General features: G+C 43.4%; 2 protein-coding genes across 3 annotated transcripts in view; both read right to left on the reverse strand.

Moving 5' to 3' along the window:
* CC2D2A (coiled-coil and C2 domain containing 2A) overlaps nt 1-4,195 on the reverse strand; it is a 139,214-nt gene extending 135,019 nt beyond the window's left edge. The window contains exon 1 of the mRNA XM_032593081.1: nt 4,032-4,195. The gene's annotated coding sequence lies outside the window, so the exon portion shown is untranslated. The remainder of the gene's footprint in view (nt 1-4,031) is intronic.
* Nucleotides 4,196-27,461: 23,266 nt separating this feature from the next.
* On the reverse strand, nt 27,462-103,179 carry C1QTNF7 (C1q and TNF related 7). 2 transcript variants are annotated; one of them, XM_030314179.1, is made up of 3 exons: nt 103,019-103,179; nt 35,395-35,640; nt 27,462-29,437 (listed from the first exon to the last, which is right to left on the reverse strand). In XM_030314179.1, exons 2-3 carry the CDS (start codon nt 35,630-35,632, stop codon nt 28,806-28,808), a joined length of 870 nt encoding a protein of 289 aa, XP_030170039.1. In that variant the 5' UTR covers nt 35,633-35,640; nt 103,019-103,179; the 3' UTR covers nt 27,462-28,805. The 2 variants fall into 2 exon arrangements, with proteins under 2 accessions (XP_030170039.1, XP_030170038.1); XM_030314178.1 differs by lacking the exon at nt 103,019-103,179 and adding an exon at nt 43,231-43,533.
* Between the last annotated feature and the right edge of the window lie 41,000 nt (nt 103,180-144,179).

Below are 144,179 nucleotides of genomic sequence, written 5' to 3' on the forward strand. Positions count from 1 at the left end.
CCCTGTCGCTTGGTTTTAAATGCCATCCACCTACTGGTACCCCCCACACTTGCACTCAGGGCCTGCACACCTCCCCAGAGCTCCAGACTCAAATATCCAGGTGCTTGATGGATACCTTCACTTGGCTTAACATGCCCCAGATGAAGCTACTTGTCATCGCCCCCTGATCTGCTTGTCCTGCAACCTTCCTTGTTGCAATAAACAGAACTCATTTGTCTGAGGTCAGAAACCTCAGACATACGCCATATTGTGTCATTCCTGACTCCGCTCTGACTTTCACATGACACACGACGTGCAATCCATGGAAATCCTGCCGGCTTTGCCTTCAAATTATATGGAGAATCCAACCTCCTCTATCCACCTCCACTGTTGCCACCCGGTCAGGCACCATTGTCTCTCGCATGGCTTCTTGCAAGACCCTCCTAACTTCTCTGCTTCTCACCTTGCTCACCCACAGGTTGTTCTTTACACTGAAGAGAGTGAATTGTTTAAAATTCAAGCGCAGTCATGTCATTTCTGCACTCAAAATCCAATGACTTCTTTTTCCCAACAGAGTAAAATCCGAAACCCTTTCCATTGCTTACAAGGCGCTCCATGATCTGCACTTAAATCCTCTGGTCTCAGGGCCTTTGCACTTGCTGTTCCCTCTGCCGGGACCTCTCTTGCCCAAGATAACTGCAAGGCTCTCTGTTTCTTTTAATTCCTTGAAGGCCCTACAGAGACCCTTCAGAGAAGTCTTCCCAGAACACTCATAATACAATGGTAATCTGCTTCCCTCACCTTCCTGGAATTCTCTAACTATCTCATGATGATTTCTTTTTTCCATAGTACTTGTCACCAGCCGACATATATACTTATTTGCTATTGTCTGCCCATCCCTGTTAGAATATAAGCTATAAGAGGGCAGGGACATTTGCTCATTGTTTACCTCCAGAGCCTAGGAGACATTCAAAAAATGTGTTTCAAATGAATGACTAAATCAGTACTTATTGGCTGTGTCTTCCATGTCCCCATTCTGGAGCCCTTTAAATCTTCATTGTCCTCTCTGGGCTGCTGAGAAGATCAAAGGAGAGAGGGCGTGGGGAGAAACACCAGGGCTGACCAGTTGTAAGCCCTTCCTAATATCCTGGAATCTGAATCTCAGCTAGGCCTTGTCATTTAAGCAGCTCATCTGAGGTGTTCAAGGTTGCAGTGACCCTGATGGGGAATTAGCATATTAAAGGGAAACAAAGCATCTGGAAATCTGTTGTCTCCTCTCCAGACCTCCTCACAGGCTACCAGAAATGGAGGAAGGAAACTGATGTCAGCAGTTCAGAAAATAAAAGGACGAGGAGGTGATCTAGAAGGAATGAGGGGCAAAGAATAAGACTGAAATGCCCAAGGACACGAAAACTCTCTAGTAAACAACCCCGGTAATTATGAGTTGGAAAAAAAAAAAAAAAAGAACTGATGTATTTTAGGAAAGAAAGATTCTTCCTCAATAAGTAAAAAAAAAAAGTCATATATGAAGTAAATAGAAGAATGAAAAATGTAACAGAGTTGATTTTTTTCTCCTCATTCTTTCCTGATCATTACCTTTGAATGAGTTTCTAAGGAAATCAAATGACATCAAAATTTATTTTTTCATGAGCACGGATCCTAAGAGAAGATAAATCAATACTGTTCGACTTTAATATGTAGCTTGTCATCACCAAATGCATTGAGCACTTGTTAATATATTCCTATTGGCAACATCCAAATAAGAGCCATGATTTACCGCAGACTTATTTTGTGCTATGTCTAGATGCAAGGTACCACCAGACCTTACAACAACACTTCTAGTTCAGTTCCTCGTGCCTCAATTCACCTCTGAGGGACCAAGGTTTCCTCTGAGGTTAACCTCCGGCAGGATACACGATTTGTCCAAGGTTATAGTTATTAAATGTCACATTCAGAATTTGACCCCAAGACTTGGTGATTCCACAGTCTTCCCCATGCCCCTCTACCTCTCTGTCTCGCCATTGATCCCTGTTTTGTGATCCTATCAGGAACCAATCTATGCTAGTTCAGTCTTCTGGAAATATGTACAATTGAAAGCTGTGGAGTATTGCCCCAGTGAGAAAGGGCTGTGGCTACTTTAGGTCAATGATTTATTTAACTTCGTGCAGAAAACCAAAGACAGTTTTCTGGGAAGGTACTGCTGAGACCTTTGTCCAAACAAATGGACTGTCTCTGAGGGTGCTGAGTGCATCAGAGCCCTATCCAGAGGACCCTGTGACAAGTTCTACAGGATGTAGGCAAAAGGATGAAGGTGTGTTACAAGAGATGCACTGCATCTGACCTTGGGCTGCTTAAAAAAAATTAACACAATGTGAGTGTCCTATTCCAAAACAGTGCAAACACGGGTGTATAGAAATAGTGAGACCTTTGTGGAAAATTAAATGAACCTGGGTCCCAATTCCAGCTCTACTTGTCAGCTGTGTGATCTTGGGCAAATGCCTTCGCCTCTCTGAGATACATTTCTTCACCTGTAAACTTGCAAAATTCCTACCTCCAAGATTATCGTATAAGGGCTAAATGATAGACTGCATGGTAAAATGCCTAGCATGGACCAGGCTCTCGATATCGGTATGGTTTTTAACAAAAGGTGATGTTAGAGAAAGAAAGTAGAAAAAGGAGTGGGGATGGAAAAAGAGCTTAGGGGACAGAAGGGGAATCACAAGAAAGACCTGAGGTGACACTGAAGTCCCCCATTACCATTTGTGGTTTCCACCTTCAACCTCCTGGCTCCAAAACCCAAGGTCCCCTCTTTCCCTTCCCCCAGCTGGGCCCAGGGGAGTTTCCTTTCTCTTTCCATTTGTGGTGCTTCTGAAGCTCTCCCCTGCCCTCAGGCCCATGGGTATTTCCTCCCTGCGTATGGTGCTTAGCTTTTTCTGCCCTGCCCTATTAGGGTTGGAGCCTGGACCCCTGGCAGGTGCCACACACACTGCTTCTAAATTCATTATCTGAGTCTACAAAGCATTCCAGCCACAGCTTCCCTTTGTCTGAGGTTGGTGACAGATAGCTTTATGGAATCATTCAATCGGCTCGGTGTAACACATGTCACCCTGGCAGAGTGCATATAAATGCCACACTTGCGCTGCGCTCTGTGGTATATGCCCAGTGCGTTCACGTGATGAACTAAGTGATCCCAGGCCCTTTCTGGGAGTCATCTGTTGTGTTTCAAGCACGCTCGACACTTTTATAAATATCTTACGGTACTTAGCTCCTTGTACTGCTAGCCTCCGTTTATAGGGCTGTCTTCTGCACAGACTCTGTGCTTCTGAGCTGGTCTAATGCATTTCTGCTTGCTCTGAACTTCAGCCCATTGCTTGGCACCTTGTTCATGCTCGATAAACGTGTGAGCGAATGACTCTACACGAGCTCTAAGAGACAGATTTCATTCTGGAGCCGAATTTATTTGCAGAAGAGGTTATATGAAAATCCAATAACAGGCGTGCACTTCCCACGAGACCTTATTAGCTTTCCATAGCGCCTCTTTGCAACGGAGGCAAACTGTAAGTGTAAATACCAGCCCGCAGATTTTCTTGTGGTCTCTTGGAGCAGTGATCCTCATCCCTTTGTCTGTAATGACTCTTCCTCTGCCTAATGCCAAGAAAAACGAAGCCTGAAATGAGTGGCACTTTGCCCCTGGGACCAACGTGAACTGAGACACTCAGAGACGCGACCCGCAGCAAATGTTTCTGGGAGACAGGAATGCGACAGAATGGCAGGAAAGTCCCAGGACGGAAGCCGAGCAACCCTGTGGGAGGGATTCCACCCAGCGGCCCTGAGAGCTAGACATCAGACAGCCGCTCAAATCAAAGCAGCCCAACTGACGCTCTATGATTTCAATTCCAGAAAGTAAAACGTAAATCTTAGTGGGTTCTCAACCCCTACACTCGCAATTCATGAAATCGGCTAAGGGGGGACTGAGGGGTTGAGCTCCAAGCCGGGGTCACGAGGGCAGGACGCCCTTGCTGCAGCCCTGCTCCCCGGGAAGAACTGGTTACCTTAAGCAACTTTACAAAGCGCTTTGCAGATTCCGCTTCCTGGGATGAAAGGAAAGTGGGGAGAGACGGAGTCTTGCTGTCGAATCTTCTGAAAGAGTCCAAAGGGAAAGGCTGAACGTTGGGGCGGACCCAGGGCTGCTCCCTGGGAGGCTGAAGCTCTGGGAGCAAAAACACCCTCTTAGCAACATGTTCCTAAGGGAGGTCACTCCGGCTTTTTTTTTTTTTTTTCTTTTAAAGTGACAGGTGACTTCCAGTAGCAGAGCACGGACATGCTGGGGGAACAGAGGAGCCCAGCACAGACAGGAACCAGCTGGGGGCAGCTGATCAGAAGTCAGGTGGGGGGGCTTTAGGAAGCATGCCCTCCCTTATGTCATCGGGGTCACTGGGCATTTCTGGCAAGAGACAGGCGATGCTCAGATGCGGGAGGTTTAGAATCACGAAAGGTCACCATGAGTGGGCGGTGCACCTGACTTATTTGCAGCCAAGGTTCTGGGCGGTGCTGCTGGGCAGCGGTGAGTGTTTTCCAGTTAAATGTGGAGGCTGGATGTCCAGGATTAATCTTTGCGTATTTTTGGAATCCTACTAAGATTGCTCAAAGAGGATATAAGTGGTATTGGCTTAAAAAAAGCAAAGGTCATGGGAGAAGTGGCAAAGCACATGGAAGAGAAATGGAATGGATAGACCAAGGAAAGCCACACTCCAACCTTTCTGGTGTGTGTGTGTGTGTATAAATGTATCCATCTGGGTACCCTGTGTGTGTGTGTGTGTGTGTGTGTGTGTGTGTGTCTTTGCATGTGTATCTGTGTGTGGGGGGAGGAGAAATGAGCCCATCCATTCTACAGAATTCCAGAGAGGGTCAGGACTAGGTTCAGGGGGGTGGGGGTTGAATCCTGTCCCTCCAAAAGAAAGTATGTTGGAGCCCTAGCCCCCAGTGCCTCTGAATGTGACCTGATTTGGAGACAGGTCCTTACAGACGCAATCAATTTAAAAAGAGGTCATTAGGGTGGGCCCTAATCCAGTATGACTGTGTCTTTATGAAAAGGGGATATTTGGGGACAGGGACAGACATGCACACAGGAAAGATGATGTGAAGACCCAGGGAGAGCAACATCTACAAGCTAAGGGAGGACTGCAGCCCCCAGAAGCTGGGAGAGAGGACCAGAACAGACTCTCCCTCACAGCCCTCAGAAGAAACAGATCCTGCCAATCAATACCTGATTTCCTTTATATTTTATATTATATTATTTTGTTTATTTTTTAACATTTACTTATTTATTTATTTCTGTTGATTTACTTCTTTGAGAGAGAGAGAGAGAGAGCGAGCAAACATGAGTTGGGGAAGGGCAGAGTGAGGGACAGAGAGAATTCCAAGCAGGCATCACACTGTCAGGGTGCTGAGGGTGACATGGGGCTCGATATTATGAATCGTGAGATGACAACTTGAGCCAAAACCAAGAGTCGGATGCTCAGCCAAGTGAGCCACCCGGGCACCCCTGTTTATTTTGTGACACCTGATTTCTTACCTCTAGTCTCCACAATAGTGAGACGATGCATTTCTCACCGTGTATGTGGTACTTTGTTACGGCCTCCCCTGCAAACGAATCTAGTCAGATACCAAGGCAAGTGGGGCTGAAAATTCACGAAGATGTGAACAGCTATGCATAGAGGAGTTAGATCCTCAGGACCCTCCCTTACTCCTGGCAGCCTGGAAGTATGCTCATCCTCCTTACTCCCCCTTTTCTGTCCCCCCCCCCCCCCCAAAGGAGATTGGAAGCTACTCCTCAAGGGAAGTTGGGCCAGAGACACTCTGGCCACAAGTTCCCAGGTACAGCAGAAGGTGGATGTGTCTCAGGGCTGAAAACTGGGCAGGAAATGGAGAGGAGGCAAGGTCCTTTCCTTCTCACAGAACTGAAGTAACCTTTGGCTCTCCTTGTGTCACCTCCAGCAGCACCAATCTAGAAAACATAGAAAATTATTTTCTGGTCACAAAGAACAGACCCCAGATACTGACATTTCTGGATCCTCCAGTGAAAAACTAGCATATTGCCCTTGCAAAAAAGCATTATGGAGAAAATGAGGGGATCTCAGGTTAAGAAATAACACACTTGTAGTTATAGAAAGAGAGAACCGAGAAAATGAGAAGATAGAATTAACAAAGAAATAATAAAAGAAAAACTCTCAGAGGTGAAAGAGTAAATCTTTAGGTTAAAATATTCTATCTAGTATCTAATAATGGCACAAGGAGACAACAAAACTCCTCAGTTTGTGCTTCAGTTGTGGTGGGAAAAATATTCTTCAGAGAATTCGTAAGTATTGGCTTGCACTATACTGTTTGATTTATTTGTGCTATCTATATCGTTTAGGAGTCTCCTAAGTGAAAAATTTTAAAAGAATTTTTTAAGTTGATTTATTCGTTTAGAGAGAGACAGAGACAGCATGAGTCAGGGAGAGACAGAAAGAGAGGGAGAAGAGAAAGAACCCCAAGTAGGCTCTGCACCGTGAGCACAGAACCTGACGTGGGGCTCAAACTGATGAAACTTCAAGAGCATGACCTGAGCTGAAACCGAGAGTTGGACGCTTAATCTACTGAGCCACCTAGGCACCCCCTACGTCACAAATTTTAAAAGGTAATCTCAAGCTACTGTATCCCATGGGGTGCTGGGCAAAGGCAGATACAGAACTTTCCTGGAGGATTATATCTTCAAGTACTTAGTTCAGGAAAGCTGTGGATAAACCTTGTTGAAGATGAGCTCACAATCCAAAGTTAGCCAACACAACAGGAAATAATCACAAGTCTGAAGACAATCAGAGGGCACAATGAGATATGCAAGATCTTCTGATCATACAACAATCAGATGGAGAATATTAAAAAAGCAATGATCATAGAAGAGTTTATAGGGATGCTTTGAAAAGAGTTTATAGGGATCATAGAAGAGTGAGATACTATCAAACAAATGAGGCAAATGTGAAAAAGCATCAGCTAGAGCTTTTAGAAATGATTGATAAAGTCATGATTTTTTAATTTCGTTGTATGCATTTATTATTTATTTTAATTAAAACATTTTTTTAATGTTTATTTATAATTTAAAGACAGAGAGAGTCAGAACGTGAGCAAGGGAGGGGCAGAGGGAGAGGGAGACACAGAATCTGAAGCAGGCTCCAGGCTCTGAGCTGTCAGCACAGAGCCCAACGCGGGACTCGAACTCACAAACCGCGAGATCATGACCTGAGCTGAAGTCGGAGGCTTAACCGACTGGGCCACCCAGGGGCCCCAATTTTAATTTTTTTTAATGTTTATTTATTTGTGAGAGAGAGACAAAGCGTGAGCAGGGGAGGTTCAGAGAGAGAGGGAGACACAGAATCTGAAGCAGGCTCCAGGCTCTGGGCTGTCAGCAGAGAGCCAGATGTGGGGCTCAAACTCACAAACAGTGAGATCATGACCTGAGCTGAAGTCGGATGCTCAACCAACTGAGCCACCCAGGTGCCCCTCATTTTATTTATTTATTTTTAATATTATTTTTTAACGTTTATTTTTGAGAGAGAGAGACAGAGAGTGCGAGCAGGGGAGGTTCAGAGAGAGAGGGAGACACAATCCGAAGCAGGCTCCAGGCTCTGAGCTGTCAGCACAGAGCTGGATGGGCTCGAACTCACGAACCGTGAGATCATGACCTGGGCTGAAGTTGGACACTTAACCACCTGAGCCACCCAGGTGCCCTGAAAGTCATGATTTTTTTTTTTTTAAAGCAAAGGATGAGTCAAACTACCTGTGACAGAGCTGGAAAGAGAATTAATGGTGTAGAAGAGAGATTTAGAAAATTAAAGTGTGGCATGCGAGATGGAAATTAAAAGAGTAGTTGGGAGACACGGAGGGGCACTGAAGAGGCCCCCGTGTCCCGCGAGCCCCAGGGGGAAAGCAGGGAGGACAGAGATAAGTGCTGGATCTGAAAAGAGGGATCTTGGTCAACTTCTTTAACTTTTCTAGGTTTCAGTTTCCTCCTCTGTAAAATGAGGTTAATGATAGTAACTGCTCCGGAGGGTTGTTATGAGGCTTTAATAAGTTACTATTTGTCAAATCTTGGCATATGGTAAATTCTGTACATCTTACTAAACACACAAAAAAATGTGAATGTTGTTTTAATTAGCTCAGGCTGACTGTTTTCACAAAACACCATAGACTGGATGACTGACACAACAGAGACTTATTTTCTCAGTCTATAATCTGGGAAACCCAAGACCAAGGTGCCACTGGATTAATTTCTGGTGAGAGCTCTCTTCCTGGCTTGTAGATGGGCACCTTGTATCTGTATCTTCACATGGCTTTTCCTTGGTGCATTCAGATTGAGAGAGAGATAACTCTCTTCCTCTTCTTATAAGACCACTGATCCTACCAGATTAGGACCCCATCTTTATGACCTCATTTAACCCTAGTGACCTCCTCAAATCCCTATCTCCAAATACTGTCACATCAAGCATTAGGGCACCAACATGTGAGATCTGGGGGGAGACACAGTTCAGTCCATGTTTATTGTACGAGATGTTTATTATACGAGATCATCTATTTGAAGTGATCAACTATGATAAGAGATAGGATCTGTTCACCACCCCTGAGCTAATTTACCTTCTGATTGTGACTTCTCTGATATTTTAATATTTGACTAAACTAAACCAGTGCATAAGAATTATATATGTCAGGGGCGCCTGGGTGGCGCAGTCGGTTAAGCGTCCGACTTCAGCCAGGTCACGATCTCGCGGTCCGTGAGTTCAAGCCCCGCGTCGGGCTCTGGGCTGATGGCTCAGAGCCTGGAGCCTGTTTCTGATTCTGTGTCTCCCTCTCTCTCTGCCCCTTCCCCGTTCATGCTTTGTCTCTTTCTGTCCCAAAAATAAATAAACGTTGAAAAAAAAAAAAGAATTATATATGTCAGGATGTGCTGAAATTATTAAAAAGCATAATTCAAAAACATCATTTTTTACAAAGTTTCTTATAGAAGCAAAATAAATGAATATAGCAGATTTGTTTTAAATCAAGATGCAAAAATCTCTTTTAGGTAAAGTGTTCTGAGCTAGCTAGAGTTTTTAATCAAGAACAAATGTTGAATCACATATCATAAGCTTTTATTCCTGCAACTTTTGAGGTAATCAAATATGATTTTTCTTCTTTCCTTTTTTTGATGTGAATTACATTAACAGGCTTCTTTTTTCTGAAAAAAAATTTTTTAATGTTTATTTCTGAGGGAGCAAGAGGGAGAGAGCGAACAAGCAGGGGAGGGGCAGAGAGAGAGGAGGACACAGAATCCGAAGCAGGCTGCAGGCTCTGAGCTGTCGGCCCAGAACCCAACATGGGGCTCGAACTTATGAGCTGTGAGCTCATGACCGGAGCCAAAGTTGGATGCCCAACCGACTAAGCCACTTAGGCGCCCCACATTAACAGGCTTTTTAATGCCAAGTTTTTCTTGCATTTCTGGGATACGCGAAACTGGGTCAAGATAATTAAAAAATTAATTCTTGGATTTAGTTACCGCTTATTTGGATTTTATTTTTGCCTTTGTGTTCATCAGTGAAATTGTACTTCTGTTTTTCCTTTCTTGTATTGTCCTTGCTTTAATTTAGATAAAGGGATATATGAATCTCAAAAAAGCAGACTGATCTCTGTGTCCCTCTCTCTCTTTCTCTCCCTCTGCCTCTCTGTCTCTGTTTCTCTCTCTCTCTCTCTCTCTCACACACACACACACACACACACACACACACACGCACACATGATCTGTTGTAAACTTGTCTCTAAAACTGTTTGGATCTGATGAGATTTTTTTGTTGTTGTGTTAAAATACATACAACATCAAATTTGTGGTTCTAACCATTTTCCCCAGTTTTATTCAGATATATTTCACATATGACATTGTATTAGTTTTAGATGTGCAACATAATAATTCGATACTGTATATATTGCAAAATGATCACAATAAATCTAGTTGCCATCCATCACCTCACATAGTTACAATTCCCCCCCACCCCCCCACCCCGCAATGAGAATTTTTTTTTTGAGAGAGAGAGAGCGTGAGAGAGAACGGGGGAAGGGCAGAAGGAGAGAGAGAGAATCCTAAGCAGGTTCCACACTCAGGGCAGAGCCCATGCTGGGCTCGATCCCATGACCCTGGGCTCATGACCTGAGCCGAAATCAAGAGTCCAATGCTCGGGGCGCCTGGGTGGCGCAGTCGGTTAAGCGTCCGACTTCAGCCAGGTCACGATCTCACGGTCCGTGAGTTCGAGCCCCGCGTCAGGCTCTGGGCTGATGGCTCGGAGCCTGGAGCCTGTTTCTGATTCTGTGTCTCCCTCTCTCTCTGCTCCTCCCCTGTTGATGCTCTGTCTCTCTCTGTCCCAAAAATAAATAAACGTTGAAAAAAAAAATTAAAAAAAAAAAAAAAAGAGTCCAATGCTCAACCAACTGAGCCACCCAAGAGCCTCCTCTTGCAATGAGAACTTTTACGATCTACTCTCTTAGTAACTTTCAAATACATATTTTAGTGTACAATTAATATAGTACATATAGTAATATGTGCAATTAATATAGTACAATTAGTGTATTATATTCACAGCATAGTGCAACCGTCCCGTCACTGTTATCTGTTTCCAAAATATTTTCACCACCCCAAAATAGAAACCCTGTAACCATTAAACAATAACTCTGTATTTCTCCCTCTCGAGACCTAACCCAGCCCCTGGTAATGTATAAGCTCCACTCTCTGTCTTGATAAATTTGCCTAGTCTAGTTATTTCATATGAATGGAATCATACAACAATTGTCCTTTTGTGTTTGGCTCACTTCACTTAGCATAAGGATTTCGAGGTTTATTCATGTCATAGCATGTGCCAGCACATGGTTTCTTTTTCAAGCTGAATTAATATTCCTTTGCAGAGCTACTCGCGGTTAACTTCTGCATTTACCTGCTGATGGGCACTTGGGTTGTTTCCATCTTTCCGTGAGAGTGCATAATGTTGCAACGAACAGTCACATACACGTGTCTGCTGCGTCCCTGCTTTCAATTCTTTTAGGTAGATTCCTAGGAGTGGAACTGTTGGGTAATTCTAGGTTTACCTTTTTAAGGGACTGCCACTGTTTTCCGCAGTGGCTGAGCCATTTTGCATTCCACCACTCATGTGCAGGGGTTCTAATTTTTGCACATCCTTGCCAACACTTGTCATTTTCCACGCTTTTGATTGACAGTCATTCCAGTAGGTATGAAGTGGCATCATACTGTGGTTTTAATTTGCATTTCCCTATGAGTAATGATGTTGAGCTCTGTAATCCATCGGGTTTGTTGGCTAATCATGGATCTTCTTTGGAGAATAACGTTATTTGTGGAGGGTAGGGGGTGGTTGTAGCTCAGTTTGTGACTGCTGATTCTACTTCTTTGTTGCTTATAAGCCTATTCAAACTTTAAATTTCTTCTTTCAGTTTTAGAATTGTATACTTTTAGGAAATTGTTCTTTTCTTTTTTTTTAATTTTTTTTAACGTTTTATTTATTTTCGAGAGAGAGACAGAGACAGAGTGCGACTGGGGGAGGGGCAGAGAAAGGGAGTCACAGAATCTGAAGCAGGCCTCAGGCTCCAAGCTTTCAGCACAGAGCCCGATGCGGGGCTCGAACTCACGAACCGTGAGATCATGACCTGAGCCGAAGTCGGACGCTTAACCGACGGAACCACCCAGGTGCCCCGCTTTTCTTTGTTTTTAAATTGATTAGCATAAGGATTTTCAAAATATTCCTTATTATTTTTAAGCTGTGACCTATCTGTAGTTGTATCTTTTTAAAAATTATTTTGAATAATAAAAACCCCATGCTCTATGTTGGTATGCCCTTGTGGCTGTTTAAAAAAAAATTTTTTTTTAAAAAATTTTTTTTTCAACGTTTATTTATTTTGGGGACAGAGAGAGACAGAGCATGAACGGGGGAGGGGCAGAGAGAGAGGGAGACACAGAATCGGAAACAGGCTCCAGGCTCTGAGCCATCAGCCCAGAGCCCGACGCAGGGCTCGAACTCACGGACCACGAGATCTTGACCTGGCTGAAGTCGGACACTTAACCGACTGCGCCACCCAGGCGCCCCTAAAAAAATTTTTTTTAATGTTTATTTTTGAGAGACAGAGAGGGGCACAGAGCACGAGCGGGGGAGGGGCAGAGAGAAAGGGAGACACAGAATCCAAAGTGGTCTCCAGGCTCTGAGCTGTCAGCACAGAGCCTGACTCAGCGTTCAAACATGAACTGTGAGATCACCACCTGAGCTGAAGTTGGACACTTAACCGACTGAGTCACCCAGGCACCTCTTCCTGGTAGTTTTAAAACAAAACTTCCAAGGGGTGCCTGGGTGGCTCAGTCAGTTAAGCATCCAACTTAAGCTCAGGTCATGATCTCGCAGTTCGTGAGTTCAAGCCCCCTGTAGGGCTCTGTGCTGACAGCTCAGAGCCTGGAGCCTGCTTCAGATTCTGTGTCTCCCTCTCTCTCTGCCCCTCCCACCTCATGCTCTGTCTCTATGTCAGAAAAATGAATAAACCTTAAAAACAAATAAAACAAAACCTTCAAATTCTTTGACATTCTTCCCATTGAGAGATGAAGTTTGTTTTCCTTTCCTTTGTATCTAAGCGGACTTTTAATCTCATTGACGATCAAGTATTGCTGGCTGATTCTTGAGGCTGAGTCACAGAAACAATGAGGTTTCTATGTTGCTTGCTAGACCTTTCATGTTTCCGGCCTTGAGCTGCCATATAAGTTTGACTACCCTGAAGCCACCACTCTGTGAGGGAGCCAGGCCACATGGAAAGGTACACACTCTATTTGGAAGTTTTAGTCTTTGCGTCAGCCTGGCCAAGGCCCCAGACATGTGTGTCACAAGCCTTTGGATGTTTCCAACCCCTAGACATTATGTCACCTCTCGGGTTCGGCTTTTCTCAGTGGAGGCAGCAGATTAGAGTAGAGATCAATGAATCAATCACCTGTGCTCTGTTCAAATTGCTGACCTTCAGAATCCACGTGCATAATAAAATGATTGTTTTAAGCCACTGCAGTTGGGGTCATTTGTTATGCAGCACAAGTAATTGTAGCAGCCACGTCTTTAAATAGATGAACAAATGAATGAATGAACAAATGAAATATGGTCATTATTTTTTTTACTTAGGGCTCTGAGGCGTATAATTTTTACTTATATACCTAAAACACAAATAATAAGCAAATGTATTCAATGCCTGAAAGGGTATACCACTAAAGCATGGGCATTGGAACCCTCTTTGGGAGATTAGGACACTAAAATCAAAATGGAAAAGTCGTAGGACCTGAGATGAGACTGTCATGCTATGTTCTTTCTGGAGGAGAGCTGCCATGGCCCATTATTCAGGTCAATAAGGGTTAAACTATGCTTTTCAGACCTGAACAGGTGGAACACAAGTTCAGCCTTTAGATGAATGAGTCATTCTTACTCGGTTCTGGGAATTTTATAATATTTTTGATTGTAGTTGATACTTTCTCCAGGAAAAAAAAAATCTGTCACAAGGGAAAACACATTGCTAAAACAAAGCTCAACTTGGAAGCTAAAGAATCACCTTTGAATCATAAATTATACAAAACCATGCTCTTCAACATTTGATTTATATTTTCCAATTCACTGAATTATATACATCTCCCCTTGAAATATGGCTTAAACTCCAGCAAATCTGAACCTCTTGTTTCTATAGTAAGTGGAGAGAAACACTTATTGACTCAGATATATTGGTTCTGTAGCTTATTTTTATTTTGTAGATATTAAAGCATTTAATTTTCTTCCTCCAGGGCTATGATTTTCAGCCTGTTTCGAATTGCAACGGCTTTCTTCTCATTTGCTTCTTTTCAAAACATTCTCCCTTCCTAAGAGAGCTGTCTAAGCTATCAAGAATAAAATGCTAGAAGATTCATTTTATCTGGAAACTCATGTCATAATTTGAAATAATTGGATACTCTCTTACATATCAGAGGAAACTGCTACTCTTAGTAGGAATTGTGAATTCTCATATTCTGATATTTTTCTTGTTGAAAAGGTTATTTTGTTACAATTTTTATATTCTCTTCTCTTCAGCTACTTCCTTTAAAAGCATCTCACTGTTACAACCTGCTTCACCAGCTTAGGGTATAAATATTATCACAATGCTTTCATTTTCCAACTAGTTGCTCAAAGACTAGTGCCTCCCCTGGAAGCCTCATTTTCACTTAGAAGTGTTCATAAATCTCGAACAATGGCTTACTCCATTCAAGGGGTAGTCCTGTATCCAAATGCCAAAGGAGAGAGAATAGAGGAGTCCAGCTCGTTATTGCAGTAAATAGCTCCAAGAGGGCTGAACGCTTTTGCCCTCAGATGCATTGATGTGTCCACTAGTCCAAATAGTCATACCAGATTCCTCACATTTAAGAGTTCATGGTTTTACGGGGCGCCTGGGTGGCTCAGTCGGTTAGGCATCTGACTTCAGCTCCAGTCATGATCTCACAGTCTGTGAGTTCGAGCCCCGCGTCAGGCTCTGTGCCGACAGCTCAGAGTCCGGTCCTGTTTCAGATTCTGCGTCTCCCTCTCTCTCTGACCCTCCCCCATTCATATTCTGTCTCAGTCTCAAAAATAAATAAAAACATTAAAAAAATTGTTTAAAAAGAGTTCATGGTTTTACTTTTTAGTTTATACCATTGCTTTTCAACCACTGTTGAATTTGTCCTTCTAGGGGACATTTGGCAAAGTTTGGGGACATGTTTGGTTGTCACAATATAGGGAACCTACCTCCAGCATGTAGTGGGTAGAGGCCAGGGATCTTGCTAAGCCTCTTTCAAAGCACAGGACAGCCCCCTTCTCCATAAAAACATTGGCCCCAAGCGCCAATAGGACCCTGGTTTCTCCAATATGGTTATATCAATTAACTTCCCAGTGTTCCCCACATCTGGAGAGACTTAAGACCTCAGTCACAAGCTACACCTAAACCAGCAATTACACTCCCTCCTTCCTCCCCTCCCCCCAGTCCCCTGAGTTCTGATTTGAACCACTGTCTCCACTCCCCAAACCCCTTTTCTTCTTGTTGAATTGCCCTCCAGGGTGCCAAGTATCCCTTCTAACTGATCAACTCAATTAGGACCATCCACGTTGATCAGAGAGGTTTTCATGCTGTTGAAATTCAGCAGGAAAGAGTCGAGTGCCTAAATCCCTTTTGTCCCCGTGGAGCTCCTTGCCGCTTTGCAAATTTGTTCAAGGCCTACAAGGGGCATTGAGAAAGGGAAGAGTCCTTCAGGTAGTAGAAAATCCCGTTGTACCCCCATTTCCCAGGGGGTGGTGTCTTACATTTGCAAAATCCAGAAGAGTTGCTTAGAAGACCCTTCACTGCAACAAGATCTTATCCAAGGACACCTTCTGGGCTCACTAGACAGAGGAACTGCTGACAATATCTCAATAAAAATATTCTCTGGGCACCCATCCATCTATTATTTTCTCATGTCCTGCGATGCCACAAATTGCAATGTATTTCCTTCAAATGCACCAAATGCTAAATATACTTAGGAAGCGTAGACAGTTTGCTAGACTTAATTTAGGAATGACATTTCTATTGATTTCAGGTCAAGAATTTTCATGTTTTTGCTGTCTGCAGCCATAGCTCTCTGTATAGACAACTGTGCTCTGCCCTTTGGTGCAGATTTCTTGAGGGCCGGGGACAGGGGGAGGATTTGAGTTCTTGCGCTGGTGCAGATGATACACTGATACAGTGGGTATCCAGGAGCATCTAAACTCACTTCCTCACTTCTGTCAAACTGGGAAGCTTTGTTTCTAACATCCTTAAATGGACCAGGGTATAAATAGAATTTTCTTGTACTTGCCTCTGATTTTGATCACTGTTGATGCTGTGGGAAATGCATGGCAGATTCCAAATAACTGTCTAGCAAATAGATTTCTGGAGTAAGAGCCATCTGTAAATTGGTAGCTGCCTGTGTTCTCACTATTAGAAGGATGGAATTTGGAGCTCAGGGCAAAAGAACACTTGTCACTGGGCACCATTCCGCTCTCTTGGGCTTGGCCTCTAAGGAGCTTTGACATACTTGAGGAATGTTACAAGGCAGCTGGGAAAGATGGACACTGCCATATGCTGCCCAACAGGGCTGGACAGTGGAGCGATCCAATGGGAGCCTGGCCAGCCTCATGAGGGTGGCCTCAGGGTCCCAAGTGCCATCATATCTAGTTGCCAGCTTTCAGTAACTCTGCTATAATTCCTCTCTCTTTTGGGGAGACTATTAAAATGTTTTGTATGTTCCAACATAGTCTCATCTATGCTGTGGGAAATTACAGAAAGGGTTTATATCCATGCTTGGGACAGAAGGGTAGGGAAAGGAAGAAGAATTGTAGGAACCCGAAGGATGGTATCAGTGGAGAATCCTAGAATCCTCAAAAGGCGAGTGAATTTTAGGAACAACAGTTGGGGGAGGGAGACTTGGGCTTGCCACTTACTATATGAATATTCTACCCTTCACTACTGACTGAGTTATTGTACAGAAGGATCCCGAGGTTTACTTACACATTCTTTGAGGTACTGCTATAGGCTAGAATTCTTCAGTCCTGTCTCCTAACTCACATCTCCACTGACACTGGAGAAGGATTTGCTGTCATTTACAAGCCTTCCGTCTTTCTTTGTCCTCCCAAATCTTACCACTAGCATAGTGCTTCTCTTTCCTACTGGGATCTCATTAGTCAAGGAAATTCTCGGGACACAGTAGACACTCAATAAATATATGCTGAACGATCGAAGGAACAAACTAACACATGAAAGGAAGTTTTCGCTGGGTCATTATTTGAGGACAAAAATGTATGACTGAGAGTCTGAAAAACACCATCTCACCTTGAATCAACTGTCTTGACTCAAGAGCCAGTAAGGCTGCTTATGTGAAATTCAGGAAGGCCATCATTAGTAGTAGCAGGGGTCCTTGGGGCAAATGGTTGAGACGGTGGCTTTTAGCATCAGACTGAACTTCTGGCCTCAAACTCTGGATCTGCCATTTGCTAATAGGATAAAAGGACAGTAGCTTATGGTTTTAGTTGATTCACAATTTCAAGTTAAAATGCGTCTTTCCACCTGTCCATCCATCCATCCATCCATCCGACATTTATTACGTATTTGCCATGTGGCAGGTGTAGTGAAACGGGCTAGACATTCAAAAATGATTCGGGAAAAATCCTTACCTTCTAGGTGTTTGCCATCTTGTGGGGGTTGAAGCCTCCATACACAGGCATGCAGCCAGGTTTGTGGTCAGTCACAGAGGAGTGTCTGGAACTGAAGTATTGTCACTGCCACTCTATTTGTTAAGTGCAGCACATGTGGAGGAGTAGCTTTGAAAGGTGTGAGAAGCAGTGGGAAGAGATGAACAGAATGAGACAGACCTTGGCTTCAGTTCCATCTTAGTGACCACTGACAAGTTCTTCGTCTCTTGTGGATCTCTGTTTCCTCTTCCATAACGTGAAGTGGGCAGAGAAAGATGATCTTCAAAGCCCCTCCATGCTCACAGTTGGCTTTGTAAAATCTGTTTGTTCTCTAGCAGAGTAGTTATCATTTCTGGCCACTAGAGGTCAGTACCTTAAAAAGCAAACTGGCCTCATTCCATTCAGCCATCAAAGTAAACCTCGAAGGAGAAGCAAAATTACTATTTTCTTACCTTGCTTTGAGAAGGAAGAAATATCCCCAAAGAAACAGTTTTCCTTTTGACATATTGGAGCCTCGGTCTTGACTCCTTTTGCTAAGTACTCACCGCTGAGTTTACTAACAATCTCAGAGTGAGAGTTGAGATGAACAGAAAGTACAGCTCTAGTTACTGAAGCATGGTTTCTGCACAGACCCAAAGGCATTGATATTTGTGTGATAGAATGAAAGAATAATTGAAAGTGATTCTTCCGTAGAGCAGGCCCGTCAGCTTGTCCAATGGTGGGCTTGGTCCTGTTTGGTCACTGAGAATTGAAAGGGAAAAAGGTTTTCAGATCAGCTCTTCTCTCTTAGATGTGGCATGGGGAGGCATCATTGTTTTCCTCTTCCTGAGTTTCTGCCACCCTGAAAAATAGGAACTTCTACTCACTTATTGGCTTAGAACTGCCAGCGACTTATCTCTATCTTTCAATGACTCCTTCCCATGGAGGGAGGGAAGAGGGGTAGTTTCTCTGAGCGGAGATGGCAAGAGTCTAGAGCTCACTGGCCTTTGTGGGACTCCTGGAAGCAGACTGTGTGCAAAGGGCCACTTGCAGGTGTGGCCCATCTGGGGTTCTATGAACTTGACTTGGAGCAAGGTAGACCTTGGTCCTCACTGAAGCTGAATGGATAAGTTTCTGATCTTCAGAGCAAATGGTCCCCAATGTCTCGACCTAGAGGCAACCATTGGGAAGTTTGTTTCAGCCTCATATCCAAATTGTACTCTTTGGTTTTGTGCTATTGGTAGGAAAACCAGTGGTTTGGTTCTTTTGTGGCTTTTGAGAGTGTCTCTTGGTTGGTTCAGCTCTGTCACAGAAGAGCAGGATTGAACAGAAGCTGGTTTCAAGTCCTATCAATGGAGGTGGGTTTGTATTGTCTCCTCACAATGCGTATTATGGCTGTCTTGTTTGTGAAATGGCTGTTGTGGGGTTTAAGCAAGAGCAGGGCTCAGGGTTGTTCTTGGGGACAGAGGAGTAGGGAAAGAAGAGAAATATAGTCCTCTTCCGTTCATCGTCATTTCATAAAGCTGAAAGCAAACTAACATGAGTACAAGGACAAATAGTAGAAGTCCTTAAGGTACAATTGAGGAGTATGTCAGAGAAAAATGTTTCTTCTGCTTTGTTCAAGTAATGGTGGTGGTACAAAAAAAGTTGTTATTAAAACCCAGGCTTTGTTTGGTCCTAGCTAGTGGTCCTTTGTCCCACTAACTGCTCCTCTTTGTCTTTCCCCATTATATCTCCACTTCACTGGCATAAAGAAAAAAAAAAACAAATACGAAAGATCTGCAACATTACCCCAGTAATAATAATTCCACTTGGGATGCCTGGGTAGCTCAGTTGGTTGAATGTCGGACTTTGGTAACTCCATTTGGGGTGCCTGGGTGGCTCAGTCGCTCTCTGCCTCTCCCGCTCATGCACACACAGAAACTCTCTCTCTCTCTCTCCAATATAACTAAACATTAAAAAATCCCATTCATTTATATAGAACTTTCTACCATTCATTTATACATCCATTTACTCATTTATCCCACAAATTTGAGCATCTGCTATGTGCCAGGCACTATATCCCTGCCCTCATAGAGTTGACATTTGTTTGAGAGTTGACAAAGTGCTATAGCAAATGGATGTCCATGCCTCTCCCATATTCCTTGGACTTTAGCAGATTCAGGATGCTCTGGTAGATTTCTGAATGTCTTACCTGCATGTCTGTGCTGGAAGCCCTTTTCCAGAACGCTGGAAAGTCACTCTGCTGAAGCACCAGTGCATGCCCCAAGTGCTGGGGAGTAGTCCTCAATCAGCAACTCTTGGGAGTTGGTCTTTAAATGCTCGAGCTTCTTCACTTTTAGGGTGAACTCACTCTGGGATGTGTGTTTTATCCCATTTCCCCCAGCTTCCCCTTGAGATAAGCTTCAGACAACTACTGTGGCAGTTGGCTTAGTAACACACACATCACTTGCCTCTGTTTCCCCACCTTCCTGTCGGTGTTTCCTCCACCTCTGAAATGAGCTACTTACACTCCAATTTTTGCCTCAGGTTCTGCTTTGGGGGGAAACCAGCTAAAACAGTCACTTTTCACATACAGTATCATATTTGGTCCTTGAAAAGACCCTGTAAAATTATGAACTAGACATCTTGGTACCCATCACCGCCTTTTGAAAAAAAATAACGGAACAAACTCCCTGACCCCCCAACATCCCCTGCTGATGAACTTTCACCCAGGAAACCATGTTTTATACCAGGTATTTACAGTCCTAGCTGACTGGAATGATGGGTGCTGACTGAGCTAGCAGCCAATCTCTAGACTGGCCCCTTGGCAGGCAGGAACCAGCTAAGCCTTGAGACCCGCAGTCTGGGGCAAATAAGAGAGAATCAGGCAGATTGAGCTATTGGAGCTGAAGCAACAAAAAAAAATGTCATGAACTAGCATGGTACTACAAGAGGCTAGGAGAGGTTGGAATTGTGAGGAGGCAGAACTCACGAGGTAGAAAAGATATATAGAGGGAGAGGAAGCCAGTGAGTAGTATGAAAAGCCCATGGAGTGCAGAAAGATGTGAAAACGCGAAGAGGCGTCAAAGGCATTACTGAAGGTGGGAGTCAGGACCTGCCATGTCCTCCACTGAGCTTCTGAAGGACCATTGGAGCCATCCAGCTCCCATAAAGTCCAATCAAACAGGACTCCTGTGTCCATTACTCCCACTCTGAATTTGAAAGAATTCTACTTCAAAACCATTGTCATGTTTTGCTTTTAATTGAGGGTGTGAAACTAGGTAGGGTCTTGCTTTTTAGCGTTGAATTGGAATTGCAGAGAATTCTAAACTTTCATTAGAGCCGGAAGGGAAACCTAAGGCTCACTTAGTTCAGAAAGACGAGCAATTTCACCTCAAAGGTAGATTCTAGTCAGTGGATGATGAATGATGGCCGCTGGAAGATTTGGTTGAGGAGGATCCTGAGGCTGCCCATGTGCACAGTGGGAAGGAATGCTGAGATCGATTAGCAATGTCTGCATGAGTTCAGAGAAAGAAAGGCAGCCACATATTGTACACCGTGGATCTAATGTGGAAATACACTTACTGGATTTAGGTAAAAGTCACACAAAGCTGCTTACCATTATTGCTGGGGCTAGAACTTACATCTTCTGACTTTCCGCCTGGCTCTTCTTGTGTCTTTCTGATTCAGTCACATTTAGTTTTGAAGCCCTTTTGAGAAGCTAAGAATCCCTCCTCATAAGAAAAGCTGCTTCTTCTTATTATGAAAAACTATGTGCACAGCTCTTCTGAAGGTCATTTGGATTCACATTATGCCTTTGCAGGTGAATTCTAGGGGAGTAGAGTTGCCAGACTTAGCAAATAAAAATACAAGGCACTCGGTTAAATATTGGGGACATCTTTACACTCTATAATGATTTGTTGGGCTACCTGAAATTCAAATTTGATTGGACATCTTAAATTTAATCTCATGCCTCGGGGGAGTCAAGTGGGTAAGGACTCTGTGCATGTGTGTGTGTATGTGTGTTTATGTATCTTGGTATAGCGATGAATATGTATTCTGGGTCCTGACCATCTCACCTGTCAACTATCTAATTATTTTTTGCCAATAGGCTGACCACCTGGAACGCCTCAGGCAACTGTGCTTTGATTTTTCGTCATGAATATAGTGAGACCTGGGTGTTTTCTTAGAAAATCCTTGCAACTCCCTTTCGTTGTTCTGGAGTAATTTCAGTAACAACAGGGATGCGGTGCAGTGCCAGGAATGTTATCTGAAGCTGTGGTAGGGATAGATTACAGAGACTGCTTCTTCCTGTTGCTTATTTTAGCCAAGGCAGCATCTCACAAACAATCTTGTAAAAAATAGCACTTTTGTAATGTAAGGGCATCCATGCAGCCCCGTAGAGTTTATGATTTTTTCTACTTCCAGTGCTTTCAGATCATTTCTTGGAATTTTGACTAGATCGGGCAAGGCGATAAAAATGTCAATAAGTTCTGCCACCTCCATGATGGCACCAGAGTGAAGCCATGGGCTTGGTCTTCTTCATCTTGCTGCTCATAAATCCCTTTGCCATCCGACAGATGCATTGATTCGGAATGACTTCATGCTATGGCTAATCCATTGGGTTTACAGTTCCGGACTAATAAAAACTCAATAAAATGATGTCAATTCAAGACTCATTTCCTTCCCTGTTCAAGTTAGGGTGGGATCATTTAAAAAAATATATAAACTGGGATTATTTAGTTTTATTCCTGCTTTAAAGAATCCTCTGGAATAGACATCCAGGTATGCAACCAGAAAACTTAAAGGGTGAATTTGTTTCACACTTCACCTACAGTTTTAGGGTTATTTATTTTTTTTTCTCTCTCTCCTTAGACTTTTCTCTGCAATCCTTTGGGAGCATAATAGTGTGCAACTACCCTACCTAAGAAATTACATAAAAATGTAGGGCGCCTGGGTGGCTCAGTCAGTTAAACATCCAGCTCTTGGTTTTGGCTTGGGTCATGACCTCACGGTTCGTGAGACTGAGCCCCATGTTGGGCTCTGCAATGACAGCGTGAAGCCTGCTTGGGATTCTCTCTCTCTCTCTCTCTCTCTCTCTCTCTCTCTCTTTCTCCCCCCCCCACTATTTCTCAAAATAAATTAATGAAAAAAGTAGTTTTAAAATGTTTTATGTAAAATAAGTAAAATATGTTTATTATAAAAGGGAAAAATAAAGATCAAAGGGTAGAAATTAAAAAATCCCCATTAATTACTTATTTTTATCCAGTTTTTCTATGCATATATACAAAAACATTTTAAAGGTAGGATAAGCACTGAAATACTTGTCAGTAATCTCTTCGTTCTGTTTATATTTCATGAATCTGGTGCCGATGAAATTCCATTCTCATCACTTTTAATTGCACTCTATATATTCTGTTGGATCGATGTATTAATATTCTATTATCACTTAGACTATTTCCCGGTTTTCCGTGTTATAAACTTTGCTGTAAGGCTTTCTCTGTAATTAGACCCTTGCACTCATTATTAATTATTTTCTTGGAATATATTCCCAGAAATTGGAGACTTTGCGATTTTTGTATCTTAGACAAAACACAAAAGAAATATTCTGGTCACAGCAATATGGAACTGGTGCTGCTTTTTATGTGCCTTTGAGGACAAGGTACTCTTCAACTGGTGGATCCCTTGGAAAGGAAAAAATATCTTACTTGACATGGTGACTGGCCATGTGGTTTTGTGTCTGTAAAAAGAAAGGATCAACTGGAAAATGGCTGTTGGCAAACAGGTGGATTGTGGGGACCGAGGAGAATCTGTCACCGTGACCAGATTGCACAGAAATGGTTCGCAGCTGGGGACAGTTTTGCCACTTAGGGAGCATCTGGTAGTGTCTGTAGAAACCATTGGTTGCCGTGACTGGAGGGCGTGCTATTGGCACCTACTGGGTAGAGGCCGAGGATGCTGCTACGTGTCCTACTATGCACAAGAAAGAACTGTGGAACAAAGAATGATCTGGTTCTAGATGTCACTATTGCTAAGGCTAGAAATCCTGTTGTAGAACGAAAGGAGAAGGAACTATCAGTGTATCTCTGGAAACCCTGGTATAGCACTGAAACACTTCTCATTGAAAATTGTGTGTGGGCTAAATGTTTTTCTCCAAAGGACTCGTCAGTTACCCAATGTATCTGGCATGTCTCAGGCTTGAGTACAAACTGTATTGAGGGGCACATGAGGTGTGTGCAAAATGTAGTCTTGCTTGCTTGTTCCTGGCTTCTGTGAGGATTAATCTGTGTGTGTGTGTGTGTGTGTGTGTGTGTGTGTGTGTGTGCTTACTATGAGGACTGTCTTGTGAGGAAAACCGAGAGGAGTTCAGGCTGCCTGACTTTTGTAAGCATAACGATGAACATGGTGTTGTAAAAGATTGCTGGAGTTCTCCTTGGGAGAACTAAACCAGACCCACTGACTCGGCACCTGTCCCGGGGTCCATCTTTGCTCCTTGTGCAGAACAAGGGAAGTTAGAATAGCTTTGTCTCCCTAGAGTTTGCAGAGCTGTCTGCTCTAGCCACACTGCATATTTTGATCATGGGGGAGCCAGTCCTGACTGTGATGGGCTTAGCTTCCAGCTGAAATAGAAAGAAGATGATGTTTACAAGCATCAATGAGAGAGGGGGGAGGAACGGGTCACTCCTCCCCCAGTGCAATGATCTATGTAGAAATTGAGGCTAAAAAGAACTTGGCACTGATCAGTCCATCACATTTTTTTAATCGAGTACATATTAAGGTCAGCATTGTGTGCCGTCCTTGAGTATAAAGATGAATAGGAGAGATAGCCAAATGTAGAAAAATATGGAAAGTGCAATGATGGCATGATTGCGGAATGAGTGTGTAATAGGAGAAGGACCCAGCATGGTGATTAAGAGTGGATTCTGGTGCTCCACTGCCTGGGTCTACTGTGACGCTATTTACTTAACACATTTCTTATCTTTTCTGCCTCTCAGTTTCTTCATCTGTAAAACGAGAGAATAACTGCTGTGAGGAGCAAGTGAGCTAATATATGTAAAGCATTTGAATAGTGCTAAACGTTCACTGTGGCTATCGTAACTCTGCACTAGTTCCCAGATCATAAGGAAGATGTGTGAGGTCCTCGATGATTCCCCTTGGGCATAGGGGAAGAGGCATACTAGAGAAAAGGAAGCAACTTTTCTAGCTGAGTCTTGAAAGGTGAGCTAAGCAGGCAGACAAGGACAGCAATGGCATTATGAGCAAATGAAACAGTGTGTGTAAAGGCCCTGAGGCACATAAGAACAAGGTGTCCTGGAACTGCAGGTATCTTGTATTTGATTGGATTATAGGTTGTATGTGGTGACTTTTGGCGATGTGACCATAAAAGCAAGCAGAGGCTGAATCCCAAAAGGTCTAATGTGCCTTGCTAAAGGGTGTTTGTATTAATATTAGGTAAGATATCTTTTGCAAGTGATTAAGTACCCACCTCAAAAGTGCTTGGTAAAAATGGCATTTAATGGCTACCATAACTGAAAAGTCCAAAGGAAGATGGGCTATAGGCATGCCTAGTATTTCAATGGTGACTCCTTTTATCTCCAACTCGACTTCATCTGTGGGTGATTCTGTCTCAAATGGTATTATACTCTGTAATGGTAAGATGGCTCATAGAGGCTCACAGACTCAAGTCCAACAGGAAAGAAGTCCCAGTAAAGTCTCCTAGTCTCTGATTGAGTCACCAGGGCCAATTATTTTGGTGAGTGGAATGCTATGCTCTGATTGATCAGACCAGTGATTTAACATGGTGTAGGAGTCGATTCCATTTAGAAGCTCAAAGACTTAGCATGTGAAGGATGGTCCTTCAGAAGGAAATTATGTATGAATGTCAGAAAAGTGGTATGGAATGTGTACCAGATAGCAAAGCCTCCAAAAGTTCAAGGCCCCTTTCATACTGTGGGGATTGGAGGGCCATTGTTGGTCTGTAAGCTGTGGGTTGACGTGACCATATTTGTATTTGTGGAGAATGGATTGAAGGGTTGCGGCTGGAGGCAAAGGGTCAGTTAGGAAGTTGTTTTTTACTAGTCTAGGGAAGTCATGATAGCATATGAAGGAAACCTTGGCTTTGGGGATGGAAAGATGCCAGGATTCAGAAATGTACATGTAAGAGAACCATCAAGAATTTCATACTGAAAAAATTCAGTGGGGAGGGGAAGAATGACATCTCGAATGTCCTTAGGTGTGACACTGGTGACAGGGTGGGTATGGATGTCGCCGGCTGGAAATGGAGGTACAGAAGGCAAGAGGGAAGAAGGTATCAAACAACACGTTAGTCAGTTTCCGAAATATTTTTATGTCCATGATCTTTTTTTCACAGAGTGGCAGGGAAGAAGTATATTTAGAGTTTATAGAATCTTTCGTTTTTCACCACAAACAACATCATTCACAATGATAAGTGACCTGGGAATGCCCTTTAGCAGGCACAGGTACAAAGAAACACACGTGTCCCGAAAGCGTGTTACACAGGCACACTCAAGCTCACCACACAGGTTTGTGTAGGTCTCACTTGTTGTTGCTGTTTTCGTTTGTTTTTTTTTTTTGTTTTGCTCCTTTCCTCTCACCTGATTCTGACTAATGCATTCTTTCTGTGTTGTACCCATCTTTGCAAGTGACTCTAAATCCTTCTGAAACAAGATGTTATATAGTCAATAAATCTCTCTTGACACAGATTCATCACAAGTCAGCCCTTACGAAGAATGATTGGAATCTAAAAAATCAGAATTTTTTAAACCAAAATCTGTCTTCTATTTTCTTTACACAAATACCCACAAATGTGGATATGTTGTATCTGTCGTTTTTTTTTTTGTTTTGTTTTGTTTTTTACGGAATAAAAGACAGCCATGTTTGCTTAAGGAGTTTTTCCTTTTAAAACCAAAATACCCTTTTGCTTCCTACTTAAGCTCTCTGATCCCCATCACCATCCCACCAGATATTTCAAAATAAAGTTCATCTCTGGGCCTAGAACCAGCTGAAGAAACATGCGTTTAAGAAAGCTACTCAAAATAGGCTTTGTAATGAAAGAAACATTTAAAAGATAAGTAAACAACGTCCAGAAAAAAAATGAATGCATTAATGGATCATGATCAGCAAAAGTTCTCAATTACACAACAACCTTGTAGCTCACGACTGTCTGCAATAACTCCTCCATTGCCAGTTTTTCCAGCACATCCCACTGTCTTCAAAGGGCCCACAGTTTCATGATCCCCAGATCAGCTTCTGCTCTTGGCTGTGTTTACCCTCTGTAGCCTGGCCTTCCAGGTTAAGCTGTTATCTAGAGGCAGGTGACTATCTCAAACCACCTTTGCTTTCTCTTCTTTGTATACTTTCATTGCCCTTAGCCTTCCAGAACTGTGTCCTGACTCAGATGGAGACCAACAAGTGGGCAAAGCAAGGCAGGCGGAAGAGGACGATGGGAGATAGGTCTGGAGATGACAGAAGCGAGCATTTCCTTGTGCACAGCTGCTTGATCACGGCAAATGTCCTTGCTGATAAGGGCAGCGCCCAGCTCTGGGGCACACAGGGGCTCCAGGGTTCCTCATAAATGAAGTCCCCAATCGTCACACTGGCATTTGAGGCTCTTCTGGGTCTCTGTTCTCACTTTCATGCTTTGTCCCCGTTGTCACCGCTGTCCCCACTTTGGCTATTCCAAGTCCCACCTACCACTGAAAGACCAGAGGGTGGAGGAGATTTTCCCCAGGCCTCCTCTCTCACCGCTTAATTTTACACCTGCCCCCCTCAGTTTTTCTTCCAGACCATTGGTCTCTATGTCCAGTTTAGAACTTAGCATATTTTAGCCCATTCGTTTCTAGAATTTTTGGTATTTTGTGTATGTGTACACATGTCATTTCCTTTCTTGTATCCTTAGACATGTGGTGGCAGGGGGCTGTGACATATTTACCTTGGTATTCCTCTACCTTCACAGAACCCAGTTCGGTGACTCACACATAGGAGGCATTACAAACGTTTACTGAGTGAGTGAGCAAAGAGAGAAAGCATGGAAGAAAAATTAGAAGCCACCAAAAAGCCTGGGTGACTCAGTCAGTTAAGCATTGGCTCTTGATTTTGGCTCAGGTCATGATCTCATGGTTTGTGGGTTTGAATCCCTCGTCAGACTCTGTGCTGATAGCACAGAGTCTGCTTGGGATTCTCTCTCTCCCTCTCTCTCTGCCCCTCCCCCCCTTGCTCTCTCTCAAAAATAAATAAATAAACATTAAAAAAAGAAGCCACCAAAAAGAGAGTAAGGGAATCCTATCACTGTCAGTAGAAATCATGAAAAATCATGTGGAATCATGTCCCCCAGGGACAGCGGGACTGCAGGGGCCATGAGGCTTGGAAGGGACAGTTATCTGCTCAGACATCTGGTCTCTTTCCCTCCTCCTCCTGTTCACTGCCACCGTTTCACTATAAATCAGTGCACATACACTTCACTTTTATTTGGATTCAACACCTCGGAAATCCATGAGAAATAATGCTTCCCACCAATGTAAGGTAGTGTCCTCATTCACGTGCAAGCTAAGAGGAATAATAATTGTCTTGGAAACCATCAAGCTAAACAAATTTAGGAGAATGACCTCTTGGCTGATCTCAGTAACTTGTTTCTCTTCATTTCCATTACCCTTCCCAGGTCCCCTTTATCTCTGGGTTTTCCACCCTTTTCTGATTGCGAATGCCAGTGGTGTTTCGAGGATGGGATGGGGTAAATGCAGCTGCAGAATTCCTTGTTTCTTTTGTATCCCTCCCACTTCCTTAAATACACACAACTTAGCACGGTTAGTGTTTTTCCACGTGTGAAACCTTCTCTGGCCCCGTCCCTAGGACGAGCGGCTCCCATGAATGTCCAGCTTGGAGTCAGTCTGTTGGTCAGGTGCTCATCTCCCTGAATTGTGACAGCATGCTCCTCACACACCAGCCGAATGAAGGCACAGCTTTTGTCCAAACTCATGATCAGATCTGACCTAGCACCTCAGTGTCTGGCTCACACAGGCGTATTTAAGAGCTGTTGAGTGAATACAGATATGAGCACGAAGGAACGCATAACAACAAAAAAAGGCAAGTTATCACTTTCGCTTACTTGCAATCACTTAGTATCTCTTACCTTTAGTTTTTGACTTTTGAGAACTGTTAAAGACTCTGGGGTGTGAGGATTCTCTTAAATAACAAGCAAAAGTGTAATTTTATGAAGATTTAATGAGACAATATCATTGCCAGCTGATTTTATCACTCAGGGAGTTTAACAGAAATTTGTTAACATTGTCTTTAATTCGCTTAAATATTTATGAACATTGCTTTCAGGAGGATTCTTATCTGGGGTTATTGTTTCATATAATTCATCTTGGTGTGGTTTCAACCATTTGGTGGTTCATCTTGTTTTAATAGATTCTGCTAGAATTTTCTGTAAATGCTTTGGAATCTGAGTGGGAGTCTCTTTGGATCTCATTGCTGCTTCCTCCACCTTCCAAGGCCCCAGATTAAGTCAAAGTGTCTGCCACAAAAATCTTGGAACATTCAGGACGGCAGTCCTGATCACAGCTCGTCGTCTTCTGATATGGAATCTAGATAATCTGTGTCAACATACAGGAGAAATCCGGAGAACAAGCTGTCTGCCCAACCCGGGTCTGAGAAGAGGCCGTTCTGGTCGGTGAAGAAGATCTCCAGCCAGACTTCATCTTCTGGCTGCAGATAGATGACCGTGGACCCCGAAGCCACATCATGGTTCCCAGTGTTGGCGTCAAAGGTCTTTATCCGGTACTGCCCGTTGTGCACCAGCCCGATTGCCAGATGCTTATTCGCCAATGTGATATCATAAGAAAAGTAATAGATCCCTGGGAAGGCACAGATGAACTTGCCTGTTGCAGGATTGTAGTGCTCTCCCTCATTGAAGAGGACCTTGTTAAATATAATCGGTAGCCTTTCTTCTGGGTAGCTGGTTGTGATGCCAACAGAAAAGGCGGATTTGAGCACGATGCTTCCACATCTGCAAACTCCAGGCAACCCTGGATCCCCTTGCTCTCCTCTGTCCCCCTTTGCTCCAGGAGGCCCAGCTGGACCTACTTCTCCTTTTTCTCCCTCTGGTCCAATGGGTCCTTTCTTCCCAGTCTCTCCTTGGTCCCCCTTCTGTCCAGCAAGGCCCAGTGGTCCAGTCTTACCTCTCAAACCTTTAAAAAGAGTTTACAGTTTATTTAATAGTTCCTCTAGATATACAGTCACAAACAGCATGTCCACACAGTGCCAGCACACCCTGAATTTGTCTCTCCAGCCAACTTTCAATAGGACACTACTAAATACTGATGCATCTCTTAAAAACAATCACTGATGCATTAAAATAGAAATAGAAGATTTTCCTCAGAATTTCAGGGGAATTTTCCTGAGTATATGAAAAATCATTTAAGTGCTATTTTGGTGATGGATCATCTGCAACTAAATCAGTCACATACGGTATTTGTCACCACAGGAGAAATTCAATTGAGCATAATGATATTTTCCAGAGTGGGGTCATGGGAGCAGACAGAGCCAGATGAATCCTTAGAGGTTATTTAGTCTCATGTCCCGCCCTACTTCTATTAGTTTTAATAATAAAATAATTAATCAAAATTAGATGAGCTCATATTTATTCAACATTTACTATGTACCAGGGACAGCATTTTATTGACAGGCATTGGCTTCTTTAGGACTTGCAACAACTTTATGAGTGAGGAATTATTACTTCCATTGCAGATGGGGAGACTGAGCTACAGAGAAGTTGGTTTGCTCAAGGGAACAAAGCTAGTACGTGACGGATCTGTGATCTGAACTCATGCCTGCCTGACTCTGGAGCCTGAGCATCTCCCCAGGGCAGCAGCTCGAGTATAAAGAGCACCTGCCACATAGTGAGGGTTCAATATGCTACAATAACTGAAAAATAGTGATGCCACCGCTATGCAGTAGCTCTTTTTTGGAGGAGAAAATCGAATCCCAGAGAGGTGGAGAAACTGGCTTCTGTAGCAAGCTAGGACTGGAATCCAAGTCTTAGTGTAATGATGCTTCCCCTCCATCAAAGTGCCTCTTACCTTTGGGGCTGGAATCAAGAATCCTAAATTCTGTTTGGCTCTGCAGCTAAATGGTTGTATCATTTTAGGCAAGTCCCTTAATTTCTCTGGGTCTCCTTATATATAGAAAAGACATAATATCTGTGAAAGGATTTCAACAAATTCAAAATCACCACAGTGAAATATTTTCTGTTTGTCCAAATCTTTACATCTACAGATCAACCAAAGGCTAAATGCAGAGAACTTGTGATCGTCGGTTGAAAGGGATAAGCAACATCTATTTAATTTTTAAACCGTATATATAATAACAGTGACTTAATAGCATAAAAATGTCCTTTAATTTTTATGGTCAAATCCGTTCCATAGATAGTGCTTGTATAATGATACACCCTCAAAAATATCCAAATTATAGGAAATTCATGAAGGACTTTTGTAGTCAGGGAAAATATATTATGGATATACTGTGTACTTTCACTCTTAACTATGTATTTGCTTTCAGGAACTTTATTAAGTTGAACATTTTTATCTTGATAGTGCTTTGGTACCTTTTATTTGAAAATTACATGCACACCAGTATATGAGTTTAATTAATTTTCAGCTTGGCAAATTTAGGCACGAAATGTTCTGGATAATGAAAATTTTAGAATGAATGCTTTACTCTTAAAACATCCAGTATTTTGTTTTAATAGTTTTGGAAAGAGGTTGTTTAACAATTTATGATGCACCAAAGATTTTAATAATGAACGAAACCCCTTTTTTTGGTGACTGGGATCAGTATCATTACTGATCACAGAACTGTCCTAAAGCTCTAGATGGCTTTTGTTGTGAAGTTGAAATTCCCCTGGTCCCAGCCAGAATATACTCTGGTATTGATTTCTTGAAATAAGGCCATAATAGTGTGATCTTTCAATGTTTGCTTCTTTCTGGTAGAAATAAAATATGAATACAATTTTATGTTAAATTTACTTTTGAATCAAGGACCACAAATTCTAAATTGTTATTTTTATCTTCAATAGGAGCTTAACTTTTGCTGTCTTCATGAGTGAAGGTCATGAGTGACCTTGGATGTATAATAGAAAAACTTTTTGGCATCAGCAACAATTTTGACTACTAAATTTCATTATGTACTCCGATCCTCCTGTCTCTATGATTTTGGGCAAGTCACTTGTCTGTGTTTCAAATGCTTCAATATGAAGAACTGGATTTAAATCCACTCCAAACCTAGTGAGAAAAGCAGTCAACAGTGGCTCAGCAGACCAGCACACTTTAGTTCATCCATGGATTCATTACGTGAATTTGAAGAAGGGGCTTCATCTCTCTGACTTGTTTCTCAGTCCTTGAAATGAAGGTGTTGGACTGGGTTGCTTAAGGCCTCATCCTATTGAAAATTCTTTGAGATAAAATCACAAATGCAATTTTACAATGCTAGCCATGGAAAGATCTTTACCATCTCAGTGTTTGGGTTTCTATAGTTATTGAATTAGATAATCAGAGATGAGCTGTAGTAACTTGAAGTAATTCTTCCTATTTGCATGAAGGGTTTCCACCTGTGCTAATGGCCAATTAATGAATAATGGAACGAAGGGATAAATCAGTCTCCCTCTTCCTATTTAGTTAGACATATGCTTACGTAGAGGGAGAATTATGGAGTACTGGTTAGTCTATGTTTAGGTACTAACACTTGGAGAGAGGATTTCTTAGTTCTCCATGAAATAGGCTTACAAAGATTTCTTCTTCGGTGTTATTTTTTTCTCCCATCCATCCATCCATCCATCCATCCATCCATCCCAGGGTTTGTGTGTGCATGCATACATACATCTAAACTGTGTAATATTGATTGATCATCTACTACATGCTAGGCACTATGCTAGGGACTGAGTGGGACATTGATATGAATGACACCTATTTCACCCTCAAGTTAGCTGTTACTACGTATTACACTGTGATCTGCAAATATGGGTCATAGCTAAGTTCATGAATATCCAAAGCCATATAAGAAACTAGAATGATTGGTTTCATGAGGTGATTCCAGTGCTATCTGAAGATATTTATATGGATGTGTATTCAGATTAAATTAAATGGTACTATTCTGCTACAACAGTAATTATGATAGACCAGTGAAGGAGACATATTTTTAATAGAAAGTTTCTAATTCAGTATGATAAGCTCTGTATTTGTAATTTAAGGTAGAGAAGTTGAGCAAAAATATGCTTGATTCTGCTTGTGCTTGGTTGGGATGGATGTGGTGGGGATGTTTACCAAGGGCACATGAAGGAGAAGACATTTGTGGTGTCATTAAAGGGGAAAGAAGAATCAAAGACTACTAGCCATGTTGTGCCCAGTTTCAGATGCATTAACAGCTTATCCCCAAAACACCAGGGCTCTGTTACCGTTGTTTGTAAATAAGGTGTGTTTTTCTTCATTGATCACAAAGGCATTCCTACCTTTCTTAGATGTTCTAAATCCTTATGTGTGTATGTGTGCATATTGGATTTAAATAATCTCAGGTTCGCAAAGTCATTTTATTTCCAAATCTCAATTTTTTCATTGTAACACAATTATTGATGATTATAATGGTTTCTAATGGGCTTATGATAAACATTAAGTATTAAATGTAAAATTCCCAATGTAGTAAGTTCTTAATAAATGGCTATGATAATGATGATGATGATGATGAATATTGTAATTATATGTTTCTATATTGGCCTTCCACACCCAAATGTTTATCAAGGCAATGTCTTATTCATGTTTGTGTTCTTCTTGTCTAGAACAGTAATATCAACCAGGGACAATTTTACACTGCCCACCAAGGGATAGTTGGCAATGTCTGGAGACATTTTTGTTGTCACAGTTGGTGGGGGTGCCACTGGCAGCTAGTCGGATGCTGCTAAATGTCCTCTAATGCATAGGATAGCCATCCCACAGTAAATAATTATTTGGCCTGAAATATCATTAGGATAGAGGTTGAAAAACACTGGTCTGGAATAATACTGGATAACAATAGGTACACAAGAAGCTTGTTGAAGGACAATGCTTGGGTGTACCCATGAATACGGAGGTGTAGCTGACCTCATATGGTTAACCTTGTAATAATTATGAACATTCAATTTAATCTGAATGCATATCCACATACTTTTATATTTAAAAAAATGTTTTTTTTACATTTATTTATTTTTGAGAGACAGAGCACAAGTGGGGGAGGGGCAGACAGAGAAGGAGACACAGAATCGGAAGCAGGCTCCAGGCTCTGAGTGGTCAGCACTGAGCCCGACGCGGGGCTCAAACTCACGAACCGTGAGATCATGACCTGAGCCGGAGTCGGATGCCCAACTGACTGAGCCACCCAGGCGCCCCTCTACATACTTATATTTTTAAAGATTTTATTTTTTAAGTAATCTTTACACCCAATGTGGGGCTCAAACTCACAACCCTGAGATCAAGAGTCTCACGCTCCACCAAGTGAGCCAGCCAGGCACCTCTCCACATGCGTATTTTTAAATGATATCAGAACTACCTAATGAAACTGAGCACCCATTTCGAGTTTATTACATGAGTTTGGATATTCAGCAAGTTAGCTATGACTCATGTTTGCAGATCACTGTGTGATATGTAATAAGAACTAACATTTACTGAGTGTTTACCAGATGGCAGTTACCCTACTGAGTGTCTTCCGTGTATTATTAACTGTCACAATCACCCTTACTACTCCCAATCTACAAATGAGGAAACTGAGGCTCGAAGTGGTTATTGGTCCAAGGATACTAAGTTAGTAATTGAAGGAGCCGAGATCTAAGCCTCAATCAGACTGACTCCAATACATGCTTGTGGAAGCACTACATTATTGCTTCCAGACACAGTAAAGAAACTAAAAGGGTTGGTCATATGTAGCGACGGTCCTGTTATTATTACAGGATTTCAAGGCTATTCGTGATCATGACACAGCGGTAAGTTGTAGTCATAGGTGTCACGATAGATTAAGATGTAAGCTCCAAATTAAAGGCTCTTTATCTGATGTTGAACCTTTACCTAAAGGTTTTTAATCTAATATTGAACAATATTCACACATTCGGTAGCTACTGATTTTCCAAGTATTTTCTGCACAACAAGTTCAGAAATGAATTATTATCCAGTAACTTGCATGTATATTATGCTGCTATTTCACATAACACCAGTAAATCAGGGGCAATGACTAGATAGAGACATGTTTCTTAGACTAATTGACTTTTCTCTTCCTGTCTTTTGTCCTAGCCTTTACACTCAGAAACTTGTTTTTAAAGATTGATGCCAAATCGCTTCCTCTTTTAGAGTTAACCCAGCTTCTCTAGAATTTCAATTCGGTTTACTCTGAAGGATTGCAGAGTCTGGCAATCTTCCTGGGCCAATTTATTTGTGGGGGGAAAGAAAGTAAACATTCCTGAAGTAGTAGGGAGCAATTGTGTTGCTGTTAAGAGTGATACGAATGTACTTTTCTAGCTGGGACAGGACAGGAGGGAAAGAGATGAGCTACGAAAGGTGGGCTAAACAGTGCTATTGCCATTTCATCTGTGAAAAATAAAATCTAGAAGTCCTTTATGCAGCTTTGCTCAGGATATTTAGTACAGGTCAGGATGGCATCTGTGCTTTTGGCTCCTAATTCCTGCCTCTGCTTCGTCTGTCCATTTCTCTTCCTTGTCCATCTGTCTGTCTATCCATCCATGCCCTCGCACATCCAGCCATTGCCTGCTAGCTATAACAGCCCCATGGCCACGGGCATCAGTGTTTGAGTCCAGCTCTGCCGGTCACTAGCAGTGAACTTCCGTCTTCAGTAATTAATTTAACCATGTTATTGCTCTGTGTTCTCATCTGTAAAATGGGATAACCGAAAGAGTGGTCATTGCCATAAAATAAGGTGTAGGTAAAGAGTTCAGAGCGGTATCTAAAGCATAGTAAGGGCTCAACACATTATTATGATTAAGGAAGGTGAAATAGAGAAGGGATTTCAGGAGCAATTCCCATTAGAAAAGGCAACAGAGAAGGGAAGCGGTTTAAGGCGGGGGAGGGTGGGTGGGTGAACGAGGGGTGTTTCATGGCACTTCATCGTTCATTACCTGCAGCCCCCTTTTCACCTTTCTCTCCTTTCCTGCCGTCTCTACCATCTCGTCCTGGAAGGCCGATCCGACCATGGGGCCCCGGGGAACCATTCGCTCCAGGGGGTCCCGGAGGTCCAGGTAAGCCAGGGATGCTACAGATATATCTTGGGGAGTAGCTCTCTCCTTTGAACTGATTACCCCGAGGCTGTCCACCGGCACAAATGGCAAAACTTGTAACATAGAGCAAGATAAACATCTTTGGCTCTGGAAAAGAAACACAGGGACATAAATCCACCCTCTCAGGTGGTAGTTTTGGCATAAATGAACATGAGGGCGGGCATTGGCAACCGCGGACTTCAGCGCTCGCCTCTCCACGCATGTATAAAACCTCAGTTACCTCTCGTAATTCCGTTGGAAACTATTAACACATTACTGATAGAGGGTTCTCAGTGTCCCACACAAGGGTTGGTGGAGATGAAGGGTTAAAAAAAATTCAAAATAAAGCCACTTGTTGCATTTTTTTTCCTGTAGGCTCGATGATGGACTTTGAAAAATGATGGTTTCTTCTTGCAGAAATAATGCATTATTTTTAGAAAATTAGAAATGCAAACGAATAAGATAAACATCAACAATATTCCCACCACTAGAGATAATTATTCTTTACATTTTGATACAGACATCCTTCCGGTCTTTCTGTCTATGCTGTGGAGGAAAATGATATTATGCCCCTCCTGTTTGTCTCCAACTTTTTTTCCCCTTTACAATACATCATGAACATCCTCCCATGTCAAAAATTATTCTTAACATTAAAAAATGTTGCATTTTCTGTACTATTCTTTGTGTACACAATTCTCCATTGTAGATATTTCCTTCCAGTTTTCTGCCAATATAAACACTATGCTAGGCATCCTTATATCTAGTCTTGGCATGCATCCATGGTCATTTTCTCAGAATTTGTGGGTTTTTTTAAGCAGGAGAAAAGAAGTGGCATTTTCAGGAAAACCATGTTTTTCACTTGATAATCATGTGTAAAACCAATTAGTGTTAATTGGAGTACTGTGCATGTCCTAAGGGGGGGGGGGCTCAAACTTTAATTTAAAATCTGCAGAATACAATGCCCTGGTGAACCATTAAGCTGTTAGCACCAGGGCTCAATTAAAGAGCTGAGTGAAATTAAACCATGCATGGTGTCACATGTGCCTAGGGAGGCAGACAACAGGTCTCTTTAGTTGTGGTCTAATAGGACTTGGTTTTTCCCTCCACAAACAGGATCCTGAGAATGACGGATCGTTTATTAGCATGACGTTTGGCATATAAACTGAGGGGTGGGCCATATGGGCTGGGACACCTGACTTTCTAGGCTAAACGGTCCCTAGGATTAGCAGCTTCTTGGATGGGAGAATGTATGCACGTGGTTTTAGGGCAGTGCAAATGAATAGTTTTGGGGTAGCTGGACCTGTGCTTTAATAAGAAATCTCAACATCGCTTGACGTATATGCCTGGCATGTACCCGCCCAAAGGAAATAATCATGAAATGTAAAAAAAGCAATCGGATGGGGCTTCCTTGCTTTCTTACAGCCACATCAGAAAATTAACCAGGCGCACTGTACCAGTTTTATGATACCCATGGGGAAATTGCAACATCTTGGAATTAGACCTAGAAATTTGCCAGAGCATAGGAATGACAAATTGAGAAAAACACAGCGTGCACATGTGATTCAAAATAAGTCTATTCCTAGAAATCTTATTAGTGAGAAACTGAAGCAACTTACCCAGATATAGGCCCTGTATCCTTCACCAAATCTCCAAGTCACCAGTGTCTCTCCCCACCGTTCTCCCTCCCCCACATCCAGGAGAACATTTTTGCTGTGCACTGTCTGCTTATAATAGAGCACAAATTCAACATTACTGATTCCATTGCTCAACTGGGATGAAGGCACTTTCTGAAAAGCCCGGTGGATCTGATAAAGATACCAGTCTTTTCAAAGGTGTCCCAGATGATAGAAAATGAAAGAACATTCTATCCATACCCCTGCCACAGTTAAAACAAAACTGTGATGATGAAATTGCTAGCTTTTTTTGTGTAAAAAATGGATGAGAGGAGGCTTTGAGAAAGAATTTGAAAGAGTAGAACATGTTCATAGGAGATACTCATAAAAGTTTAATGTTTAAATGTTTAAAGAGACATGGGATGGCATCCTATAGCTGAGACCAGGACTTGGTTCTAAGAGGAACTTGAAATTACTTGGAGAGAAGGCGCTGTGGGCAGTGGCTTCTCAAACATTATGATGGAGAAGCTGAAAACACAAACATGCCAATAGTCAGGATCAGTCTACAAAGAAGCTTGGGGTAAGGGTCCAGGTTATGGTGAATATAAGAAGCAGAAATTCTAAACATGCGCTTGGAAGAAAGGATATTAATATTTCCAATAGCCAGGCAAAAAGGTGCTCAAAGGAGGTAAAAACTTAATACAATTGAAACAGATGCATTCATTGAACAAATGGTTTGCCTTTCATTGACAAATGCATTAGAATATTGTCTGTATGATAGTCTAAATGCTGGAAGCATCCCCAATTAGAAGTTTTGAAAGGCTCTCAAAATGATTATCCATTAAGAGTCCTCATCAGAATTGAGGAACAATGTGTTGTGCTGCCTGACACATAATGACAAAGTGGTGGTAACTGGCCATTTGAGTCTCGGGACTCAGTTTATAGGACGACAAAGGGGTGTGGGTTATAATACAAAACTACAGTGGCATCACCCTGCCATGTTTCCTCAGTTTACTTAAGAGCCAAAAGTCTCATGGTACATGGTTCAAGAGTCTACTGGATTGGGCACCCACCCTCCTTACTTCCCTAACTTCATCCTCCGCTACTCTCTCTCCCTGTCTCCAGCTCCAGTCTCTCAGAATGCCTTGGTGTTTCCCAAAGACACCAGGAATGTTCTGCCTTAGGGCCTTCATGCTGTCTCTTCCCTCTGTCTTCTCTTCCCCAAGATGTCTACATGTCTCACTCACTCATCTCCCTCTTTGAGTCTTTGCTCAAATGCCAACCTCTCCCTGAAGCCAATTCTTACACTGTATTTAACATTGCCATCTGCCATCTGCCATCTCATACCTCCACCCCCCTCATTCTGCTCTATTGTTTTCTATTCTTTGTACCCACCATCTTCTAACTCACTAGATTATTATTACCTTTATTATGATTTAAAAATATGGTATATCTCCATCTGATGGAATGTAAGGGATGAGGGCATACAGCAGGGATTTTTGTCTTAGTCATTGATTTCTACAACCATCTAGAACAGTGTTTGGCATAAAAAACTCACGCTGTGGACAGAGAAGTTTTTTTTTTGTTGTTTTTTTGGTTTTTTTTTTGGCGGGGTGAGGTATGTGTTTTATGAAAAACTAAATGAAAAACATGGGAGAATGGAATATGAGAATATTGTAAGGGAAAGAGAAAAAAGAACTTAAATATTCAAGGGGTCTGTGGGTCCCTCTCACAGTGTTTAAAAATACAAACAAAAGACTTCAGTTGTTTCAATTTTGCATAGTCTAAGTATTTAGAAATATTTTAAATAATTACCTTTTTTTTGGTACAGATAGAACATGCACATTTATAAAATTAAAAAAGGGTACGCAATGAGAAGTAAATCTCTCCCTTCCTCCCAGTCTTCCAGACATGCAGTCCTCCTCTCTAGAGGCAATCATTGTTGCTAGTTTCTTGTGTGTCTTCTTCTCCACTTTGGCAAAAAATATGCAACTTTCTGTATCTTGCTTTTTCAGATAGCTAAGAGATTTTCTGTTATAAGTAGGTAGAGTTGCCCCATCCTTTTTTTAGTGACTATAGAATATCCACTATATGGTTGTGTTACATTTAACCAGTCTCCTACTGATGGATATTTGGGATATTTTCATTGTTGTATAAGCAACAGTACAATAAGTCACTGTGTGTGTGTGTGTGTGTGTGTGTGTGTACATAGTTTATGATATGAGCAGAAAATAGCTTCCCCCAGTTTGCCTTTGTATTGTTCATGAATTTTAAAAAATTTTTATTATAAAAACATTTTTGAAGTTCAATTTATTCCATTTAAAAGGCCTTCCTCACTCCACGATACTAAAAAAAAAATTCTCCCACTTTCAGTTTCTTTGTTGTTTCATTTGTTCACATTTAATCTTTGACCCATTAGAATGTTTCTGATAAAAAGTGTGAGGTAGGGATCCAGCTGTATATTTTCAGCACCTTATATTGAATAATCTATCCTTTGCCCACTGTCCCACTGGGTTGCAGTGGATTTGGTTATTTTGGCTGGGACTGCACTATGTGGGTCATGGTTTTATAAACATTATAATATGTTTTAACAGATTTATTGAGATTTAATTTACACACCATAAATTGGACCAATTTAAAGTACACAACTCAATGTATACTATACTCCAATTTTAGATCATTTTCAAAACTACAAAAAGAAACCTCATACACATTTGCAGTCATGCCTCATACAAAGTATTTTGAAGAATTACATTGAATATGCAAATTTATGTAGAATATGTGCTAAAATGTATTTTTTCCCACATCACGCTCCTTTGGAGTGAGAAAATCAAAGCTCTGGAAATATTGTTAATCTTGTGCAGATCTGTCTTGGGATGTTAATGTATCCTATTTTTCTGTAGGGATTATAAAGTAACAGGTTTTCAGTTTTTGAAACTTATATTTACTTTGTGGTACTATAGATTTCACACTCTTTATGTCAAAAATGTGTTTTGAATGTGTAAGGCAGGAATGTAGCATGTAGTGTTTTCTAAGATTTTTAGTGATAGAACCCTTTGTTCTTGCTAAACTCATCATGAAAGTACTTGGAGAAATACTGAATAAATCACTGCAAAAATTGAACTTTTAGAAAATGTGTCCACTGGTTGAGATCTCTTCATAAATAGCATGTTTTTACTTATTAAAAAAACCCATGTATATACAGTCAACTAATATTTGAGAAGGAAGCCAAGAATACTTTCTGGGGAAAGAATAGTCTCTTCAATAAAATGGTGTTGGGCAGCTGTGTATTTGTATGCAGAAGAATGAAATTAGATCACTAGTTTATACCACTCAAAAAATCAACTAAAAATGGATTAAAGACTTAAATATAAGACTTGAAACTGGAAAACCTCTAGAAGAGAACACAGAGAAAAAGATCCTTGGCAGTGGTCTCCCACCCCTGCGTATATATCCAAAAGAAAAGAAAATAGGATATCAAAGAGCTATCTATATTCCCACGTTCATTGCAGCATTATTCACAATAATCCAGACATGGAAGCAACCTAAATATCCACTGGCAAATGAATGATAAAGAAAATGTGGTATATATACAATGAAATATTATTCAGCCATAAAGAGAAGGAAATCCTGTCACTTGTGACATCACGGATGAACTTTGAAAGCAATATACTAGGTGAAAGAAGTCAGAGAAAGACAAACACCGTACAATCTAACTTATATGTGGAATCTAAAACACTGAACTCATAGAAACAGAGAGTGGAATGGTGGTTGCCCAGGGCTGGAGGGTGGGGAAAATGGGGAGATGGTGGTCAAAATATACAAACTTTCAGTTACAAGCTGAATAAGTTTTGGGGATCTAATGTGCAGCATGGTGTCTGTAGTTAATAATACTTTCTTGCATGCTTGAAAGTTGCTAAGAGAAGAGATGTTACTGCATGTTCTTAGTGCACATGAAAAATGATAATTATGTGTGGTGATGGATGTGTTAACTAACTTATTGCCATAGTCATTTCACAATACATATATGTATCAAACTTTTACATTGCATACCTTAAACTTACACAATGTTATATGTCAATTATATCTCAGTAAACCTGGAAAAAACATACTTGGTAGAATGTAAAATGGCACAACAGCTGTGCAAAACGGTAAGTTAATTCCTCAAAAAACTTAACCTAGAATTATCATATGATCCAGCAATTCCACTTCTGGGTATATACATAAAGGCACTGAAAGCAGAGACTCAGATATTTGCACACCCATTCTCATCATAGCATTATTCATAACAGCAAAAAGGTGAATTAGCGGATGAATGGATAAACACAATATAGTACCTACATACAATGGAATCTTATTCGACCATTAAAAGGGAATTTTGACCCATTCTACAACATGGAGGAATCTTGAAAACTTTATGTTAAGTGAAATAAGCCGGTCACAAAAGGACAAACATTGCATGATTTTACCTACATGACATATCTGGAATAGTCAAAATTGTAGACATGGAAGGTCAAATGGTGCTTGCCAGCAGCTGGAGAGTGGGGTGGGGGTTAATATTTAATGAGTTCAAAGTCTCAAAAAGTTCTGGAGATAGATGATGGTGTGATGGTTGTACAGCAGTGTAAGTATCCTTACTGCCACAGAGCTGTATAGTTAAAAATTGTAAGTTTTATGTTATGTATATTTTACCATAACAGAAAAAACACTAAGTGAAAAAAAAAAACCCAGATGAGTTGGAATGCAGGGAACATACTAGCATTTTTATTATTGTGCTGTGTTTTATTTATTTATTTATTTATTTATTTATTTATTTATTTATTTTTATTTTGAGAGAGAGAGAGAAAGAGAGCATGAAGAGGAGAGGGGCAGAGAGAAAGGAGAGAGAGAATCCCAAGCAGGTTCCATGCCATTAGTGCAAAGCCTGACATGGGGCTTGAGCTCATGAACTGTGAGATCATGACTGGAGCCAAAATCAAGAGTCAGACACTTGACCAAACGAGCCACCCAGGCCCCCTGTGCTGGGTGTTTTAAAACAGCATTTACTTCATCCCTAAACCACTCGTATGCAGTAGGTGATATTATCTCGATTTTACAAACAAGATAATTGAGACTCTGAGGGCCCAAGTCCACACAGCCATAAAAATGGCACAGGCAGGATTTGAACTGAGCTCTTCCTGTCTCCAAACACTCGAGTTTTCCCCCATATCATGGGAGGGAAACTGTCACATCACTTCATGACAAAGGGCTGACTTGATTACTAGTTTGACTTGAGAATGTATTTTGCCTGGAAATCATTAGGGAAAAGATAGGTAACCAGGCGTGGCCAAAACGTGACATATCCTTGGCCCCCAGAGGAAGACATTTCGCAATAGTAGGTTTTATCCTTCCCTAGCTGCCCTAGGAGTGACCCTAGGAGTGAGCAAGACAGGGTAGAGCACTTAGGTGTTCATATACCAGAAGCTTCTGTTATGTTGGTTCCTCATCTCTGTCTTTGGGGCTCCAGTTTTCCTCCTCAGAAGTGCCTTTCCTGTTAGCCATGGAAAACCTTCCCTTCTCCTGTCACTACGCGGCGTGCAGCACCTCACAACTACGCTGTGTTAGGACTGTCTATCTCCTTGCTTTTTCTCCACCGAAATATAAACTGTGTATCGCTAACATTTAGGACCAAGACTGGAGAGGCTCAGTGAAGGCTGAATGAAGAAAGCATGTATTCCTCAACATTTAGTTATATCAACAGCTCATGATTGATAAAGCTTCAACTGCTTTATGTAAAGTGCTATGATAGCATAAGAGTAAAATATTCTGAGAGCTGGCAAAGATTTTGTAGCCTACAGAGCAACGTTAAGTCCGTATCATCTTTCCAAAGGACCCCCTTGTGGTCGATTGGACAGGTAACTTGTCTATGGCCACAAAACTACTGTCAGACCAGAGATTTGAACTCAAGTCTTCAGTTTCATGGATTTTTCTTACAGAGCTGTCTGTTTAATAAACTCCAAAGCTACCATCATGAAATGGGCCACTGCATCTACATTTGCCAAAGTTCTAAAAAAAAAAAAAAAAAAAAAAAAAAGAAACACCATACCTTTCTCTGGGTTGGTGGCTTGCTCCAGGATTCTAAATCCACAAGAGACTGAGGATCTTTCATGAGAGCTTCAGCGAAAAACTTGCTTTGGTACCAGACAGAAAAAGAGATCCAAGTTCTCAGAGGTTTCCAAATAGTTGTGCTAAAAATAATTTTCTCCTTTAGTCCCAAAAAGCCAGAGGTCCTGGAAGTCATTCATGGGGTGAGGCTCAATCAGGGGCTGGTCAAAATTACGGTTTTGTTTGAGATAAACCTGAAGCTCCTGCTTTCTTTGACTGGTGAGTTTAGAGGTGTCTCCACCTCTGTATGTCGTGGCCTCTTTTGCAGATTTGTTTACTTAAGTTTTTCCCTCTTAATTTGTTTTCCACTGAGTGGAAGTTTCAGGAAAAAAATTACTCACTGACTGGAAATTAGTTGTTAACTTAGAGAAGAGAGTCATTTCCTAGTTGAGAATTTTCAAGGTAGAATCTTCAAATTCTGGAAATTGGGTGGTGTCTCGTGGACTAAACAGGGAGAGGTGGTAAATATTCTTGGTCAACGTGGCAGGAAAAGGGCCCTGCATCCTATGTGCTCCGAAATGGAAGAGGGTTATGAGCACTGCACTGATCTTTTCTTTGTTTTCTGCTGAATGGATAAATGATTGGGTATTTTTAGAAGACTGATATGTCTTTGTTACTATAGAGAATTGATCATAACAACTCAAAAAGCAGAATGGTTCTCCAAAGCCTGTGACTGCTCATCTTTGGTGTAATCAGTTTCTTTGTTTCCTTCTGATACATACTTCTTACATCTCCTTAGCAACAGCAATATATAATTCATGACGTCATTTATGGAAATTCAGTGTCGGAAAAATCTTGTTTTTATCCTGCTTTCCCCACCATTCCTCTCAAGCCATTGAGAACGCTAATTGGAAGAAGTATTTTCAGAGTTATCAAAGTGAACACTGATGCTAAGTTTGACCAAGAAGATGGATGGGATCCCCATCTTGATGATCTTCATTTTACCCTAGCTGTCCACCCTCCCATCTGGAGGAAAATGGTCTTTTGGATTTGTTGGCTGTCCAAAATATGAATGCTATCATGGGGTAGTAAAAACCATGCCTTGGGCACAGAAGTGAGACAGTTATTTTCTGCCTAATTAGAGTCGGGTTTTTAAAAATTGGTCAATTTTGCATACAGCATTGTGTAAGTTTAAGGTGTATGGTGTTCTTTGGTATACTTAAATATTGTAATATGGTTGTTATCAAATTATATAATTATAGTACAATAATATTATCTATATTCATCAAATTGTGCCTTAGAGCTCTAAGGTTTATTAACCACTCGTTACAAGTTAGTACCCTTAACACCATCAGATTTTATCCCCTTCCTTCCCTGATTACCATCATTTTATCAAGTATGGTCTTAATCAGATGGAGTCCCTGGGTCTGTCTTCTCCTCCTCAAAATAAAATGGCATCCTTCATTATTTCTAAGCTTTCTCACAGTTCTTAATATCCCCTAACAATGTGTTGTGGCTGATGAGATGGAATTTCTAAAAAATGCCACTTCTATACACATGGGTAGAGATACAAGTACAGTTAAGGAGACAGTTACTGAGAGAAGTCACTCAAGTGACTCTTTTAGTGCTGTGCATACAAGGAGGTACTTGATAGTAGTTCGATGAAGGCTTTTTCCTCTTAGGAATTTTTGGCTGGAGAGGTGTTGAGATTATTTGCTTAAAGCATCCATGGTCTTCTGGAAGGAAGGAACCAAGGGTCCAATTCCTCTCCATGATGCAACTTCAGGGAAGTTAGTCACGGACTACAGGGTTGGCCTGGTCCAAATCCTGTCATCCAGAAAGGACACCCCAAGAAAGGACACGGTGGATTACAGAATGGAATTGACCAGGAGGTAAGTGGGAATCTGGGCCAAAAGGTCTAAAGGATTTCGGGGTGGCGGCTCTGGTACAGTGTATGAATGAGGCTGCGAATTGGTCTGCTTTCAGTCATTCTGTCAGAGCAGATATCATTTGGGGGATAGTGGTTAAACACATAGTGGTGAATTAAAAGGATCATTACACTGAAACTTAGGAAGGGGGTACTATTGGGGTCAGCAACAGTATCTCCCACAAATGGACAAGCATCTACTGGAATGTGCGTGACTAGTGTTCAACAATGTCACAAATTGGTGACAGCTAAATCAACGGTGGGGGATGGGGCGGACAATTAAAGGTTTTGTTTTCGGGGCGCCTGGGTGGCGCAGTCGGTTAAGCGTCCGACTTCAGCCAGGTCAGGATCTCGCGGTCCGTGAGTTCGAGCCCCGCGTCGGGTTCTGGGCTGATGGCTCAGAGCCTGGAGCCTGTTTCCGATTCTGTGTCTCCCTCTCTCTCTGCCCCTCCCCCGTTCATGCTCTGTCTCTCTCTGTCCCAAAAATAAATAAACGTTGAAAAAAAAATTTTTTAAAGGTTTTGTTTTCTACATCTTCCTTGGAAGTAGGTTGGAAGTTGGGATGACCACTTTTGAAGCAAGCAAGCCCCTAGAATTCTTAGGTTGCTCATGGAGGGGAGTATTTAGGTCTTGAGTAGTCCATGTGCTAATAAAAGTAAATGGGATCCTAGCAATTCATTGAAATAAAACCGTATGACCGTATTGAAAAACCGCATGACCGTATTGAACTTGAACAGGCAAAGCAGGTCCCTGGGGCTAAATGCTTCCATTAGCTCAGTACCAATATAATGTCACACCATAACACTTTTATGTGTAAGATGGCCTTGACTATCTGACTTGAAGGAATCTCCCCACTTCTGACACTGAAGTGTTGTAAGAGGCTGAACTAGAATATCAGTCCTTACAAGCTTAATTTCAGGTGTTTCAGCCGTTTGATGTGTTAATTTATTTATATAAAGTAATGACTTCTTAAAGGGCTTTTCTCACTCATTCTATGAAATAGCACAATCTCTATTAAAGAACTTAGAAGTGGCTGGGGCGCCTGGGTGGCGCAGTCGGTTAAGCGTCCGACTTCAGCCAGGTCACGATCTCGCGGTCCGGGAGTTCGAGCCCCGCGTCAGGCTCTGGGCTGATGGCTCAGAGCCTGGAGCCTGTTTCCGATTCTGTGTCTCCCTCTCTCTCTGCCCCTCCCCCGTTCATGCTCTGTCTCTCTCTGTCCCAAAAATAAATAAACGTTGAAAAAAAAAAATTTAAAAAGAACTTAGAAGTGGTTTGTTGACTTCCAAAACAGACAGATGTATTTTTGTGTTACTGCCTTCCCTTGGCCAAGTGTTGATACAATTTACGGGCATTTATATTCTCTTTCCTGTGTCATTTGCAACTTCCTTAATTTCTCTTTAATATTTGATGATAAAGTTTCTTGTATTATTGAGGTATCATGCATTTTTCTGTTTTGCAATATTAGATTTTTAAAATTATTTTTCATCTCAGATAACTCCTTATTAACTGTATCTTCTCGGACATCTTTCCAGAGAGAACTAGCCTTTGAAATTTTCTCCTAGAGCATTCAGAGCTCTGATGGGGCTACAGCTTGTTAGTGACTATTTCACTCAGCTTTTCTGATGCTTATTTTAGAGACAATGGTGAAAGTGATGGGTAAAATAATATGCTGAAGCTTATTTCGTTAGCTTAGAGTAAAAAAATCATATTCTGTTTTTTCCTGTCAGTCATTCCAAGGCCAAGGTCTTCCTCTGCTTTGCCTATGCAGAGAAGTTTTTCCTCTCAGCTTGTGCTTTTGTTTTCCTGTATCCTTGACTCACTTTTCAACTGAAGTCTGTTCAGTCTAGACCAATCCAATCAATATCCACAGAGCATCTAACAATGTGTTGGTTCAGATCTCAAAGAAAGGGTTCAAGTTTGTAGTTTTGCCAATTTCCTCGGTGTATAAACACTCCCATGGTGAGGGTGCATATGTTTTTCTGAATTAGCATTTTCATATTCTTTGGTTAGATACCCAGTGGTGGAATGATGGGATCATGTGGTATTTTTAATTTTTTTAAGAACCTCCATACTGTTTTCCACAGTGGCTTAACCAATTCACATTTTTACCAAAAATGAATGAGCGTTCCTTTTTCTCCAAATCCTTGCCAACACTTGTTACTTCCTGTCTTTTTGATGTTAGCCATTCTGACAGGTACAAGGTGGTATCTCATTATGGTTTTGATTTGCATTTCCTTGATGATTAGTGATTTAAAACAACAACAACAACAACAACAACAACAACAACAACAACAACAAAACAACAAACTTCCCATCATGGCCTATTTCAAGCCACCAACCTGACCTTGACTAAATGCAACGTTGGGAAGATATTTGCAGAACTGGCTATTTTATTCGGTACTAGAATTATTAAAAAAAAGTTCTAGCTGATATATAACGAGCACTTACAGACTAAGACATTACATCAATACGTCTTTTAATCTTCATGATAACCTCTTGAGGTGAATAATTTCATCCTCCTCCTTTTATAGATGAAGAATGTAGGCAGTCTAATCCACAGTTGGCTCACCAACCACATACCTCCCTGGGTATTGCTAACTTTAGGTCAGGTTTCTGCATCCAAAGAGCTTTCAATCAGGTGGAAAGACCATCTGACCCCTCCTCCCCAAAGCACTAGATTCTGTCCAGAATCTAATCTCTTTGTAGTCACAGTGCCTTGCTTATTTCATCTTCTCTGGCTTACAAGTTCCTGATAACCATGTCTTCCCCATGCCTCTTTCTTCACCTGCTCACATTTTTCATCCTTATGCATTGCTTTGTCCAGAAAGTCTCCTTGATGCCCCAGAAAGTTTCGCTGATTCTCCCCATCAGGTACAGCCTCTCCTTCCCGGGAGCTCTCCTGGCACATTATTTAGATCTCTCTTATGCATCTTAGCTCATGGATTCTCAATGAGATCTATTGAATCAGCATACCAACAGATCAGATCTAAGCATTTATATTTTTCAACAGCTCCATGAGTAATTCTGATGGATAGCCAGGTTTTGGGAATCTTTGCCTGATCTTCTATTGTTCGAATGTTGCTCTGTCTGTTAGTCCTTCTAAACCAGGGTGTTTTAATGATACAAATCTGGTCTTCTTCTTTCATATTGTTTTTCTATTCATTACCTCATCACATATTTATTTAAAAAAAATTTTTTAAAACGTTTATTTTTGAGAGGCAGAAAGAGAGACAGAGCACGAGTGGGGGAGGGGCAGAGAGAGAGGGAGGCACAGAATCCGAAGCAGGCTCCAGGCTCTGAGCTGTCAGCACAGAGCCCAACACAGAGCTCAAACCCACAAACAGTGAGATCATGACCTGAGCTGAGGTCGGACGCTCAACCGACTGAGCCACCCAGGTGCCCCCGATTACCTCATCACATATTTATTGAGCTGTTACTATATGCTAGACATTGAATGCTTGGTCTTGGTATTCAAGGGAGAGTAAACACAGAGCCCTTATAGAGGAAAAGTCTACTGGAAAAGACAGACATTCATCAAATACTCACAGAACTATGTTTAACAGGATGACTTATCATCTTGGAGTTTCAGATGAGGACCCAAAGTAGGGAATAAATGGGCAATCGGTTCCCACACATCCACTTAAGACTTGCCAAAAATAGCTGGACCAGCATCCACTTTCAGTGCACATAAGAGAAAACTAGAAGTTCAAAAATGATTAATGGTTGAAGACAGCCTTCAAGGTAGGGAGATAATAGCTGATAAGGAAGTGCTGAGGAGCTCTCCCCTCCTTTCCGATAAGGGAGGTAAGAGAAGAGTGACACCAACTTTCCAACCAAGTGGCGAGGATCCCAAAGGATCACTGATAATGTGGAAGGTGCCTGCAAGAAAGAAGCTATTTATTCTCCAGTTGGATGTTTCGCTAAACTGTGAAACTGAAAGCTTTGCAGCTTTCGTGGGATCAGAGACATGTGATAAACAAGTTGTGGGGGAGCTTGGCCCACCCCTGGAGCTTGATGTCTTATGTGATCATAGAAACCAGAGAATTCTAGTTCTGTAAAGGCAGAAGGCCATCAGAGAAGACAGCCAGTAGAGGGGTAGCCATTGGAGAGGCAAAGAGCCTCTCCTTGCCTTCTCAAGAGGCAGATGGTGCTGAGGATGCAGGTGGGGTTGGCCATTAGATGGGACCTTAAGCCAGGATAGAGTCCTCCTAGGGTGAGGAAGCCAGTAAGAAGCCAGCAGCTACATACAGAACCTGAGGCTGGCGCAGGGCAATGCAAAATACCAACCAAGGAGTGATTCATCCATTCAGGGAACTCTACACTATGGAGGTCTTTCAGAAAGCTTCTACCGGCCCTGGGAATATGTTCAACCAGAGAGAGCTGGCATTTGAAGACTTGGGGCACAGCCATGTGTGCCAGGAGAGAACCATGCAAATAGCACGTATTGAGTAAAAATACTTTGTTTTTTTTTTTTAAATATGAAATTTATTGTCAAATTGGTTTCTACACAACACCCAGTGCTCATCCCAACAGGTGCCCTCCTCAATACCCATCACCCACCCTCCCCTCCCTCCCACCCCCCATCGACCCTCAGTTTGTTCTCAGTTTTTAAGAGTTTCTTATGCTTTGGCTCCCCCCTTCTCTAACTTTTTCCCCCTTCCCCTCCCCATGGTCTTCTGTTAAGTTTCTCAGGATCCACATAAGAGTGAAAACATATGGTATCTGTCTTTCTCTATATGACTTATTTCACTTAGCATAACACTCTCCAGTTCCATCCATGTTGCTACAAAAGGCCATACTTCATTCTTTCTCATTGCCAAGTAGTATTCTATTGTGAATATAAACCACAATTTCTTTATCCATTCATCAGCTGATGGACATTTAGGCTCTTTCCATAGTTTGGCTATTGTTGAAAGTGCTGCTATAAACATTGGAGTACAAGTGCCCCTATGCATCAGCACTCCTGTATCCCTTGGGTAAATTCCTAGCAGTGCTATTGCTGGGTCATGGGGGAGATCTATTTTTAATTTTTTGAGGAACCTCCACACTGTTTTCCAGAACGGCTGCACCAGTTTGCATTCCCACCAACAGTGCAACAGCGTTCCCGTTTCTCCACATCCCTGCCAGAATCTATAGTTTCCTATTTGTTCATTTTAGCCAGACTGACTGGCATGAGGTGATATCTCAAAATACTTTGATCATGTTTTTCTAATTCTCTTACCCTGTGGTCTGACTCTAGGCATGTGTGAAGCAGAAGTAGGGGTAGGAGATGGAGGAAAAGCGGAAAACCCATAGTATATCCTGAACTGAAGGCACAGGAAGGGAACAAACTGTGTTTTGGATGTGAGATGAAAGTTATTCTTTAGATTGGTCTTTTTAATATCTGAAAATGAGTCACAATTAAATAATGAAACTGGGTCATGTAACTGAAAGTGACCGGAAAGTTAATGAATTTGCCTGCAGTGACATGAAAGGACGGGGAAGAAAGATCCAAACACATTTGATTGGAAGAAGTGATGGGAGAAGTATGAAGTTGTTTTGGAATTATATCATATTAAGGACAGATGAGGTAATTTGATAAGTTCAGTAAACTCTGGAAACCATTCTGAAGGAAAGGTGAAGGGTGTTACAGGTGTGTTTAACAGGAGACATAGCCGAGAGTATGGATCAGGGAGGGCATCTGACCTGAAATATGAAACAGGAGCAGACAATAGCCAGGAAGAGGGGTGAGAAAACACTTCCATGTGCAGGGATTGCCATGTGCAAAGGTCCTGGCGTAGAAGAAGGCCATTGAGAAAGAACAAAGAAGAGCATGAGCCTGGAAGGAGGATGGCTCTGCTGCCCATGGAAGGTTCTGGGCTTTGTCCTGGGGAGTGGTAGGAACCCTTGAAGGACGATGGGCAAGGTTTTGTGGGTCAGGCTGTCAACTTTCCTTTAGCCCTGATAGGTTACAACAATGAGGATGGTATACATTAAGGAGATGCCTATTGGCACTTTCTGGGCTTTTCAAGGTGAGTTCAACAAGCCATAAAGACTCAGTGTAGTTTCTTTCTTTCTTTTCTTTTTTTAAAGCTTATTTATTTATTTATTGAGAGAGAGAGAGAGAGAGAGAGAGAGAGAGAATCCCAAGCAGGCTCCACATTGTCAGCGCAGAGCCTGTTGCAGGGCTTGAACTCACAAACTGTAAGATCATGGCCTGAGCCGAAATCAAGTCAGATGCTCAACCGACTGAGCCACCCAGCTGCCAGTTCAGTGTGATTTATGAACTCAGTCTGCTTTCACTGTAGGGAAAGAAGTGTGCTCTTGTGAGAAAAGTAGTTTGCATGTTTAAAAATAAGGCAGTTCACTCACTCATTGAACGAACAAATGTTATTGACTCCTTCTGTGTGCCAGGTGGTGTTCCTGGCCCCGGGGGGATAGAAGTTGAAAGAGGAAGACAGGATCCTGATGTGCACGGAGCTCACATTCCAGCAAGAATTTCATGCCATCAGGGAAGGAAGAACCCCCAGAGGGCAACAGCCTGATTTTCCCATTTTATAGACCAGAAAACAGATGCAGGGAGAAGTGACTTGCCCAAAGGTCACAATAACACACTATGTTAGAACTTGCATTCCTGTATCACTTCCAGGAGTCACTCCTCACACAGCATGGCCTGTCATCAAGCCCTCATTCCTGACTTCACATGGAGGAGACACCGCAAAATTCTTTATATATATAAATATCCATCATCGTGGATAAATTGAGAATTAACAAACAGTACTATCCCAGGCCATAATACTTGATCCCCCCCTTCTGTTCAAAATATCACTTCTTGTATTGTAAATCATAAGAAAATGTTTAAAAATTGCAGAAAATTTCATATACAGTGAGGTCCCCTGCACCCAGCATCCCGCAGCAAGTTACGCAAGGGGAATAATATTGTGTCCCCGGTGCCCCCGTTCACTTAAGGTCCTTTCCCCCTCTCCCCCATTCCCTGCATTTGGTGTGTTGTGAAGCAAACTCCACCCATCATATCATTTATTCCATACCTAGTTCAGAAAACCTAGCAATTTTTATCATCTTGGATAATAAGTGACAGAGCGATTGACACCCTGCAGCTCCATCGTCCCTTGAGGCCTCTTTAAGCAAAAAACGAGCATACTTTAGATAAGTCAAAAATGTCTGGAAAGCACTTTACTCACAGACTGCCATATTGTGCCGTGAAGTTCTGAAATGTAATTTTATGGGGCTGTCAAGCTTCTTCAGCGAAGTTTTCAAAGTGCACGGGAAGCTCTCCCATGACTTGTTACAAAAATTCCAAGAAGAGGCGGGTTCATGGAAGGCCTGACCCTATGATGGTTGGGAGGGGGGGGAACCCTGGGATGGAAGACCACACACAGCATGTCCAGGATGAGTGGTGCTGGTGCTGGGTGCTCCAGTGTTCGGCTGTCACTAACACAACCTGTCAAACCGTCCTGAGACTGTTGAAGAGACACTAGAGAGCCGGTGCTGTTTTTAAAAGGTAATCTAAGCATGTCGGAATGTGAAGGCCAACGGGGTGATGAGTTGCTTTGGAGACTTAAGAGTCAACCGACCGGCGTAGAATGGGGTGTGTCTACCCTGGAGCAGGTCTCTGCAAGGCTGGGCACAGCGGCTTCCATCCCCACCGTGGGGCAATTGGACCAGAGGGGCCAGGGGGGAACTTGGGCATGACCTCCAGGTGGACAGCCCATCTCAGTTTGTTTGCTTCACTACCTCTATGCCTCTGGGCTAGGCGGACTTCAATCTGCACACTTTCTTGAGACCTATCAGGCATGTGAGAGACGCTGTATCTTTGTGTGTGTGTATGTGTGTGTGTGTTCTTTTTAAAAACAACATTGAGATATGGTCCACGTATGACATTATATTAGTTTCAGGTGCACAGCGTAGTGATTCAGTAGATGTACATATTGTGAAGTGGTCACACAGTCTAGTTGGCATCCCTTACCACCCTTAGTTACAAATGATTTTTTTCACGTGCTGAGAACTTTTAAGATTTATTCTCTTCGCAACTTATAGGTCTGCGAGGCAGTGTGCACTCTAGTCACCATGCTGTACATGACACCCCTGGGACTTATTTATTTTATAACTGAAAGTTTGCACCCCTTGGCCTCCTACACCCATGCCACCCACCCAACCCTACTCCCAGCCTGGGAAACCACCAATCTGAAGTCTATAGTAGGAGTTGTTGTTTTTTTTTTTTTTAATATTTATTTAATTTTGGAAGAGCACAAGTGAGGGAGGGGCAGTGAGAGGGGACAGAAGATCCAAAGCGGGCTCTGCGTGGATAGGTTGACAGCACAGAGCCTGATGTAGGGCTTGAACTCACCAACAGTAAGATCATGACCTGAGCCGAAGTCCAGCTCCACCAACTGAGCCACCGGGTGCCCCAGGTTTTGTTTTTGTTTTTAGATTCCACATGTAAGTGAGATCATACGGCACTTGTCTCTCTCCGTCTGACTTATTTCACTTGACATCATGCCCATCCATGTTGTGGCAAAGGGCAGGATTTCCTTCTTTTTTATGGCTGAATAATTTTCCATTGTATATACATACCACATTTTCTCTATCCATTCGTCCATCGATGGACACTTAACGTTGTTTCTGAGATGCCGCATCTTTGAATGATGAAAAATAAAAAAATAGTTACCATTCATCAAGCGTTTATCGTGGTGAGGCACTGTCCTAAGCACTTTACATGTACTTCTTGTTTATTCTTTACCACGAGCCAGTGAGGTGGCTGCTTGGACTTCCTCATGGTGGGCAAGGGGACGGAGGTTAGGGGAAGATTGTCTTTGCAGCCGTGGCGATGGCCATGGCTCACTAGCGTTGCTGGTAAGGGGCAGAGCTGGACTCCAAAACCCTCCTGTTCCCCACACCGACAGCCTCCAGTCAGGCAATGCCTGAAGCCTCCCATTTTGTTCTACTAGAAAGCTTTCCTGCCCCTCTGCCTTTCTTTGAATCTCTGCCAAAAAGCAAGTGATGGTGGCCGACTCCTTTGCTATAGCAAGTTCAGAGTACATAGTCTTTCCTTGCTCTCGTCTGGTTAATCTTCACTTATTTCCACAATGTGGATGCCCATCATCTTTCGCTTTATTTCTCAATTTGTCTGGAGTTCTGGAAGGGAAGAGGGACCCCAGTAAATGTGAAAAGCCAATGCTTCCTTTTAACGGGTTTGCAATCTCTGAGGGGAATTCAGGCTTCTGTACATGAGTTATGACTGATACAGACTCAGGTATAAGAATACACACCTTATAATGTGCTCATATGCGGCAAGAGCCCTGTCTTACCCATCTTTGTGCTACCCCCACGCAGCCAAGGGCTAGAATGTAGAGGTGCAGCATATACTGATGGGTTAATGACTAATGCTAATTAGATGTCAGAGTATTCAATGCTGATTGGCTTCTGGAGGTAACCACTGACCAGTATGTTTCAACAGCCATGTGAGTAGCTCTCCTATTCCCTGTCTCTCCCCCGACCTCTTGCAACAGTCTCTGACCTGCTCTCTCTGGCCTTGCAGTTTTGTGCCTTCACGTCCAAGCTCTTGCGTGCTACAAAAGTGAACCCAAACAATGGACATTTGTTAATATTGCTGGCATTAGCCCCACTGCTCTGACTCTTGCAGCTTGGGCTGTGTTCTTTGATGAACTGTCTGTCCTCTGTTCTCTGTGTCCACTTTGTTTGCACCTGAAAAGCATCCAAAGGCCCATGTTGGTTGCAGGGAGGCCAGAGGCAACATGGCCATTTACTGATGAAGCCTCTCTATCCTGAGGCCATTGAGAGTCTCTGTGTGACATTATCTAGGCATAAAAAGAGTGATGATGGTGGTGATAATAATACAATAGCTCACATTTATTGAAAACCCCTAAACTCGCTTCTTTTGGGGCATCTCAGTTGTATTCCAACTCCCGGGTGTTACTAAATGTCTACCCAGATAAGGAAGACCCTTCTTCTCTGCTTTTCTTCTTGCTGAAAACATTTGGGGCATTCTTGGAGGAGACCAGTGGACATGAGCCAGTCTCAGAGTCCAGAGTGACAATAGACCCAACAGAGACAAAGATTTAGCAGCAGGTGGTAACACTTGCACATACAGACCCTGCCAGCCAAAACAACATTCTCACTGACTCCATCCCAGTGGATGGAAATCCAATGGTGACTCATAGTGTGCTTGGGAAGAAAGCTGAGGAGAGTGGTTTTGGCAAAGAAAAGACAAAATAAATGGAATGTTACCACAGTCTAAATTAGCAGGACTCTCCCCATCTTCTCTCTTCCCACTGACATTTCTTTGTGGCAGCAGGCAGAGTAAGACCACTGGCTTTGAAAGTTAAAGTCTTCTTTGTCCCACCATGTGCCCTTGGGCAATTTGCATCGCCTGTCTAAACCTTACTTTTCTCTTCCATAAATTAAAAATAGAAAACTGCTCAAACCAGGGATGCTTGTTAAGATTAATGAAGTAATGCATCTCATTGACGGGCATTCGTGCTACGCAAGAAATGTTGGTTTCTGTTGATGAAAGGAGAAGCAATTTTAAGTCAGAGACCTTCCTTCTTTTTTTTTAAATTTTTTTTAAAAATATTTTTAAAATATTCTTTTAAAATATTTAGAATTTACCTTCTTGCTGGTGCTGGGAAATGCATTTCTTTGGTGGCACCCTTTCTGGGCTCTAGATCTGTGTTTTTGGAATAACCTCATGTATGTGGTTAGAAAAACTGCCCAAGGGAATAACTTCTAAGCAATTTCTTAAGACTCGAAAGCTGATGTCAGGTATCTGGAAAAATAGGTGTGAGCTGGGGTAGAGTAAGCTTTCCAAGCAGAGCTAATAGCTTGAGGAAAAGCCTGGCACTGGGACAGCACAGGATACCTTGGAAAAACTAGGAGAAAGTTGGCGGGGAGCAGAAGAGTGTGAAAAGACACCGGTGAGAAATACAGGCAGAGAGGGAGCAGAGGCTGATCACAGGAATGGAAAGGCCATTGTGGATCTAGTGAAGAGTAGGATTGGGAGTGACAGGACCATACATACAGTTTACAAAGGTCTCTTAGGGGTGCCTGGGTGCCTAAGTCAGTTAAGCGTCAGACTTCGGCTCAGGTCATGATCTCATAGTTCATCAGTTCAAGCCCTGTGATGGGTTCTGCGCTGCCAGCATGGAGCCTGCTTGGGATTATCTGTCTCCCTCTCTCTGCCCCTCCCTCTCGCTACTACCCCCTCCCCTCCCTCAAAAATAAACATTTAAAGAAGAAAAGGTCTCTTGGACTGCCATGTCAAGAAGGATTGAGGAAGGCAAGAATGAAGGGCTATGGTAGACAGCACCCCTGAGCAAGGAAAGGTAAGAAAACCATCCAACCACGGATCATGTTTGTAATAGAACCGGTGACAGGCTTGGTTTGTTCATTTTTTGTTTGGCCATGTGGGTGTGTGTTTGCGTGTGTGTGTGATTTCCTTCTAATAGGTTTTCTTATTCATAATTTGCAAAGTTTTCATCAAAATACATGTATTCTATTTAACCTCAGAATTTATTTTCTATGCTCTGGATGCTGAGTGTAACTGTCATACAGAATTACCCATATTTTATTTTACATATGTACTCATTAAAGAAAACTTGTAGGGGCTCCTGGGTGGCTCAGTCGGTTAAGCGTCCGAGTTTGGCTCAGGTCACGGTCTCACAGTGAGTTCAGGCCCTACATCGGGCTCTGTGCTGACAGCTCAGAGCTTGGAGCCTGCTTCGGATTCTGTGTCTCCCTCTCTCTCTCTCCCTACCCCCTCCCCCATTTGCACTCTGTCTCTTTCTCTCTCAAAAATAAATAAATAAATAAATAAATAAATAAATAAATAAAATAAATAAAATAAAAACTTAAAAACTTAAAAAAAACTTGTAGAAGAGAAAAAGGTGAAAAAATAAAAGTAACGAAACTACAGTTCTATTTTTCAAATAACCACTGTTACCATTTTAGTTTATTCTTCCATTATTTTTTGTTCTGTGTGTGTGTGCGTGCATGTGCATAGACCTTTTGTGCAGAGATGTGTAATATTATCTGTCACTGTTGCTGCTTGCTTTTTCTTTCTTTCTTTGTAATTGAAATATATCTGGCACCCAACATTGTGCAAATTTGAGGTATAAAACACGTTGATTTGATATATGTTTGTATTATAATATGATTGCCATTGTAGCCATAGTTAGCTTTTTAAGAATCTACATATAAGTGATAACATATAGTATTTGTTTTTCTCTGCCTGACTTATCTCACTTACTATAATGTTGTCACAAACGACAGGATTTCCTTCTTTCTCATGGCTGGATAATATTCTATGATATATACCACATCTTTATCCATTCAACTGGTAATGGGCACTTAGGCGGTTTCCATATCATGGTTATGGTGAATAATATGGCAATAAATAGTGTAGTGCAGATATCTCTTCTACATCCTGTTTTCTTTTCCTTTGGGTATATACCCAGAAGTGGGCTTGCTAGATCACCAGCTTACTTTTTCTTTAACCTAATATTATATAATAAGCATTTCTCCTCTGTTATTCTTTGGAACCATTAATGGCCAAACAATATTCATCAAGTAGTTGTACCATAATTTATTTAATCTCTTTCCCCTTGTGATTGGGCAATTAAGCTATTTCCATTTTTTCCTGTTATAAATGAGATTACATTGAAAACTTTTGTGCATAAGCCTTTACCCCTATTTAGGATTATTTCCTTGGGATAGATTCCCAGAAATGGAATTACTGGGTCAAAAGATTTGGATGTTTTATGTCTCTCTTGGTACATGCTGCCAAACTGCTTTCCAAAAGGTTGTGTGAATTTACACTACCCTATTCCTGTATGAAAACAAAATCTAGGGGAATGTGAACTCCCCAACAGTTAGGCATCCTCAGTCCCTGGAACACAGACAGGGTCACAGAATCTTTGATTTGGAAGTAACTTTAAAGGCCAGCAAAGCTCACCTCTACTGATGCTTGATCATAGCAGTATGTTTTGTGGAGAGGACATTGAACCTTGTTCCTCAGTGGTATTGACAATTGTACCATCTCTGGGCTGGGTGGTCCCAAATTCCCTACACAGCTCCTGCCAGGGGTTAAGCCCTGGTCATTTGTAATTTCACAGAACTAGAGCCATGCTGGGTGCATAGTGGGTGCTCAGCCAACCTTGGCAGATGGGATATAGGTGATGAGACACAATGCCTGGGTTGAAGTCATCTTGTTGTCCCCCTGAAAGGACAGCTCTATCAGGACACCAGAGTTGCCCCTGGTCTGGCCAGGTCTCGAGGACTTCAGAGACTACTTTAGTTCTAGGGGTCAAGGAAGGCTACACTAAGGACGGGACATTTAAAGAGATTCCTGAGGATGACTTAGCTTGGTGAAGACAGGAGTGGAGTCCTCCAGGAAGGGAGAAAAGCCTACGTGAAGGTTCTGAGGCAGGAGAGGGCGTTGGGAATTCTAGCAATGAAAGGAGAATGGGTTGGGGCTTAAAAAGGGCAAAGTGGCCTATAACAGAGGCAGTCAGAGAAATAGATGAGATCAAATGACTTCAGGGCTTGAAGAGTTTAGATTGTATCATAGGAGCCACCGAGTGGGGGAAACTGTCATCTTTGTTATTCTTATAATGATTCTCTGGCTGTGGTGTGGACACTGGATGAGAGAGGGCTAGGGAGGGGAGATGAATGACCAACCGGGAGACTGATGCAGCCAGTTGGGCACCGTGGGGACAGGGGATACAGAGAGGAAGGGAGAGATTTTAAACATACTTTTGTTTAAGTCTTGATGGATCAGACATCGTGTCCTGTGGGAGCCCCTCTGACCTTGTAACACTAGCTAGCTCTGGAGCACCCTCTCTCTGGCCTATAGCCCCCCAGCCTGTTATCACACTGGTGATGTTTTTCACTTTATCTTGTCTGCTTTCTCTGGACGGCGAGTTACCTATTGTTTATTGTTGTGTCCACTGTTGCACTCCTACCACTTAGAATGGTACCTGCCACATGGCAGGTACTTGATAAATGATTTGAAAATGTGTTGAATTGGTCACTTCCCTGTGTGCCAGGCACCGCACAGAGTCACTGTGCACTGTTTCGTGTGCTGCACTCAACAACCCCAAATGAAGTGGTTAATATTTCATCCCCATTTTATAGAAGAGGAAACAAAGACATGAAGGGCCGGTTGCCTTTATTCCACTCACGTAACTATGATGCGTTAAAGCATGGCTTGAATCCACGTTTTTTGGTGCCAAAGACCATGCGCAAGATCACCCAGCGGCCTTCCTGCCCACACCATCCACCAGGCTTACACATTAGGGAAGCAGGGCTCTTGCTCGGATCATCACCAAGTAAGAAATGCTGGCCCAATGCAGCAGGCAAAAAGTAGGTGTACATGGAACTCAACCCGACTTAGACAGTGTAGACATACAACGGAATATTGTTGAGCTACGAAAAAGGAATGAAGTATGGATACATGTCACAACATGGAAGAACCTTGACAACATTATTCTAAGTGAGAGAAGCCAGACACAAAAAGCCACGTTTTATATGTGTCCCTTTGTATGAAAGATCTAGAATAGGTAAGTCTGTAGTGACAGGAACAGATTGGTAGTTGCCAAGGGTTGGAGGTGGGGGCATAAGAAATGGAAAGTGACTGCTTAACGGTTACAGGGGCTTTCTTTTGGCAAGAAGAAAACGTTTTGGAGCTTGCTAGAGCTGGTGGCTGTGTTAGTGTAATGCGCTGAATGCCACAAATTGTTTACTTTAAGATGGTGAATTTTATACCATGTTAAGTTTCACCTCCATAAAAAATAATGCATAGAAATGCGATGTACTAGCTCCAGGCTAGTGGTTAACTGAAGAGTAAGGAAAGGGTCAGAATGGAGCCTTAGCTAAACCTACAACTTTTTATTTTCTGTAAAGATAAATAAATTTTTTATTTCCTTATAAAAGATCTGAAATGTAAAACCCTAGCATTATTTGTGTTAATGGTGGAATGCTTCCATATAGAGAAGGGGAGCTAAGGCAAATCAGAGTGCCGTAGCTCAGCATGAAGGCGGAGTTGGCCAAGTTTCAGCCTAATTCTCCATCCACTAAAGCCTCTGACTTTAACATAAAAGGAGAGACTTCAAGGTCATTAGATTCAGATGCCGTGTGTGTGGCCACAGTTCCCATCTTAAAATGAATGCAATGTCAATGTGAGACCTGACAAACTACAAGTATCAGCTTCCCATAATTAGTCTCTCTTCCCTCAGATGGAGAAGTTGTCTGAGACACAAGAGCACAGTGGGTGGAGGGCTGAAGCTTCCCAGTGGAGGCTCCATCAAATGTCATGGGAAGAGTGGGTGCATCAACAGAGTAGCTGCACAGGCTTGCAGGGTGATGGAGTCCAAGCATTAATACTTACTAAGAGGCCCCAGGACTCTGCCTGGGCTGCACCACTGTGCACATGTCCACGTGTCTAACTTCTAGAATCACCACTTGGATGGGTTGTGTTTGCCTCCATTTTGTAGCTGAGAAAATGGAGGCTCAGGTGAGGAACCTGCCCAAGGTCACAGAGGGAACGAGGCAGCTGGGATTCCAACCCTGTCTGTGCCAGAGCCTGTGTTCATTGCAATGCCTCCCACCCAAGAACAGAGCCTGTACATAGAAGTTGCTGGATAAGCACTTGTTTAATAAATAAACAAATGGTAGCAAAACAAAATGGTTTTTAATGGCCAAACGGTTTGGCAAAGATACACAGAATTCAAACCAGCTCGGGGGCAGGCATGTTCATAGGCTGTACAAATACAAAGTGGTACAACCTTTTAGGGCTGCAAAATTCATATTGACAAATACATACGAAGAGTCTGAAAATTATGTCACCCTTTGTCTCGACACTTTTATGGTTAAATTTGAAGAAAATTTTTAAGAATGTAGGCAAAGCTATATGTATAATGATGGTCTTTTTTGGTTATAAATTATTTATTCTACAGTTATAGATTAGTTAAGTCAATGGGACATCAACAAAAGGACTATTTTGCAGCCACTAAAATGTATGTTCTACAGGAACATTTAATGACAAAGGCAAATATTTATTATATGTTAATTAAGGGGAAAAATAGGCTGCCAAATAGTGTCTCCAGTGTTGGAACATTCATTTTGGCTTAAAAAAATAATATATGTATCACGAAGATGAGAAGCCTCAATACCAAAATGCCAATGTGGGGTTATTGCTTTGTGGAGGGGTTATGAGTGATTTCTAGTTTCAACTTTCATTTCTTTTGTGGTTTCCACATTTCCATGAGAGCCAATAAGCATATCCCTTCTGGTTTTAAAAAGTGAACAAATGAATGCTACATCAAAACAAAACAAACTGAGTCTACCCACCCAATGGACAGGATCATGTACAGATAGAAGAAATGTCTTTTCTCTCATAGAAATAAAACATTGATAACATAAGAGATTATTTGTGGATATTTATCTCAGTGTGTTTTCTTTTCCTCCTCTATTTTCCCTCTCCCTCCCTCCCTCCTTCCTTCTTTCCTTTCCTTTCCTTTCGTTTCCTTTCCTTTTGTTTCCTTTCTTTTCCTTCCCTCCTTTCCCTTCCCTTCCCTTCCCTTCCCTTCCCTTCCCTTCCCTTCCCTTCCCTTCCCTTCCCTTCCCTTCCCTTCCCCTTCCTTCTTCAATGTACAATTTTAGTTCCTTCTCTTCCTGGTGCTAGATTTAAACATTTGATTAAAGTCCCAAATTCTCTTCTTCTACACTTTCTCATTGAGGAATTTGAGAGCAAAGCGTCTTGGATTTTAGACATCTGGGAATGGCCAAGATTTTGGATTGGTTTTGTGAGAAGATGTATTTGTTCAGTTGAGCAAGTGTGAAGCAAAAGCTTTCAGCGTGTCTATTAATCTTAGTGGTCTGAGTGATGTAAGGGTACGCTCACTCATGTTTTATGATGTTTGGTTTCATAAAAATATGTTGGTTTCAAGGCATTGGCCCCTGTTCTCTGTTGACTGGGAACAAATTTGGAGTATGGAAGGCATCTTGAATTTTTTCCCAAACCTAGTTTGTTTTTTAATCATCAACTGGAACTCTGTGATGGTTATGACTAACACATTTGTGAGTTCATGAAAACATTTATTTTAATAGAAAAAATCCCAATAGAACAGAACTATAACGAGAGTGCCCTACACGGGGTTTTGCCAAAAGGCTCCTGCTGGATGGTTTTAGGGATAGATTCAGATGGCTGTTGATGGTTACCAAGCTGGGAAGAAATGGGTGCACCTCCATTTAGGTCACAGATAGTAAAAGGTAACAAAAGGAGTTTCTGGTTGAGTTGGGGAAATGAAGCCTGAATTATAGTAGCTGTGACACGGGATGAATTCTCTTTGTATTACACCAGAGTTGAAGTTGATAATGTGCCCAATGGCATAAAATTAGTGCCCTCAAGAGACGAGTTAGAGCATTCTATCAAGCTTCAGAACTTTGAGATGGCACTGGGCAATGCTTATGTTGTAATGTTCAGTGAAAAAGTCCCAACTTAGAAAAGTATGTATAGGATTTTGTAAAGAGAAAAATATAAATAAAGAAAAACCAGTCTACATTAAAAAAAAAAAAACAGAAAAATATCACAAAATGTTTCCTGCTTTTTCACAATCATGGACTATGTTGGTTGTTCTCCACCCTTCTCTATTTTCTGAAATTCTTAATGATCATGCACCATTTTTATGATAAAAGACTCATTCATCCAACATGCAGGTGCCAATCACCAAGGTTAGAGATTCAAAGATTATTGAGCCAATTATCTGCCACAAAAAAGCTTATAGCACTCTGAGGAAGAGAGAGAACTAGATAAGAGGTGAACCGTTGCCATGAAGGAGGTATATTTGAGGCCAAAGTGTGAATCAAAAAAGTAATGGTATTATATTTACACGCAGGATCAAAATTTAAAAATGATTAAGTGCGTATGACCATAATGTCAGGGTCCTGTCTGCATGAAAGAACATGATCTCTCTCTGTCTAGGTTGTTCCATCTAGTTATGTGTATTTAGACAGAAGGGCTGACAGAGGGGCATAGCAGTGTTGGGATTGGGGCTTTGTAACTGGTCAGTTTGGGAAATGTCATGAATCTGTTCCTCTGAATCCTTGTCTCCACCAGCAGAGGTTGTAACTTCACTGATGTAGCTCTTGAACTCTATAATATTAATGTGTGGTTACCTTGCCCCCTCGGATCATATACTTTAGATGGACCATCTTCCTTTTTAATTTTAACAGTCACTGAAGCATATCCCTTTTAGCAGGAAGTAGAGTAATAAAGAGCTCAACAAATTAGTTAGAAATCACTTTCCAGAAAGAGAACACGGGCTTCGGATTGGGTCTCAAGGGGTTTTCTGAAGAGATAGTGCATTAACTTGGACTTCAGAGATGTTTGCTTTGGCTGTTCCAAAGACTTTTTGGGGTGTTTGTTACTTTTCAGTATCTCATCCTCATTGTAAGTGGTTGAGTTTGCTCACATTGGTTATCTCCAGGTCAAAGAAGTGTTATTCGTTTGTTACATAAACAGTTATTTAGTGTCTACTATGTGCCTGGCCTGTTCTCAGAGCCGGGGTGACCCCAGTCAGCAACAGGCAGGATTCTTACCTATGAGGAGAGATAGATAACAAATATGTGGACAAGCAAATGAATAAGGAAATCAGTGCTAAATGCTATTCAGGGGGTGGTAGTGGAGGGGTTCTGTGCACATGGCTGGTGTGGTTCGTTTTGATCAGTGTTGTCACCAGTTGCCTGGGCAGGGTGGGTACCTGGGCTTTGGCGTCACAGTCACCTGGGGCCTAACCATAAGCCTGGTGCCCACCAGTGTTGCTAGCTGTGTGACGTCGGGATGGTTACATAACTAGTCTGAGCCTCTCAGCTCTGTGTTGGGGACAAAGAAACTCCCTGTCAGTTGTGTTATGATGATGAAATGGATTAAGTGAAGGATATGGATCATATCAGCTGCTCAGAAACAGAAGGGTTGACACACATTCTTTTAATGCTGTCTCCATCTTGATGGCTGGTTCTGCCAGGATCCCTGAGATTCTAAGCCTGACAGCTTTTCCTTCGTGTATCGTCTCCAAGAAAATAGCTCTGCAGGTACACGTGTGGTTTTCTGAGCTGTCTTTTAGCTTTAGTTACTTCTCAGGTGTGGTAAACTGAGTAATGGCCACCCAAAGATGTCCACATCCGAACCCCCAGCACCTGTTGATATGCTACCTTACTTGGCAAAGGGGCCTCGCAGATGTGATGAAGTTAGGAGTCTTGGGGGAGGGAGAGCATCCTGCATTACCCGGGTGCAACCCCTGACGACAAATCAAGGGTCCTTACTAGAGGGAAGCAGGAGGGTCGGTGTTATAGAGAGAAGGTGAGGTAAGGATGGAACTGGAGGGAAACAGTGAGAGAAGGAGCGGCCATTTGATGGCTCTGAAGGTGGGGAAATCAACAAGGAACATAGTCAGCCTCTAGACAAGAAAAGGCAAGGGAACCGCTTCTCCCCTAAAGCCTCCGAGAGGAACACAGCCCTGTGAACCCTTTTATTTTATTTTTAATTAAAATTAAAAAAATTTTTTTTAGTTATTTTTGAGAGAGAGAGAGAGAGAGCAAGAGAGAACGAGTGGGGGTGGGGCAGGGAGACAGAGGAAGACACAGAATCCGAAGCAGGCTCCAGGCTCTGAGCTCTCAGCACAGAGCCTGACGTGGGGCTTGAACCCATGAACTACGAGATCAGGACCTGAGCCGAAGTCAGATGCTTAACAGACGAGCCACCTAGGCACCCCCCTGTGAACCCTTTCAGACTCCTCACCTCCAGAGCTGTAGGGTAAGAACTAAGCCACCAAATTTGTGGTCATCTGAGTAGCACTAGGAAACAAATACAGGTGAAACCGGGAGACCCTGCCTGAGCCCCAGGCACCATGAGAGTAGGGGTCTCTGGGGCTGCTCAACATAATGATTTCTAAAGCCAGCATACCTAGGCTTGCAGCCCACTCCACCATCTAACTGTGATCTTGAGAAAACTCCAGTCTCTGTGCCTCAGTGTGCCTTCTATAAAATGGGATGAAAGCTAACATACATTATGGATATAATTAGTACATTGGCACGTGGTAAGTGCTCAATAAATAGAAGTTGTTATTAATAGAAACAAGTTCTTACTGAAATGAATTCCTGTTTTTCCGGAATAGTGGAGAATGATTAGAGCGCTGCCATCCAGGTGTTGGTAGGAGCTCACCATATAGCTGTTGAGCAGTGTCCAAGGATTGTTTTAGTGTATGTGTTCATTTGCACGGCCTTTTTTTTTTTTTTTTTCAGTGAGGCCAAGGGCAGTTTCTTTCCCTTTCTGCTCACATGCGGACAGTGAGATTCAAACGGGGTGACAGCACTTATGCTCCTCAAAGCTCTGTGTTGTCTCCTGCTTGAAATTCAAAACTCATGTTGCAGCTGTAACAGCCAAATAAAATGTGGCCCTGTGAACTTTTTGCAGTTCTGTTCGTCTCTGGTAGATCACGGGGTGCTTGTTTCTGCTATGCAAAAAAGTCACTCCCCTGATAATTCTGAAGACCAGAGAAGGAGTTTGTTCACATGAAATCGTTATTTTTCTGAGTTTATCCAGTTAGGATAATACTGTTCTCTAATGTGATTTCATATTTGAAAAACAGAAGACTTACCACTTGTGTGAATTTAGCTTAAGGAAATAGTTTTTAATTCAGTAGAAATATCTACATACAAAAATTCTCATTGCAGCATTATTAAAAACGGCAAAAAAAAAAATGGAATAAATGGAAATGTTACACAATAGGCGGACTATTAAATATATTGTGGTCTAGTCACTCAGTGGAATATTTTGTAGCTAGTTGAAAGTGTGGCTATAATGACCTTGTCATTATAGGGAAAATATTTGCAATGTACTGGTAGGAGAAAAATCGAGACAAAACGGTGTTTGGTGTGAATAAAATGCTTATGATGATTCTAACTCACACATCAATAGCCTAGCAGAAAATATAACAAAACGCCAACATCTCTTGTGTCCACGCAATGGAATTGTGAACTTTTTTCTCCTATTTTCCAAACATTTAGTGATATAGCTATTTACATATTTAAGGAAAAAAAATTAGCTAAAAAACCATAAAGCAATAAACTAGAGCTTCACGACAGCGTGGAAGATGTGCAAGAAAATCATGAATACACACATTTTCAAGTCAAATGAAAATGCACAAGGGGTTCTCATTTCCTAGATTAGGGCTGATTGCAGGAACCCTGTGGTGAGAAATCTTGGCTATTAGCACTTAGCAGGGCATGCGGAGACCATTCTAACACATCAGCTTTCTTGCTCTAAGTCGGCTGATTGGGCTTCAGGAAACAAAGAAAAGTTTTGCTCTCCAAAACAATTCAGTTCTGATTAGATCAGTAACCTCCATTCCAGCTCAGGGGCTCTGGAGAAAAGAAAGAAAATCTATCATTTACAGAGGCCTGCTATGTGCCAGGCTCTGTGCTGGGTGCTTTAAGTTTATCGTCTCCATTCATCCTCACGCGTCTGTGAAGTAGGTTCGATTGTCCGGACTTAACAGAAAAGATGCTCAGAAAAGTGAATGCTAATTGGTTGGGGCAGAAGCAGGTTCAGACTTTGGGCTGTCTGGGTGCCACAGCTCGTTACCTCAGATAGGACGCTAGCTTACGAGGCTGCCCAGAGACCCTCCAGCTGATTTGGTATAATGCTCTGTTTTTCAGGGACCCAACAGTGTCTCTCCCTAGATTAATCATTCCCTACCATGGCTGTGCATGGGGAGTTGTTAAGTGTAGTTTAGTTTTAAATAGGCAGGACACCACGGTGTTTGAAAAGTCCATATAATAAAAAGCATATACAGTGAAAATAAGTCTTCTATATCCACCTGTCATTCCCCAGTTTGTCTTCCTTGAGAAAACCATTGTAAAGGGAGAACACTAATAAATATAGGTCTTGGGGACCCATTCTCAAGTTTTAATGATCTAGAATCTCCTAAGTTTGCCCCGGAGGCTGGACTTTTAACAAGCATCCCAGATAATTTGGATGCAGGGTCTGGGGCCGAGGACCACTGCTCCAGTGATACAGTTATACAATTCAATAAAAAATAGCAAATTCACGCTGCATATGTCAACTATTTCAGTTCATACAGCCTCGCAGGAATATAGGTGTTTGAGAAAACAGGTTCAACTTTTCTTGGTTTTACAGACTTTTATTTTTCACGTTCGGGAGGCAGGAAAGTCCAAGATCAAGGTGCAGGCCAGTTCAGTTCCTGGTAAGAACCTCTTCCTGGCTTACAGACGGCCAATTCTTGTCACAACTCCACATGATGGGGAGAGAGCTCCGGTCTCTCTTCCTCTCCTTATAATGACACTAGTCCCATCATGGGAGCCTCACTCTCATGACCTCATCTCAACCTTCTTACCTCCAAAAGACCCACCTCTAATACCTTCATATTGGCAGGTAAAAGCTTCAACAGGTGGATTTTAGTGGGGATACAACATTTAGTCTATAACTTTGGGTCTAGTCTGCTCTGCCATGTCGAGCTGAAAGGTCTTGTCAAGTTATTATGATTGTCAGCCTTTAATTTCTTCATCTATAAGGTAAGCTGATTGGACCAGCTCAAGGGTATCCAAAGTCTCCCCCGGGAAGCCTAGAGCATTCTTTGGGACTGAGGTGGAGGACTGAGTAGACAGGTTTCTATCTCAGTAGGCTAGCCCTCCCCTACCTGCCACAGCTCATTATTCAGTAAGAGCAACTCTCTCTTATCTATCTATCTATCTATCTATCTATCTATCTATCTATCTAACATCTATCTATCATCTATCTATCTATCTATCTATCTTCTATCTAACATCTATCTGACATGTATCTATCTATCTGACATCTATCTATCTATCTATCTATCTATCTATCTATCATCTATCAATCAATCTATCTGACATCTATTTTTTATCTATCTAATATCTATCTATCTATCTATCTATCTATCTATCTATCTATCTATCTTTTTAGGATTAAATTCCAGACTGTTTAGATTTTGCCAGCTTTTCCCATAATGCTCTTTGTCTTTTCCAGGATCCAATCCAAGACACCACGTTGCATTTAGTGTCCTATCTGATTCTGCCTCTGATTAAAATTTTATTCAAATCAATGGTTCCGGAATAACAACAGAAAGAAATGTTTGCTGTCCACCGGGTTAACTGCTGGCTAGTTGTCTTCCACTGGTATGACTTGAGGCTGACAGTCCGTATGAGGATTGACTGTGATGTGAGGAAACAAACACGGTCTTTGGGGACAGGCCAAGTGGGTCTAACTTTTGCTCTCAGGAGGATTGGATGGTTCACTGAACCTCCTTGAACTTCAGGATCCTCATCTGTAAAATGGGAGAGTAATGCCTAATTTGCACGTTCTGAAGTTAAAGTGAGTTTGGTGAGGCACAACCATAAGAGGCATTCTGCCGGTGGTGGCCCTTCCCTGGGTTCATATGGTGTCACTGGCTGTCAAGTTAAAAGGCACCTATGCCTCCTCATGGTGTACCATTGGTGTGGCCATCCAGGGGCTTGTCCCCATGCCCTGCTGAACCTCTTAAACATTTCCGTGTGCCTGGAATAGTATTTAACAGCAGCCTGTTTTCCTGCTCAAGAAAAAAAAAAAACCCATCTGATATCTGATGTTTTGATCGTACTGTTGAGATGGGATTTAAAACATGATTCCTAATTCAGTTGTTCCAAAGTGGAAAAAGATTACATAATTAGTACATGTTAATCATAGAAAAATTAGGTTATATGGATAAACAAAAGGAAGAAAATAGAAATCAGCTGTAATCATCAGACCACCCAGAAATAACCTTGTTATCATTTTGGGATCTACATCTGGAAAGATACACATTCTCTTCCTCTCTTCTTTCTAAAACCATTCTATACATTACTTTCTTTGGAATCATATTGTCATTTACTCTATATGTACTCACATTTCGATATTATAAAATCTAATTCTGGATTGTAATTTTTAAACTGTATTATATGGATGTATTGAAACTGTCTTAACTAATTCCCTATTGTTGAATGGCTTAGTGGTTTCAATTTCTGCTTTTGCCAATAACATTGCAATTATACACATCCCTCTAGCAAAATCTGTGTGCACCATTCTCCAATTTGGAAGTCTGAAGCTGGCAGCTGTCATACAGGGCCCACACCCTCTTTTTCTCTTACTTCCCTTTGCAGATTCCCCTGTACTGCCTGTGCACGCATGTGCCCTGCTGTGCACGCACGTGCCCTGCTGTGCACGTGTGGGTACAGTCTGGGCACGCGTGATTACCATCTGGGCATCTGTGGGTACTGTCCGTGCACGTGGGTGCACTGTCTGGGCATGCGTGGGTTCCTGGGGGAGACTGTGTGCTCCTTTGAGGGCAGTGAGCATATGCTCTCTTCCTTTCCTCCTCTCCAGTATATAACCCTGTAGCCCTCCGTGTATTTCTACTCTCAGCCTGTTACCCCGAACTTGCTTCGCCATTGCTTGTTCTGCTTGGATATTTGATGTTTGTGTTCTTAACTCTGGTCCATATCCTCGCTCATTCAAGAGAGACCTACTGAGACCTTCCGATGTGCAAAGTGTTGATCCAGTAGCTGGGAAAGAGGGCAAATGAGACAGAAAGTGGCCGTGCCCTCGGGGAGTGGCATTGGAGAGGGGTAGGCAGACCTCAAGCCAGGGAACACAGGCAGGGGTGGTTTCAAATAGCCATACATGGTAGGAGGAAAAGAAAGCAAGTAGGAGGATGGGGAGTCTCCAGGAGGGGCTCAGAGGAAGTTTCTCTGGGGAAACCACTCATGGGCAGAGATCTGGATGGGGCAAAGGTGTGGCCTGTGACTGGGGCAGGGGACCAGCAGCCCCTTGTAGAGGAGTAGCCATGCTAAGGAGGCCGGCGCAGGAACAATCGGGCTGTTCCCAGGACAGCAGGAGAGACAGAGGGTGAGGGCTTGGGAGACAAGCCCTGAGGGGCGGGACAGGGGCTACACTGCTGGCCATGGGGAGGAGGTTAAATTTTATTTGATGTTCAGTTTATTTGAAGGCAGTGGGAGAGGAGCATGATCTGGTTTTCTTTTTTTTCTTTAGAATTTTATTTTTTTAAGTTTATTTATTTATTTTGAGAGAGAGGCTGAGTGAGGGAGGGGCAGAGAGAGAGAGAGAGAGAGAGAGAGAGAGAGAGAAAGAGAGAATCCCAAGCAGGCTCTGCATCATCAGTACAGAGCCCTACGTGGGGCTCGAACTCACAACCCATGAGATCATGACCTGAGCTGAAATTAAGAGTCAGACACTTAACTGACTGAGCCACCCGGGTGCCCCTGGTTTTCATTTTAAAAAGATCACTCGGCTCAAATTTTATCCTAAACCACAATTTTTATCCAGATGATAAACGCTCAGGAGGGAGAGTGATAACTCCTGAACAGATATTGGCCAGGAGGAAGGAACATGGTTTTCTGAGTTTTCATTGCCTGAGCCTTCCAGGTTTCTCCTTGTGGCAGATTCTGTTATTAAATCAATATCCAGGAATTGTGGGATCACTATGGTGTGCACCTGAAACTAATGTAAGATTGCATGTCAACTCTACTTCAGTAATTATAATTAAAAAAAAATCGATATCCATTCCCCCCTCTATCTTTTTATTTAGTCGATTTTATTTATAGCTTTTTAAGAAATATCTCAGAGCATTGTGCAATTACATTTTCTCGTTTTCTGACCTGCAAACGGATACCTTAAATGGAAATACTTTTTAAAAATTATCAAATAAGGTACATCCAAAATGCAACCCCTCTATCTTTGCTACCAGAATTCTGATTTTTGTCAGGCGCCAACATAGGGCTCCCTCCCAGCCTCCTTTGCAGGTAGCCTTGGGAAGCATGTGACACAGTTCTAGCCAATCAGGTGTAAGAAAACACTGCCTGGAGAATTCTGGAAAGGCTTCTGCTTTCCCCACGAGACGACGCAGTTGGCACATCCCCACCTCCTCCTCTGCCTGTGACTAGAACAGAGGTGATGTCTCAAGCACAGAGCCATCTCGTTCTCATTCGACAAGCATGAGAAGGAAAGATAACACGTTAAGGAGGACAAGGTGGGAAGAGAGAAACAGCCTGGGTCTCCGATGGCTTGAATGAGCGGCTGAACCATGAATGCCAGCAACCCCCTGACTTTTTTGTTTATGGGAAAGAGGAAACTCCCCCACCAGTTGAAGCTGCTGTTCCTTAGGTACCCTGTTGATTGTAGCCAAAGCCTTCCTAACTGATACATTTATCACCTTGGCAAAGTAAAACCAACTCCATTAGTAATTCCACAGAATGTTACGCAAATCGTTAAAGTTTTGAGTCAGTCATGGTGTGTTAAAATTGAAACAATCGCCAAACCTAACTTGGGAAACTTGTGCTTGTGGATTCGAGCTCATGATCTCGACGTTACAGACGTGCTATTAAATTGCGACGTGATGTAAAGATGCTTTCTACCGTGCTGTGCAGACATCCTTTACCTGAGAGAGGAGCCATGCTGGAGGCTTTCTTTCTCTCTCAGACTATTTAGTCCTCATTAAGGGTCACACGACACCCTTACTCCAGCCAGGCTGGTTCTGACTGCCATTTTAATTTTTTTTTTTAACGTTTATTTATTTTTGAGACAGAGAGAGACAGAGCATGAACGGGGGAGGGTCAGAGAGAGAGGGAGACACAGAATCTGAAACAGGCTGCAGGCTCCGAGCCATCAGCCCAGAGCCCGACGCGGGGCTCGAACTCACGGACCGCGAGATCGTGACCTGAGCTGAAGTCGAACGCTTAACTGACTGAGCCACTCAGACTCCCCATCTGACTGCCATTTTAAAATCCTAAGTGCACATCTGAGATCAGGAAGCACGCTATTTCAGTGATGCTGGTCACTGATGCATGCAAACGCCTGAGTTTGAGACATTCCTGTTCCCTGATGAAATTACTGAGGGGTGTGGTCTCCCTGGCATAATCCTTTTAAAATACAATTAATTTATAACAGGAGCATGATAAGCGCCTACTCTACTCTAGGCATATTATGAAACATTTTATAAACAATGATGTCTAATCCAAAATTAACCTTCACCAGACTTTGCAGACTAGACATGATTTTCCTGATGAAAATCAAGACCCAGAAAAGTCATTTCCCCAAAGTACTAAAGCTCAGTAAATGGACAAAAAGAACTTGTTCTTGGATATTTACCTGGTTCTAAAACCTGTGATTTTTAGGGATCCTTGGGCCCTGTCTAGAGGGCCGCTGGCAGCTTCCCTGAACCACCCAGAGGAGGAAACACACAGTTTTGGTTTGAACACCAGTCGGAAAGCATTAACAGAGGATTGAATGTTGACCCCCAAAAGACAGGTTCACCCAAAATCTGTGAGGGTGACTTTATTTGGAAAAAAATATATATTTTTTTGCAGATGTAATTAAGTTAAGGATTTTGAGGGGATGAGATTGTCTGGATTAGGGTGCGCTTGAAATCCAACATGTCCTTAGAAGAGGAGACTAGGGGAGAAGACACAGCGAAGCTGATGTGAAGGCAGAGGCTGCCGCGATGCGTCTGCAAGCCACAGAGCCCGGAGGTCGGGGCAGCCACCAGCAGCTGGGACAGAAGCATAGAAGGGATTCTACCTCAGGGTCTCCAAGAGGAACCAAATCAAGCTCAAACCTTGATTTTGCACTTCCGGCCTCCAGAACAGAGAGAGAATCCATTTCTGTTGCTTTAAGCACCACGTCTGTGGTCGTTTGTTATGCGATTCTAGGAAACCAGCACAGCACTAGGGTAAGAGGATGGGACAGGATGAGACCAACACTTGGTGTCTGAATGAGAAGCACAGGCTACATGCATTGCTTATGACGGTGGGGACAGAAGAGCTACGCAGGCCAGACTCATTCTCCCTGGGCAGAGAGAACACCCGGCTTGGCTGGGCTGGGGTCTGGGGGGCAGTGGGGAAGCATGGTGCTCAGCGACCGTCCAGGGAGGTGGCAGAACCACTTACTTGCCTGAGACGGTGGTACTATTTGTGGACGTGTGGCTGCTTATTACAAATAATCTAAGAATTTCCGGGGCACCCGGGTGACTCAGTCGGTTAAGCGTCCGACTCTTGGTTTTGGCTCAGGTCACGATCTCATGGTTCAGGGGCTCGAGCTCTGTATCGGGCTGTGTGTTGAGAGGGCAGAGCCTGCTTGGGATTCTCTCTCCCACTCTCCCTCTTTCTCAAAAATATATACGTAAACTTAAAACACACACACACACACACACACAGACACACACACAGACACACAAATCTAAGATTTAGAGAAAACACGAAGAAAAAAAGAGTGAAGCAAAACTTACACCTCTTAGAAACCATTTTGCCAACATTATCGAACATTGTCCCGGACTTCTCCCTAGGCACATATTTAGCCAGAAGCCTTGGTAGATACAGTTTTACAAAAGTAGATTCATACTACGCATGCTATTTTTATAAAAAGTATTAAACCTGAGTCAGTGGAATTTACCAGGAGGAAAAGAAAGTAGAATCAAACTGAAGGAATTGTTGAACTCCCCATAAATATTTGTTCATAACAGGAGATATTAACTCCTAAAAGACATTTCTAAGGTTAAGAGATAATTATTAAAAAAAAGTATGAAGAGTTTGGCATGATTTCACTTTCTAAAAACTAAAAGACATTTCTAAGGTTAAGAGATAATTATTAAAAAAAGGTATGAAGAGTTTGGCATGATTTCACTTTCTAAAAACTGAAAGTTTCTATCAACTTTACATGATAGGTCATTACTTTGTGCCATGAAAAGGGGATTTTATGCACTTCCTTTTCCTTTCCACCCCTGGCCTCCCTGATTTTTGTTAGTTACATTATTATTTTTGGATTGCCTGGAATTGCAACATATGTGTTCTGTTCTGTCAGCTCACTCCTAGGGTTGCTTAGCTTTGGTTCTGTATTTAAATCCATCTGGAGCTCACTGTTGTGCTTTAGGGTGGCTTCTCCATTGCTGGGTGTTTAATTTTGATTCGGGCCTTTGGATGCTGGAGTTCATCATTAAATATTTAAAAAAAATTTTTTTAACGTTTATTTTTTATTTTTGAGAGAGATAGAGCATGAGCGGGGGAGGGGCGAAGAGCGAGGGAGACACAGAATCCAAAGTAGGTCCCAGGCTTCCAGCTGTCAGCACAGAGCTCGATGCTGGGCTCGAACTCACGAACCACGAGATCGTGATCTGAAGTAAACTCAGATGCTTAATCGACTGAGCCACCCGGACACCCCCATCATCAAATATTTTTTAGGAAATGCTTTGTTACTGTAGTCCTTGAATTCTTGCATGTTTGGGAACGTTGGTTTCTTTTATAGTAACGGCACTGTTTGGCTGAGTAGAAAACTCTCGGGTCCCCCTTTTGTCCCTTCGAACTTGTTGATGTTTCCCTGTTGCATGTTGGCAGTGGCTGTTGGAAGGAATCACGTGATTCTGTTCTCCGCACGTCCCCTAAATTTCAGTATCTCAAAGTACTGTCCTGATGCTTCTAATTTTGCTTATTTTTCCTGGGATACGGTATGTATGTCCTTTAAATCTAGAGATGCCTAGCTTTATTTTACTTCAAGAAGCTTTTCTGAATTGTCTTTAAGTTTTGTTTTTGTTTTTGTTTTTTTTTTTTTCTGTTCCCTTGCTTTTTTTCTGTTCAGAATACCAGTTTGAGGATGTGAGCCTGGCTTTTTCTTCAGTTTGAATGGTCTTGTCTGCAATCATTTTGATCTCTGTTCCTTTCTATTTCGTTTCATGTGATTTCTTAAGCGTGGCCTGTGCTTTCCATGGTATTTATCTATTTTCGGTTTCTTCTAAGTTGACTTTCATCTCTATAATTGCTTTATTTTTAGCTTCCATTTATTTCCTGAGTGCTGCCGGGTCACTTTGCAACTGGTTTTCTTCTTATTTCTTTTTTGATGACTTCTAGTCCTTCTTTGAACTTTTTTTTTTCTTTGAAAAACTATGTTGAGAGTGATTTAATACTGAAGAGAACTGATGTTTCTGTTCTCTGGCATAGATCATTTATGCTGTCTATTTTTTAAATCTGCCTTCAGCATTTAGTTTTTTCTTCCTATTTTCCCCCTCTTGCAATACTCATACCGGGGTCCTTGCTGCCTGGTGTCTTTCTTGGTGTCACTCAAACATGAGTAGGTGCATCCAAATGGTGATCAACAACACAGTGTGGAGGGGGCCTGGGGGGTGTGGTTAACCAAATTGCTTTGTGGTCTCTGCCTTCCTATTCAAACTGCTTCTGTGAAATGTGTCCCTCAGACTGGTCACCAGGGGATCAGTGTGGCTTAGGAAGCAGGGAACGTTGTGACTCCAGAGTTGTCCCACCCAGTCCAATTCATCCCATTTGATGCCAAGCAGGCTCTCCCAACCAGAGGCATCCTAGACAATAAACATGGCTGGCCTTCCTGCTTCCTCCTCATTTATTTGCCACTCCCTTCCCTCTAGCTATCAGCAATGTGAAGGTAGATATTTGTAGGGCTACTCTGACTTACCCTGTGTGAGATGCACACCACTGATGCCCACCAGAATTTCTAGTTCTATCCTCTTTTGAGGTATACCCTTCATCACCCCTCAAAGCTAGTGGTGGCCAGATGAATTGCTTGAACAGCAAAATGCGAGTGGAAGTAACATGAACCACCTACCTTCTTTCTTCCCTTTCCATGATGGACTGTGAAGCTCTGTGCCATGATAGTGGTATAGGAAGACCGTAAGGTTGGTGAGTTCTCTAAGTGCCTACCCGGTTATCTCATGTCGAGCATGTGGCAATAACCGTGTTGTAGCAGCAACGGTAGGGGGCAAAAATAACAATAGAGAATACAGAAGCTTTTGCTGTTTTAAGTCACTGAAGTTTGGGATTTTTTGTTTCTCGCGCATGGTCTTTGACCAATACAGGACAAGAAAAGCCAACAGTTTCTGTATCAACCATTAGGGAGCCTGGGCATTGAGGAGGTGGGGAGGGCAGGCTGCAAGGTATATATCAGAGCAGACCATTCATCACCCGTCCAGGGTACTGGCTAGCTTCAATGACTTCCTTGTACATTGGAGGGGAAATTTTGTAGAATCTGCGAAGTTAAGGCCTCTTATTGCAGAAGGTTTCAGATTGCTTGCCTTCACGGGGAAATGCAACAGTGGAACCTAACCTTGTTTGGCTTTGTTTCTCTTTGCTTCCTTTTCTACACCTTCTTTTGCCCAGATGTATTGCTGTTAACAGCCTCAATTACTACCTCTGAACAAACCGGGTTGATTTCTGATTGGTTATACTGACCGTGTATCCCCTAAAGAGCCAGAGAACCACGGGAGCTGCTGCCTTCAGGTCTTTTTGCAATTTATAATCTGTAAATGTTTCTCTCTTTTTTTTCGATCAAGTTATTTGTTCTCTCTGTAATTAAAAGATGTACGTACAATCCTAGATATTTCCGAAAAATAAAACCTTGCATCTCTGAATTACCACTGGGACCAGGAGACAATTGAAGATATCTTGGCTCTGGTTTTGTCTGTTGCCTGCACATTAGTTCTATAGTGACATCTCTTCTCCAGAACCAGACCATCCAGGCTTACATCCCGGCCTGGTCATTCTTTAATGGCATGGCCCCAGAGAAATGGCATCCAATTTCTGAGCTTATTTTCTCATCGGCAAAAATGCTATAATAGCAGTAGATTTTTTAATCCCACGGGAATACTGGGAGAGCTGATGAGCTCATAAGCGGGAAAACCCCTGGAGCAGTGCCTGGTCCCCAGTGGGCACTCAGTACCTCTTACTCAAAAGTACTTTGCTAATTTTGCAAGTGGCCTATCGGTGCATTTATTCATGTACTTAACGCATATACAGTTGCCTACTGTTACCCGAGACATACATCAGGAGGTGACAGTCAAATTAAGGTAACAATTAAAATCAGATGTTGTGTGTATTCTGAGATTACAGTAGCTAGCACTGAGTGCTCACCATATGCTCAGGCACAAGGCTGCGGCTGTACATGGGCCGTCTCATGAAATCTGTGCATCAGCTCTACATATAGCCGCATCACTATCCCCACTCTAGAGACAAGGAAACTGAGGCACAGAGGTACGAAGGAATAGGCCCACGTCACCGAGCAGCAGAGTTTGAGCAGACACTGAAGGCAGTGTGACCTCGGGTGCACGTGTTTAACCATCACCTCCAGCGCCTCAGGAGATGGGCACTGGAAGCAGACAGCTACCTCAGGGTGGATGGTCATGGAAGGCCTTTGGAGAAAAGGGTGCCTGAGCTCAGCCCTGAAGTCTGAGTAGGGGGTGACCGCTCAGAGGAAACCTGAGCCTGGGCAAGTGTTAGAAGCCCAGAGCTGTGAGGGTCAGTATCGGAGGACAGGCTTGGATCTGATCAAGATATTTAGATGTCAAATGAAAGAGCTGGGCCCCCGATGGCAGACCAGTACTGGATGTTGAGCACAAGTCTAATATCACTGGCTTTGCTGGTAGGTTTTGGGAAACGGATTCTAGCTGGGGTTCATTAGAACTCTTGGGTACCCCAAGTGCTCTAAGTTTTCAGCTGGGTATGGAAGTGTAAAATAGTTATCCTCTTTATGGTCTATTAAGCTCCTTGTTACCTATGGCCATGCCTCATTTTTGTTGGCATTGCTGGAACAGAATATAGCATCTGACCCATGACTGGTACCCAAGAAATTGTTGGCTGAGTGGGTGAATTAATGAATGAATACGTAGATCACTGACAGTAGCCAAGGTGGAGGAAAAAGCAATAAAGACCAGATTTGTAGAAGAGCTCCTGTGTTGGTTGAGGATGTGCTCTGCATGGGGGTAGGAGCTGGGGTGGGGTGGCTACCCCACTGTGTGTCTGGCACCTTCAAAAGCGTTTGGATGGTTTGGGAATTCTTGGAAGTAGAAGTCAGTAGTTATCAGCACCAGGAGGGGGATTTCCCTGGCTGCGGGTGGGGCAGTCTTAGGTGGGATATTAGGTGAAGTCTGTTTAATTTAGGAGCTAGAGTGAAGCTGATCCCAAAGAACATTGCTTGTTTTCATTTCTCAGAAAGCACGTTTCTAAGTGAAGCCTTAAAGACTCGGGAGCGTTTACAGCCTAGAAGATTTTGCCATGTTCTTGGGCTTCGAACCGCGAGCCCCTTGAAGATAAGGGCCGTGACTTACTGTCTTCAAGCCCGGTGTGAGTCGGAGCGCGTGAGCTTAACCACTGTCTATGGATCTGCTAGTGATACTCGGCGGCCAGAAGAAGCCGACCGTCGCCTAGGGAGGGAGGCTCACAAAGGACGTTTGGGGAAAGGAACGTCTGCCTTCAGCTCGGGAGCTTGGTTCGGGGGTTCCCAATCAGTTGGAGGTTGCCGAGCTGGGGTGGCTGTTACGGCACACGGTTCAGGATGGAAGTACAGAGTCTGGGAGGGCTCTGTGGGATCAGAAACCGTTGTGATCCTGCTCCGTGGCCTCGACTCACCTCTGAGCCTGCTTGCATGCATCTGCGGTGGGAAGTCCCCATCCACGCGGACAACTGCCTCCCCTGGCCCTTTGCTTCCCAGTCTGGGGGATTTCTCTGGAGTTACTGGAGCCTGTGACCTGCCAGGAAGTGCCGAGATGGAAAGCCCCAGGGGCGACCCTCAACCCGTGAGGGACGTGGGTTGGTGGATAAAAGCTCAGCTTCCCTATCTTTGATGAGATGACGGTGAAGTGTGTTTTACACAGCTCCTCGGGATCCCCAGAGGGACGGAGTTGCAGCTGCCTCCAGCGCTGATCCTTTCGATAATACCCCTCCTTTTTGCTTTACTGTCGCTTTTCTTCCTTCTCCCACTTTTTTGCTTTATGCACAAAAAAAAAAAAACCAACCTGCCCCCAAGTCTTTGTCTTAGGGTTCGCTTTTGGGAAAACCAAGTATGATTCCCCGTGTCACACACATGGTTGGCGCTCCGTGAATACAGATCCAGTATGAGAGATCTGCTCAGGGGTGCCCGGGGGGCTCAGTAGATTAAGCGTCTGACTTCAGCTTGGGTCATGATCTCACGGTTTGTGAGTTCCAGCCCTGCACAGGGCTCTGTGCTGACAGCTTGGAGCCTGGAACCTGCTTCTGTGCCCCTCTCTTTCTGCCCTTCCCCCACTTTGGCCTGTGCACTCTCTCTCTCTCTCTCTCTCTCTCTCAAAAATAAAATTAATACACATTAAAGAAAACAGAGAGATGTGCTCAACTCTTCCCAGATCACAACATGGGAAGCTCACAGAAGCATCAGTTGCACCTGTGTTGATTCACTTGACCTTGGATGGGACCTCTCCTGCCTTGCTGCATGCATGGTCCTCTGTGCCAGTCACTGTCTGCCCCCTGGCCCTCCCACTTAGAGGCACTGCTCCCCTCCCGTCCACAGTCGGCCCCTCTGTCCAGTCTTATTGTCAAACCTGACTGGCACTGGCTCAGGCCACCTCTGTGGGGATCTGGACTAAGGGGGCCCAGGACGCGGGACAGGTGGCCGCGTCTTCACAGCCAGGTGCCCTCAAGCGGTCATCCGCACCCTTTCTTGCCGCCTGGCTGCGCTCGGAATGACATCTGCCCTGGGATCCTTGTGAAAGTTTCGGTTATGCTAAATTTCTTGCTTGGCAGCTCTTCTTGGAATTGTCCTGCGGCCGCGCCCTGACTGGGGAACACTAGTGTTGACAGCCGCCATTGCTTCCTCCTTCCTCCTGACTCACCAGAGTTCATCTCCTTAAAGGTCAGCATCTACCCAGGTTTAAGCCCAAATTCATGAGGAATCAGGCTTTAAATCTGGAATCAGATGGACCAAGGAGGAAACCCCACCTCCACCACTTACTGGCCAGATGACTTTGGGGGAGACGCTTAGCCTCTCTGAGCCTTGGTTTTCTTGTGTGTGAAATGTGATAGTCACACCTGTTTCAAAGGGTTATGAGAGGTAATATATTAAGAGTGCTGTGTATTTGCTCGGCACATTGGAGGCTCTAGGATTTTCTGCTGCTCTTTTCAGTGTCATTTAAATTATTAGCCCTGCTCTTGATTCCCCAGTCTTGGCCCTGCCTCCCCTACCTTGGCCCCCTCAACCCACAGCCGGCTATGCCTCCTGGCAGAGAATGTCTTGAGTTATGTTCCAGGACACTGGCCTCTTTTCAGTGGGTCATTGTTCTGTGTTTTCTTAGATTGTGAATCTATTTGACATTAATTCATAACAGGACCAAGTAATAAATTCACTAACTGTCTTAAATTCGATATTCACGATGCTCTGACACTTATGGCCTCACTGCCCGGGGAGAGACTGCTTCCTTCTAGGGCTAGCCAATTTTTAGAGATGGCAAAAGGCTCACTTGGGGGGGGGGGGGCGTGACTTTTATAAGCAAAATCCAATCCAGAGCCCAGACCCCCAAAACAAATCCTTTATCAAACTCTCACATACCAAGCCTGTATCTCTCCTGCCCTAAATCACCCCAGGGCTAGCTTTCTGACAGCTGGGGAGAGTTCCTATGCCCCAGAGCCTGCCGGAATTATTCAAACTAGCCAATCTCGTGTACCCTGACCTGCCTTACTTTTCTTGTAGAAAACACAACCTAGATTCGGGTGTAGGGTTTTCTTTCTCTCGCTCTGTCTTATGACCAAGCTAGGCGATTCCCCCTGTGGTCTGCTACACCTCTCCTCTCAGGAAATGGAAGTAATAAAGATCCTGCACTGTCTCAGCCTCTCCGTGTTATCAGTCACCCCCTGGGTTAAAATCCCACAGGTGCATTTTGAGGTAGTCCTGCTCAAATCCTTTTGGGAAACAAATGAAGTGTTCAAATTGTTGTTAGTAATTAGAATCCCCTTGGGGACAGATGTCTGGTTCCTCTTGGGTAAGAAAGTGCCAGAACCAAGGCTTTTGGCTCATGACCTGTAAGACTCCTCACTATCTCACCTGTGAGCCCTGAAATATGAAGGGTCGATGCCAATTCCATTTGGATCAGATACGTATTGCGTATTTTTTGAAAATCATAAAATAAATATATTTGTCGCAAAAAAATGAACATGATACGGAAGGATATGAAGCTAAATGTGAGGGTCCCTCTCCATAAATCTCCTTTCAATCCTGACCCTCAAAGATGCCTACTAACGATTTGTGTGCACATTTTCCACACTTGCTTTATTCTGCGTGGACAGGTACACGTATCGAGGTAAATTTCTTTCAAAACTGAGATGCAAATAGATCTCTTTTCTGCAACATGCTTCCTCACTCAACAATATTTGTTGAATGCTCATCTCCGGCCAGAGTTCCGTAGTATGAGTAGACTATGACTTATTTAGGCCTTTTCCTCTTGATGGACATCTAGGCTGTCTTTAATTTTGTGCTGACTTAACTGCTATTTCTAGAGAGCTCACTACAGCCACTGGTGAGGCCCTCTGCTATCTATCCTTGGGTTTCTCTCTGATCTCAGTTCCTGTCATTACCTCTTCCTCATCCACACTGTCTTACATACCTCACTGTTCCTCAAATATTCCAAACATACTCTGACTCCGGGGCCTTTGCACAGGACTGTTTGTCTGCCTGGAATGCTTGTATTTTAGAATTTCTTAGGCTCGTGCCCTCACCTCCTTCAGGGCCCTGCTCAAACATCACACATCTGACCTTTTCTTCCCCACTATATAACTCTCCCCACTGTGGCCCTGTGCCCCCACCCCTGTTCTATTTTCTCCCTGAGTGCTGTGTCATTCTTTGAGATAGTGAGTGGTTTTGGTTTACTGTTTGGAAGGTCCAAGTGCATACTGAGTTTCTGTTTTGTTCATTCACTGTGTCCCCCATGTTTAGGACAGAGCAGGTCCTCAACAGGTGTGTGTTTACTGTGAACAGCCCTGAGGGTTGCCAGTGCTCTCACATTGCCTGGCTGTTCACAGCCACCATCTGGAAGAGGAGGGAAACGGGCTCCAGGAGGTAAACTCTCTTGGCCCAAATCACAAAGCAAGGAAGTTAACTGGAGTGGTGGCTTTTGTTTTTTTGTGTTTAATTTTTTTAAAACATTTATTTATATTTTGAGAGACAGAGACAGAGAATGAGCAGGGAGGGGAGGGGAGGGGCAGAGCGAGAGGGAGTCACAGATTCTGAAGCAGGCTCCAGGCTCTGAGCTGTCAGCATAGGGCCCGACTCGGGACTTGAACTCACAGACCGCGAGGTCATGACCTAAGCCGAAGTCGGATGCTTAAGTGACTGAGCCACCCAGGTGCCCCTGGAATGGTGGCTTTGAAACCCAAAATTTCCAGGGAATCGTCTTGAACCACACGTGTCCAGGCACCACCCCACACCCTCAGAATCAGGATCTTTAGGTTTAAGGACTAGGAGTTTGCCTCTTAACCTGCTCTTAGGCAGTTCTAAGAAAGACCAGGGCTGGGAACCACTGTCCTAGAATGTGTTTTTGCCTCCCTGGAGGGTCTGCTCCTGCCCGCTCTCTAAACTCCTGCAGCCCAGGCACCGTAGGTTCTGACCACAAGGAAGGGTTGTGCAGACCGCCCTGAGGGATGAGTGTCGGATGTTTTTCAGTTAGGGGACTGTGTTTTCCAGGCAAACTCACAGTCTCTCTCTGGGCTTCTATTGCAATTGTCACGATTACTTCCTTCTTGGGGGTGGGGGTGGGGAGGATAGCAAACTCCCAGGTTTAGGCATGCACCTCTTTTCCTGATTATTCTCGCTCCTACACTTACCTATCACTCAAATGCCTCTTGCAAAACCTGTTGGTGCTCTTTTTAGATGGTAATTATGCTGTTTACTATTAGGTGATGGGGGAAGGAAATAAGCCCACGGAGAGCAAAGAGGACCCCCAAGGAATTTCTGGCTCTAAAGCCTCTTTCTGTAAACACTGTGTTCTGCCTGCAGGCTCCTGGGAAACTTCTGGCATCACTCAACACTGAGGAAGGGCTGAGGAAGGGCTGAGACTGGGTTTCCCGGAGAGGCCGTGGATGGCCCAGGCTGTGCCTCGGGGCTGTGCAGGGGGAGCAGGGCCAAGGCCTCGGGGCTGGGGCCGCTCTCCCTGGAAAGATGCCAGGCACGGAGCTGAAGGAGCAGAGCGCTTGGATTGAGGTTTCTTTCGCAAATGTCTCTGCCAGTCTCTCCTTGTCTGTACGGCGGGGCTGTGATGATGGCTGTGACCACTCTGCCGCTGTGTGGGAGAGCGTTGTAGATGGGCACAGGTGTGGACCACGAGGTGGATGAATGTGCCATCTCAGCCCCCTGGCAGGAAATGGAGTCGGGTTTCTCCAAGTCCGGAGGAATGGAGAGCTGGGGAATTTCGATAGAGGTGCACTTACATTCAGCTTGGTGTCTGAGGCACATTCCTCAAATTGTCACTTTTTGCGCTGGCCAAAACTTTCTCTAACAGAACCGTTTAAATTAATATCACCCAATCCTGGGGTGCCTGGGTGGCTCAGTCGGTTAAGCGTCGTCCGACTTCGGTTCAGGTCATGATCTCACAGTCCGGGGGTTCGAGCCCCGCTTCGGGCTCTGTGCTGACAGCTCAGAGCCTGGTGCCTGCTTTGGATTCTGTGTCTCCACCTCTCTCTCTGCCCCTCCCCTGCTCATGCTCTGTCTCTCTCTGTCTCTCAATAATAAATAAATGTTAAAAAAATAAAAAAATTAATATTACTCAATCCAAAGCTAAAGGAATATTCTAAAATATTTGGTTAACTGTTGTTAGAGTAAATTCAGGTTAAGGATCTGGATACTCATGAATGCTTTTCTCTCCCTCCCTCCTTCTCTGTCTCCTTACCTCCCTCTCCGCCTGCCTAGATTTATGAAGTCTTTGTTGCAACAGGAAGAGCACGAAATTCAGAGTCAGTCAGACCTGGGTTCAGATCTTACCTTATCTACTAAATTGTTTCACGCATCAGTTTTTTAAAAAATTTTTTTAAATGTTTATTTATTTTTGACAGAGAGAGAAACAGAGCATGAGCAGGGGAGGGGCAGAGAGAGAGGGAGACACAGAATCCGAAGCAGGCTCCAGGCTCTGAGCTGTCAGCACAGAGCCCGACGCAGGGCTCGACCTCGTAAACTGTGAGATCATGACCTGAGCCGAAGTCGGTCACTCAACTGACTGAGCCACCCAGGCGCCCCTTATGCATCAGTTTTTTAACTTAGAAAAACGGGGATACGAATACCCTAGCAATCCAGGTGGTTCTGAGGACCAGTAACAAGAGTTAATATTTGTAGAACACTTAGTCTACACCCAACACTTTACCAATATTAACACCCGTAATCCTCACAATTATCCTAGGAGGTGGGTACTGCTATTATGCCATTTTACAAATGAGGAAACAGTGAGAGGTTAAAAAACTTTTCCAAAGTCACACAGCCAGTAAGGAACGAGTCCGTATCTCTCACTACTATTATTTTACATCATTCTCACAGATGGGACTTCTGAATACAAACTAAGACTACGTTAACTACGTCGACTAACTATACGTAAGCAAAACAGAACAAATCTCTTTACCTGTGAGTAACTTTGCCCCAAGAGTGGTACTTCTCTCTGCTTGTTCTCTTTTTTCCTGCTTCCCCTTTTCAGCACAAACCAAGCCTCACCTCAGCAGTCAAGCTCTCATCATGTCTTTTTAAATATATGATGTTTATTATTTATGAGGTGTATTTGCACATATCTCATTTGGCTTTTAATAACGCTTGTATTTGTCTCGCATAGTACGTGCATTGTTATTAGCTGCCTTTTAGAGATAAGGAAACAGCCTCGTGGTTAGGACAGCGAGCCCGTCGGAATTCTTAGCTCTGTTCTGACTTGCACTGGTTTCTGGATCTTGAGTTGTGATGATGTTCCTGTAGAGGCCCTTGACTTGGTTGTTTATCTAACATCTGTTACATCTTCTGGAATAGACTCTTGATTTTCCTCTGAGGACTTTTTTTTTTTTTTTTTTTTCCACTCCTCACCTCAGAACTTGTGGCTCACATGAGGTCTTCCTACCCAATGCTCCAGCCTCTCCAGGGTGTGATGTTAGTCTGGTCACAACCATTCATCCATCCATTCAATGTTGGGACTGTTCTGCTGGGATTGCTGAGCTACAAGGATAGAGGCCTGTAGCTGTTGGTGACCCCATCTACCATGGCAAGGAGAGACTTGATCAACCGTGAAGTCAACTTGGGGAAAAGCAGAACCAAGAGATGTGGGCAGACAGAGTTCAGGGCATCTCCTTAGAGTAACTGGATCTAACAGAACCTGAAGCCAGAAAATCTACTCCAGATTTTAGTTTTATGCATTAAGAAATCCCCTCCCTATTTCTTGCTTCGAGGTGTCTTGAATTGGGCGTTCTGTCAGTTTCAGTTGAAAGGGTATTAACTGACAGACCCCCCCCCCCCCGCCCACCCCAAGCAGACCGCTTCTTGGCAGGGGGAAAGGGGGACTGTGGCTAATTATTTTTTTCCTTTTTCATTGGAATGCTGGGCACTGATTAGGTTCCCATAAATATTTATTGATTCATTAAGCACAAATTCAGTGGAGGATGGGGTAGTTATTAAGAATTCTGAACGGTTACTTAAAAATCCTTGCATACTGGACTCATTTACTCCCTTTCTTGAGATATCCAGGGAAATTTGAAATAACTTTTCTTTGGGGTTGTTTCCAACTTGCTTGATTTCCCACTGAGACCAACTGTAGTTCACATGGATTTGCACTGGAGAAAGTCATATTTTATTTTTAGTACTGTTTACTCAAATTCTTTACTAAGAATTTTTACCACTTAAGCACAGAGATCTGATCTTTCTGAACTGCAAGGTGGACCACCTTCCTCCTCTTGCTTCACAGATTCCTGATTGCTCACAAAAGGAGCCCCCAGCCACGGATCTGTAGATTTTAGGGAATACACTAAAGTCATGGTCAGTTCCATGCATCAACTTGGCTAGGCTTGAGTCCCCAGTTCTTCATTAAACATTCATCTGGGTTTTGGTGTGAAAGTATCTTGTAGAGGTGATTAAAATCCATTACCAGTTGACTTTAAGTAAAGGAGATTTTTCTAAGTAATCTGGTGGGCATGCTTTAGTTAATTAAAAGGTCTTTGAGGCTTCCCTGATAAAGAAGGCATTCTACCTACACACTACAGCATCTGCTCGTGCCTAAAAGTCCTATTGTGTCCTAACTAGAGGTCTCCCCTACAGATTTCAGACTCTCCAGATAATCTTCACAATTGCATAATCCAGTTGCTTCCCATACATCGATTTTTATATATTATCTCCTCCTGGTTCTGGTTCTCTGGTTGAACACTGACATACACAAGTGGCAAATCTTTAACTCCCTGAAATGGTAGGCAAGAGTGGGTGTGCAGGGCTATGTAGGAGTGGAGGTAAGACCACAGTCTTTAGAGTTCCAAGGAGCTCCTTTCACATCACAAAGATTAAGAACCCTGGTCTGCTGGATAAAGGCCCAAGTCTTTAAAATGGTGCACAGTGCTCCATAACCTGTCCCCGCTGACCACCTCAACCTCATTTCTGGCCTCCCACCTTCTCACTTTTTAGAATCCGGGATTAACAATGCACCCAGGCTCCACAAGAGAGTTCATGAAAATCTCTACGGGGAGCAAGGAAAACACCCCAGAGCTTTCTGGATGCTTCAGACAAGGCTCCTCACTCTCCCATCTTCAAAGCTTCATAAACCTGTCATGGTTCCTGTAGACCCCACCTTGGTCCTCCCTGCCACTTACAGACCGATCACCACTCTCTACCTTGAGACACAGGGGAGACTTATCACCCCCTTTATCCCAGTTCATGTCCTTCTGGACCCCCAGGACATCACTCATCTTGTGGGTTCTCATCACCATATACCCCTTCCTGACCCATCTCCCACCCCTTCCTTCCCTGGTGCCTCTCAGAACGCAAGGTTGCTCATCAGTGAAGTGCTCTGTATCCTCACCCTCCTTTCTGAATGTTATCGCATCTTCTTGTTCTGACTGCAGCTTGGCTGTCCCCTGAGAGACATCTCTGTCCCTGTAGCACACTCAGGCAGTGGCTGTTCTTTACCCCTCGGTTGTCATTCTGCTGGATCTTGATGTGCATAGGACCTACCTGTTCCTCCTTGCCATTTCTAGATGGTTCATCTCCCTGCATCCTTCTATCCCTCCAGGGTTGAGTCTCACGTCATCAGTCCATGACGTTCACCGGTCTTCCGGGTTGACATCATCTCCTAATTCACTTCACTGCCATCATATCTTGGAGGTCTCAGCTCCTGGCCTCTGTCCGTCACTCTCTTCAACACTATTGTCCTGATTCTAGGTGATTTCAGTGTTTCCTTAGAAAACCTGTCACATACTCTGGCTCACAGTTCCTTGACTTCTTTCCTTCTAGTGGTCTCGTCTCCCACCCAATCTCAGCCTCTTACTCACATGCTGGTACGGAGAGCTTGTAACTACCTATAACTGCGGGATCTTCATAAACCAAGCTTCATGCTTCCCATTGTCCTACTGACGCTTCTTTTCTGGGACTCCAGTCAGTATCCCAAATTCAACCACTGCTTAATTTTACTTGGATGCTACCATTTTTATTCTTTACCCTATCCAAGTCCTCACCTCCTTCCTTACCCTGTTTAGATTCTATGACAATTACCCTCAGCAATAAACTTTTGACTCCTTGGCCTCTCTTTTGCTTTATTGAACCTTATTTAGCTAAACCACCACTTTGGCTAGAAGCACTAGAGAAAAACGCACCACCAGGCTGACTGCCCTGCGTCTCCAAATGTGATTGCTCACCTCAGAAGCGTCCTTGATTAATGCTGCCCATCAGTGATACTCAATTTTCTCATTTGATTAACCATCCCACTCTCCTTTATAACTATTGCATACCTGTCTTCTCTTTTTAAATCTTTGACACCTCTTCCTCTGTGGTTATCCTCAATGAACGACCTTATTTCCCATTTTATTCAGAAAATAGAGGAGAAGACCTAGAAGTTCCCACCACCACACTGATACCCCCTTTTGTATTGTATCAAGCGGGTATGCTCTGCCACTTTCTTATTGTTGTTTGTGCCTCTATCCCAGGTCAACCTACCTCCTGTGCCCTGGATCTCATCCACTCTCCCTTCCCCTTCTTGTCTTCTCAATGACATCACCCCAGCAAGTCTCTTCTGTGTCCTGCACACTCTGAAGGTCATTTCTTCCCTTCTATCTATCACTCACTCACTCTCTCTCTAGTTGTGTAATAATGTATATCTAGAGATTACGTATATACATATTATATATGTAAATGTGGAAGTTATATATGTAGCTGCATATACATATATAGTAATGAAATAATGTATAGAAACAATGCATATAAAGTAAATTATGTTTGGGTACTGATCTGTATTGCTACGTATACTATTATACAGCACTAATATGTTACCTTTTCCAAAGGCTTCTCTCTCAAGACAGTGCCTCATTTCGCTGCTCCCTTTTATTTATTTATTTATTTATTTATTTATTTATTTATTTTTTAATATGAAATTTATTGTCACATTGGTTTCCATGCAACACCCAGTGCTCATCCCAAAAGGTGCCCTCCTCAATACCCCTCACCCACCCTCCCCTCCCTCCCACCCCCCATCGACCCTCAGCTTGTTCTCAGTTTTTAAGAGTCTCTTATGCTTTGGCTCTCTCCCTCTCTAACCTCTTTTTTTTTTTTTTCTTCCGCTCCCCCATGGACTTCTGTTAAGTTTCTCAGGATCCACATAAGAGTGAAAACATATGGTATCTGTCTTTCTCTGTATGACTTGTTTCACTTAGCATAACACTCTCCAGTTCCATCCACGTTGCTACAAAAGGCCACATTTCATTCTTTCTCATTGCCGCGTAGTATTCCATTGTGTATATAAACCACAGTTTCTGTATCCATTCATCAGTTGATGGACATTTAGGCTCTTTCCATAATTTGGCTATTGTTGAGAGTGCTGCTATAAACATTGGGGTACAAGTGCCCCTATGCACCTTGCTGCTCCCTTTTATAGCAAAGTCCTTGAATGAAGTCTCTCTACTCCCTCCCTGGAGTTTCATCCCCAGCCCCCAACACTGTCTCTCAGACCTGCCCCACCCAGCTTGCATCTTCCTTCCCACTGCTCCAGTGCAAGCAACCTGTTCAAAGCCATCAACCACTCCCACGAGTCTACCGCAGCGGTCACTTCCTAGTCCTCTCAGTACCTGAACTATCACTCCTACTTCTTCCCTTCGCGTGTCCACAAGAAACCACTCTCTCTTGGTTCTCCTCTTATTCCTTTTCCTTTTCACTGCCTCCTTTCCTGGATTCCTATCCTCTTCCTAATCTGTAAATGTTGGAAGCCCAGGCTCAATCCTCAGATCCCTTCTTTATCTGTACTGATCCTCTTCCCCTTAGTTATCCCCTCCAATCACATGGCTTGAAACATCTACTTGCAGCTTAGACCTTCCTCCTGAACTCCAGACTCACCGACTAGACATCTACACATGGGTGTCTCAGGGAAACATGAACCCAATATCGCCAGCCTCGAGCTCCAATCAGTAACAATTTTTTTCTTTCTTTTGATACTCGGACCAAATACCTTGGATTCCCCTTGATGCTCCTCTTTTCCATGAATCCGACATTAGAGACAACTCATTGTGCTTCTCCTTGAGCGCTGTCTCAAGCATCTCACCCTTCCTCACCGTCTCCACTGCTGTCACTCTTGTCCCTTTTTCACCATTATCTCCTGCCTGAGTCATTGCAACCATTTCCACCTGGTCTTTTGCTCCCGCCCTTGGAGAAGGCGCTCAACAGGCAGAGCACTCCCGTGCAACCCCTCTCATGGCTTTCCTTCTTAGTCAGACTAAAAAGTAAAGGCTTAGAATAAGTCACAAGCCTTTGATGGCCTGCCCCTCCCCACCGTGTGACCTTATAGTCTACCTTTCTCTCCTTTGCTCCAGCCACACTGTTCCTGAGCTGCTCCTCAACATATTCCTGCCACTGTGCATTGACGGGGTGAGTCTGCCCCCAGACAGAACAACGCAAGGTAAAATATTTGCACGCACTGTTCTTCCCACCCAGAAAACTTTCCTTTAGAGGTTTGTCCATATCTATACCTGTTTCTATATCCTCAACACCTAGGTGTCTGTATATGTGTAGGTAATGTACATCTACATGTGTTTGTGTATGTGTGTATGTACACATGTATGTATATCTACACCTACACCTGCATCTATTTATACCTATAACTACACCTGTATCTGTATCTGTATCTGTATCTGAATCTGTATCTGTACCTGTCATCATCTTGCTGTATCACCACTTCAGGGCTATACTCACATTTCATTTTCCCACTGAGGCCTCTCCGACCACTCTTCTCAAAACTACAAATCCAGCCATTCCATACCCTCTTCTTTGTGTGTTCTTTTTAAAGCCCATTGCATGTATTATTCTAGAACATACTATGCTTTTGATTTATTTCGGTATCATCTATCTTCCCCCATGAAATGTAAGCTCCACGAAGGCAGGTATTCTTGTTTGTCCTTTTGTCGCTGAGCCCTGAGCATCTGGAACAGCAGCTGCTGCATATTAGGGACATGAATTTATTGATGAGACAATGAAATAAAGGCCACGGATGATGATAAACAGTATTTGATTGGGATCCATGTCTCCTTATATCTAAGTCTTCAATTAGCTAGTTTCTGTATCAGCCCGGTCCCCCACTCCCAGCCCCCTAAAAAGTCCTGTGCACAAGAGATAAGGCCCATCAAAGGAACATCTGGTTACAGCTAGAGCTTTGGTCACACGTGCTCAAGTAGGATCCCAGGACCCTGGTGAGCGGGGCTGGGATGCAAACATCCTTCTTGCGTTCTGGGAGATATCACTCTGATTGCCAGGGAAGACAGGTCCAGGGAAAACAAAGGCAACAGACAGTTTTTATTTGGCTTTTGGGTCTAGTTTTGAACAAAGCAGTCTGGCATTTGAGCTTTCTGGATGGTAAAGTAAAATGTCACAAATAGAAATGTCCTTAATCAAATTAATTGCATTGTTTTACCGTGCTTTGATGGGGTTGGTCTACCCTCAAACAGAACAAGGCAACGTAAAATAGAAGCTGTGAGGTGGACCGTTGTCAGACTTTTCACGCACGTCCGTTTTGTTTTGGTCTGTGAATTCTTTATCAAGTGAGCCTGCTATTGTTGAAATGACAATAAGCCTGGCGAGGCTGCTGAGAGCTGGAGCAGGGATGCTACAATCTACCCAACGGTCCATTTTCCAAGCAGCAGCCTTAGATTGGTCTTAGAACTTAAATCAGAGCCTGTCAGTCACTCTCGTGCTCAAAGCCCTGCCATAGCTTCCTGCATCCCTGGAGGTAAATCTCAAGGCCCTTGCGAGGTCTTAGATGGGCTCGATCCTCATTCCCTTCTGACCTCACATCCCTCCTCATGCACTTCATTCCAGCTACCTGGCATCCTCCTATGTCTGGAAGGAGCCAAGCACCATCAATCATACCTTCCCTCCAACTTGTTACTCCTCAGCCCACAACGATCTTCACCCAGATGCTGGAGTGACTCATTCTGCTACCTTCCAGTCTCTGCTCAAATGTTGGCTTTCTGTGGCCCCAGCCTTTCCCGACCCATCTTTCTTTCTTTCTTTCTTTCTTTCTTTCTTTCTTTCTTTCTGCAGGTTCATTTTATTTATTTATTTATTATTTATTTTTAATTTACATCCAAGCCATTAGCATATAGTGCAATAATGATTTCAGGAGTAGATTCCAGTGATTCGTCCCTGACACCTAACCCCCAGTGTTCATCCCAACAAGTGTCTTCCTTAATGAACCTCTCCCATTTAGCACATCCTCCTACCTACAATGCCTCCAGCAACCCTCAGTTTGTCTCTATATTTAAGAGTCTCTTATGTCCCCCCCTCCATTTTTTTTTGCTTCCCTTCCCTTATATTCATCTGTTTTGTATCTTAAATTCTACATGAGTGAAGTCGTATGATATTTGTCTTTCTCTGACTAATTTCGCTTAGCATGGTACATTCTACTTCCATGCACATTATTGCAAATGGCAAGATTTCATTCTTGATCACTGAGTAATATTCCATTACATACACACACACACACACACACACACACCACATCTTTTTTATCCATTCATCTGTCGATGGACATTTGGGCTCTTTCCCTACTTTGGCTATTGCCTGACCCACCTTTTTTTTTTTTTTTTTTTTTTTTTTTTTTTTTTTTATTTATTTTTGGGACAGAGAGAGACAGAGCATGAACGGGGGAGGGGCAGAGAGAGAGGGAGACACAGAATCAGAAACAGGCTCCAGGCTCCGAGCCATCAGCCCAGAGCCTGACGCGGGGCTCGAACTCACAGACCGCGAGACCGTGACCTGGCTGAAGTCGGACGCTCAACCGACTACGCCACCCAGGCGCCCCTGACCCACCTTTCTAAAGCAACACATCTCTCTCTTACCCACTTCTCTCTTCATTGTTTTCACATCTTTTGTTGTCTTTGCCTGTATACTCCTCAAGTGGCCTGTAAGACCTAGAGGAGAGAGTTCATTTGTTTTGATCGCAGCCCTGCCCTGAGTGTCTAGAATAGTTCCAGACACTCTGTGTATACTTAATCCTGGCTCCCTATGACTCTACCAGTCTTGTAGGTAACAAGGATTCTTAATGGACAAGCCAAAGAGACCAGTACTTACTTACAAGAGAGGAGAGAGAGAGAGAGAGAGAGATTGAGAAAACCAGTGTTCTAGAAATCTCAAACTCCTAGCCCTTGTTCTCATAAGAGAGTTCTTCCCTTGGGAACCTTGAAACCTGGCTAAATCTGGACCTGGTCCATCCACATCCATGCTCCTCCCCACCCCGTTGCCGGCGAGGGTGGTATCGAGGGGAAGAAGAACATCTTCTCCTCTGAGAGGCCACTACCTGAGTGTCTGTCTGCCAGCTGCCCTCGAGTCTGAGCATGAAACCTCCCCAAACTGACCCTTAGGATTTCAAGAAATCAAAGGAAGACAGTCTAAATCTGAAACATTTGGAAGCTGAGAACCCGATTTGCCCCAAGAAAGCTGATGCTTATTAAAATCTTCAAAGGGCAAACATGAAAATGGTCCATGTTTTAGATTATCTCCCTCTCATTTGTCATGTCTGGAACCATTTTTACAGCCCTGGAATCAAAAGCTCCAAGAGTTCAGCTTTCTTCCTCCACACACCTCTTTGCTGGCAAGCTTCCAGAACATTCTCCAGGCTCATGGGTCACAGAAAGAGAATATGTGTGGTCAGAGGCCTTCTCTGACAGTCTGCACTTGAGCCAAGTTATTTTCAAAGCTGAGATGAGTTTAGAGAGGTCATTATAGTTCAGAGTTTAAAATAAAAGTTTCAGGAAGGCTCATGTGTTTCAGTTAAAATGCAAAATATATGACTGGTGTCATGGTGGCTATTTTTATATGATGTCTTTTGGAGATAAACATTTGCTATAGATTTCAATCTGTCAAGGGGGAAAGAAGTAAATATAATTTGTTTCTAGTGCTTCCCTATGACAAGAACTGGGCTGGGTACTTGCAGTACACATTTAATCCGTTTGCTGTCTTTATCTTAAGCAATGATCTTATTTCCAACATCCTAGCGAAAAACAGAGAGCGTGATCTGGATCCTCTCAATGTTTCTACCATACCTAATTTATCCACATTCCCATCCATTCTCATTTGCTTCCCGCTGGTCTTTTTTTTTTTTTTTTCTTTATGTGTATTTATTTGTGAGAGAGAGAGAGAGAGAGAGACAGAGTGCAAGTGGGGGAGGGGCAGAGAAAGAGGGAGACACAGAATCTGAAGCAGGCTCCAGCCTCTGAGCTGTCAGCACAGAGCCCAACGTGGGGCTCGAACTCACAAACCGCGAGATCATGGCTTGGGCTGAAGTCGGACGCTTACCTGACTGAGCCACCCAGCTTCCCGCCGGTCTTAATGGACACTGGTGTGAGGCAGGACCCATGCTTATTCAAAACCAAGCCCTCCCCCTGGGGACTGTTTCAACCTACCTCTTGTCTCTCCTAGATTACCTGGCTCAGTAACCTTCTGTCATTTTCCGGTATCTTCGACTTCACCACTGGCCGACTGCTCTCAGTCTGTACAAACGTTCGTCTTTCTCACCCTGAAATAATTTGAACTTAGCTCTAACTATTCCTAACCACTCTACTTCTCTGTTCTTCCAAGGCAAGTAGATCTGGTAGGTTAAAGGCAACTTACAGGACCAATAAAGAGTGAAGAAAGCAAATCAGCTTTTTCCGAGGGTGCTTCACAAGCCACTATCTGAAGGCATTCAGGCGTGCCTGGCCATTCTGTGCTTCATAGCAGTTGGGAATAACTATTTCCAAACTATACTCATTTGAAGGGGCAACTGTTTAGTTAGACTGCCTAGATTTCATTGGTTTTTAAAGTATTCTACCTAAGGCCAACTAGAAGTTAGATATTGGCCATTAAAGGTGAGAGGTGTGGGGATGTGTATGCACGTGTACCTGAATGGTGGGGGATAGATACAGACAGTAGAGAGTATAAATTGTTTCTCTTCCCTGCCCAGTGACTAGTTTTAAGGCTTTATGGAGAGAGTTGTTAATGTCAGATGTTGAAAGAAATGTTTCCAGGGAAACTTTTCAGGAAGACGTTTCCAGTAAAAATTTGAGTCTTTGGGTACAAGCAAAACTATTTTGGAGCCAGGTGACTCACTATGGGAAAGAGGCTTTCTCTCCATCTCTGCCCAGAACTTAGCAACACTCTGGTTGCATGAGGATCATCAACTTTGGGAAAACAAGAGATTGCATCTATCATTTGAATGTTGCCATTCTCAAGATGGACCCCATTAAAGACTGTGATTTGCATAGAAGACTGTGATTTGGACCATGATTTATGGTGACTGCTGCACAGAAATTCATCAGCACATGTGAGCACAGCGTAGAAACAACTTGGGGAAGGATCTCAGTGAGAGGAGAGAGCATGACATTGGATGGTTGACTCTGAGGTGTCCTTATCAGTATATCTAGGCTGGTGAGGCCAGAGGATGGAAATGCAATCTCAAGGAGGGCAGGGATTTTTGCCTGTTTGGATCACTTTCGGTCCAATAAATAAGTATACATTCAAGGAGCATGAAATGAATTTGGCTTCATTCGGGTCAGGAAAAAGGTGGTTGAACTGGCTAAATTCAGACTTAGGTACGGAAGAGAGAATGACAGAGGAACAGTGGCCTTTTGTTAAGAAAGCGTGGCTGCAAAAATATGGTGAGAAATTAGAGGAGAGCCCGAGAAGGTCATGCAATTCTTGCACGACAGTGTGCTACAAACGGTGCTGCAAGGGACAGAAAACACCAAAACGGGCTTGAGTGCATCATTTTATTTTGAATGCCACTGCTAATGCATTAGCTCAGTGGTCTTCATATCAAACGAGCGGGATGGGAGGGACGGGTATGTTCATTAACTTTTCTGGGTAGGGACAGAGACAATAAATGGCTTGCTAAAGGTCACTTTAAATGGTCTGCTCATGTGTGAACAGGAGCCAATGACTTTGAATTGCTTTCTATCATTTTTTTTTTTTTTAACCTGATCGTAGTGCAGAAATGAGATTTTGGCTGATGGATAGATTTAGACTTGGCAAAGCTGTGGACATTTTTTGGTTTGTTTCATTTCCTCTTTTTAATTTTGCAATGACGACTGTGAGGTGATAAGCCTTAAATCTCCACCTTTGACTGCAAAGTTTGGAGTAACATGGAGAGATAATTAAAATGGAAAGCAACACGATTTAAGACCTGGGTCCGTGGATTAAAATGAGGAAAATGTATTGAAACAGCTGAGAGTTTCTGTGCAGGCTTTCCTTCACATCCCAACACCACAGAACAAATTGCACAAATTCTAGGAATGATGTCCCTTGATAACAAACACTGGTCACTTTTTCAGATGTCAACAAATGGCTCTGTTGACTCTGTTTTGTAACAAGTTACAAGCAGATGGCACTTTGAAGTGTATGATGCAGTTTAGAAAACACAATCACTTGGACATTTTTGTCTGGTTTGCTAAGATAATGTGATGAAACCCAAAATGAAAGAATCTTGGCGTGTCCGGATAGAACAAGGCTACACACCATTCGGTGGATTTGTCCTCATTTCTTGCAATCAAAGAGTTGATTTTTCAACTGTCAGCTCATGAAGGTTTACGCACTTGCTGAATAAAAGGTGCAAAGCAAGAGAAAACTATCATTTCTTGACGTTTTATCTTTTTTTTTTAATTTTTGAGAGACAAAGAGAGAGAGAGAGAGAGAGAGAGACAGAGAGAGACAGAACATCAGCGGGGGAGGGGCAGAGAGAGAGGGAGACATAGAACCTGAAGTAGGCTCCAGGCTCTGAGCTGTCAGCACAGAGCCCGACGTGGGACTCGAACTCAGGAACCGTGAGATCATGACCTGAGTCAAAGTCGGACGCTTAACCAACTGAGCCACCCGGGCACCCTTAGAACTATCATTTCTTGAATGCTTATTATGTGCCAGGCTCTTTATAAGGTATATTCTTTATAAACTTATATATCTTATTAAATTCTAAAGTAATTCTGTGGGTAGTTACTATTACCCCTAGTTTAAATACAAATAAATGACGGCCTGCAGATATCCCACACCTAGTTAGGTATGAGGCAGAATGCAGACCTTGATCTGACACCCAAACCCATTTCTTCCTCCTCCTCTGTGGTACTTTCGATAGAATCCTGTCCCTACCTGCCCCTTATCACTTGTTTTAAAAATACTTTTATGTTCACAATTAAGTATCAAAATAGGTGCAACTAGCAAATGTTTATGTAATATAGTTCTTATTTATGTATCAAATTCCAAATTCATTGCTTTCATAAACAGGAATTTGTGGAATATTTTGACAAATACTATAGGTTTGACTCTCGCAAAACCCACCCCAATCCGTGTCCTCCCGACTTTTTCTACATGAAAGACAGAATACACAAACAATACACAAATTTCCAGATCGTCTTGCTGTGAGGGGTGCACAAGTACATGGGAAGTTCTGGAAGAGGGTTTCCTTTTCCAATTAAAGGGGCAAAGTTTGACAAGAAGGTTTTTCCCTTCCTGCCCAGAATATGAACTCAATACCTAGCGGTACAGCAGCTGTCTTGCTACCATGAGGATGAAAACCATGTGCTAACCAACACTAGTGAAGCAGGGAGACAGAAGGAATATGGCTTCCTGATGGCACCTTTAAATAGCCACATCGTCCTTGGATCATCTACTTTTCGGCTTCTTGTTATGTGAGAAAAATAAACCCCTTACATGTGAAAGGACCCAGATTTTCTGATGCTCACAGATAAATGCAATCCAAACTGATGCACTTGGTAACCAGAATTTTAGAAGACATTCCTATTTTCTAACTGTGTTCCATTTTTATGCCAGTTTGGTCCCAATTTGCATTTCCGAAACACTGGAAGTATACCACCAAATTAGATAATAGATTCCCTGGAAATGGTGTTCCTTTGGTTGGGCACGAACTGGAACAGAGTTGGGTCTCCTCCCTGGTTGTGGGAAAATGGCCAGCAGAGCCTGTGATCTGACTGACTGTGGTTTTTCCAGGAAGCCTGGACATCACTTCAGCCAAAGCACTCGGCATGGAGTCGGGCAGGGAGAGCGGGGTGACCAGGCTTGACATGTCACCACCATTTTGCCTTGCATGGGTGTAGAGTTGGCCTTTGGTCAGGAAAACTAGAAAGGACCTTGAGAAATCATTTTGTCTTTCTTTTCACCTTGGGAAAGGACCACACTGAAGTCATACCAGACGTGTATGATAAGCAATCTGGGTTTAATAGACCTCCAAAGAAGAGACGATTCCTCAGCCTCTTCCCTCAGAAGGCCATTTCAACATTTAAAAACGTGCAGCACGTCCTTCCTTTACTTACATAGAATGTGTATCGCGTGGGATGGGAGAACACTTTATCTCTCTCCAGCAGGGCAGTAGAGTGGGGGTGTGCGGCTGGGCAGTCCTGGATTAAGGTTGTCCTGCCATTTCCTAGCTGGTGCTGAACTTTCTTGTTACTTAACTGCACCAAGCTTCAGCCCCCCATCTGTAGAATAAGCAAATAGTAGCCACACTAGGGTCTTGATGAGGAGCTAATATACATAAAATGCTGAGAATGGTATCTGTCATAAAAGTGCATGTATAACAGTAGCCTCTTTCTCCTACGCTTGCCTCTGGACAGCAGCTCACCACCATTCTCTGGGTGAGATTGCTTTGGAGTCCTGAGAAGCATCCCCACCACACTCCCCATGACTGGAGAATTGCCCCACAACACTCCCCATGACCAGAGAATTGCCCCACCACACTCTCCATGACCGGTTAATTAACTTGTCAATGTCCTAGTCCCTTCTTCTTCGCTCTTAGTTTTCAGTCCTTGGATTTTAACTTTGGACCTGGTTTTCCCAAAGCAATTTCTAAAAATGTGTTTGCAATTTGGAGAGATCACGTTTCTATAAATTAAGCAAAAAAAAAAATATCAGTGCTATATTTGAAAATCGGAAACATTGGCCTGCACGGTTTGTGTTGCCATGAACACAAGATTTTCGTTCTGAGTTGTGGACCCTTAATTGGGGTTTACACGATGGTGATAAAGGCATAATGGAGTAATGAGACAATCATCCAGATTGTTACGGCCAAGTATACTCTGGCCACAAATAGTTGGCTGATTGAAAAACAAAGACTCCTCCGGTACAAGTTATCTACACTGTGACCTTCGCTACGGAGAGACGCTGTCTCAGACCCAAGTGAGGTTTGCTGCACCATTTTAAGAAAGGAAACATTTCAGACCGTGGATTGTTTTTCAAAGCCATACACATGACTCTTGGCTAATAGAACGTTGGATCGGCCGACGTCTGGCAGCTTTGCATGTTGGCTGCACTAACATATGTACAATTTCAGACTCGCAGCCACACATGAAGTCATTGTGAAGCGGCACAAATCATCCCTAAAATCTGCCATGCGGTGGTTCTTCTCCTCTCCAACAATGTAATCCCTAGGAATTGTGATGATTTGAACTTTTTAAGAAGAATAATTAATTAATCTTCATTCACTTAAGACCTACTCATTTATCATTGATGACAAAGAACAGTTTGGAAAAAAGTGCAGAAGATGGAATGAAAGAATGAATGTAGTATCGTTTGGTTCAGAGATTTTTCTCTCCTTCTTTTCATGCAATTACTCATGGCATATGATGTTACGATGAGGAAAGGAAATGACAAAACAGATTTTCAGGCCTAAAAGAAGCTCCATAGATTTACTGCTAGTCACACTATCTCATTACTATACTTTATTTTCTCTCCATAGCATTTTCCGGTCTCTGAAGTTACATTCTGGTTTATGATTCTATTTTTGCCCCCTCTAGAGGTATGAAGCTAGAGACTTTGGCTCTCGCTTCACAGGTATATCTAGAATAGTGCATAGCACATTGTAGGTGCTCAGTAAATATCTGGAGACTGAATGGACCAGAGCTAAGGAGAAAAGGAACACCCCTGTTGGTCGGGCACCTATTATGCTAGGTGCCATGCGGGCTTGGTTATGTCTGTTACATACACCTGAGAGGTAAGTGACATACTTGGAGTCTTGCAGTTAGAAAGTGATCAAGCCAGAGTTCAAAACCACGTCCGTTGCCCTTCCAATTCTGACATTTGCCACCACCGGAAATTATTCCCAGCATCAGTGGTTCCTGTCCCACCATGCCCTCTGTGACCTCTTTCTGAGGCAGCTAAAGATCCTAGCACATGTTTTGAGAACACGTTTGGCTTGCATTTATCTGTGCTGAAGTAGTCTTCAGAGAAATTGATCTCATTGTATTTTATTCAGCACAGTAAATGCTCCAAGTCGCTGATTTCTCTGTGTTAAGTTTATTGAGCAAATTTCTCATGCTCTACAGACAGCAGCTCACTTTGTTCTAAGGTGGTGATGAATTCCACGGAGCTGTACTGATTTATAATAAAAGGCCTACAAAGGAAGGAAAACTGCCCCTCTGCTGATGCAACCAAAAGTGTTGATGACAACAAGTTCAGGTGGTCACAGGGCTTGGAAGCAGGTGACACATGCCAGAAGTTGAAGAAAGCACCGGGATATAAACAAAACAGTAACTAACTCTGGAATAAGGTTGATTCTGAGCACAGGGTAATCCAAAAAATTTGAATGGGGAAAAGGCCCAGTCTCTTGTACTTAGCACAAGTTTTCACCTTCTTCAGGTGGATATGGCAATATTCATTCTTTCCCAGATTACAAAACAGGCTGAGGAATGTGATTGTCTGACTCTGATGCACATCCAAATCCTCTGGAGAGTTACTGACCAAGGGGCCCTTAATTAATGAGGCCCGCCGGCCAGTTACCCACGAGGCCTTCACTGATATGCAGCACTGGCTTCTTCCACTAGCTCACTCTCCCCTGCAGGGGGCAGTATGGACTTGGCCTCATCAAGAGCGTGGGGTCCTGAAAAGAGTGGGAGAGGGGATTTGAAAGTGGGAGTGGGGATTTGAAAGACCATGCTTAGCTCCTAGCTCTGGTAATTTCTCAGTGTGTGACCTAGGGGCGAGTTGTCTCGCGTCTTGAGCTTGTTTCCTGGTCTGAAATCTTCGCGGGCGGTGGTCAGTCACATGCCCCCAGGAGGCATTGTGAGGGCCTGGCAAGGAGACACCCCAAAGAACCCAACAGCACGAGGGAAGCAAGGAAAGCAGATGCTGGTTCTAAACGTGGACTTTCTCCTCTACGATGCAGCCAGATCATTTACCTCCAAATCCCAACCCTGCCGGCCATCACCTGTGTGCCATGGGCGAGTTACTTAGCTAGCCTTAGCCTCAGTTTCTCCTGCAGAGAAACCCAAATAACGCTTTGCTTACATTAACTCTCAACCCTCCCATGAGCCCCCAAGGTTTTTACCCATATTTCATACTCAGGAAACTGAGGCACAGAGGAGTGAAGTGACCACGCAGAGGCCACTCTGGGACGTGTGTCCCCGGGTGCTGTGGTTGCAGAGCCACTACTCCTAACCAGCGAGTTGCCTGCTCCAAAGACATCACGCGACACGGTGAGCAGAGGGCCAAATGCATGGCGAATGCCCAGTAAATGTTTCCCAATATTTGGATAATTTCCTTTCACATTCCAAACACGTATCCCTCCATTTTATGATCCATTGCACCCCACATGTCCAACAGCTAGTGCCCAGATTTATTTAATTATTGCCATGAAAACAAAAGCTGGCTTGGGCTCCACAGACTACAAACACATTAGTTCTAGAAGGGGAGCATCGTCTCAGCTTTTGTTTTTATTGCTTTTAGCACATCAAGCACGTAATATGTACTAAGTAAAAGTGAAAGGTTAGAGATCACCTCAGACTAAAAGTTGCTCCAGGGGGTGTCTACACAGGAAATAGGCTGTTATACATCCCTTTCCATCCAGAGCCTCCTGGCCCTCTGACATGCCTTACGCATGCACTGCCATCAAGGCACAGAGGAGTTAATTAGCATATGAGGAACAAGCCGGTCTAGTCCTCACAGGACATCAAACTGTGAAGCAAGGGTATTCAAAGGGAAAGAAAGCGAGTCAGATATCGACGACAGAGTTAAGGCCAGTTGTTCTTGTGCTTAGGAGAGCTTTCCAGGGAGTAGGAGAACCAAGATGCGGATGCCAGGCTTTATTATGCAAAGTAGGAATCAAGACATATTGAGAGATGCGTAGTCTGATGGGGGGACAGAGTCCGAGACCTTGGGACGCGAATTCCCTGCAGCCGTAGGGTTCTTGATGAGAGACCCTGGAAAAGGACAAGGTCCTGGGGAAGCTGCAGGGTGTCAGAGAGCGAATGTTGATCAAAACAGAGCTATTTCCTTTACATGAGCTGTCCTCTAGCAATTACTTCCCAGTCCTTAACCACAATCTGATTTAAAAAATCTTTAAAAGTGGGGCACCTGGGTGGCTCAGTCGGTTAAGCGTCTGACTTCGGCTCAGGTCATGATCTCCTAATAGTGATCTCACGATCTCACGGTTCATGAGTTTGAGCCCTGCATCAGGCTTTCTGCTGTCGGTGCAGAGCCCACTTTGGATCCTCTGTCCTCCTCTCTCTCTGCCCCTCCCCAGTGCTCTCTCTCTCTCTCAAAAATAAACATTTCAAAAAAGCTTTGAAAGAAATATGCTCTAGTACAATGTGTTATGTACGACACTAGGCAATCCCGTCTCATAATTACTCTTAACACAAGCCCATAGTTTTACCAACACAGTTCGCGCTCGTGTATTGCAATGAACGCCTTATCCTCCCCACAGCAATGTAAAATGTCGAGCACATTTGTTTAATAAAATAAACAGTAAATAAATCAGCACCCTCAACCCAAACGACATCGAGCACAAGGTTTATACTACTACAGGGAAATCTCCACCAGACACTATTAGCTTGTATGTTTCCCTTTCCTCGAGCAAACTCCTGCGGTGTATCAGAATGAAGGAAAGCCCTTCAATTTGAATTATGTAGGCACGGATGACAGATGTAGGCACTCGATGACAATTCCGTGTTTCCGGATGAGGCTCCCGCAAGTGTCAGCCTCTTGCTCCTCTTGACTATGGATCTATAGCCACTAAGGAGCGTAACTGCCAAGTCAAAGGCTCTTTTCAGAACTAACCCTTCCCAAGCCAAGCCGATTCTGACGACTTTCGCTTTCTCTCCTCTGTTCAGCAGAAGCAACCCCCAGAGGAGACGGTTCATTGAGTAAGCCCCAGTCAGTAAACACCCCCAAACCTCATAGATGGACAGAGAGAGAACAGCTCAACACCAGCGCGAGCCAAAAGACTCATCTGTGGGAGAAGAAAAGCCTGAAGAAGTTCACTTCGATCGGGAGAGAGGGCTGTTTACTTACGTTGCTCGCAAGACCTTCCAACAGCTGGAGTCTTTGAATTCTAGTGCACGCAGATGTGGAGCTTTAACTCGAAATCCCCTTCCCTTTGGCAGCGAGGAGCCTGATAGCTCTGCGGGGCTGCAGATTGATAAGTAATTTCCTGATTGGTTTCAAAAACGTTCTCCCGGGCTTCGAGCAGTGGCTGGGAGAGAGGGAGCACGCAAGCCCCATGACGTGCAATGACGCTGTGGCCTGCACAGACCTCCTGTTTGATCGAGCTCGAAAGAAGTATCTGTCGACCTCACCAGCAAAAATAAGTAGCCTCCTCTATCTGTTGGCTCCCTCCCTGAATCATATCTGGGAACCAGCATGAAGAATCTGGACCATATTTTGTTTCAATATTTGTGATTGCTTTCTTACCAGCCACTTCAGAGAACGTTCTCAGAGACCGTGCCCTCCGGTCCCTTCACTTCACAGTGGAAGGAAATGAAACCCAGGGTTTACAAGCCTTGACCAGGAGTGCACGGGGTATGAGTGGGAGGACTGGACCCCAAGAGCCTCCTGACTGTCACACCAGAGCTCCGTCCCCTATAGGGAGGTCGAGACAAAGATTTGGCATCTGGCTCCTGATCTTTAGAAGGCGTGTCATGAATCTCAGTTCTCAGGGCTGCAAAGTGGGAGTCAGAATAACGGTTGTGTTTGTGTGGCCTTGCAGCATCGGGATCACTGAGGGAGAACTTCATCAAGGCGGAGACCAATTATACCCCACGATGGGATTTTGTCAGTAGGGCCCAATCTACATGCTTCTCTTGTCCCTTTCTGTTCTCATAGTCTATTCAGGGTTATTTTCTGTTCTGGAAGAAGCCATCCAACAAGCCATCTGACTTGTTGGGGCAGAGGATTTCCTTGGGTCAAGGAAGAAGACAGGACAAGGAGAAAACTTTTGACCTTGGAAAACCAGGTCAAGATCAGATGCAAAGGTAGAGCATGTTTGGACATTTGCCACAGAAAGGACACTGGGTCTGGAATCAGAAAATCAAGGCTTGGCTACTGCCTCTAACACTCATCAGCCAAGGGAACTTCATTGAAGCATTACAAACCACAATTTCCTCCCTGGAGACATAATCCCTGTCCTGCCGGGCTTGCCTCATTTTGCGGTGGGAAGATCAAATACATTCTGCCTGGAGGTCGTGCTTATCAACACTTGCAGGCTTTGAAATTGTGAGGAAGTATTTTCCAGCATCCCGAATAGCATTTCACACAGAAAGCTCTGTTGATGGGATGATGCCACGTCCTCTATCCTGGGTTCTTGGACTTGTTTCCTTCTCCTTTTAAGGAGTATACTTGGCCTTTCTTTCCTTATTATGCCATCTCTTGGCACTTGTATCCCTGGTCTGGCCACTACTGATCTTCTTTCTTTCTTAGAGTTTATGTGTCCTTCCATCTCTCATGCAACAGTAAGAATGAAAAGAAGGAGAAAATGTTTTCCTCAACCACACAGAAAACCATCTGTAGAGTTTTGACACATGTGAGGCTGTGTGCATCCTGGACACAGGATGTACTTGTACATCCAAGTATTCACGGCCAGACAGCAAATGGATCGAGACCAGCCTCACTGATGAAAATGCTCAAACCCCCAGTCCTGTTTAGTTATCCCATTCCCTTCCTTTGCCCTTTCATAAATTCATTCTTCGAATGTCATTGCAGTTAAGATTTGCACTCCATCATCTCTAAGAGCAGTTTTTGGGCCGCCATAACGAACCGCCATAGACAGGGAGCTTAAACAACAGAAATTAACTTTCTCATGGTTCTGGAGGCTGGAAGTCTGAGATGGGGTGTCAGCATGGTCAGGTTCTGGTGAGAGCCCTTTCCCTGGCTTGTGGACAGCTGCCTCTCACTGTATCCCCACATGATGGAGAGTGGGAGGGCTCTCCCTCCCTCCCTCCATCTCTCCCTCTCTCCCTCTCTTCCTCTCTCCCTCTTCTTATAAGCCCACGGTCCATGTGGAGCAGGGCTCTGCACCTATAGCTTATTTAACCTTAATTACCTCCTAAAGACTTATCTGCAAATACAGTCTCATTACCCTATATGTCAGGGCTTCAACCTACGAACTTTGAAGGGACGCAGTTGAGTCCAGAGCAGACCTGGAGAAAGTGAGAACATTAAGCTAACATTACGGAGCACTCACTGGGTATAAGGACCCACTTGTTTCTTTTCTCATTGAATACTCATAACAATTTTCAGAGGCTGGTAGTGACTTTTCCAAGGTCACTTGGAAGTGGCAGTAATGCCACTAGTAAGTGGCAGTGTCCACATGTAAATTGTGATGACCAGCACCATGTTCTTTTCATGACACAATCTGCCTCCATCCCCTCTTTTCTCCTGGGCTCTGAGCCATGAAGCTCTATGTTTCTTTCCTGCTAACACTGAGCTCAGCTGCCTCACGTCAGGGAGGTGTTACCTGGTGATAAGGGGAGGGGGTGAAGGGGAACTCTGTGGTTTTCTTTAGGGACTCCCCACTGAATTTAGGCTGACAGCTGTCGGGAGTCTGCCCAGAACGTTCTTTTTCTCTTCCTGCTTTCCTCCCAGACTCCTCTGTGTTGATAAATCCTCCTCATCAGTTTTAACTCAACTGGTGTCCTTACCTCAGGGAAGCTTTCTTTGACTTGCCCTGTACCTGCTCTAGCTCTCCCTTATACTCTCCTATCCTTCCCCTTCATTATTGTTTCCTTTACAAATGTTACTTCATAGCTATAGTAGTTGAGGAGTTGTATATTTTTAAGATAATTGCATAATGCTTGTCTTCCTCACTGGTTTGTAGGTTTCACTGTGGGCAGGGATGTCTGGTTCACTGAAATATCTCCAACCATTAGACCACTAATGTTAAGCCCTCTGTTATCACCAAATTCATTTTTCTCCTTGCTGTTTTGCACAAGGAAACTAGATTTGGCCCATCAAGAGTGAGGTTCTTGGAATAAGAAACAATAGCTGAGGAATGGACCTTGGGTCACACCTGCCAGCCTTCTGGTCAACCCTCGGATTCCTGTAAGGGCAGCACAGCCTGGCCCTCTGCACGGTGGGGGCTGCCTATTCATACTGCTCTAGCCTCGGTCTCTTTCAGGAAAGAGACGAAAGAGAGATCCCGATGCAACAAGGCATGAGGCGGTATAGGACTTGCCAAGCAAGAATTTGTACCAGGAAAGACATTCTCAGCAATAGAAGCCACATGTGCAAAGATATGGAAAGACAACGTGCTATGTTAGAGAATTATAAGGAAGACGCTTTTGTCAGTGTGTTGCAAGGAAATGTGATAACATTAGTGAAAGTTCCAGATAGGTATTAAGTGTTTTCATTATTATCTGTTTCTCATCTGTGTTTGGTGGGCCAATGACAGAGTCCATGTGAAATTGTTTTATAAACTGTAAAAATGTTATAAAAATTTGCTTATTAGAAATTCTTTTGGATGAAGATAGCTTGGCAGAGAGACCGAGAAACTATGCTGGGAAATGAAATTATTTATGAATTTTCTTCATTCACAAACTGAAAAATTTGACTAATTTCCTTCTTCAAATCCCCTTTTCAAAGACTAGATTATAAATTTCTAGTATTATTAAACGTCAGTGAGCTGGGATACAGGTTTTTAACTCAGCATTATCCCTGGATCTTTCTACTCTCTCTTATATTTCAGGGACTCGACACCTGAAACTAAATTTCCTCAAAACTTTTTCAGTCAGTTTCCCTGCTTAGAACCAGCCAATGAGGGCACCACAGGGACGTCAAAGGCAGAAATGAATGAGGGGACACCCTTTGGTGGCAGTCGCAGTCAGAGTGAGGACACTCAAATGATGCAAAGTTTGTAGGAGCTTCTGAGTGAGATCCTGGAATCACATAGTCTAGTGTGGTTTTCCAGCAACTCTGCACTTCTGAGTTTCCAGAAAAACATCATGGTCTCTTCTCCAAATATTGGTTCCACAGCCTTTTTTTTTTTTTTAATTTAGAAATAATGGCATACTCTTAGGAGGTTGCAAAAAAAAAGTTGCATAAAAACCAAATAAAACAAAAACTAGCTCCCCTCAATAATGACATCTTTTATCACTGTAATATATCAAAACTGGAAGTTGGCATCAGTACAACACTATTAAGTAGATTGTAGAACATATTCAGATTTCACTAGTTTTGCATGGTTCATTTGTATGTTGTAAAGTTCAGTGCAATTTAATTTTATGCGTAGATTCTCTACAGTTCTTTTGATGGTTGTTTAAGGCTTTGATTTCTCATGTTCAATCCCTACCTAGAGTGATTTTTATTTTTCTGATTCCTGACTGATATGAATGCTAATCTTCTGGTGTCATTACACACTTGAAGCCTTACAGTCAGGCTTTGATTCTTACATTCCATTATGTTCATTCATTTTTTCAATTAACATATGACTCAGTGATTTTTTTTTCTGTATGCTCTTTTACCCATTGTCTTTGTCCATGGCATTGTCACAATACATTCAAATTATTGCAACATATTTTTACCTATTTCTTGGGCTTTAGTTGCTACATTCTCAAGATCATCCTTACCATAGTGTATCCAAGAATGCAATACTAGTTTAATCATTCCTAAATAGTGGTAAAATAATTTATATGTGATAAGACAAGAAACAAAAAATAAGAGGTACAGGAATTGGATTAGAAGAAGCAAATGTATCATTATTGAAAGATACCACAGTTGCATACCCAAACAATGCATGCAAATTTTAAAAGCCTATTAGAAAGAATATACATTCAATATGGTTGCCAGACAAAAAATAAACACATGAAAAATAACCTAAACACTAAAAATAATCAGAGGCTAGAATGTTAAAAAAAAATCAGCTAAAATCCTTGTTAACAGCAAAATGATGTTGGTTTTTCTTTAGAGGAAGGGTATCCTATCCTCTCCCTAACTCTGGGCTTTTTTTCTCACTTGGGCCCTTAATAGGCTCAACTTGTGTGGACAGATTCACAAAATCTTGTTTTCCCTTCTTGATTATTCAAGCCACAAGTGATAAAAACCTGGTCTGGAGGAAACCAGTTTAGAAACAAAGATGATGATGTGTCCTTTGTCCCTTCCTAGCTATGACACATTTCCTCCCAAAAGTGTCTCTTCTGCACTACAGGACTATGCAAATCTCTCTCTTCACTAATGGACTAAGAAAAGAATCTTAGCTAACATTTGTTATGTGCTAACATTGTTCCTCAATTTTTACAACCAATTAATCCTTACAACTGTATGAGTAGAAAATTGAAATTAATCCCAAATTTCAAGGCTACCAGAAGGTAGAACCAAGCTGAGAACCAGGTGGTGAGTCTCCCAGGCTTTACTCAATGCATCCATAGTACAGTGCTTTTCTTCTGAGTGACAATACTATTCTTCCCACAAAGGGTATTCATGAGCCCTAATAAGCTGCATTGGCTGCATTGGGTGCATTGGCTTAGTCTATCTAATTAAAAAGTAAATTTGCAGCAAGATGTTGGGTAAATAAATGGCACAGGTGGTACCATGCAATGACAAAAATTATGACAATAATGTGAGTACTAATATGTGAAAAACCCACATTTCGTGGAAGTCCTAAGTCAATGACCTTGACATGTGGGTGGAACCTTGCTATAAGGGAGCATTTGGATTTGTCTCCAAAGTGTAGTTATTTCTTTAGAACTGCAGCACTTCAATAAGGGCAACAGAATTCTCATCATTCTCTGAAGTATAATTCAGAAGACTGTTTTCCCCATGGATAGCTCTCCTTTGAAGATGAGAAATTGCTTTCTTTCCAATTTTATTCTAAGATTTTGATTGAAAACACTCAAATGCAAGCCTGGCTTCAAAGCATAGTTTGTAACCAGGAAGGATTTCCTGGTTTACATTGCTTAATTAATGATAATATTGATTCAAAGGAAGAAAGAGCTCCCAAATCTTAGCAATTTCCATTGGTAGTAGATGTAACCTCTGTGTAAACACTTAAACCAAAATGTCCCTTGAAGGAACTCAATCTCAAATTCTTCCAGTCTCCCAATTCCTCATTTCACAACCATCACTGTCTTTTCTGCTCCCCATTCTAATTATTTCATTTTTCATGCTCAACATCGTGACTGTGCTTTCTCAGCAAACTCCTAGTGATCACCCATATGTTGCTCGTCTTAATCAGCAATGATCTTTCCACTTATTTGGGGCATTATCTGGGATAAATGAATGTACGTGGCCAGTTTATCTCAGTCAAACAACGCATAAGAGCTCCTTTGAAGATTTGAAACATAATCTAAGCCATATGCAATTTGAAAGGTCAACATGTCACCAGAAAAGAAAGTAAGAGAGAAAGAGGAAAATAAGAGAGGGAAGGAAGGAAGGTCAGTAGGAAGGCAAGAAGGAAGGAAAGAAAGGCGGGGGGGTGGGGGGTAGAAAAAAAGGGAGAAAGAAAGACACAATGAAAGGAAAACAAAGAAGGCAGAGGGGGAAGAAAAGCAAAGGGGCAGATCCTACAACTCTAGATCAAACAGGCATGATAAGCATTTTTCCCATAAGACCAGCTGCTGTTTTGGATGTACCATACTACATCATTCTTCTACAGATGCAGCACCTTATAAACTCACTAAGAGTTCAAATGCAGCTAACATTTACACTTACAAGTGCCATGTTTCGACAGGGTGACCAGCTATCTTGGTTTGCCTGGGACTTAGGGGGTTCCCCAGATGTGGGACTTTCAGTGTAAAACCCGATAGTCCAGACAAACTAAGATGGTTTGCTTGGGGCTAAGGAGTTTTCCAGGGCATGAGGCTTACAGTGTTAAACCAGAAAAGTCCTGGGCAAATTGAAAAAAGTTGGTCACTGTGTCTTTGGGTGAAACCTTATCTTTGGGTAAATATTACCTCTCATGTCCTTTGGATATTGTGTAGAAAATGCTTTAGCTAATTTCGGTGCATCTGTTAAGTGTTGCACACAATGTAATGGATATCTCTTTTTCCCTGCCTACCTGGTGCCCCAATATTCTTTGGTTAACTCCTTCCTTATCTTATGTGGTTCTAATTGGGCTGGCACTACCTCCCTTGGAGTGAAAAAGTTAACTAGGCTGGGTCAAGCATGGCAAGCCACCTGAAACATCTGAAAACAATGACTGGTAGAGGTGAGAGTGTAACTGAAGAGAGACAGCCCTTGGGAAAGCGAAGTCCCTTTTGCTTCTCCTAAAGACTATCATTGGCGATCATGTCCACTGTGTATAACAAAGTCAACAGACACAGAAGAAAGTGGGATGGGAGAGAAAGAAGGAGAGAGGAAGAGAAGGAGAGAGAGAAGGAGAGAGAGAAGAAGAAGGGGAGATAGAGGGAGAGAGAGGGAGAGAAGGGGGGAGACAGAGAGAGAGAGAGAGAGAGAGAGATAAGGGGATCCAAAACATCATCTGAACCCCTGGATTGTGCCATGCATGAAGCCAACCCTGTTTCTAAACTGACCAAATACATAAGCTAATGTATTCCCTTTTTTCTCAAGCTATCTTGAGTAGGGTGTCTGTCACATGAAACAAAGGTGTTGTGACTAGCAGACATATATGGGCTTGGTCTTCTTTTCTGAACTCAGTCCCGCGAGACAGTAGAACCGTATGAAACTGCTAACATTCCACTTCTGTTGACTGCAAATATGGCAGGATCACTTGGTTCAACTAAGTATTATTTCCCCCATTTTACAGATGAGGAAAAAAAAAAAAAACACCTCAGTGGTGATAAGTAGTGTGCCTAATGTTGTACATTTATTAGATAAGAGACCTGGAAATCAGATCCAGGTCGGTTTGATTCCAAGGTACACAAATACATTTCCAGTTCTTCATGCTTCTTGAAAAATAAAAAGCAATCTCTTGAGAGCTATCCTTTGCTATTTGACAAATGCCTTGAAAAGTACTAAATTGTGACTCACACCCTACGTATGAACTTATATATGGTGCCAAACACCTGCTTATTGCTCCCCAAATCCCTGTGTCACTGGCTGTTTCATGAAAAGAAGTCAAATACACGAGAATGCCAAACGAGATGGAAAACCCCATTGTACCCTGGTGTGTATTTACATTTTAGCAGGGATAAAGCTCCAGGCGATCATATGTCAGATTTCTAAATTTACTCCAGCTTTGGTTTTCACTGACAATCAAGAGATGCAATTTTTGCCTCTACGAAAGAGAAATCCTTTACCCGTTCTACTCTGTACAGAGAGATTGTTTAATTTGTTTCCCGTACCTCAAACCTAACACCCTGAAAACACGGCTGTGTCAGCGAGATAAGCATTCAGAGTGTTTTCTTAATCTCTGGCATCTCATGTGCTTGCCCAGTGATGCAGCAGAATGGTGCTTGCCCAGAAAACATTTCTTTTCCTCGTTGATAATCTATATATGCTCTAAAAACCTCAGTATGATTTGGGGAAGTTTGTGTGTCATTTTTTTTTAGCCTTTATTATGTGTGAAATTATTATAATTCAAGACTGCCCATCGATTGTAATGAATGCTAGAAAAACAATGTGTCTTCTTACCGTGTGGATACTATTCTGTAATAAATCCCGTTGGTATTATCTACTGATCATTTCTTTTCCACGAATTCCCTTCCCCCTGTAGAGGAATCTAATAATCAGTTATTGCAGCTATAATACTACTCCCAAATCTCAGTGGTTTGTAACAACAAAAAACATTGATTTTTTTTTTCTCGCTCATGGCAGGTTATGAAACACGCCCAAGACCATGCAACTGGTAATTGATGAAGCCTAGATTCATTCATTCAATGGATATCACTGAGTCCCTACACGAAGAGACTGATAAGGCACCAAGCCAAAGACTGTTTATGCCTTAGCTGATGAGATGAAAAGTAAAAACAGTGTCATCACAGTTCTGGAGAGTCAATCAAAAAGAGAGAACATATCAAGTAGGAAAGATTTGACGTGATCTAATAGAGTCAGCAATGCTATGTTTGCCAAAGGTTGGGGTATATGGGTGCACAGGCCAGAACGGTAGCCATAGTTAGATCATAATAAGATTAATTAGACAATGCAAATATAAAGGCATTCCAAGTGAAAGCTGGCACTGCATCTCTAATTTCAACGGAGAGAGAGGACAGAGAGAAGCGAAACATTTGAAACCATTTTTGAGTGTCTACTCAGTGCCAGGCATTGTTACATGAGAAAAATTCACATAGCAATCTTCTGAGAACAGTGCCTCTCATTTCACACTTTGTATCTCTGTGGATATCATTTTCTGTATGTCTAAGGTAAGGATAGTGTTATTTGTTTTTAAAAAAAATTTTAAGGTTTATTCATTTTTGAGAAAGAGAGAGAGAGAGAGAGAGCGCGAGCGAGTGGGGGAGGGGCAGAGAGAGAGGGAGACACAGAACCTGAAGCAGGCTCCAGCGATGTGGGGCTAGAATCCACGAACCATGAGGTCATGATGTGAGTCGAAGTTGGATGCTTAAGCGACTGAGCCATCCAGGTACCCCAAGGATAGTGTTCTTTCTTTCTTTCTTTTTAAATTTTTTTTTAATGTTTCTTTATTTTTGAGAGAGAGATAGAGAGTGTGAGCAGGGGAAGGGCAGAGAGAGGGAGGCACAGAATCCAAAGCAGGCTCCAGGCTCTGAGCTGTCAGCACAGAGCCTGAAATGGGGCTCGAACTCACGAACTGTGAGATCATGACCTGACCTGAGGTCGGACGCTTAACCGGCTGAGCCACCCAGGCTCGCCTAGGGTAATTTCTTTCTTAGCTTTGTCTTAGTTTGTGCCTGACACACTGCAGGCCCTCAGTGAACGGTAGTTGTCTTGAAACTCTCTGTTAGTTGCTTCCCAATGTCTATACTAACAGATTTCTTGTTTGAGGAGGCAATATGACCACGTAATGCCCCCCTTCCCCGACTCTCTGTGGCTAGGGAAGGCCATGTGGCACCCCCAGTCGGGGCCAGAATATGTGAGCAGAGATTGATGGAAGAGGTTGCTGGGAAAGCCTCTTGAAGGAAAAAGACAGCTGGTGTCACCTGTTCAGTTCTCGTTCTTTGTATTTTGCCATTCACCAAGAATGCAGTCATGACATTAATATAGACATCTTGTGATCATGGCAAACACAGTCACATATCAGAACATAAGAGCAGAAAGGAACCTGGGTCTGATGACATTGAAGCCATCATACGAACCCTTGACTGCGTAGCTCCAAACTAATTTCATTGTAGATGAGAGACATAACCCCCGTTGGGCCGGGTCACAGAAGCTGGGTTTCTGTTGCATGAGGTCAAGCACATTCCCTAACTGATACAGCTCTACACCACATTTCCATCATCTTCTCAATCTGAAATACTTTCAGATTTGTGTATAATGCCTCATTGTTGCAAAAGATTTGGCTTCTTTCTGAACAAACTTTCTGGAATCGTTCATTTTTTCTTTCTAGATGAGGCATTGTTTGGCCACAGTATAACACAATGCTGCCCGAAAGAAAACACCAATTAAACATGTCTTTTTGTTTTTTTAAACCAACCATCTAGCACACAGCCATGATAGCCTGCAGAAACAACTCCGACCTAGCCACGAGACTGCCGAGATCGAGCTTGCCAAGCCGTAGCAACATCAGAGAAAACAGAAAAATCAAAAGCGTCACCTAAATAAAGGACATCCAGTGGAAGAGATACAGCACAGAATTAATGAGGTTTTCACTCTTGAATCCTGTAACTCTAGCAGTGGAGTTTGGTAGGAAAAAAGCGCAGAATGGTAGGGCACAGAATCCAGGTTCAAATCCTTATGGAGTCGTTGATCAGTTGCATAATTTGGGGCAAGTCTTTCTGTTTGTTGAAGCTTTCATTCCCCAGCATGCAGAATTATGACAACAGCAGCAGCAGCAATAGCAACAACAGTAATAATACAACCTACTTAGAGAGTTGATAGGAGGAGTAAGTAAGGTGACGTACATATAGGACGTGTAAACATCAAAATGTCACACAGGCTTTCATCGCTATTGAGAGGTGAAAAGATATGGCAAGTGTGGAAACGGAGATGCCGAGGGATATACGGACTGTAAACGGTCTCTTGAAGGTTAGCGGTGAAGGTCTTTTATGGGTGTGATTAAGTGTTTCTTGCACACATCAGTACCAATCATTAATGGCGGAGGGAAAATGAGGGAAGAAAACTAGCATTTTGGAGAACTAATTATGATCCTTCGGTGTTTTACACATATGACCTTTAATTCACTGGAGACGTGCGTGAATTTCCCTCCACAAATCCTCTGAGGACAGAGCTTTTACGTTTTTGTGAGTGAGTTGCCCGGATGCAAAATTGGTGGGATGGTATGACCTGGGCACTGAGATCAGGAATGTGGACTCAGGTAGTGCACGTGTGGGCCCGGGGCCAGGCTTCAGGGAGGGGTCTGGGATCTGAAGTTTACTTGGTGGTCACTCACAGAGGAAAAGATGGGAGTCTTCCTAATCCGAGGTTCAGGAGACTTAGCCCTATTTGTCAACACGGGAAGAAGAGAAAGGAATTTTCTAGCCACTGAAGACGTCACTCAGCTTCTCATACACACACCTGTTAGGGGACAGTGAGTGCAAACGTTTTGCTGTATGGCTTGCACTGTGCTAAACATGCCCGATTATAAACTCACTCGTCTTCACGACAAGCCTACAAGGTAGGTACCGTGGTTATCCCCACTTTGCAGACGAGTAAATTTAGGAATACAGTGGTTAAATGACTCGCTCAAAGTCACCCAGTTGGATTGGAATTGAGACAGCCTTGTCCTGGAGCCCTAGGTTGCGATGATGCTGTTTCACCCGTCGAGGGGGAGAAATAAGGCGAACATATGTCAACAGCTGGGCTGTAAATCTTGAAGGCTCAGCTCCTCAAGAACTCAAAAGAGTTCATGTGTTTTTTCATGAAAGAAACTCTGACCAACTGCCTCTTCATTTTTTCAGTGAATTAAAATGGAGCCACCTACTCATATGTAGCTGTGTCTCTCCTCATTCTAGTGCGAGATTAGGGATTTGGGAAGACATCTGGAATTTATTTATGCCATTTGGATTTTGAAACTCAATATTAAATTCTTATAATGAAACAGACAAAGAAGTCAAAGTAGACCATATTAGTGAAATCTGACTACATAGGGCATATGTTTGCAAACTGGGCTTTAATGTCTGGCTAAAATATTGCTCCAAATACCCTGGATCATTCTTCTCAGAAGGTAAAAACACATTTCTGGAATCATTTTGACTTTCTGTCTATATGACAATGGAAAGAACTAGATTTCATGGCTTTTTCTCTCCCTCAGATAAGGTCATAAACAGTCTAAGTGTTTGCCTATGCTGACATCAAATATGGCGCAGAGATAGTTAGAAAAATATCACCTTGACTTGTCCCAGTTTTTCATTTGGATCGTGGGGAGACACCATGGGTTCCAGAGGCAGGCAGCCTGGACTGGTTTTGCCATTCATGAGTAGTATAATTTTGGACAATCTCCCCAAACCAGTTTTGAAAACTAGAGGATGTCTCAAACGGAAGGTGTAAGGTGGAAAAGAGTCCTAACAAATCGGGTGAATTTTAGATGGTTCATATTGGCCAAAGTGGAATATGTTGTGTGTGCGGCTTGTTAGGGGATGAACCCCAAGAGTTGAGATCATAAAAGGCCCCATGTCGCAAGCCAGGGTGGTCGGACTTTTTCCCGAAAGCAATAGGGAACCCCAGAGTTGTTTTAATTTTAATCTTTTTATACACTAATCAGAGCTGCTTTCCTTTATTATGAATGTCATAGCTTATTGTAGAAAAAATAGATAAGGAAGGAGGGAAACACTTGAAATTAAACCTTCAAGAGCCTGTGTTAACCTCTAGGGAGTGTTTTTCTTTACCCCTGGGAATGTAGATGAATGCTTTAATAAAAATGTAATCAAACCGTGCCCACTCTTTTATAATCTTCTTTACTATTACGATTATATAAATACCTGTGTGAGTCTATGTAGATTTGCTCAGTGTCTCCTTCATGGCTACGTAGTATTTAGTGGCTATATGGATGTACCCTAATTTCTTTAATGTTGTTTTATTCTTGGGTGTTTAGATTGTTTCCACACGGTGGGATTGTAAATCCACCCATAATAAACATCCTCATGAGTAAATCTCAGTATTTCCTTAGAATGAATTTTAAGACATAGAAAGATATGCTTATTTTAAGGAATTCGGTATACATTGCCAATTACCCCCCCAGTAAGGTTGTTTAAGTAACTGTCCTTTAGGCAGAATTCGAGGCTACTCATTTTATTCTAGCGCCTAAGTAAGTGGGTGATAGCAGTTTATTGCTGACAGATTAGAGCATGTTGCAAGAAAATCACAAAGACAGCGGAAATGAGGAAATTATGAAGGATGAGGGTGTCTAACATGGGAAATCGCTGTCTTGGAAGACGAAACTGGTAGAGTCTTCAAATAGTTGAGAGACCACTGCATGGAAGGAGGGCTGGCCTTATTCTGAGCAGTTCCCAATGACAGAACTAGGATCAATTCAGAAAAATTCCAGAAAGAGAGTCTGATTCAATAGGAAGAAGATTTTCTATCATTTAATGCTAAAATGTGCAAGAGGCTGTTGTAGTATCTTGGAAAGCTGTCTCAGGCATAATTCCATTTTGGGCCTCTGCCCTTTCTAGAAAAAAAAAAATCCGACTTCACAATGAAACTTTTGTTTTTGTTTTTGGACAACCATCGTGTCCTCTGGGCTACATTCTTGTGGGTCTTAGATATACACTGAGTTGGTAGGAATTGACCAGAGCTCTGATAGGCTAACTTGAAGTGTAAATGTTACGTCTCATATGTAAGTGTGTGAATGGAGTTTTAGATACGGTCTCAGGCTTTGTGTTGGTAAATTCGCCTACTGGCTGAAATTTATTGATGACTGCAAATCAATACTCAACGATGCTTTCATGGTCATTTGCAGATATGCACAGAGCAGCAAAGATTTGAGTGCCTTGGTGGGCGTGTTTCCAGCTGGGGTCAAACAAGGTGATGTATTACCTTCCTCTTTTAGTCCCTCATGCTATAAACAAGTATCCTTTCAGCTGTCTGTTTAGTGCCACATTTTGGACACTTTTAGGTTTTGTTTTTTTTTTTTTTTTTTTTGGTGGTGATTTTGCTGTTCAAATGGGCCCCAAACATAAAAGTTCCTTCTCACGTTCCTAAGCACAAGAGGGCTGTGAGATGCCTTATGGAGAAAGTAAGATAAGCTTCATTCAGTCATGAGTTACGGTGCTGCTGGCCATGGGTTCAACATTAATGAACCAACAATATGCATTAAATAAAGTGCCTTTAAACAGAAACACATGTAAAACAAAGTTGTATATTGATCTACTGCTGAAAACACTGTGACTAGAAGCTGGTAAGACCCTACCCCTGTGTTTTCCCCAGGAGCAGGGGTTCAGGACTTGCTAATTCAGTCTTTGGAATGACTTTGCATAGAACGTAACTACTGCAAATTGCAAGAATGACTGTATGTGTTTTATTTTGACTTTTTTAAAAAGTTTATATTTATTTTGAGAGACACAGAGACAGCGTGAATGAGGGAGGGGCAGAGAGAGGGAGAGAGAGAGAATCCCAAGCAGGCTCTGCACTGACCATGAAGAGCCCAATGTGGGCTTGAACCCACAAACCATAAGGTCATGACCTGAACTGAAACCAAGAGTTGGATGCTTAACTGACTGAGCCATCCAGGCACCCCTCGACTGTATGTGTTTTAAAAGACTGATGGATTATTTTTTTAAGTGTTTCTTTATTTATTTTGGGGGGGGGGCAAGAGGCAGAGAGAGAGGGACAGAGGATCCTAAGCAGGCTCTGGGCTGACAGCAGCGAGAGCCCAATGCGGGGCTTGAACTCATGAACTGGGGAGATCATGACCTGAGCCTAAGTAAGACGCTCAACCGACTAAGCCACCCAGGCTCCCCAATCTGCTGTTTTGTCTGGGGTTTAACTGATGATGTGAATCAGCTGCTATTATTTCAAAATCAGAAAGTAAATCGAGTGGTCCCCAGGGCTGCCTTCTTTGGGTGGGGCAGTAGATTCTAGTTTCTCAGGTATTAACAGGGTTGCAACATTCATTCCATCTGCCTGGCCCCACAGGTATTTATTTAGGACCCGGCTCACTGCTGTGTTAGCTCCTTCCTTCTGCTATGATGCCGTCACTTACATTCCTTAATCTCATCCTCATGTGTTTATTGCTATTCTGCAGCTGAATGAATTTGCCCAAGGTCTTCTGGCAAAGCGGACTTAGATATTCAATCCTAGCTTTCCAGCCCCTTTCCCCACTCAGTCTTCCTGAATTTTTACAACCTGTAAACAGCACGGACCCATCACCTGCCCCAAAGCGAGGCCTCGCCTGGATATTCCTAATGCATCAGTCTCTGGACGTTGCTCCGACAAAAGCAAGAATCTAGCGGTGTCGTGCCTGCATACATGAGCCGGGGTGGAGTGAGGAAGCAGTGTCTCTTTGGGACACTGTCCTCTAAGTATTAACAAAGTTCAAGTGAGCTCTTCGCATTCTGACATTTTTGCTTTGGGCCCGTACTTTAAATTTGGGTCCTTGAGCGTTGGGAAAATTCTTTAGGAGACAACAACATTTTTCCCCCCCCAAATTCTTTAGGAGACAAGCTTATCTTGTCTTCCTGCTTTCTAAGGTCAACATGAGTGTATGGGGCCTCCTCCATTAGCGGGTGGGGCTGGAAGAGTTCCTGGAATTCCTGTACTGTCAGGACGACATGGCCATATCAAAGGCCACAGGGTTGAGCCCATTCGACAGGAGTCCATAAGGATGTCTTCTTCCAGAATAGGACACGGCAGAACCCAAATGCCATGCAGAGCCTTGGCCTTGAGAGTGTCATGGAATCCTTCTGAGGAAAGTTCTCCCTCTGGCCTCTCCACTTTCCGTCCCTCTTCACACCAGGGCCAGGCTAATCCTAAAATTCTGCATCCCACATGCCCCCCTCACTCAAAAGCCTCCGATGGGTTCCCCAGTTCGTTGAGAACAAAGTCAGCATTAACTCTCCTGTATTGAGTTTTTCCTGGTTTGACCCCATCCAAATCTTATCCAACTTTTATCTCACTACTTTCCTTCCAGAACATTTTTTCTCTGATCTGTGTAGGGCTCCTTGGCCTTCCCCATGGATTCCATATGCAAGCCTTTTCTGCTGTTTTTCCACTGGACACGTGGGTCCCATCATTCCTTCAAGACCTGTCCAGCCTCCTCTCCTTTGCAGTTTGGGACTTCTGAGCCTCATTTTCCTCAGTTGGAAGGTGGGTTTTGATGAGGGTTAAGTGCACACAACCAGCCTTCCACAAAACAGCTGTGGAGGAGGAGGGGCTCATGGTGCTTCTTCAAGGAGATCCACAAATACTGGGATGTACCTCGACTGAAGCTTTGGACACACAAAACATGAGCTTCTGATTTCCAAGGATTAGAATTGATACAGGACCTATAGATTCATTATATAATATGTGTGTGTATTCACTCTCTCTATCTCTCTCTCTCTACACACACACACACACACACACACACACACATATATATATATATAAAGTCACCATATATATATATACACCATATATATCCACTATATATATATATATATATATATATATATGAATCTTAGAAGATGAATATATATGAGTATATATATATTCATCTTCTAAGATTCATACATTTGCTGGTTCAAACACATTTTGGACAAATAGTAGTTTCATTCTGGAGCTCATAACTCAGCTTCTTTTTCTTGTTGGTAAATGGGAATAATACTAACTGAGGGGGTGACCGGGAAGACTGAATGAGATCATGCTTGTCTAACAGTTAGGACATAGGGCACATGTCAGACACACAGCGGGCACTCAGCCAATGCCCATCTTTCCTTTATTCTGATGACTTCTATAATCAGTTAGGGATATCAGAGACAGGAATGTTGTTCTCAATCATCACAAAATCCCTAAAGTGGTTCGGTCTGAGACACAAGCTCTATTTGAGGTGTTTTGTGTTTTATGGGTATATCACACGGCTCCTCCCAAATTTTTCTTAGACTCACTTTTGAAGAAAATCTGAAAATGAGAGCCGAAAGAAAAATGCCCAGCCAGTTCTCCCTTTTATGGGCATGTTGGCAGTTTTTCTGTCCAAACCAAACAGTCTCTGTTATGGTCTTACCCAACTTGATTCGCAAAGAATCCAAAACTTGTCCTGGAGTGAACTTGCTGGCCAGTTTCTCTTAAAATACGCTTATATTAAAACATTTTTTAAAAAGGCAACACAAAATGTCACTGGCTCTTTCATGCAGACACTGCATCAGCAGTTTCCAGGCTTTTTGATTGGAAGGGAAAGCAATGTCTTGCTCAGTCCTCCGTCGGGGCGCAAGGGATAGCTAATAATATGTACAGATGCTGGTGCAAGTGGAAATCATCTCTTTGACACAGATCACGCGGCTATTTGGAGCTAATATTATATATGTTATTAGATTTCATTCTCCTCTAAGCTAATATTCCGGAAATCAAAGCAGCCCTCTGGACCACAGACACCTGGACGTACTGAAGGAAAGTACTGCTTGCAAACAAACACTAGTCAGTTTTCAGGGGTAATCGAGGGATGCGGAGATTTAGTTTCCGCAAGCGAAGGCAGCCAAGTGAGCCGACGTGTGTCGCATGCTCCGGCAGGCAGAGGCCAGCAAGCACTGCACGCCCAGGGAATTAGGCAGATGGCAGAGAGGAGCAGTGTTGAGCGTGGCCGTTTTTGTCTGAATGCCACCGCACCTGAGCTCAAGACGCTGCATTTGCAGATCAGTGTCAGTTGTGGGCGATCCCCTTTCTGGCTGCTCCCCCACTACCTCCCTGGGCACCCACGTCAATGATGCCACTGACCTCGTGCCCGCCCCTCTCTTGCCCAGGCCCTCCGCAACCTATAGAGTAGGTGCTGCAGCCTCTGGTACATTTTTCACTCTTAAAAAATCCTTTTCTTTCAGAGGTTCCGGTGCCGGGACGTTACCTTTCAGGTCGTCGTTGCCATTGTGTGGATTTCGATGGAAGCACGCAGCTAGCTCTCCAAGGATTGAACCTGTGTTTTATCCGGTGGTGCCACGGCAGGGCGAGAAGACCCAGGGGACTTGGGGGGGGGGTCCTACAGATCCAGGTTTGAAGCCTGGTTTTGCCACCCACAGACTCTGGGCAAACCACCGACCCTCTCTGGATCTCATTTCCTCACCTGAGGCATTTCCTCATCGGTAAAATGGCAGCACTCTACAGGATTGTGAGGCTTCAGGGAGGCTGTGAGCCTCCAGTGACATGTTTGACCCACAGCGGAAAATGTAACAAGTGACAGTTAAAACAAGTCGTGAGGTGTAAAGCGGCGGGGCACACTTGGTCTGCGATGAACCTGAAATCCTCCAGATGAAATTGACCGGATCGGTGCACATAGTTTTTCGCTACGTTCCAAAATTTAAATTGCAAGCATACACGATATGGTAGGCTCATCTCTGGCTCAAGTATGTTCGGGTCTCCCATGTGCCGAAAAGGAAGTATTTTGCTTTTGCTGACTCCTCAAGCTCTGGTCCTCACCCTTCCCTTCTCTGTTCCAGCACCTTTGTTGAAGGACCGAGCCTCCCCTGTAATAGGCTCTTCCTCCTTGCATGTACAGCAGGCTTTCTGTTTCTGCAGTTCTCCCGAAAAGTCTCTCCAGAGTTTAGAAAGTTCCCAGTGTGCTGACACTGCACGGACAGCATATAGCCTTGTCAACTCTGCAGCTTCCCCGTCTGTTGGACACCGCTTCCTCTAACACAGCGGTTCTGAATCTTGGCTGCACATTAGAATCACCCTGGGGCGGTGGGGGGGGGGCTTTAAAAATTATTTACGTCTGGATCTCAGCCCCAGAGGTTCTTATGTAATGGTCTGGGGTCCAGCCCGGGCGCTGGGATCTTTCAAAGCTCCCTTGTCGATGATTAAGGTGCAGGTAAGGTTGAGAACCACAGCTAAGACTCTCCCTCTCCTTTATTTATATAATATTGCAAAGCTCTCTTTCCCCACTGCTTGCCAGACACTTCCTCTGAGTCTCTTTCAGGGTCTCTTTCGAATCCTGTTTACAATGCAGTCTTTTGAGTAAGGCAATTTATAGCTGGAATTGTTGCTATAGTGTTGCTAAAGGAAACCTGCAATTCCTGGTTAGTCAGAAAGCTATCTCTGAAAGAGATAGGGAAGGAAGGAAGGAAGGAAGGAAGGAAGGAAGGAAGGAAGGAAAGAAGGAAAGGGAGGGCAGGAGGAAAGGAGGGAGGGAAGGAGGGAGGAAGGAAGGAAGGAAGGAAGGAAGGAAGGAAGGAAGGAAGGAAAAATCTTATACTTTATGATCCAAACAACTTAATAACCCTGTATATCTAATGCTTTTTCTTCTATTGCATTTCAACAGAGATACCAGGAATAGTAATCTTAGCTCTGATCGATTGAGTACCATATTATATCCTCACAGAAACCTTGATGAGAAAGATACTATTTTCCTCATTTTTTACAGCAGGGAAGTGGCCACGGGAAGAGTTAGTTGCCCCAGAACACAAGCCTAGAAAATGATAGAGCTGCTATTTTAACTCAGATCAAATTCTCTATGGATTAAGAATCCTAAGTAATTGATGCCCAGTCTTGAAGAACTGCTTCAGACATCCTTCCTGAGGGAGATATTCAAATACCTGAAATCAGTCTTGTGCCTCCTGCTGGTTTGCCCTTCTGCAGGGTGGGACCCCACAATCCTTCTCTGTGTTCTTTGTTTTTCACACTCCTCTTCCGGTCACCCAAGCCACCTGTCTTCAGCTTGGCAATGGCCCTGTTGACACGTGTGTCCAGAATCTAATAGAGCAGTGATAGTCTCAGACACTGATCCATTTGGGAGAATGGCCGGGCCGCTAACAACACAGAAAGTTCATTGATGATGGTTCGTCTTCTTTCTTTCTTTCTTTCTTTCTTTCTTTCTTTCTTTCTTTCTTTCTATGTTTATTTATTTTTGACAGAGAGAGAGAGAGAGACAGAGAGAGTGAGAGACAGAGAGACAGAGCATGAGCGGGCGAGGGGCAGAGAGAGGGAGACACAGAATCCGAAGCAGGCTCCAGGCCCTGAGCTGTCAGCACGGAGCCCGACGCGGGGCTCGAACTCACAAAATGTGAGATCCAGGACCTGAGCCGAAGTCGGACGCTCAACCGACTGAGCCACCCAGGCTCCCCTGATGGTTCGTTTTCTGTGTTCCGCAGAACATGTTGGAAATGAAGGACTAGGTTTTCAGTGGGAGGGAGCGGCCTGAGGTGGAGACAGGGTCTCTCTGCGGATCTCAGAGGGAAGGTAACGGTGAGAGGAAAGAGCACAGGATCAGAAAGATGAGGAAAATGAGTGTTTTTCAGGGGAATGTTGGAAGGACTCAGAGAAACCTTTCTCTTTCTTCCTCCTCCTTTCTCCCCTCCCTGCTTTCTCTGATCCTTTTCTCCCCAAACCACCCAGGTGTCCTTTGAACCTGCACTTGGCAAGCTTTCTGATTCACCACAGATTGCACATTCCCTCCAGCAACACCATAGCCGCAACCTCAACTACCCATTGCCTTAAGGATAAGATTTTCATGTGTTACAGCACAAAACAACATTTAAATAGGATGTGAGTGAGATTTTAACACAACACAGCTGTGGAGAGCCAGTCCTGAGAAGTGAGCTGACATGTGGGGAAAGACAGTTGTTCCAAGGCCCGACGGGCTCAGGGCAACGGAAAGGGAGGTGGCCCCGTTTCTGCAGTCCGCACCCTGAGCACACCAGAGAACGCACGAGTCGCTCGAAGTCTGGAAAGATTGGGTTCGGCTGCCAGGAAGTGAAATTTCACGCTCAATCACAGTCTCCAGATCGGTCCTTGTGTTTCACACATTTTGTCCCTCCTTCCTCTCATGGCTTTGATTTTCTATTTCCACGTAAACCGCTTCATTCGCCCTTATCTTTGAACGTGCCTCAAATCCTGTGTCAGTGTGTACACTGACATTTATGGGGTTTCTGTTGTTTAGCACGCACTGGGCTAGGCACCCTGGTTGTGGAGGGCACACACACAAACATGGAATGTAGGCTTGAAGGGGATGTGTGAAGAAGAGGGCGAGGAGAAAATGGGGTGAGAATGGGATTTTGGAGAAGGTGACGGCCGCAGCGAAAGAGAAGGCAAGAAAAGCAGAAAGAGAAGGCAAGAAGGCAGCGAAAGATGGCATGAAAAGCAGAAGAAGGGAGAAATAGGCAGAGAACGGGGAAGGGGAAGGAGGTTGGGAAAGGGAGAAAAGAGAGACAGTGTGGTCTGAAAGAAGTGTGCGATGGAAAGGGAGCTGGCCGGGTGAGGCAGGCAGGCGGGTGGGGGTCAGAGGGTGTGGGCTGGCAATGAACAAAATGGCAGGAGAGGTGCAGTGTCCATGGAAAGGGTTTGGGGTGTTAGGGCCTTAATGATGTCTGCCGCCATTCGTATGTTGAAGCCCTAACCTTCAATGTGACTGTACCTGGAGACAAGACCTTTAGGGAGGTAATTAAGGTAAACAAGGTTATGGGGGTGGGCGCCTAATCCAATAGGACTGGTGTCCTTATAAGAGGGGGAGACACAGATCTCTCTCTCTCTGTCATGTGAGGACGCAGCGAGAAAGCTGGTGTCTGTGAGGCAGAAAGAGGGTTTTTGCTAGAAACCAGCCCTGCTGGGACCTGGCTCTTGGACTTCCAGCCTCCAGAACTATGAGAAGAGAGATTTCTGTTGTCCAAGTCCCCAGCCTGTGGCATCATTCTGTTACAGTGGCCCAAGTGCACGAATACAAGGGGTAGGAGATTGGCGGTTACCACAAGAGCCCAGGAGAATTAGCATTCACCTCAACCTGCCCACTTCTGGGGTGACCTGTGTTTTACACTTCTTCCTCTGATCCAAAAGACACAAGGGTCCAAGCTTTGTTGGCCAGGGGATCATATGCTCACGTACGGAGGTGTCACCGCTAACCGATGGGGAGGCTTTGGTCTCATTTGTAAGAAATGGTAAGCAGTATCAGCCTTATTAGGGATGCGGAAAGGATTCCAGAAAGCCCTACCACACGAGCACCTTCTGGGCAGCAGGTGCCCTCGTTTAAGTATTGCCATGAGTGTTGCACATGTCTGTGTACATGTTTATTTAGGAAATTTCTTGGAAGAGCGAAGGCTCTTGAAATTTCCCACACAACAAGAAAATGGGAACTTTGTTTCTGTCTGTAGATTATAGTGAGTTGCACCATATGAAATTGCCATTTCTAAGGGTCAAAAACCTAGCAGGTGTGTGTTTGTTTGTTTTTTAAATGTTTATTTTTGAGAGAAAGAGAGTGAGAGAGAGAGTGTGATCAGGGGAGGGCAGAGAGAGAGGCAGACACAGAATCCGAGGCAGGCTCCAGGCTCTGAGCTGTCAGCTCAGAGCCGAACGCAGGGCTCGAACTCACGAACTGTGAGATCACGATCTGAGCTGAAGTCTGATGCTTAACCGACCGAGCCACCCAGGCACCCCTGGCAAGTGTTTCTCAAAAAGGAACATCTCACATATAAATCCAAATGTATGGATTTTCTTGAAAAATCTGAAGATCTGACACCGTGAGGCCACGTTGTCCCATGGACACAGCCCACTAGAGTGGGGGGTGTCTGCCCACTTTAGGGGGAGCATGATGTCCTAGGTTGCCAGGGTCTCTGCCACACGCTTATTCACTCATGCACACTTCCCGTGAGGCCCAATAGGTAGCTGTAGCCCTTGGCTTAACGTATTGATTCGAGCTCTGCTAAGGTATTGCTGAGAACACTGAGAAGCCGGTGTAGTTTCTTTCGCAGGCAAAAGTGTTAGAGCCACAATGTCGAACCAGGTGAGCCAATGGTGAGCACAAACCATCACAAGCCACACACCTGAGGCCTCGACCGGTCACATCAAGCCCAAGAGAGCCAATCTGGATTTTATTTGTCACTCTGTTTTGACAGCATCATGGCAACGCTTTCGTCTCGGCTGAAGTCCTTTCCCTTGACTCCTTTCATTCACATACAAGTCTATTTACTGAGTTGGGGGTGTGCATTAGTTACTCTTGCTTGCACTTTTGTTTTAATTCCCTATTAGTTGTCAGTTTGTCCGGTGAGAAGAAGTTCCAGAAGACAAGGAGGACGAGGGAAAGATTGACTGGCTGGCCAGAAATACCAGGCGCCTAACAGTAACAAAAATTTGCATTGCCTTCCAGCATGCGTACCTTTTCTAACATCTCACTAGAATATTTCCAGTGAGTCCAGTGGGATAGGAATATATTATTCCCATCTTCCACGATGAACAAACAGAGGCTCAGAGTTCAAATAACTTGTGCAACCAGGAAGGGTTAGGGCTAAAAATGGCACACAGAGATCATAGTTCCTGATTCTTCATTTTTTTTCTAGTTAACCGTGAAGAGAAGCAAGACCTTAACACGGGTCAAAATAGCCCTTGCGACAAGTAAGTGTAAAAACTAATCTGAGCGTTTTAGATGGTCTTCTTATGAGATGGGTTCACTAGCAAAGCTGATGCAAAATTTAGCATTGAGGAAAACAGAGTGTTTAAATCAGAGAGCGTAAATTAGTCTCCCTGCAACTGGGGCCGTCAGGCAATATGCAGAGTAGTAGTTGGACCACCTCTAGAAAGCCCCTGATTCTCCCTTAGAATTCACTGATTTCATTCTACAGTCTTTCCTGCTAACCCTAGAGTGAGTTCAGATCCTTTCTCAGGGCAGGACTGCAGGTAGTCACCTTCCATCCCAGGAAGTTGACATGGAGTCAGCCCAAGATGTGAAACTTATCTGGAATCTGGTGTTCAGGTCTGGAGGTCTGTTTCAAGAGGGTCACGGGTATCCTCTGTGAGCCCCATGGTGTCCAGGAGGAAAGCCCTCCCTGTAAGTGCAGGGAGACCCGGGAGAGGGTGGGAAGGCACAGAGGGACACCTCCGACTATTTAAAATGCTAGAGAAAGACTGGACGTTTCCTTGCAACTGCTAAAAGGCAGAACAAGGACTAATGGAGAGACGTTAATAAGGGCCAGATTCTAGGCAGAATAAAGAAGAACTTCCTGCTGACCAATGGTGTTTTGCTGGAAGGGGCGGCCTTATTAAGTGTGAGCTTTTTGTTACCGGTGGCATTGAAGCTGGAGGTGAGATCTGTATTGTGGATACATTCTCAAAGTCTGAATATCATTCTGTCTCAGCCTCAGGGACAAACAGGGGCACGAGCAACAGTTGGTGTGATATTTTAAGGGCCTGGCACATAAAACCATCATCAAGAAATGAAAGTTTTTGTTAAGTTTCCAGATTATATTGGAATCATATAAAAGTGCCACTTTGGTAGGTATGGAAGGGTTGAAGGGCAGCAATTTTATAGGATTCAGGGTAATTCACACAAAGGCAAGGGAATGGACTAGATTCTTTATTTATTTGTGAGACAGAGACAGACAGACAGAGTGTGAGTGGGGAAGGGGCAGAAAGCGAGGGAGACACAGAATCTGAAGCAGGCTCCAGGCTCTGAGCTGTCAGCACAGAGCCCTACATGGGGCTCGAACTCACAGACCATGACCTGAGCCAAAGTCAGATGCTCAACCGACTGAGCCACCCAGGTGCCCCCGGACTAGATTCTTTAGACCTATATGACACATAGAGAAAAGGGGTGCCCGATAAACTGTGGACTTCACTGTGCAGGCATTGGGTTGTTCTGGGTTCAATGGAGGCTCCCCGAAATTCCATGTTGAAATACCTCAGAATGTGACTGTATTCGGAGGTAAGGCCATGAAGGCTGTGATAAGGGTAAAAGGAGGCCCTGGAAGGGGGTCCTAATCTAATTCGACTTGGTATCCTCCTAAGAGGAGCAAATTTAGGCACACAAAGAGATACCAGGGCCGCACAAAGACCGGGTGAGGACACAGGGAGAAAGCAGCCCTCTGCAAGTCACGCAGAGAGGTCTCAGAAAAAACCAAACCTACTGATACCTTGATCTCAGACTTCCAGCCTCTGTGAGACAAAAATTCCTGCTGTTTCAGCCACCAGTCTGTAGTATTTGGTAAACCTGGGTATATGGGGGGCAGGTGGGATGAATGTGCACAAGGAGGGTGGTCCAAAGACAAATTTTCAAAGGCTCTCCAAGACCATCCCGATGGATATGGTCTCTGTTGTGAAGGAAAAGAGATGCTAATGATCCGAGAAATTGATAGAAATTCACCTGACATAAAAGGGTGGTAGTAAGTTCAAGGGATCCCTTGACAAAGATTCCAGTGATGTCCAATTAGATTTTAGAGTGAAATGGGATAAAAATCACTTCATCAAGAGTCTTTTCTAAAAAAAAAAATTAATGGTGCAAAAAAAAGAACTGAAAAAAATTATTTACCACCTTCAGAGGATGAGCTGCTTTGAGGATGTTAGCGATTGGCAAGGCCACCAACTGGTGTCTTACTGATGGCTCTCAAATATCATTAGGTTACATCTGTAGGATGTGTTCTGAGGCTGCATAAACTATGGCTATTGGCAGATGAAAAGTCTGTTAAACTGCAAATATTTGATGCTATTTTATAATTAGCCTTTCATTAATTAGGACTAATTCCCTCTCCTTGACTTGGAGGTAGAGACGGACGAGCATGGGTTTAACCCCTCTTCTGCCTCTGTGGTCTTGGACGAGCCACCTTACCCTGGTCTCGTCTTTCCGACAGGAGTACGTCTGACTCCACGCTGCCTACAGGTGTATGACGAGCTGGGGCAGTAAATCGTTCTATGGGATTATTACTATAGTGAGCGGAGTCATACTATGTTCATGGTGAAAAAATAATCTTTATTTAAAACAAATTTTAGTGAGAAAAGGCACCTGTCCAGAGCAGGCCTCTAGACTGCCAGACAGAAAATAGGAATCCTTTCCGGGAGTCCATGTGGCTGAGTGGACAGGGTATGGGTTTTGGAGACGGGCACAAATTGAGTTTAAATACCTGCTCTACTTCCGTGTGCTTGTGGGATCTTAGGTAAGCTGCTCACTTCTCCTCATCTGAAAAATGGGGATATGGACACAGTATATGTAAAGCACTGGCGCATGGTAGGTGTTTCACAAAAAGGCTCTCTTAAGCGGATCATAATAATACCTCCTCTGGTGACAAACTTTGAAGGAACCACTTCATCAGTTATTGGGGCGTGCATTTCACTGATGATTGTTAAACACCTATAGGGTGAGTGACAAAATAACTTTATTTGTGTTCTCCACCCCCAGCTTACTCCAAGAATGTGGCCTGGACCTTTGTGTGTCCTTGTTTCAAGATTGTGCAGAGCAGGAGGCGGAAATTTCTTGACAACGACGCCTGCTCCTTTATTTTCTGAAAGTCCAAATCCAAGAGAATATGTTGGGAGAGCGGGAGTTGGGGTACCTTTGAGACGGGATCCTCACCCTGACCTGGAGACTGGGAGCCCCGGGATGGGTACATCTGTGAGAAGTGGAAACGCTCGCTCTGGGTGGCCCAGGATTGCTCAGACACCAGGTTCCTGGACTGGATGGCAATCCCCAGTTGGAAAGCAGAATCCACAGACGTCTAAGAGGCAGTTTATAAGAGTGGGCATGACTGCAGTGAAGGAAGCCCACCCTGGTATTGGAGGTTGTGGGGACAGGAGCCAGATAACTTCAGAAACTGAAGTTCCTGCTGGCATGGACTCGGGATCAGGTTCAAGTTGAAAATAAGAAAACAAGTTGAAAATCAGTTGAAATAATAAAGTTGAAATAATAAGTTGAAAATAAGAAAGTAAAAAAATAAGGAAATGTGACACTTGGAGACATGCGTTTGTAAACTGAGTCAGACCTGCCATGGCCGTAAGGCAACAGATAGTCAAAGATGAATTAATTCCTATTGTCTGGAAGCTGACCACCTCTTTGGGAGCTGGAGGAGGTGACACGACACCTATAGGAGTAACTACCATTTGGAGCCTCGCAAGGTCCTGACGTCATATGAAATGCAGGACTCTGCAGTCACCGGAGGTAGGCAGCTGAATGTTGCAGAAGGCACACGGCCAGGATGATGGATAAATGTTTCTCCCAAAGGGATACGTTGAAATACATCCTCCCCCAATCACTGCGTGCCAACACCACTACTCTGTAATTGCCACGGCTGTGAACTCACCAAACTTTTGCACACCCTCAAGTTCTCTTGGAAATGTGCCTGCTTGATATGAAAGAGCAGTCCGGAAAGGTGATTGGATAGGGAACTATACAGTTAGTGGTTTTCATAAAAGTGCTTGGCAGGCTACCTCCATCGAGTTTGAGGTATCAGAAGGCCCTCGGAGGTCAATCAGCTCCTCCTGTCCCTTCCATCCTCCACTCCCTCACATTTTATGGGCTTGAATCCGGATTTAACAAGTCCTTGAGGCTGCTATTCAGAAAGTCCACTAGGATGGTCAAGGCCGTGGTGTAAACAGTTTAAGGGGACTGGGCCCAAGGAGCATCTCCACCCTTTAACTGCCGTGTGACCCCCCTGCTGCTCTTATCTCTTGTCTGGACAAATATCCGCTTCCTAACTGGAGATTTAGTCTCTGCCCCTTCTGGACCCTGATTAATCATCTTAAATCATCATCCGAATGAACTGCCAGGGAGTTACTTTCTTGTTTACAAACTTCTAATGATTATTCCATTAAAAAAATCTAAACTTTGTGGTTTGGCGTTCGAGGCTTTCTATGATCTCGTTCCAACAAAGCCTTGCCCTTTCTTTTCTTTTCTTTTTTTTCTTTTTTTGAGCTCATCCCCCCCAGCTCTCTATTCATACACTTTATTCTGCTAGGGTGGCTTTCCTGCTATTCCCTATGCTTTCTTCTTTCATGCTTTTACTAATATTCTTGCTGCCTGGAATACCCCTCCTACCAATCCCTATGCATCCTTCAAGGCCAAATTACATAGTAGCTCCTCTGAGGAGTCTTCCCTGGGTGAGGGATACAGAGCCCTCGATGGGGCTGAGTTTGAGAGTGTATTCTGCCCCTTACTTCCTAGGACATCTCAGGCAGGCTACCGAATTTCTCTATGGCTCCGTTTTCTCATCTGTGAGATGCACAAGCCCACACCCACCGTGAAGCCTTACGAAGGGCACATGCGCCGGTCATACTGTGGAGTACTAGGCCTAGTCACTTGTACACGGTAAACATCAAAGAATGTTACACATTACTTTGATTATTCCAGGGAGCTGAAGGCTCCTTTGCTGTGAGTTCCCACTCCCTTTGAGCTCCCATAGTCCTTCTTGTAAATCTAGTTTTGCGTTTACAAAGTTTTTTATGTTTATTTATTTTTGAGAGAGAGAGAGAGACAGAGGTGAGTGGGAGAGGGGCAGAGAGAGACACACACACAGAATCCGAAGCTGGCTCCAGGCTTTGAGCTGTCAGCAGAGAGCCCGACTCGGGACTCAAACTCACAAACTGTGAGATCATGACCGGAGCCGAAGTCAGCTGCTTAACTGACTGAGCCACCCAGGCACCCCATACTTTTACATTTTAGATATTGGAACCCACGTGTTATTGTCCCCATGAGATCGGTAACTCCTTGAAGGTGGGATCATGTTTTGGTTAGCTTGTGTCCTGTGCGTTGCCCCCTGTGAGGTACACCCTCAAACCACAGGCAAAAGCTGACCTTTTAGGTGTAACATTTGGGTACGACAACAATTTTCTTGGATGTCCCTTTTCTCTTCCCTCTAAAAGGTGACCATATTAAAAAAAAAAAAAGTCTATTTCTTTAGATATGAGAATCCCAGTTGTGGGGCTTTTGTTTCACACAAACATGGAAGACAGTGTGTGAAGAGTAATCTCGGGAAATGCATGCTCTTGAACGCCCGGTGGCCTCAACCAACTGGATCAACTCAGCCTCGCCATTTTCCAGCAGGCATTCCGTATTCCATGTTTTGTGCAATACGCCTTGTGGGGTGGGGGTGGGGGGACATGGTTTTAAGTTCTAATGAAAACATTAGATTCTTTTTTTTTAACTTGATTTTTTTATTTTTTATTTTTGTTAATATGAAATTTATTGTCAAATTAGTTTCCATACAACACCCAGTGCTCATCCCAATAGGTGCCCTCCCCCATGCCCATCACCCACTTTCCCCTCCTTCCCACCCCCCCATCAACCCTCAGTTTATTCTCAGTCCTTAAGAATCTCTTATGGAAAACATTAGATTCTAATGACCTGCTCAAGGAAAGACAGAGGGGGCAGTAGGAAACTGAAATGTATGTGAAGTCCTGCAGTAAAGAAATCAGGTCTTAACAGCTAACAAGAGTAGCTAACAGTCACTGAGCTCCTATATGAGGAGAATTCCTTTGAATTCTTTAACTTAATCTTCCAAATGCCTTAACCCCTTTAAGAATGGATGTAATTATTCATCACTTAACAGATGAAGAAACTGATGCTCAAATGGTCCAAGTTCTCACGGCAGTTAAGAGTTAGGGCTGGGATTTGAATCAGACCTTTGTCACCCCAGCACCCGAGTTCTGGTCCACTGTGGTGCACGGCTTTCCACATCCTTGGATTTGCCTGACCACGAAATGCTTTTGGTTATCCTCTTATGAACAGCCCATCAAAGTGTCGTTCCTTGGGATGAACTTTGGGAAACAGAGCCTCGCCTTCCCAAGCTACTTGGTTCACGGGAGGAGCCACGAACTTTCCACTTCTGCACCTTTGCTCACTGACCTCTGCCTGCATGCTTGCCCCCCTTGTCTCCTGATCTTTTACTCCTCCTCCAAGGTCTAGTTCAAATGCAACTCTATGAGGAGGTTTCTTTGATGTCAGCGGGTTGATATGCAAAGCCCTTCTGTGTTCTTCCAAATGTGGTCTGTCTGTCTAGGGCCATGTTCAAAGAGCCTTGGTAAAGTTTCTGGCACAGAGTGGACACTCAGAGCTTAGTGAATCATGATCTTCCCAGCTGCTCTGGGGGGGGTTGATTCCTCAGCCTGGGGCTCTTCAGACATGGGGGTGTGATTGTAGCTGCCAACCTGGGCTGAGTCTGGTTCCAAACCTTCCCAGGTTCGGACAGCATGGTTCCTGAGCTGCTTGGCAGTTCACTAGTTAACAGCGTCCTCCCTCTGTGCCTCGCAGATGTTGCCTCTCCCCAGCGTCTCCGAGGTGAGGAGCACGATTAGGTCACATCGGCCTCTCATCAGTGTCCTTCTGGGGACAACCCTGACCTGTCCTTTCCAGGGTGTTGTCCAGGTTTCATTACAAAGCCCCCCAGTGGCTGTGCCTCAGATGAGTCAGCTGGCCTGGGGCTTCATTAGCAACGCTAATTGCCTTTTTGTTTTTGTCTTCTTTGGGCCTTCTCAGGCCCAGAGGTGGGGCCTGGCGGGCCTGGCTTCCAGAAATGCCGCCAGCCTCCACGAGAGCCCATGATAGGAAGTCCGCGCCCCACTCCCCAGCAGCCACGTCATGCCACACTGCGCATTTCTGGGCCGCACCCTTCCCCAGGGTGCACTCAGGCGCCATGCAACTGCTGGCCATCCCAGCTCCCCGGCTGCCTGTGATGAGGTCATGGGGTGGGGTCCTGGAGACCCCCCCCTCCAAATAGGGTGGGGGCTTCCCCAACTGGCCTGGGACTGGTGGAGAGGAGGAGATGGTAATAATCTTGTTTGTCCAACCCGCTGCTCCCTCTCTTGAGATTGCATGGCCGGTGTGGACAGAAATGGAAGGAGGAAGAGAGAGCCGGGAAGACACGGGGAGAAGGACAGCAGGGTGGCAGGCACGGATCCCTCCCTCCACTAACAGCTGGGGATGGAGAAAGGAGCTGGCAGTTTCCCCTGACCACCTTGCAATCATCTAGCTGCCGTCTCTCTGCTCACAACGTCTTTCTTTTGATCTTGACTTGTTTCTTTTCACTGAGACCACAAAAGGTAGGGGAGGCCACCATAATCCACTTTACATAATCAGAATTTGACACAGAAGTAAAAAAAAATATCCCAGGAACAGGGCAGCAGCTGGTCCGGCAAAGCAGGTAGAACCCTTCCCAACCCAAGCACGCTTCCCGGGGCAGAGCCTCGCCTTCTCACCCAGGCCTGAGGGGATATCCGTCCTGCTTCTGTACCAGTGGGTTGCGTAGACCGCGCTTGCCTAGAGGCCCCAGACCCCTCCAGCTGGGTCCAACCCACGGGGCTCTGTAACCTCCGCCTGTGAGTACATATGTGTGTGTGGAGGAATGAACGCACAGCTCTGTTCAAATCGCAGCCTGCTGGAAGAATTTGGAGTTAGATTTCTGTGGATAGCTAGTTCTTTGCACCTGGAATTCTGCCTCAGAAAGATGGGAAATCTGATAACAGAGACTTTCCCAGGGAAATAGGAATAACACACCACACATTTTTGCACCTTTCTACCTCAAACCACAGCATACTTCCCGTAGGACCAATGCAATAGAAAACCGAGGAATATCTGAGTCTCTCTGCTCCCTACCTGTATCTGAGGCATAGTCGAGAAGGCACAGCCACCCTACCCAGACACTAGCATTGTCAGTCAACGACAACCGGAATGCACAAACTTGGAATTGGACTTTTTTTCTCCCAGGACATAATGGCTGTAACATCCTCTCGCGTCGTTACAAAGGAAAAGCCAAGTGATTTATTTAACTTTTAAAACCATATTCTGCAAAACAAGTTTGTAAGAAGTCATAGTAACCACACTTAAGAGAATTTTTGGAAAATATTAAAATCTTCCCTGGGAATGGTTTCTGAGTTAATAGAAAGATCACAGCTCCGGAAGTTGACTTACATACAACCGGGCAAAAAAACACGGATCCTCTGACCTGGGCAATAAATGAGCCCATCACCCCACTAGTGAATGTGGGGTGCATCAGGCTGGAAATTCGGAGGACCTGAGCACATTTGCTGAGAGAAATGACATTTTTTCAAATAGTCAAAGCTATTTCACAGAGGTTTGGGTCAAGCGGAGTAGAAGGCAGGAGAAGGCATGATCGCTGAGGTTTTCCAACCTCTTGATTTATCATTTGTTGACGTACTTTCTACAAGTTCCCCCCTTCTTTACAAGTAGCTGTCTTAAGTTCTTCCAGTATATATTTTTGACGAAGGCCAAACAGGAGGGAAAAAGAGAAAAAGTGCAATGAAAATAGGAGCTTACCTTTTCTAGGCGTTGCCGCTATCAACATTTCCCCCAAGACATGAGGCTTTCTTGCTTTGGTTGTCCCATGAATTTAGAAACCATTAAAAAATTGAAAGCAGGAATATGTGTATATTATTCGAAGCCGCTTCGAAACAATACAAAAAGTAACTCGGTGAAAAATAAAGTGCTCTTCTGAGCACGAGAATGTGTTTGAAGCTTGGAGCTCATGCTGTTGCATGAAGTTTTGCAACTGTCTTTCTCAGTTTAAACAACCTCCTGCTCCTCCCCGCCACTTGCCAACGTCTATAATTTAAAGCAACTGCGATCCTTCCCATAATACTCACATTTCAAAGAGCTTAATATATACGCTCGTTAGGCAGGAGTGGGAGTGGGTGAATTTCTTCCGCAAACTCCAGACTGAGGCAAACGAGAGGCAAAGGTTTCAGGTATCTGAGCAATTCTGTTTCTCTCTTTTATCCGTAGCTCTTCTCACTGTGGCGCTTGAAGCTGCTTTGCCTTTTCAAGCGGTGCCTTGAGACCAAATGGCATCGCTTCACTGGATGCATAAAAGCACATAAGGAAGTTTCTGTCTCAACTTATAGAACAGTTACTCCTGGTGAAATTAGGCTTAGACGTCACGTTTGCTAACACAATTATTTCCACGCAATTCTTCCCTAATTTGTCTGCTTGAAAATGTAAAATTAGTCTATGTGATGTTTTCATAAAAGGGAGAACATACCTAAAATGATGTCATTCGCATCGGGCTTATGTTAACCTGCATCCTGAATGTGAATCATAAACTCCAGGAGGGATATTTACTTTGCAGAGTGTGTCCATGCAGCGGGATATAAGTCTTGTGACATACAGTGTTACTGATTTTACTAGTGCCACCACCCTTCCCCACCTGCCATGAAACACCCACGTGCCCGTGCGCGCGCGGACGCGCGCGCGCGCGCACACACACACACACACACACCCTGAGCATTTGTGATTTCAAATTATAGCCAACTTAAAGTGTGGCCAGCTGAAAATGATGATTTAAAAAATATTTATAGTATATCTTAAAGCAGGTCTCGCTCAGTTCCCGAGAGATAATAAGTCCTCAATAAATACATGCTGCATGAATAAAGTATCATTTGGGTTCAGATCATTCGACAGTTTTGACAATTTGGGTTTGCACTGGGGAGGGATATGTCAAAGCTTATGCAGAGAGTAAACAGGACAATGTGTGCCCTTGCCAGACTTAATGAATGGTTATGGTATAGTAAAATCTCCTCGATGAATATAGCAAACATTAGTTAAATAAGTAAACCATTTGGTGGAGAATAGAGATACGGACACAGGTGCAGTCTGTTAAATATGCTATTAAGTATGTAAACTTACATGAACAAATTACAGGACAAAAACCTCATTCATTATTTTAAAACTATAGACTATTTTCCACTGTGTTTTTTGACTCACCTAAAGGAACTGTTATGCCATAGACAGAGGATAATACCTCTGACTGAAATAGCGCAAAGACAGAAAGGATCTACAACTGCAGGGAAACGGTCAGGTTTCAGATTTTCTTTCCTATGAAAGCAGAGAAAAAGGTCGAGTCTATTTTTGCTCTGGCTACTACTGAAGAGACGTCTATAGGCACGAGTACAAGTAGTGTCCCGGACCTTGATCTATGATTTTCCAGTTATATGATCTTGAATATGCATTTAATTTCCTTAGGAATTTGTTTGCTTAATTGTGGAAGATTAGATACAAATACACTAAATAACCTAATTGTATAGAGACACATAATGCTGCATTTACTCAACGACTGTTAACTCAGCACCTCACTACGTATGGGTCACTCAGCAGGACCTATTGTGAGTCACTGCGATTGACCACAGCGGCTAGTGTTGTCTCCCTGATCAATACCAAAATTGGTAATGGACGTAGGGTGCTGCCTAATAAAAACCTACGCTTGGTGTCACTGGCCGGGTCGTCAGGAGCTGAGTGGCAAGGAAATGGATACCGGAGGCTGGATGAGTAAAGTGCCAGGTTTTGCCCCAACAGACACATGTGGTGAAACCAACATCTGTGATAATGCGCACAGCCATCTGTGCGAGTCACCCCGCAGCTCTAGGACGCGAGGCTGGGAGGAAAACATCCGCCGTGTGTGTTGGCTGCTATTGACTGCATTTTGCAAGGTATTTCGAGAATGAGATGAGCCCCGGAAGGAAATGGCTAAACTCTACACAGAAATAAAAGGGAATAGAGAGACAGTACCTAAACTTCATGGTTTTTAGGAACCTACGAATTTTTTTTTGAGGACTTTCTGTCGCTGAAATAACTATAAGCCGGGACTCAGAGTATCTTTCAAGACTGAAAAAACAACTGCTCCCTCCAGCAGGTGAACTATTGGCTGTACGGAGGGCTGGCTCCCCAATACACAGCTCTGGGGGTAGCAAGGAGAGACTCCCAGAAGGAGGAACTGATGGCCACAGAGAAAAACGGACAAGGGAGCTCTCCCCAGAAAACGGAGCTAGGCCCATAGCCTGAACCTTTCCCTATGTCTGCCTGGCGAGATGTGGCATCAATGGCTGTTGGGTATCTCTCTGAAGGGACATTTTTTGTTGTAGTTCTATCATCACTGTTACTCCGTTTGTAGAGTGTGTGTGTGTGTGTGCACGTGTGTGTGTGTATGTGTGTGTGTGTGTGTGTGTGTGAGAGAGACAGAGAGAGAGAGAGAGAGAGAGAGAGAGAGAGAGAGACAGGGTGAGCATGATGGAGGAAACCTGTCTTTTTGGGTGATAGAGATCACTTTCCTTTTAATTTGTCTTTTTGGGTGATAGAGATCCCTTTCCTTTTAATTTATAGACCACTGGATGGAGAAATGGCAGATCCGGACTTTTGACAAGCGCCTCACATAACTCGGAAGTCTGCACTTTGAGCTGGGTGCAATGACCAGATGGAATCCCAAGAGTCACGGATTCTGTGTTTGCGTTCTCTTCCTTATATATAAGGCAAGAGGGGAGAAAATAGGTATTTAGTGACCAGAAGGGTAAATTATGGCAGATAGGTTTAAAATTTAGTGATGTCAAGTATTCCTCCCTGCTTCCTAGCCGCCTCTGAGGTTGGGTGGACCATGTGACTGATTTCTGGCCAATGGGACGTGAGCAGGGCTAAGGGAGGGTTCATTTGGGGCTCAGGTAGTTAGCGGTGGTGTGCCTAGGGCACATTTTTCCCTCTCCTCTCTCCATTTGGCAGGAAGCGAAGGTGCTGGAGCTGCAGGGTAGAGGGCACCCAAACCCTGAGGCATCCCTTAGAAGATGCTGCCTGGGAGAACCACATGACGGCATCAGACATTATGGGAAAATGTATAAACCTATGCTGTGTCTCCCCACTGAGTTTGGGGGCTTGTCAGAGTCAGCTAATGTCAAATACTCTAACACAGATAGCTGCCTTGAAAGATTCTTAGAAGATTAAATGAGGCAATATATGCAAAAAATGCAGAGCAGGGCCTGACACTATAAAAAGTGCTCGACAAATGATGGGTATTTTTATATGAAAAGTAAATCCCCGCTTTCTCTCTCTTGCAAAACTAATCTAGCTAAATGTCAGTTGGGAACACGATAAACTGAAGGTTTAAAAATTGTGTGCCATCGGGCTAAGTAAATTGGAAACCGTAGAAAGATTAGTGACAGAAATAGATGCTGAAAACAACATTTATTCCCCATCTTTAAAAATGCTTGCATTTATTAAGAAAATTGTCCACTAAGTCACTGTCAGATTTCACAAGCAACCTTCAAAGCGAGGGATAAAGGAAGTTATAAACTCCAAGTTACAAGTTAAATACTCTGTTTAGCATTTAACTAGTATAAACTCCACTTACCCAAACATTTACTTTACTGTGTGTATAGAACAAGGCCATCATCCTGACATTGACTGTTCCAGGCTGCCCCTCAGTCAAAATGGGCTAAACAGCTTATTAATGCTAGTTGAAAGCTAATATCCCTAAAAGCTGCCCTCTACTCAGGCCATGTGTTGTTGGCTTTGAACTGCGCTAAATGTAGGTACAGAAAGTCCTAGTTCATACATTTTGGATTTTTTTTTTAACTTTTTTTAATCTTTATTTATTTTTGAGAGAGACAGACAGACAGAGCATGAGCAGGGGAGGAGCAGAGAGAGAGGGAGACACAGAATCCGAAGCAGGCTCCAGATTCTGAGCTGTCAACACAGAACCCCGCGCGGGGCTCAAACTCACGAAAGCAAATTCATGACCCGGGCCGAAGTTAGCCGCTTAACCGACTGAGCCACCCAGGCACCCCCATACATTTTGTTTCTAACTCAAGTATTTTGAGCCCTTCCCACTAGAAATATGGCTTCTTTCATTCCACACACGCTTGTAAAAGGGTCAGACCCTTTTCTTTTCTACCGTTTTAAACAATAGTGGCAAAATTGCAAACATTTGTCGAGCATTAACTATGCACGAGACACTGGTTCATGTGCTCTCTAAGTGTATGAGCTCATTTAATCCTTTCAACAATCCTATAAAATAGATACTAACATTATCCTCAATTTACACATGAGCACAGAGAGGTTAAGTGACTAGCGCAAGGTCACACAGTCAGTAAGTAGCCAAGCTGGGATTTGAATGTAGGTTGTCTGGTTCTTCCAGTACCTGAGCTGTTAAATGCTGGTTAAAACACAATCTCCACACCAAATGCAGAGAAGATTCACGCACCATATATTTTCCTTCGCATCCATTACATTCGAGATGAATACAGATTACTTGTGAAAGGCACTCTAAACTCTTAGAGGCACCAGTTGTTATTCTTGGAAAACCTGCAGTCCTCTATCTGAATGTAATTATAAAGTTTGAACATTTTTCATATATTAGGGTCTGTGCTCTTATGGTTGATTTTATTTCTTCTCCTTTGCATGCATGCAGCAGCCAAGTTTCCAATTATATCCTAAAACCCAGGTGGCTTCATCTGGATTTTATAATAAAGCCTTTGCTGAGTTCTATCAAATACGTGAAGACATCGAGAAAGAGGCCAAAGGAGAAATGAATCTTGTTGGAAAATTTCATCTTCCTCTTGGAAGATGTTGCTGAAGTTTAGAGATGGGAGAGTTAAGTGAAATGTTCTTTATCGAGAGTGGTAGGGAATAATCTAGTCATAACTTCGAGGTGAAGCCATTCGGGGGGCCCTTGCCCTGCTCCAGAGGGTTAGATGATACACAGATGCCTACTGTGTGCTTGTCACTATTAGCTGTGAGAGATGGAGATGGGATAGAGCCGCTTCTGTGAGTTTCTCGAGAGCTCACCTCTCATGGATTCCAGTCATGGTGAGCAAATCTGAAAGCCCCTTTTTACCTTCTTGGTGATATAAAGTAGAAGATCAGCTTATTGCCACTCATCAAAATGAGAAAAGGAGACTATCTGTTTGTAGATCAGAGGATAGCCGACTGGGGACAATCTAACTCTCTCTCTCCGTGCACGAGCCTCCTTCACAGCCTTGGCAGAGGCCACTCCATTTCTGCTTGTCTGTTCCCAGGGAAAGGGGCCACAACTTCACCAGGTTATTCTCTGAGCAACAGCAAATATTCCTGCTCAGTTTTCCACACGTAAAAGCTGTTACAATCTCCAAAGGCTACTTTCAGCCATTCTCATCTCCCACAGGCCCATTTTCCTCATCCCAAGTTCGATGATTCTGGCTCTTTCTAACTGTTCTTCATGTAACATGACTTCAATTAAGGTGCCATCTTGATTGGTTGCCCTTCGGTGAACCAATGTCCAATTCATTGCTAAATGACTCGTGAGCCCTGTGGTAAGCTTACCAAGAATTCAACAGTTAGAGTTATAGCCTGAACTCTGAACTGGCCTTGAAAAGTCATTTTCTTACTCTTGGCCTCTGTATGTATGCCCCACCTATGTCCCAGCGCTTTGAGGCCCAACACTTAGCCTTTGACTCTCTTTCCTCTGTGGGATCTTTCTTTCATGCGTTGGTCACCCTCTCTTTGGAATCTATAGAACTAATAGGACCTCTCCCCTGACACCATTCTTGTTTTTCTCATGCCTGCTGGATCTTACTTCTTGGAGATAGCACATTCTCTTCAGGTTTAATATCTCAAAAGAAAACTATTTTCCCTCAAACTCACTCTTCCTGAGTTACCTAATTCTGTCATTAAAACCACAATCCTGTCAGGTTGTCAGGATTTTAAATACTGCTTTTACTCCCTCTTCTACTTTCCCTCAAAATTCCATCATAAAATACTGATTGTTTCTTTATTATGTCTCTGAAATCTGGCATCCCGATGCACTTATATTATTACAATTTATTTATCCCAGTGTTTCCCTGGAGTGTTGTCTGTAGATTCATATTCTGGAATGTTCCATGGGAAGAAACATGACAGTAAAATAAGTTTGGATGATACTAGTTATATATAGGAATCTCTTAGTCTGCTCAGGCTGCCATAACAAAATGCCATAAACTGGGCGCTCCAAACAATAAAAATTTATTTTCTCATGGTTCTGGAGGCTGGAGATCTGACATCAGAGTGCCGTCAGGGTTCGGTTCTGGTGAGAGCTCTCTTTCTGTCTTCTTGAGGGCACCTTCTTACTGTGTCCTCACATGGCAGGGAGATAGAGTTCTGGTGTCTTTTCCTTCTTTCTATAGGGTACAAATCTCATTACGAGGGCCCGACCCTTGTGACATCTAAACCTAACTATGTCCCAAAGACGCATCTCCAAGTGCCATCACATTGAGTGTTAGGATTTCAACATATGAATTTGGAGGGAACGCAATTCAATCCATAACATTCTGTCCCAGGTCCTCCAAAATTCATGTTGTACTTGTATTCAGAATACATTAATTCCATCCCAAAGTCTTAACTTGTTCTAGTATCAACTCTAAAGTCCAAATTCTCATATAAATATCATCTCAGTCAGATATGGGTGAGACTCTAGGCAGGATTCATCTTGAGGCAAATCCCTCTTCAGCTGTGAACGTGTGAAACCAGAGAAGTTATGTGCTTCCAAAGTGCAATAGTTGAACAGGCATAGGATAGACATTATTATAAAAGGAGAGATAGGAAAGAAAAAAAGGAGAATAGGCCTCGGCAAGTCCAAAACTTAGCAAGGCAATTGCAAGGCAATTTGCATTCGATCTTAAGTTTTGTGAAGAAGCCACTTTGGTTTGATGCTCTGCCTCCAGACTGCCTGGGGGTAGTAGTATCACCCCACAGTTTAGCAGGGTGCCCACACCCATGAGGCTGTATTGGGTGGTGGTCTCACTCTTTGAAACTGTGGTGGAGGCCATCTTGCCTCTGAGCCTGTGTATTCTGGGTCTATAGTGACAGTGGTAGCCTTGATGATTTCTGAATTGCTTTGAGGGTTCCTTATTCCCTTTTCTGGAAAGATAGTACATGCTTACTGCCAAAGAACGATATGGTTCCATCCTGTAAAATCCAAAAAAAAAAACATGACAGCCTTCCTTTATTTTCTCCCACCTTTTTTTTTTCTCCTGTAGTCAAAGAGGCAGTGTCTCTGTTAATAAAATCCCATCTCTATTCCTGGCTTCTGTTGAGATGTCTGACTAAGTGAGTGAGCTCCACCCATGATCTCTCTATCAAATGCTTGTTCAGCTACCCCCTCCGTGTACTTTTCAGAACAAGTTTCTTACTTTTACGATATGCATAAGCCGAGAATTTTCTAAACCCTCAATTTATAGTTCATTTTTGCGTAACAGTTCTTTCTTCAATTAATTTATCTCTTTTGGCATTTCACTCCAAGCAGCAGGAGCGTGGAAGCCACTTCTCCAGCATTTTGCTTAGAAATCTCAGCCAAACATCCGGTTTTGTTGCTCACAGTTTCTGCCTCCTTCAAAACACTAGGAATATAGTTCAACCAAGTTCTCTGCTGATTTTAAGATTTTAAACAAGGATTACCTTTCCTTCAGTTCCCAATAACATGTCCCTCATCTGTCTGAGACTTGCCAGAATTGCTATTAATGTCTATATTTCCAATTTGGACAATATTCCAAATTCATATTTCTCAATTCCAAAGTTGCTTCCAGATGTTCAAGTGTTTGGTACAGTGGCACCCTGCTTCTCGGTACCAAAAGCTGTCCTAGTCTGCTTGGGCTGCCATAACAAAATACTGTAAACTGGTGGCTTACACAGCACATTTATTTTCTCGGAGTTCTGGAGCCTGGAGGTCTGAGATCAGGGTGCCAGTGTGGTCAGGTTCTGATGAGAGCTCTCTTCCTCCTGTTTTAGATGGCTGCCTTCTCACTGTGTCCTCACATGGAGTGGCAAGAGAGAACTCTGGTGTCTCTTCTTCTTCTTCTTCTTATAAGGGCACTAATCCTGTCATAGGGGCCTCACCCTCATGACCTCATCTAAACCCATTTATTTCCCAAAGGCCCCACCCCCAAATACCATCACAGTGTAGGTTAGGGCTTCAGCAGATGAATTCTGGAGTGACACAATTCATTCCAGAGCAATCTCATTTAGGGCATATCATTTAGCTATTCCAATTTTTTTGAATGCTTAAAACAGCAACAATTTATTATTCTTCATGAATCTGTAGGTTGACTGGGCAGTTCCACTGATCTTGGCTGTGCTTGGCTAGTAGGCATTTCTTCTGGTCTTCGTGGGCACTGACCCATGTGTCTTTTGGTCTTCTGGCTGTTGGCTGATCCAAGATGGCCTTGGCTGGGCAACTGACTCTGCTTTGTGGGTCTTTTTCTCCAAAAGGATAGTGTGGGCATGTAGTTGTAAGGAAGTTGTAAGAGTCCAAAAGAAGAAGTGCAAATAGGCAACTATTTTTTCAAATTTGTGTGTGCATCAAGTTTGCTATGAACCTATTGGCCAGAGCAAGTCTGGGCTCAAGCCCAGAGTCAGTGTGAGAGAGTCTACCAAAGTCATGGACACAAGATGTGAAAAAGCTGCATCATGAGTGCAATCGATCTTCGACTAACAGCTAAAACATTCCATATTTTTCAAAGAAACACTTGATTCAAAGAATGTTATTGGTGGTGCACATTATGATACAAATATTGGGCAAAGCACATTCAGAAAGAGGCTGTTCTAAAGTAATGAACTTGTGGGGAAAGG

This window comes from Lynx canadensis, chromosome B1 (assembly GCF_007474595.2).
Source record: "Lynx canadensis isolate LIC74 chromosome B1, mLynCan4.pri.v2, whole genome shotgun sequence".
In the NCBI taxonomy this organism is placed as follows: Eukaryota; Metazoa; Chordata; class Mammalia; order Carnivora; family Felidae; genus Lynx; species Lynx canadensis.

Excerpts from the sequence above, each read along its gene's own strand:
- C1QTNF7 (XM_030314179.1), bottom strand. The coding sequence starts at position 35,632 with ATGTTTATCTTGCTCTATGTTACAAGTTTTGCCATTTGTGCCGGTGGA. Across the intron at positions 29,438-35,394 it reads AGGTGAAAAGGGGGCTGCAG|GTTTGAGAGGTAAGACTGGA; the intron begins GTAATGAACGAT and ends CTCTTTTTAAAG.